The sequence below is a fragment of the Telopea speciosissima genome, chromosome 7 (genome assembly GCF_018873765.1).
Source record: "Telopea speciosissima isolate NSW1024214 ecotype Mountain lineage chromosome 7, Tspe_v1, whole genome shotgun sequence".
NCBI lineage: Eukaryota > Viridiplantae > Streptophyta > Magnoliopsida > Proteales > Proteaceae > Telopea > Telopea speciosissima.
Window position 1 is genome coordinate 49,991,641 of NC_057922.1, and position 105,723 is coordinate 50,097,363.

Genomic DNA, 105,723 nt, shown 5'->3' on the forward strand with positions numbered 1-105,723 from the left:
ATTCACAACCCACTTTGGTAGCCCTTAGTTAGTCTTGAGAACCCACATACATAGATCTACATTGTGAAGCTTGATAACACCAACTACTTGGATAGGGCTCACTCTATGAATCTTTCCCTTAGGAGAAAAAGGAAACTTGGATATATTACTATGCTATTATATGCCCAGACCTTGGAGATTTTGCTTATCAGAAAATCAAAAATTCCATAGTCATGACTTGGCTAATTTTCTCGATGAAGCCCGAGATTGGGAAAAGATTTATGCGAAAGGAAACTGCCAAGGCCATTTGGGATAGTGTCTCCAAGACCTTTGACAGGGTGGGTGACTCTGCCAAGGTCTACCAGCTTCTGTAAAACATTATTACAATGTGGCAAGGTGACAAGACCAACTCTGGGAGGAGTATGACCACTGCAAGGGTCTTTAACTGACCAATCAGGAGGATGAAGCGAAGGTGTACCACACTCTTGAGAAGGAAAGTATCTCATTTTACTTGGTGGCCTTAATCCTGATGATGAACCCATACAGATTCAAATCTTATGCCAGTCTCTTCTTCCCTCTCTTGATGAGGTCTATAGCTACTTAAAAAGTGAAGAGACCCGACGTGTGACCATGGAACTAGCAGCATCACTTGAATAGTCTGCTTTTACTTCTAGCTCTCACAGTGTCACACCCTACTTTCCACAACCAGGGTGGTGTGACTAGGATGCACACATGCACCTCAACATCCCCAGGATCATAGAAGTAGTAGTCAGCCCTCACAGTCTCCTGCACATTTGTGAGAGGTATCCTAGTCACATGGAGAAGCAAAAAATAGTCTGTTGTAGCCAGATCTAGTGCAAAGGCAAAATTTAGGGCTATGGCTCATGGAGTGTACGAACTTATATGGTTGAGAAGATGGGTTTGACAAGGTCTGCTGATAACAGCTATCGCATTGCCCACAACCCAATGCAACATGACAGAACAAAGCACATTGAAGTAGATCGACACTTCATCAAGGAGAAGATAGACTCTGGCTGCATTTATACCCCTTCGTGAAGATTAGTGATCAACTGGCAAACATTTTCACCAAGGGGCTTACTTCTCTCCAATTTTGTACCCTATTATGCACGTTGGAATGCATGACATTTATTCTTCAGCTTAAGGGTGAGTGTTAGAGTTTGTGTGATAAGGGCACTTAGGAACTAGCCTTTGTCTAGTTGCCTTAAATTGTATTTTCTCCCCTTTTTTAACCATTTTTACCTTTTACCTCCCTAGGGAGGTGTATGTAATTTCTTTGTTGTTATCAATGGATTAATATAGCTGTTGTGGAGAATCTCTCTAACACAACACATTATCACCGAACTGTTCTTTTCTCTATTCTCTTGTCTTCTTTTTCTTCTTCCCCTTCTCCCTTCCTCCTTCAACTTATCCTCCTTCTCACGTTGAAATCCAACTCACCCAACATCCCTAGTCGGTAGGCGAGGATTTTGAGTCGAGCGTATTTTGAGTTGCGTAGCTCTTTTGTTTTGGCTATTTCATTTATGGTTGTCATGGTGGGTCTTGTTTACAACTGCTTCTTTCTTCCCATAAAATGTGTCAATCTGTTGCCCCCAAAATCTGAATTATTGTGTCGTGGGGAGACCTACACAGCAAGAGCTGAGCAAGAGAGAGAGTCAGAGCAGACTCCAAAGAGGACTCTCCGATGCTTAAGTCAGAATTCCAAGCAACAATACTATAAGCTGGGAAATTGAAAGAGCAGGAGATTTAGAGAGTAATTGTGTGTGTTTTACCTTGTACCCTACCTCCCTATTCATAGGATGGGGGTAGAGAACCTTGCAGAGAGTCCCTAGCCTCCTTGTGATGGTGGAGAGTTTGAGTCCCGATGAGTCATAACAATTTTAACCTAGTCTTTTACTTTGACTTAGTCTTTTACAATGTGTTGCTACCCATAGGTGGGCCAATTTTTTTTTTTATGATAACGAAAGAAATATATTAAGAACTATAAATATTTACAATATTGTCCTTTGGGGGGATATCACATTTATCCAAGACGGCCTTGTAAGCTAGATCTCTTAACAAAACACACAGTTTATCATCACTACACAATTTAAAAGTACTTTTGGTAAAGTTAGTGGTTAAGTCTGTTAGCTGATTAAGGTGTTCTCATCAGCGCATGCAACCTTCGAGATTCCTTATGATGAACCCCTCTTGACTCGTGGTTTTCTTGGTGCCTTAATAGTAGATTTTCATCGGTTTTCTTATCTTAATTGGTACTTAATGGCTTTGGGAAATGGTGCCTTTGTGATCTGTGAGGAGTTTATTCCCTTCGCTGGATGTTTCTTATCTATGCCTTTCCTTGTAAGTTGAAGTATTCGATCATCTTTTGAGTGTTTGTAGTTCTCTAGGCGTTTTAGCTTATCAAGGTGTTTATTCGTTAAGCTCTTCACCTTCCTTATCGCTAGAGGAGAGCTCTTCTGATTGGATGCAGTTATTATGATGGCGGGTTTTCTCATTCTAATTGGTTTTAATCATTAGATTTCTTTTTTCTCTGATGGCTCAAGTAAGCTTCTGCTCTCAGTATTTTTAATTATTAGCCTTTGTCTTATGTTCCTAAGCTTGGTTTCACACAGGATCATCATGATTTGGTATAGGGATTTCTTGATGCACCCTCTTATCTTTAATGAGCTTCTGCAATCTCTTTCGCCACCACAATGGGTTTTTGACCTTGTATGTGATGGTCAAGTGTCTTTGGAGCTGATTGGTGGTTTGGGTCGGTGCCTTGTATGGCTTTCTCCCCTTTCTCTCTGCATGTTGGCTTGCTTTAGATTTTATATATATGTTGTGGATCTGTGGGATGGTTCTATTATCCCTGTAAATCCTCTGAGCTTTGGTTTTCATTCTGTTAATCTTGTTGGCTTAATTGGAAGTCCTATGAAAACAATCCTATTGCTTCTTATGGGGCCCTCTCCTCGTTCCTCCCCTGACCCAATTACTTTAAGGCTCGGTGATACTTCTCAAAGATATTGCAAAGAGACTGGCTTCGGATTTTAGCACTAAACTTTACCTCCCTATTCACAACTTTGTTTGTCCATATTGTCTACACATTGGACACCGAGGTCTTGAGGTGAAGTCCCACACATGGCAGCTCAAGGTGATGCATTCAATCAGACCGGTATTCACAATGGTGGTGATGTTTCGCTTGGTTCTTTTATGTCTATTGGTCCTTTGGGCCATCAACCTATAATCTCTATGGTCTTCAAAAAGCTCTTAAAAGATGGAACTTTCCTACAGTAGAGAATATTCATAGGAAAGAGGAAGAAATAAGAAAGAGATTGGATTTTCTTCTTGCCATGCAACCTTGGGAAAGGGATAATGATTGGTTTTACAACAGCTTTTTACTTGCGTTGCCTCTTTAGAAAGTTATAAACCAACGGGAATCTCTGTGGCGTCAGAAATCCAGACAGCAATGGTCCCAACTTGGTGACTGCAACACCAATTACGTCCATCTGTCAACAGTCAAGCGAAGGGCTCGTAATGAGATTAAATCTTTATCTATGGATGGCTTCGTTATCTACGATCAAGGTCTTCTGGAAATCATACTGCTCATTTCAAGAATGTTTACTCTTCCTCTAATGCGCAATTGGAGGAAGAGTATTTTTCTCTCATCAGGAATAGAGTTTCTACAATTGATATTGTTGCGTCAAAAATCCTCTCGGAGCGGATCCTTCCTGCAAGACAAGGATTAGCAAAGAGTACCGGGCCAGGCCGGCGATCTCACTCCGATGCTTAAGTTAGATCCCAAAGCAATAGTTAGAAAAATTAGTAATCAGATGGCTTAGACGTGTGTTACCTCCCTTATTTAAGGTGGTGGAGAGTCCGAGTTGTGCCGGAATAGGGAAGCTGAAATCCCGGAGTGGAGTGAGACCGTTGGAGAGTGTAATCCAGAGATAATGTTTTTTCGTCGATTCCCACACGCCTGATTAGGCATGACGTGGGCGGAAGTCTAGGACCATGTCGATCCCTGATAGACTTGGAGTGTCCTACATAAGCTTCGTAGGATATCTCTCTCGCTGGGCATGTGCAATGACACCTTTGTCTCTCGATCGTCCTCTTGAGCTGGACTTGGATAGCACGATTGCAGTAGCTCGTTCTGACCGAGCCGGTATTCTTATCTAAACACAAGTCCCCCACTCCCCAGGACGTGTCCGTCCGGGGGAGGGTTAAGCTAAGATTGCTCCTCGGCACGTGTGATATGACAAGTTGGCGGCTGAGTGTGGTTTGCTGATTCAGCCATCACAGGCCACATGGCCGAAAGAAAAAGAAAAAAAAAAAACCCTAAAGGTATCTCGATTCGAGGCGATGTTCGACGTTCCTCCAATGTACGGACGCGTGTCCGTAGGCATTATGAGCTCTAGGCTAAGCCTATAGCTAATTGATCCTGGTCATGCCAAGTCTTCCAATGCGGTTTTGTCAAGTGGCACGAACATTAATTTCTCTAGGAGACGCCAAACGCCAACTACCCCTAGCCATTCGATGGGTCGCGTCCCCTGGCCGTTGGATTTGGAAACGTCCCCTCCTCTTCGTGTGCATAAATTGAAATTTCACTCCTTCGACAATCTTCTACTAGTTCTTTCCCTTTCTGAGCTTTGTGCCTCCCGTGATTTTTTAACTTTTGCTATAGCATCTTACTCCGATGCCGTCGCATTTGCGAGCCTTCGGACTAAGTTCTCCTTCTGTGGCCTACCGTCGATCGTGCATGGTTATTCCATTCTCTGCCCCTTCTAACTTTTACCAATAAGTCTCTTCGATCATGCCTTCTTCTTCTTCCCAGGCGGAGTCCCACGGGGACTCCGGTAATGCCACCCAAATAGGTGGGGGTTCCGACCCTGAGGCGAGCTCTGAGGAGACCCAATAGGAACGGTCAATACTTTTTGGGTCAAAGAGATTCTCTGCCGTTCAGCCTAGCGGTGAGAGAGCAACATCTAAAACTTCTGCTGAGCTCATTGCCGATGGCGGCAGTGCCTCCGGAGTTGAGGAGGAGGAGGGTGTCCCGACGAGGTCCACTGGTGTGGCAGCCTTTGAAAGTACCATGACCGAGGGCTATTTGTGCGCCCTCCACCTTTGATACGGGTTTCCTACCTCGGTAGAGACTTGGGTCCCTACCCGGACTGAGAGGGCAAGCACCCCACAGCCAAATACTGTGTGTCTATATGAAGTTGCCTTTTAGTGCGGTCTGCGCTTCCCTATTCACCAGTTCATCAGGGAAGTGCTGGATCGTTTCGGGATTTCCCCCTGTCGGTTGGTTGCCAACTCCTGGAAGCATCTTCTAGGGTTGTACTTGTTCTTTGCCCAAATAGGCCGTAAGGCCTCGTGGGCGCTATTCCTATACTTTTACCACCTGAAGCCCTCCGACGATGCGTGATTTTATGTGGCTCGACGTTGTCCCCCGGGGTCTTATGGACCCAAGTCCTTCGTCTCCGGTATCCCCGACTCGGCACAGAAATGGAAAGATAGTTTTTTCTTTGCACGCATTGAGAATAACCCCTTTAGAACGGACTGGGGAACCGCTCGATTGCGGATTGGGAATCAGGTCCCTATGCTGAGCTCTTATGATCAGCGGTCTCTCGAGATGGCAACGACAGGCACGATTTTTGACTTGTGTGGTTTGGCAAACGAGGGTCTGCTGATTGAGCACGAACTGAGCTCGGCGTGGGGTGAGTCCTCGGATTTGTCTTTTTATGATCATGATCCGTATCTGACCTTATGTCTGTCTTTTCCAGTGGACTACGAACCGGACACCCACGATCTTCGCGAACAGGCTATGTCAGCCAGGAAAAAGGTGCTGGAGAGATAGTCTCGGCGTCCTACTCGTTCTTTGCTCCCAGGCATCTCTATAGGGGATTCCTCTTCGGCCAGCGACGCCCCAGGAGGCAGGAAGATTCCTCCAAGGGCAAAGAGAGAGTGCCCAGCAAGGTCCTGCCACCCAAGTCCCTGAGAAGAGGCCGCGTGATGAAGCGGTGAGTGTTGATCCTGCTCTGAAAAGAGCTGCTCAGGGTGTTGTGTCTTCAGGGGAGGCCATCCAAGCTTCGAAGGCTCCCAAGTCAGTCCCCCAGGACATTCCTAAGGGGAAATCCAGCAAGGGCTCAGTCGGAGTTCTTCCTCCTCCTAGGGGGAAGAAGCGCCTTCAGTTTTAATGGGAGGTTTATGAGGGCGAATCCTCCCTTCACTCTCCTAGCGTAGCTAGCGAGCTAATGGACCACGGTCCTTCAGGAGATGTTGAGGATTTTTGATCTCGATCGGACGAGGAGCTTCTGAACTCGTTCGCAATGGATTTTGCCAAGGTATATCTCAAATCAGGCTGTCCTTCTCGTAGTTCTTTCTGAAGTCTTCTCTGGCGTGTTCTTTGCTTCTCAGGTTATTCAGGGGGCGAGCGAGCTACGTCGGCAAGTAGTGACCTTGTCTACCTCTTACGAGGAGGAGAAGAAAATGAGGGAGCTCGCGGAGGAGCAAGTAGAGTCTACCGCGGCCACAATTTCTAAGATGACGGAGGTAGCTCAGGGTCACGAGGACTCTAATAAGTGCTTTACCGAGCGTATTGCGACGTTGGAGATAGAGCTGGAAAGAGCCAAGAATGACGCTGCCATAGCGGCGAGAAAGACTGATTCCATCACAGTGGACTTCGTTGTCTTTCAGAAGAAGCAGCCTTAAGTTATCGACGAGGCTATCAAGGTGGCACTGGAGGCTTTGAAGTCCTCATATGAACCGAGGGAGTGTATGAAGGAGGTGAGCCATAAGGGCTACCTGACTGGGGTTGATGACACTGTGAAATATGTCCTTGAGGCCACCACGGGATATGACTTCTCTGGCTTCGGTTACTATGTTTCGCCTGTTCCTGCGACCCCTGACGTGCCCGAGGGCGCAGAAGATCCGGTGGACAAGGAGGATCTCCCTGCCTCAGAGTCTCCTCCCAGTGTTATTGTGGCTCCTTCGAAAGAGCCAGTCCTGCCCCCTTCTCCCTCGGTAGATGCGACCTTGGCCTCTGCAGACCTCTCGTTGGACCCTTCTTCGGCTGATCCTTCTCCCACTGAGGCACCTACTATCTCCGATCCCCCCCGTTAGCAGTTGAAGGCTTGATATTTTTTATATTTTTTTTATTTTTTTTGAAGATGTAGGGACTTGGATTTGCCTTTAGTGAAATTCCCTTCTCAAGAACTGGAATGTGTTCCTTCCTTTGATCGAGAACTCTTTCGCTCGAGCTAGTTGACCCTCGAGTCACGCCATTCTTTCTTCCTTTTGAAATTTTGATGTTTCTCCTTTTTCGAGACGCGTGCGTCATTATGACTTTGGGCCTTTCCCCAAATATCTTCTGTGAATCCTTTCAGTAGGCCTTTATTGCCTTTTCTTTTCGATTGACCTTTAATTTCTTTTGTTACTTATGGGAACTGACCTTTGACTTGCTTTCTCGATAACGATGTTCTCTAAATTATTTCTTGGGCCAATGTAGGATGACCACGTGCCACTGGATATATGGGAACTGAATCGTCATTCCTGTATTCACGTCACTTCTAGCATTTAGGAGAGGTGTGCGCCTTAGCAAGGTCTGGCCACGTGGTCCATGATGTATCTTGCCATTTATGTTACCCTGAGTTTTGAACTGTCATCCTTATGCGCCCATATCCTTTCCGATGTCTCTGAAAAACGTGAGCCCTTGGGATTAGTCCATGTGGCTTGATGCTTTATACGTCCCCTGGGCAGTCTAGGTTACCGAACTATCACTTTTCTTCTTTAAATAGGAATTGCCTGCTTCAATTCTTTCATCATTCACAGAGTCATGGCTTCCTCTGCTAGTTCACCATTCTTCATTCTTACTAAGGACTTATGCTCCTACCGCTGCGTGTGGCTCCGTTATTTCTTTAGACGCAGGGGTTGCAAATTTTGGAGACTTGATCGGGTTCTATTTTTTATTTCAATCTTCCTTCGACATTGAACCTCACGGCTTCAATCCTCGATCGACATGTCCTGTCCTTCGGGCGATCGGCCGTGGAGCGTCCCCTTTGTGTTTCCTTCCATACCAATCTCTTCTGGGTGGCAAGGTTACTGCAAAGGGGAGGAAAATCTAGAACAAATCGGTGTTGTTGCTTTCCATTGTTAACGTGTATGGAAGGTTGGGATGTGGAGATATCGAAGTTGTTGAAGGGCCCTAAGCCTCGTCATGTTACTTCTCCCCAACTCTTCTTCGTGGCCGAGGAGGAGGAGGGGATGACTGAGCTTCTTGGGGCCCAGAGCATTTGCATGGTGAATCCCATTTAGTCTGGCCGTCTTCTCTAGTTTTTGGGTCACTCAAGGGCCGTGACTTTTGATGGGCTCTGTATCAGCCCGTCCAATGTTGCGGTTATTAATGCTATTCCTGTCTCACCCTTGATGACCCCCAATGTCGACTCTTCATCCTTGGGCTTGTAGGGTCGTGGAACTTTTAGTTTTCCACATTTTCTCCTTACAGGTTACTGTATTCGCACCGAGAATGATCCCTGTGACTTTCTTGTATATCGCGATCTTTGCTTGTACTTATATTTCTAAAGAGGTTAATAAAAGGTTCTTTTATTTTTTACTTGTGCTTGTCTTCAATTTTCTTTTTTAGATGTTTGAGCTTTATTCTTGAGGAGACCATGTCTTTCTTCTAATTCTGTGATTCGGGCCTTCGTGTTGACTGCGGGAGTCAAACTTGGGTGTTTACCCCGGCGAGCTAGACTTTCGTGCTGATTATGGAGTCAGACTTTCTTGCTAGCCCCTGCGAGCTAGTCTTTCGGGCTGACTACGAGAGTCAGACTTTCGTGCTAGCCCTTGCGAGCAAGGCTTTCGTGCTAACTATGGGAGTCAGACTTTCGTGCTAGCCCTTGCAAGCTACGCTTTCGTGCTAACTACGAGAGTCAGAGTTTCTTGGATGCTTGCACAATGTTTGAACCACGAAGTGATATTGCTTTGATCAAGGATAACTTTACATCAATCACTTACTGATAAAAATTTTTTAGATTCTCTGAATTCCACGATCGAGGTATCATGTTGCCCCCTGGGGTCTCCAAGCGATAGGTCCCTAGCCTGATCTGCTTGGAGATCACATATGGTCCTTCCCAATTTGCGTCCAGCTTGCCTTGGTGTTGTGGCTGGGAGGCGCTAACTTTTCGTAACACTAAGTCCTTGACTTTGGAGTTATAATAACGGCCGTTCTTTATTTAACGCCACATTTCTCATCAGTGCGTCCTCCCTGACTTCGTCTAGAAAATCCAGATTTGCCCTCAGCCCATCCTAGTATGTTCTTTCATTGAAGTTTAAATTTCGGAGTGATCCTGCCATGACCTCTACTAGAGTCAGTGCTTCGCTTCCATAGGCAAGCCTGAACGGGCTTTCCCCCGTGGATGTTCGAATTGTATTTCTATACGACCATAGTACACTTGGTAGTTCATCGACCCACCTTCCTTTTGCTTCAGTTAGCCTTCTCTTTATTCCTGCGAGCAAGGTGCGGTTTGTGATTTCTGCTTGACCATTTGCTTGTGGATATGCTACAGAGGTCGTTCGATGTTCAATGCCGTATTGGGCGCAGAATGCATCGAACTGCTGGTTATCGAATTGTTTCTCGTTATCTATTACCAGGATCTTTGGCAGGCCGAATCTGTAGATAATCTTGTCCCTGAAAAATTTCTCCATTTGTTGTCGCGTGCTTTTGGCTAAAGGTTCAGCTTCTACCCACTTGGTGAAGTAGTCCACCGCGACCACGAGATATTTTCTATTCCCTGAGGCTAGGGTGAAGTTACCCAGTATGTCCATTCCCCACATAGCAAAGGGGATTGGACTAAGTATAGAAGCCAGCTCCGTAGCGGGCTACTACGGTATGTCTATGAACTTTTGACATGGATCGCACTTCCTCACGTATTGGATGGTGTCCTTCTGCATGTTGGGCTAATAGAGTCCAGCTCTCAGAATCTTGTAGGCCAGGTGGCGTCCCCCCATGTGATTACCGTAAATGCCTTGATGGACCTCTGATAAGGCATTCATGGCCTGTGTGGGAGTTAGACATTTTAACAACGGGCCTGTGATCGACCTTTTGTAAAGCTCTCCTTCTATTGACATATATTGGGCGGCGCAACGTCGGACCTTTCGTGCCTCCATTTTGTCTTGGGGTAGGTTGTCGTCTTTTAGATAAGCGACGATCGGATCCATCCAGCTGGGCTCGACTTTGACCAACACGACCTCTCGAACTAGATGAGCTGGTCCATAAAGTTGTTCAATATATACTGAGCTGTCGAGCTGTGCTAGTTCTTCTTTGGACAAACGTGAAAGTGTGTCTGCCTTCTCGTTCTCGCAACGTGGAATCCTGACTATCTCGAAGCTCTCAAATGAGCTCAGCAACTGTTTCGCTTCTTTCAAATATGCTGCCATGCGATCATCTTTGGCCTCATAATCTCCATTGACTTGGTTTATGACCAGCTGCGAGTCAGCCCATACAGCTAGATTCTTCACCTGCATAGCCTTTGTAGTTCGCAGCCCCCCAATCGGTGCTTTGTACTCAGCCTCATTATTGGAGGCGGGAAAGTGCAGGCATAGCGCGAACTATATTGTGAACCCTTCCAGGCTTGTTAGGACGAAGCTTGCTCCTCTGACCTCCGCGTTACTCGATCCATCCACGAACATTGTCCAGGATGTCCCTGGGTTGATTTTTTCTTCAGGCACGATCTCTTCTTCTTGCTCGTTCTCGCCCGAGGTGCATTCAGCTATGAAATCTGCTAGAGCTTGGCCTTTTATGGCTTTTCTAGGCCTATACTCAATCTGGTACTCGCTTAGCTCAATTGCCCAAGCTGTCAATCTTTCGGATATGTCTGGCTTATGAAGTACCTTCTTTAGAGGTTGGTCTGTCATGACCACAATCGGGTAAGCTTGGAAGTACGGCCTAAGCTTCCGGGCTACTTTCACCAGTACAAACGCGAGCTTCTCGATCTGGGGATATCGAGGTTCTACGTCCAACAGGACGTGACTGACGTAGTATACCGGCCTTTGGACTCCGTCTTCTTCTCTTATCAAGGTGGCGCTCACGGCCACTGGTGACATTGCCAAGTATAGGAGCAACTCGCTTCCTGGCGCTGGTCTCGTCAATAGTGGAGGATTAGCAAGGTATGCTTTGAGGTCTTCAAAGGCCTTTTGGCATTCTTCCGTCCACTAAAAATTCTTCACTTCTCTCAAGTTCTTCAAAGTTTTGAAGAACGGCAAGCACTTATCTCCTGAACGAGAGATGAAGCATGCGAGTGCTGCTATTCTCCCATTCAGTCTCTGTACCTCGTGAACATTCTTGGGCAAGCTCATCTCCTATATGGCTTTGATTTTTGCCGGGTTGGCCTCAATTCCTCTCTGGGATACCATATAGCCCAGGAACTTGCCTGAGATAACCCCGAAGGAACACTTGGCAGGGTTCAGCCTCATTTGGTGGGCCCGTAATACTTGGAATGCCTCGTCTGGGTTGGCCAGGTGATCCTAGGCCTTAGCGCTTTTTACCAGCATGTCGTCTATGTACACCTCCATATTCCTGCCTATCTGAGCCTTGAAAATCTTGTTTACCATTCTCTGGTAACTCGCGCCCGCGTTCTTTAGACCAAAGGGCATCACCAGGTAGCAGAAGTTCTCCTAGTCTGACCAGAATGTTGTATACAGCTCATCTCCCTCTTTCATGAGGATTTGGTTGTATCTAGAGTATGCGTCCATGAAACTTAGCCTCTCATGCCCGGCCATTGCGTCTATCAGTAGATCGATCCGAGGCAATGGATATTCATCTTTGGGACAAGCTTTATTAGGGTTGGTGTAGTCAACGCACATTTTCCATTTCTCGTTCGGCTTGGGTACCATTACCACGTTTGCGAGCCAGGTAGGAAATTGCTCTTCTCTGATAAAGCCGGACGCCTTTAGCTTCTCTATTTCTTCTTTCATCGCGGCCTTCTTCTCTGGGGCAAACATCCTTCTTTTTTGTTGCATTGGTTTTCTATTAGGGTCCACGTGCAAGGCGTGTTCCGCGATGTGTCGGGGTATGCCTGGCATATCTGTCGACGACCAGGCGAACACGTCCTTGTTCCTCTGTAGGAATAGGGTGAGCTCCCTAGCTTCTTCCTGGCTTAGCGAGGACTCGATCTTAACTGTCCTGGTTGTATTCTGCTCATCTAATTGGACTTCCACGAGCTCCTCAACTAGTTCACCCCTCTGATAGCGTTTGTCTCCTTCGCGGTTGTCAACGACCTCTACCTGTTAGGTTGTTCCTCTACAGTTGCCCTTGATGCCCTTTAGGAATGCTACGTGGCACTCCCTGGCTTTTTTCTGCTCTGTCCGGCACTCCCCTATGCCATTAGGGGTGGAAAACTTGACCTTCAGGTGCTTGGTAGAAACTACCACTCCTAACTCGTTCAGACTTGGTCTGCCTAATATGGCATTGTAGGTTGTTGCTGCCCGAACGACCATGAAGTTGACCTTCATGGTTTTTTGGTATGGGGCGGTTCCCACTGTCATCAGGAGCTCTATTGACCGTTCAATTGGCGTTGGTGTTCCCGAGAATCCGTATAAGGGTGCAGTCTCAGGCTTCAGCGTATCGTCCTTGTACCCGAATTGTAGATATGCATCATAAGATAGCATATCTACGGATGCCCCTCTGTCGACTAAGACCCTGTGGACGGGTCGATTGGCTATAACTACTTGGACCACGATAGCATCATTGTGCGGCTAGCTCAGCCCCTCCATGTCTCGGTCTGAGAAAGTGATCTCGGGCTCCGTGCATGCTTTCTTTTCGGAGATTTCCGCTACTACCACAAATCTGGCTTTCGCCTTAGCTTGGCGAGTTGACTCTTGCCCTGGTCCTCCTAGGATGGTGAGGATAGCCGGGGCTGTGGATGTGTTGGTCTCGTCCTGGTTTCTCTTGACTTCCCGATGATTGTTTCTCTGATCGCTTGGGCGATCCCTATCTCCCCCTCTTGGGGCTTTATCATCTCTTCGCCAGTCATTCCTTGTGGTTTCTCGGCCTCGAGGGTTATCTCTCACCTCCTTGACGTAACGCCTTAGATGGCCTTTCTGAATCACGTCTTCTATTTCCCTCTTTAGCTGTCTGCAATCCTCCGTGTCATGGCATATCTCTCGGTGGAACTCACAAAATTTGTTCCGATTTCGATCCTTCGATTTTGAAAACATTGGCCAGGGCCGTTGCAGTAGCCCTCTATCCGATACTTCCATCAGGATTTTAGTCCTGGTGGTATTGAGTGGGGTATACTCGGGACTTGAATCCCTCTCTGACCTCGCTCTCTTGTCGTCCCCCTTCTTGTCTTCCTTTTCATTCGTCCTTTTCTTCTCGGTAGCTCTTCCATCCACTACTTTTCTCGCCTTCATGATATCGAACATGTTGGCGTATTGGTAACAACGATCTAGCAGCTGTGGCATAGTTGTCACCGGATCTAGCGCCAACAACTTTACTAGATCGTGGTTGGTGACTCTGTTGTGCAGGGCGTTGAAAGCCATCGCATAGTCTAGGTCCTTAATCTCCAGACTCTCCGCGTTGAAGCGGGCGATATAATCTCTGATGGACTCATCAGAGCGTTGTTTGACAGCCAACAAATTGGTTGCGGTCTTCTTTTGCTTCACACTGCTCTAGAAGCAGATGACAAAGGCTTTGGCCAACTCTATAAAGCTTCAGATCGAGTTAGGCTTTAATTTGGCAAACCACAACGCCGCGGGCCCCTTGAGAGAGGTGGGGAATAATCGGCAAGACACCACATTGGACCCACCATAGACTGTCATCATGGCATTGAAGTAGTTGATGTGGTCATTGGGGTTGCCTTTCCCATCATAAGTCTCGAACGTGGGGGGTTTAAAACCCTTGGGAAGCTCTGCTCTCATGAGCTCCCTCGTAAAGGGATATTGGCCCAGCCTGAAGCTTTCGTCTGGGGCTGTCCCCCTTTCTAGGGCCGTAATTTTTGTGTTCATCTCCCTGAGCTTACGATCAAGCTCGCTTTCTTCGACCTGGTTGTTGATGGCGTTCGTGCGTGTGCGACGTGTGTTCAACTCGTCCCTGAGATCTAGATGGGGTAGCCTTGGTGGGTCTACCCGATTAGTGCGTATGTCTAAGGCCCTGGAATGAGTTCTTTCGAACAGGATATGAATTCTCTGGCCAGTGGAAATTGATTGATCCTCCACACGCAAGGGCCTGTTCCGAGTAGGTAGGTTCCCCGTACGCACTGTTCCCGGAGGAGGTAGCTCTCGCCTGGATGGGTGTGATGATCCTGCTCTACTTCCCAATGCTCATACGTCGTCTCTCGCTGTCCTTGAATTCTCCCGGGCAGTTCTTGGGAGTATATGAGGTTGCAATAGTGCCGGTGGTGGTATCGGTGCTGGTGGCAGACCTGCAGCCGCGGTGGCTACTACAGTGGCTGTCCTTAACGCCTGCACCTCCCGAGCTATCTCCCTCAGAATCCCACTTTGGTTCAGAACTTGCAGTTGTAGGTCCTGGATTTGGCCGATCTTGGCGGGCACTCCGGGATCTGTTTAGGGGACAAATCCCTGGGACACCGGTGGAGGAGGTGGCAAAGCCTGAACGTCGCGGCTGGTCTGGCCCAGGTTCTGAGTAGTTGCCGGGTCAGCCTCTAATGTGGCAGAGGGTTGAGTTCTTGCCCTTTCCTCTGCCGTGGGTAACTGAGGGTCGACGGCAGTAGTTGTCGTTCGCCGTTGTTGGGTCTTCTCTCTCGCATTCCCACCACCCCGGGTGTTCTTCGTCGTCTGACGAGTCACCGGGTTGTCTCTGGCCAGGGGGCTTGAGTATTGGAGGGAACGATATTGGGTTCTCCGTCCATGATCTCCAGTTCAGCCAAACGGAGAGTCTAAGACTTTGAGTATTGTATCGTTTCCACAAACGGCGCCAAACTGTTGCGTCAGAAATCCTCTTGGAGTGGATCCATCCTGTGAGATAAGAATTAGCAGAGAGTACCAGGCCAGGCCGGCAATCTCACTCCGATGCATAAGTTAGATCCCTGAGCAATAGTCAGAAAAATTAGTATTCGGATGGCTTAGACGTGTGTTACCTCCCTTATTTACGGTGGTGGAGAGTCCGAGTTGTGCCGGAATAGGGAAGCTGAAATCCCGGAGTGGAGTGAGACCGTTGGAGAGTGTAATCCGGAGATAATGTTTATCCGTCGATTCCCACGCGCCTGATTAGGTGTGACGTGGGCGGAAGTCTAGGACCATGTTGATCCCTGATAGACTTGGAGTGTCCTACGTAAGCTTCGTAGGATATCTCTCTCGCTAGGCATGTGCAATGACACCTTTGTCCCTTGATCGTCCTCTCGAGCTGGACCTGGATCGCACGATTGCAATAGCTCGTTCTAACCGAGCCGGTATTCTTATCCTAATAGATATTATTAAATTAATGGCTCCAATCATAGAAGCAGGAATTCTTAATTAGAATTGTAAAAAAATATGGCTCCAAATAAATCTTATGGTCCTGATGAATTCTCTGGAATGTTCTATCATAAAATGTGGGATCTGGTGGGACCGGATGTTTTGAGGCATATTAACCTTACCTATCTTTCCTTAATTTCAAAAACTGATGTTCCTTCAACAATTGGTGAATTCCATCCAATTAGCCTATGCAACTTTTGCTACAAAATAATATCAAAGGTAATTCTTTCAAGACTTAGGCCTATGCTTCATAAGTTAATATCATTTACTAAGAACGGCTTCATCAAGGGGTGCCATATTTAGGATAATATTTTAATTTTCCACGAAATGTTGCACAAGATCAGGAAACACAAAAGAGGTCCTAATGGACACATGGCAGTGAAGCTAGATATGAGCAAGGCTTACGACCGGCTAGAATGGAGTTTTATTCGTAAAGTTCTTACTCATTATGGATTTGATCCTAAGTGGATTGATCTTGTTATGTTATGTGTAGAGAGTACTCAATTAGCAGTGCTATTCAATGGCTTCCCTCTTGAATTCTTTACACCATCTAGGGGATTGCGACAAGGAGACCCGATTTCTCCTTACTTGTTTATTCTTTGTGTTGAAGTTCTCTCTGACCATATAAATGAAGCCTGACGTATTGGTAAAATCAAGAGGATCAAAATTTCAAGGCAAGGGGAAGATCTATCTCATTTTCCATTTGCATATTACTTAATATTGTCCGAAAAGGCATCTCCCTCTGAAGCTCGGGAATTCTTGGCTATTCTTAGCACTTATAGAAAATTCTTAGGGCAAAGCTTAAATGCATCAAAAACTCAGGCTAACTATATCCCAAGTGTGGTTGCATCTACTAAGCAAGGCTTAACAACTAGATTCAATATTACTCCTACAACAGGAGTAAATATCTATTTGCATGGGAATCCATGATCAGTTCATTGGAAAGTTAAGAAAAGCTCATTGTGATAAGTTACTTGAGAGAGTTAACAAGAAACTGATGTCTTGGAAAGCAAAATGCCTAAGTGCTGCCGGCAAACATACATTGATTCAATCCACCTTATTTGCAATACCGGTTCCCTATATGTCATGCTTTCAACTTCCAGTTGCAGTTCACACAGAATTGGATTCTAAATGTCGTAAATTCTTCTGGAGCAAAGGTGAAGGGTCCTTAGTGTCGACGGTGAGTTGGGACACTATCTGCATGCCAAAAAAAAGGGGGGCGTAATATCAAACGTTCGAGTGCTATGAACCAAGCGCTTTTAGCCAAAAAAAAAAAAAAAAAGCTTGGGAGCTTTTTACTTCTTCCTCTTCACTTTGGAGCAAAATAATGAAGCAGATATATTTTCCTCACTCTGATTTATTAACTGCAACGACTTTTTCTACAGTTTCTTGGGCGTGGAAGTCTATCAAAAGGGTGATCTCTTTTCTCAAACAAGGATTATTCTTCCAAGTAGGGGATGGTACAACTATCAACCCTTGGCAGGACTATTGGATTCCCAAGCATCTACCTCTTGCTACCCTTTTTCCTCTCCCCTTCAATGCTCCTCAGAATGAAGGTTCAACAGCTAATTGATGCTCAACCTTGGCAATGGAAAATCGATATTATTTATCACTGGTGGCCGATGGAGGTTGCTCTACCAATTTTGGCTATTCCTCTTCCAATCATCTCTTGTATGGTGTGCTCTCATGAGATTTTAGACCCCAATGATTTCTTCTTTGGGTGTCATCGGGCTTATGCCCTCTAGGAGAAAATCGGTTTGCAGAATTTTGCTATCTCATGCGATGTAATTAATGAAGTTAAGAGGGTACGTTATTGCTAACTCTAGAAATCAAGAGGATCGCATAAGAGCAGTGAGAATTGTGAGCATGTTATGGCATCTTTGGATTTCTTATATGGGATTTATTCATGGTGTAGATTACTGTCGCCCAATTCTACAGCTTTCAAATCTTTGTCGTTTGCAAAGGAATTCCTTGACATTGAGCCTCGACCTCGTCAATCTAATTACTCTCTTCTCATTCATTGGATTCCTCCATCAGGAGATGTTATTAAGATTAATGTTGATGGAGCTAGTCGGGGGAACCCTGGTCAAGCTGGTATTGGGGGAGTTGACAGAGACTTCCTTGGAAGATTTATTTTTGGATTCTCTTTTTGCCATTGGCGAAGCCCATTCATGCATAGTTGAAGCTCTTGCGATCCGTCAAGCTCTTATTTTGGCAATAACAAAAGGACTTCATTTCATAGAAGCGGAAAGTGATAATCTTGTGGTTATCAATTGCCTCAACAAAATCAACTTATCTATTCTATGGCAAATTTCGAAGATCTTGGAGGACTCTCTTAGGCTTTCTAACTTCTTCCATCATTTGACCTTCAGACATTCTTAGAGAAGGAAATTTTGCATCTGATGCTTTGGCTAATTTTGGTATTTCCAAGGGTTCTATCCTTTTGGGAGTCCCCTCCTCCTTTTTTGTATTTTTTTTTTTTTTTTATATTTCTTGTATTTTTCTCCTTCGTGGTTTCTTTCAATAAATTTTCTTTTAACAGAAAAAAAAAAGGCTAGCTGAAGAAAAATAGAAACTAGGTTCCATAGGTGGGCCATTTTCATGTATATCAAATACATTACATGATTTTAAAAATGAATACTTATTTCATTGGCATAGATTTAATGATTCTAATATGAAAAGGATTCTAAAAAATGGTTAAAGGGATTCTTCTTCTCCCACATGACAAAGGAAATTTTTACCAAGCTCCTTTTAATTCTCTTAAAAAGTTCCAAGAGATTTTTCTTTTCCTAGTGAAGATTTCACTTTCTTAATCAATGAATCGCCAATCTGTGTTGATCCAGGACTTGCCCTGGTGGTTCGTTATTCCTTTGGGAGAACTGTTGTAGGAGCTTGATCGGTGGTTCAAGTTTCCTTAGCGACATCTAGTTCACATTTATTTACTTTTCAAAAAGTAGAGCCTATGAGTATCATATTTGACCCCTTGTGGGTCCTCTCATTGCCTTCTTGTGGGGCCCTGATGGAGTTGATGGCCGATCGGCCCTTGAATTGCACAAAAAAAAAAAATGGCGGATCTGCCCTTACCCAAAAAAAAATACATCTGACTAAAAGAATGGGGAAGAAGACAATTTCAAATCTATGGCATCCTGTACCTAGAAGACTTAAAAACTCTTCATAAAAATAAATAAATAAATAATAGGGCAAAAACATAGAAGAGTTAAAACTGCTCATTTCAAGGCATCCAGCATATTCATAGACCAAAAGGTTCAAAACCCAGAAAAGTTTACAATCTCAATGTCTCTCTCTCTCTCTCTCTCTCTCTAATTCATCTCTTTTCAACGCTGTAAGTGTGAAAGCTTCTTTTATACTCAATCCACACGGTCCACAGTCCAGTGACGGCCTTACACAACTCATCTTTGATTTTACCATAAAAAAGGAAAATACTCATCTTTGATTTTCACAGACTGCAAATTATTAATCATCATTATGAAAAAAATAATAATAATAAAGTAGAGAAATCAGCAAGGGGAATAGAATAGAGAGTAACATCAAAATCCACTCTCTTTTTCTCGGATGAAGGGTCGACAACATTTGTGTCAGATATACACCATTGATTGTTTGCATCCTCTACCTTTCTCTTTCTCATCAACACTCGAATCACTGTAGAATAATGGATTCTCTTCTTCCAATGTTTATTTTAATTACTAATATTAAAATACTTCCAGTGTCGGTGTGGGGCTCTTCCCCTCTAAACTAAACACCATTTCACTCCACTCTACCATATTACCTCTACCTCTTACCCTCAACAAACAACAGCTGTGTCACAGTGTGAGCTGTTTTCTACCTTTTCACACAAACAAGCCCACTCTCATTTCCATCTTCTGAGAACTCTCTCTCTCTCTCTCTCTCTCTCTCTCTCAAGTCTGAACTGTGAAATAGGTAGAGAGACATTTTATCCAATATACTATGAGGAATTTTTTCCTTTCTTTACCAGCTGCAGCTGATGCTGATCTGATCTGAAACTCCCCAAACTTCTTTCTCTGGGAATTGAAAATCTGTCCATTTCAGAGTCCAAAAAGTCCCCACAAAGCATCCACCATTACTGCATTTCTCCACACTCTTGTCTTTCATCCTGTAGGAGACTTCATACTTCAGTCCACAATGTCCCTCTCCTCCTTCATCTTTCTCTTCCTCCTCTTCCTCTGCAACTCCCACTTCTTGACCTCTACCCCCATTCTAAACCAGCACCACCACCGTCGGATCCTTCACCAACCCTTCTTCCCTCTCGATTCCTTCCCTCCAACCCAACCCCCATCTTCATCTTCTTCACCTCCACAACATCCTAAATTCCCTTTCTCTTCTGGTTCCAACAACCAACCATTCTTTCCATCTTTATCTTCTCCACCTCCTCCTCCCTCTCCCTCCTCTTTTGCCACATTCCCTGCTAACATCTCCTCTCTCATCTTGCCTGAATCCCCTCACCGCAAACGCTTCTCTTCAAAGCTCCTAATCATCACTGTAGTACTCTCTCTTCTCGCCATCTCCTTCATCCTTGCCTTCGCCGTCCTCTTCTACCGCAGAAGACGTCGCAACAGCAGTTTCGCGAATGTCAAAACCTCCAGATCCGATAGCCACCGCTTGTTTCCGGCCCACACTGCTCCTTCAGACGGCCACCACCACAAGGTTCGTGGCATCTCGGCTACAAGCTCTGAGTTCCTCTATCTGGGTACTCTTGTAAACTCTCGTGGGATCGATGGAGATGGTGAAGGAGGTGCTGCCGGTGCTGGTGCCGGAATCGGTTCCGGTGAGTCACCGTACCGGAAACTGGGCTCCCCAGAGCTCCACCCGCTTCCGCCCCTGTCAAGGCAGACTTTCAGTCAGAGCTTTGAGAATGCTGAAGAGGGTACTTCAGGAGAAGAGGGAGAGGAAGAGTTTTACTCACCAAGAGGTTCTGCCGGTAGTAAGGAGAGCCCAGCTCTTACAGGTTCGAGCTCAAGAAGAGCGTTTCAATCTGTGGTTGCAGAGAATTTCGAAAGCAGGAGCTCGAATTCGAGTACTCCGTCTTACCCTTCTTCAGGCTCTGCCTCTCCTAATTCTTCACTGTCTAACACTCCTCCCTCTCCTCCGCCGCCGGTGAGCTTAAGCTCCAAGTCAAAATCACCGAAATCGCCAGTGTTTGTGGCGAAATTGCCTCCTCCGCCACCACCTCCATCGCGGCCGCCTCCATTAGCTCCGTCGCAGTCAGGGAGAGAGATAGAGAAAAACAAGAATTCGCAGGAAAGAAATTACTTAGATAAGAACCCAGATTGGCCTTCAAGAAGTTCTTCAGAGAACCTACATTCACCGGCAAGAAGGTCACTGGCGAGGAATTCCAATGTTTCTCAGCAAAATCCTGAATCTCCAGCGAGGAATTCCAATGTTTCTCAGCAAAATCCTGAATCTCCAGCGAGGAATTCCAATGTTTCTCAGCAAAATCCTGAATCTCCAGCGAGGAATTCCAATGTTTCTCAGCACAATCCAGAATCTCCAGCGAGGAATTCCAATGTTTCTCAGCACAATCCAGAATCTCCTGCTAGGAATTCCGATGTTTTTCAGCGAAGTCTGCAATCTCCGACAAGAATTAGCAGTATTTCCAGGCAGCCCCCCTCTGTTCCTCCGCCACCACCACCGCTCCCGTTGCCGCAGCATAGATTCTGGGAAGCCCCCATTCGTCCTCTGTCGACCCGTGATGCAGTTGGTTTGCCTCCTGAGCTTATTGTTCCTTCCAGACCTGTAGGTTTCCAGATGTCTGGTGCACGTTCTCCAGTTGAATTAGCACAGAATTCAGAATCTGTAGAAAGAAATGAGGAGACTCCGAAACCAAAGCTGAAGCCTTTACACTGGGACAAGGTCCGAGCAAGCTCTGATCGTGCCATGGTGTGGGATCAGCTGAAATCAAGCTCTTTTCAGTAAGATTTCAACACTTCCTACAAATCCATCTCTTTTGTTCGGATTAAATTTTATCGTCTTCGCTCGTGGTGGTTCTCGTACAATTTTGTAAAGTTTGGATTTTGTTACAGATTAAATGAGGAGATGATTGAGCAATTGTTTGTTGTAAATGCCACCAACTCAATTCCCAAGGAGGTTACTCGACCTGTTCTTCCCCAACCAAACCAAGAGAGTAGGGTACTTGATCCGAAGAAGTCTCAGAACATCGCAATCTTGCTCAGGGCACTGAATGTGACTATAGAAGAAGTCTGTGAAGCCCTTTGGGAAGGTAATAGTCTTTCTATAAAGTGAAGGCTCTTTTGCATTTCCTCTACTGTTTACTATACTATTTAGCATGGTGGATGAAATTTGCTTTTCCTTACTGTTTGTTTTAAATTATACTAATTCGATGTCTGATATGATTTTTTTTATAGGGAATTTAGCAATGTTTCAATCGCATTGTATTGAAGTTGTGAAGTATTTGGCTAGTATTTTAGATTGCACTTTGTGTGAATTTGAAAACAAATGTTCCTGATGTTCAAGACTTCAAGACACACACTTCAAACTTTAACACTCTTCCATTATTTTGTTTTAGGTAATTGCCTTGTAGGGTTTTAGTGCTTTCTGGGCCCTTTATAAGTCCAAACTCATGGCTGTAAATAGAATGGAACGTCAAAACATACATAAGCATGCATTTGTTGGTCGAGTATTTGAGTGGAGTTTATAGCTCAAAACAAATAAAAGCAAGAAGGATACACAAGCATTTGCTTTGGCATTTGCCTCTCTCTCTCAAAGCGAGAGAGAGAGAGATTGCACAAGCATTTGCATTGGCATTGGCATTGGCATTTGCCTTCTATTGTTTCTAGTACAATAGAAGGGTTGATAGGGGGTCCCATTGGTGCTGAAAAGATCATCATTCCATACTACTCATCTGGTTGGAGGGATTGCCCAAGCCCCAATGTACATAGTTGCTGTTGAACCGCACTCTAGCCATCTCATCTACCAATTGTTCATTTAAATGTGATGATATGAAAAGTATCCCTTTCAAGCCAATGAACTTAATCTACTGATTAAGTTTTGAGAACCTTCAGGCACCTCTGGATGGCTCAGAATCCCAACAGAGGGGCATGCAGGAAATAATAATGTAGCTACAGAAATAGGGGAAAAGTAAAACTGAACTTAAAATTAGGTACCAAGCTCACTAGTTGCATCAAATTCTACAAGGGGAAGGGAGATTTTAGTCGGGCTCAATGTTTGGGACATCAGACATGGCTTGCTTCCCATTAACGGTGCATAACGATTATACACACATCCATGTAGACCATTATAGGCCCTGTGGGGTGCACCTGAACATGTGATTCCAGCTCATCCATGGAACTAATTATACATGTTCCTAGTCATAGAATTATCCTATGCTTTACTATGGTCTTGTGCTAAATGACATCCACATCTCCAGTATTATGTGTATCCTAGAAAATTAGGCAAGGTTCAGAATTTTTATTCTTTGTTTACATTCCACAGGTAATGCCGATACCTTGGGGACAGAGCTTCTTGAAAGTCTATTGAAGATGGCTCCAACCAAAGAGGAAGAACGTAAACTGAAGGACTACAGAGATGATTCAGCATACAAACTTGGCCCTGCAGAAAAATTTCTCAAAGCGTTGCTTGATATCCCTTTTGCATTCAAGAAGGTGGACGCAATGCTCTACATAGCCAATTTTGATTCAGAGATTGAGTACTTAAAGAAGTCGTTTGAAACTCTGGAGGTAAGGCAAATCCTTGCCTGCAATTGGTCATTTTATTCTTGCTTTAACTTTTGCTGCTGAAAACACGTACAGAAAACCTGAATTTCAGTTTAAAAACCTCCTCCCCCCCACCCCAAAATAAATCGAAGTCAACTGACTATACTGTACCTGGACCTGCCACACTCAGTAACAGAACCCAAATTGCGACAGTATATAGCTTTTCTTTTCTTCTACACTCACCTCTTGTGCTTACCCTTCAAATCCATCTGTTGATTGTTCACAAGAGTTGCTAGTGATTTCTGAAGGTCAATGATGAATTTGGTGAACCAGCACTCATGGGAATCTGTCTGTGTTGGTGTTATGGTCTAATGATAACGAGACCAATGTATATGCTTTCTGTGGGATCGTACTTGGAAGTTGAAGTGAGACTGGCTGATCTGGGGGCTTTCCCTACAATGGGAATCTAAATATTGTTTATTAACATCCAAACATAACTAAGAATGGTCCAGACTGCTTAGAAGTTATTTAATGATTTGTCAATCTTATAGACCTTTGTCAGATCTTAATCTGCTCTTGTGAGCAAGTGCTTGTTCAGTTGTTCCTCTTAATGTATGAATTTGTGGAAGAAACGGGTAATGTATTGAAATGTTCATAGTTCAATTTTGCAGATATTACAGGCTTTTGGTAGTAACTTGACTAGCTGTTTCTGTATCTGAATTGTAACTGGACCGTGCTGGTGGATATTAAATGAAAAGAGATTTATTTCGATAACAGAATCGATATTCTTCTGTGCCCTAATTATTCTTCAGAGTTCTTTTGGGGGAAAAAAGTGGGATTAAGACATGCTGGCATAAAGCATATGTGTGTGCATATATATTTATATACATACCTTGTTTTAAAATGAACTATTTATGTCCTGTCGAGGTTATTTTTATGAGAATACTGCAGTACCAACCAAAAAGAGTTGGGAGAGGGGTTCTCAGATTCCGAGTTAAATATGTTACCTCTGCTTCTGTGCAACGTGAAGTTAATTCAGGCTATTTGGACCATCAATTCAGTCATCTATTATTAATTTTCACATCTCTATGCATTCTTTCATGTGAATTTATTTTTTGGTTGGGGGGGGGTGGTGGGGGGGATGGGATGTGCTGCACTCATCTTGGCTGTCAATTTTTTACAAGGATAGTTATTAAAGCCATGGCCTGGTGCCTCCCCTACCATGTTGGAGCCTTTTGTTAATGCTAGTGCTGCTTACTCCTGTTCTCCAACTTGGTCTATGAACGTGGTCTATTTTTTTCTGAGGAAAACTGATTGTTGTTTTGCTGTTCAACTCTCATGGATTACATTGCAGGCAGCGTGTGAAGAACTGAGGAACAGCAGGATGTTTTTAAAGCTTCTAGAAGCAGTTCTTAAGACTGGAAACCGCATGAATGTTGGAACCAACCGTGGGGATGCCCATGCCTTCAAACTTGACACCCTGCTTAAGCTTGTTGATGTAAAGGGTACTGATGGGAAGACCACACTATTGCATTTTGTTGTACAGGAAATCACAAGAGCTGAAGGCTCTCGTCTTTCTGGTGCAAATCAAAGTCAGACCAATGGAAAACCCCAGCAGCCCACTTTCCAGGAGGATGTTGAATTAAGGAAGCTTGGTCTACAAGTTGTTGCTGGCATTAGTGGTGAATTAACCAATGTGAAGAAAGCTGCTGCAATGGATTCTGAGGTGCTTAGCAATGATGTCTCAAAGCTCGCTAGGGGGATTGGGAACATTAGTGAGGTTATCAGATTGAATGAAGCTGCAGGGTCGAAGGATACCAATCGTGGGTTCTCTGAATCAATGAACGCATTCTTGAAAAAGGCTGAGGAGGATATTATACAGGTTCAAGCCCTAGAGAGTGTAGCTCTCTCATTGGTAAAAGAGATAACTGAGTATTTCCACGGGAATTCAGCAAAGGAAGAAGCCCATCCATTTAGGATCTTCATGGTGGTGAGGGACTTCCTGTCCATTCTTGATAAGGTTTGCAAGGAAGTTGGGAAGATAAATGACCGAACAATAGTGAGTTCAGCACGACAATTTCCAGTACCAGTAAATCCGATGATGCAGCCATTTTTTCCTAGATTTAATGCTCGGAAACAAAGCAGTTCATCTGATGATGAGGGTTCATTGTCATCATAGTATTAATGTCTGGTATAACTTTTCTTCTCTCTATCAAAACCACCGCCAGACATGGCGGAGCTTGGGTTCGCGGCTACTGCTGCTGCTGGATGTTTAAACTAAGATCACTCTTCTGTATTTATATAAGCTCATGTAAAAGATTTTGGAATTGTTTCAACCTATATGTAATATAATAGATGATGTTAACTCACGGAAGAATAAGGTGGTATCGGTTGATTGATATTTGTAAATCAAAGGGACAGTGGAGATGATGAATGCTCTTAAATGGGTAATTTATTCTTCTGTTTGTCATTAATTAGAATGTCTTTTGCCATTTTATCTGTATCTCTAGCTGTCCAGACCATTGATGCTTCTTTTGGATTCTAACTGAATGCATTTCTTTTTGATCTACATTGAAATCTCAAATCAGAATCATGTTTGGCTGTTTTTTCCGATCGCTCAAACAATCGGTCCACCGTAAGCTCGGTCTACAGTAATAAACAGGATTAGTGAAGAGCATGGGTGTGCTAGAGTCTACAAGACTCAAATGTATAAGAAAATTGTGCTTCTGACTTCTATAACGAGACATGGATTTCTCTCGTCTTAATTGCTCCGAGGACTTTGTATTAAAGATCAAATTGCAATATACGAAGAAAAAGACAATCACAGAACAAATGATAGAGATGAAATAAGAAATCAAAATTTTCTATTGATCTCAATGTTGGTATACACAAAAGACATACCACTGATACAAGAAATCAAAAGAATAACTTGATAGAGAGAAAGGTGACTGCGATGCTCAAGGAGAAGACTTACACTAAGGAAAAGTAAAATGCAAGTAAAAATAAAAGATAAATTTAAGTTGCAGGTTTGTTGATTGATCGAGAGATCTCATCTTCTTTTGTGATTCTAATTTTTGTACTTGTGAGGATGGAACTTCCATGATTGTTCCTTAACACAACTTCCTTTGACGGTTATAGAACTGTTTGAACATCACGTCCACCTGGAATGGCTTCCATTTTGGAGGTGGCGTTAATCGTGGGTGCATGGTTATAACTAGGGGTGCAAGTTTGGCCCTGTCGGCCTGAACCCGCCCTGGCCCATCTTGAGCCTGAACAGGGCTTGGGCTGAGATATTTGGCCCTGAGGGCGGTCAGGGTTGGGAATTTCTGGTCCTGAATCAGGGTCCGATCGGGCTAAGGTTGAGGCCTCGGGATAAGCCTAGCCCGACCCTGTTTTAAGTTATACTATAAAATATAAATTAATATAATATATGTATTATAAACTTTAAATGTCACCTACATTTTGTTATATAATGTATTATATATGAAAATAATAAGTGATATAATACATTTTATTATAATATTATTTTATGTAACATTGATAATTTTCACCCTGGCCCATTCCAGCCCATGCATTTCCTTCCCCCTCCCCATGATCAGGGCCAATCAAGGGCAGCCCGGCCCAACCCTGAGGGCGAGTCAGGTCTGGTTGGGCCTAGCTAAGGGGACTTAGGGTTGAGCTAGAGTTTTATAAAGCCCAACCCAACCCGACCCTATTGCAGTCCTAGTTATAATCGTCTTGGCCTTCCACGTTTCCACTGCGTGAGGAGTCTGTCTCGCTGACCGATCCTCTACAACTCAAAGTTGATCGGTCTTTCTTTACTGGTTAGTTGATAATTTTAACGCGTAAACAAATCGAAGGAGGATGGAGGGTTGATTTGGAGTTTTTAAACCCACTGCCAATCATTTTGATCCTCTAAGCTTATAAGAAAGGCATGATCTTCTCAGGGACGACCCCATTGAAGAAGAGGACTACTACTGTTGAACCAGTCTGTCTGCCATGAATAGACAGCAAACAACCAGTCATGCCCACTTCCAAGCATTTTAGAAACATGTAGGTAGTGGGTATCCCAAGACTAGATTTACTACTGTATTCCAAATTAAGAAAAGATTAAAAAAAGAAAAAACAAAAATGCAGCGAGGGATTGACGGGGCTAATTGCCTAATAGACGGATTGGAACCACATTGCTGCAGATTTGATGGCACTGATTTGGCACTTTGAAAGATAATCCTTCCAATTTACCCTAATTATAGAAAAGATTATCTTTTATTAATCTTATTTAAAAAATTGAAGAAAAAAAGGCAAAAAGATAATATACCCTATTTATAGGTTAAGTGTAGGGTAGTGATAGTAATTACCCCATTATTGGATATATTTGTGCTAGTAGATGGTAAATTTGTAGCTGGAGTGCACTGAAAAAATATCAAGAACGTAACCAAGAGGAATCTAAGGGGGTTGCAGGAGATCGTAGGAGAGGAGATGTTGGGGGACATCATGCGGGATGGGGTGTTGTGGGGAGACAAGGGGGGAGAGAGAGAGAGAGAGAGAGAGAGGAGGGTGGGTTGTTGAGGTTTTGATGTCTTGTAATAATATTAGGTTGATATCGAGAAGGGGGATGAATCAGTATCTATAAAAACTGTAATGTTTTCAAACTTCATCTTATTAACTACTACAATGACAGAGATGTCTACGACTTCGAGCACACCCACTCTACAAGTTACACAATCTCCAATTTGTAAGAGAAAGAAAAAATAGACACACGGTACCAAATATACGTGGTTTGGTCAAGTTGTCTTTATCCGCAAAGCAATGCCTTACTTGGTCTTCATATATCGTCCAATATGTTTTTTAGATTTTGACTGGTACAAGTACAGTGCAACAGTCCAAGATCTACAATCCTTGTTTTAGTCTATGCATCTACACAAACTAGGGCTACAACCCTAAACATTTTCGAACCCCAACTTGACAGGTTTATAATATTTAAATAAAAAATCAAATCCCCCATTACATCAATGGTCTAGATTTCTCAACAATAATAATAACCTATGGATTTGTGGATATGAATTACCTCAACTTGGGTAATTCCACGACTGACAGCTGCCTTGATGCGTAGATAACAACTCGAGCACACTCAAACCATCAAATTAGCAATAATATTGAATAAAACATCCTTCTTGTTAGGATCTAAAATTGGAAGAAGAGACGAAGAGGAGAAGAGAAGAGATAATGGCACAGATATTTTAACATGGTTCGGTTTCTTTGAAACCTACGTCCACACAACAGTGTTTTCCTTGATTTTATTTAGCCTCCACTAATCCTCTTATTATATAGAGGTTTAGCCGATGTGGTTTTGCATGGATAAGTACAGGTTTGTTTTTGATATGCTGATCTTAAACTATCCTGATCGTGATCCTTAAGCTTGGCAGTGTTGGATAATGACTAAACTATTGATGTTGCTTGATGTAGTGAGGTTGAGATAAGAGCCGTGTGTGCACAAGCATTGTTAATTATCACATGTAGAGGGAGACTTGGTCTATAACCGATTGGAGGGAGGAGATAAGGCTGGATCCTTATCGTTAACGTTCCCCCGCAAGTGCAAGGTGGGCTGAACCTTGAGCTTGAACATGAGAGACTTGAACCGTTGGGTAGACAAGGCCTTTGTAAAAATGTCTGCAAGCTGATCCTTTGTGGATATAAAGCGAACGTCAAGATCTCCCTTTGCAACCTTGTCACGTACAAAGTGGAAGTCAATTTCCACATGCTTGGTGCGAGCGTGAAACACAAGATTTGCACTCAAATAGGTGGCCCCAACATTTTCACACCAAAGGACTAGAGCATGAGCCATGTATAAGCCGAGTTCTTGAATAAGGGACTGAAGCCAAGTAAGTTCAGCCGCCGCATTGGCGATGGCTCTATATTCAGACTCTGTACTAGATCGAGCGACCGTAGCCTGTTTACGAGAGCTCCAAGAGATGAGATTACTGCCGTGATAAATTGCAAAACCACCTGTAGATTTTCTGTCATCAGGGCAACCAGCCCAGTCTGCATCAGAGTAAGCGAAGAGCTGGAGAGTGTGTTGTCGCCGAAGATATAGCCCATGATCAATGGTGGACTTCAAGTACCTCAAGATATGCTTCACTGCACCCCAGTGATCAGTGGTAGGTTGGTGCATGAATTGACACACTTTATTGACTGCAAATGCAATGTCAGGCCGTGTTAGGGTGGCGTATTGGAGGCCCCCAACCACATTGCGATAAAGAGTTGGTGTCACGCCCCTATTCCAGACAAGGAATATAATATCATATAAAGGGTGACTAGGACGACGCGTGTCATCCTACTAAACCGCCTGGATCACTGACACAGTGTCCCAACGCACAGTCATAACCAATATTAACACAATATAATATTAGAATGCAGAAAAGAGGAATATTACATTCCAAGGATCAGTAGTATTGCGGAAGCGTATAAATCGAATAGTTACAAGATGTTCAAAGGCTAGATGATAAATACAGTAATTAGTTACATTTCCAATGACCATCTAATAACTATCAAAAACGGTATAATAGTAAGTTTTTCAACATAGGCCTTAGCCTCAAAAGTAAATCAAAAAGGGATCGAGTCCCGAATATCCTCACGGCCCGTAGGCACAATCATCGCAAGGACACCCGTCGCCATGTTCCTCAAACACGGCCTCCGGTTCCTCCTCACCAATCTCATCGTACCCCGAGGGCTGCACTCCAAGTCCCGCGAGATATCCGTCACCGCATCATAATCTAAAAAGTGTGCGCACGAGGGGTTAGCTCCACGAGCCGTGAGGGGATGGGGATGCACAAACACGCAATTCACATAGTCCAATGATGCATGCACATGTTAAGTCCATTTTTTCACCTAACAAACAACTAAGTCAATGGCATATGCTATCGTGACAACTCGGGAGACACGTGGGTCACTTAACTTATCGCCACAATGAAACCTCAATTGTCACGTGGGACCTATGCCGATCGAAGCCTCCAAGACCACTCAGTGGCAGACCCCTGATAACCAATACTACCATGACTGGCCTCTCCCACCTCCACAGAATCCGGTGTACTGATTACCCAACACCTAAACCCCTGTTGGTAAGGGTCGTAGCATAAGGGTGTGAAATCCTAGCCACAATATACTACATGCAAGTCCTATCGTCCCGAGAGGTAATCCGGGCGCATCAACTTTTCATCTGGTTTAGTGCCCGGTTACAGACGCACGCGCATACTGATTCAACATGACATTCAACATAATTTCTTCATAAATGTATATAGTGTTCGGGTTCCAGCACCGGTACCCACCGGCACCGAGACCCATCAAGGTACAACATTACCGATCAACATTATAACAATTGTATATAAGAGTATGCAATATGCGCAAACATGCTTATTAATTATAATGATTACATAATATATAATGCAATAATAATAACAGGCCCAAACGACCAAACCCACTCACAACGTATACGCCAAGCACCAAGATTATCGGTTGTCGCCTCGATCAAGCAATAAGCCACAAGATGAATATATTAACCTAAACAAAGAGTGAAATAAGGTTAAACGAGCGAAGGGAAAGGATCCCCAAAAGGTCTCCCATAATCACTTAAGTTTAAGGTTTCAGAAACAAAGTGGTTGCAGGAGTGGTTTCATGCCCAAATTCTGCAACCACATATAAATCCTAGGAAACCGGGGGTTCGGGACAGTTTTAGTCAAGGTCGGATGCAGATGTGGTTTCAGAAAACTGAAACCGAGTGTAAATCCGAGCTTCACAGGGGCTCAGGACAATTTTAGTCAAGGTCGGATGCGAGATGTGGTTTTAAAATCAAACCGAGTGTAAATCCGACCTTCACAGAATCCTTCTCGGGAAGGTAATTTCAGGGTGGTTTCTTGCAGGTCTGAAACCACATGTAAACCCTCACACCTTCAGGTCCAAAATCCGAAGGATTCCCCTCCAAGGACCCCATTTTCAAGTGGTTTTAAAGCACAAGAACTTCTAGGGAACTCCATTCTAAGCTCATTAGGGTCCAACCTTAAATCTCTCAAATGGCAATGAGAACCCTTACATTAGAGCTCATAATGGAGTGAAATAACTCCACCATAGCTTGGGCTTTAATGCTCCATCGACTCCCTAGGTTCCAAGAGAGATCTAGGTCAATCTCTCCCATTACCCAACCCCTTTTAAAATCCAAAATAGAAGAAGGAAGAAGCTTCAATAGCTTACCTACCCCCAAGATGAGAGAGCTCCACGATTTATGGCCCAAGAGATGGGGTCTCCACCTTCCTCCAAGCCTCTTCACCTTCCTCTTCCTCTTTCTCTCCTCTTTCTCTCCTCTTTCTCTCCTCCACGATTTAGGGTAGAAGAGAATGATGAAGGAGAAGTAATGTTCTCTCTCTCCCTCATGGACTCATTTATAATAAATGGGTATTTGGGTACCTCTAGACAAATGGGTCATGAGGCCTAATGGGTCAACCCATTAGCCCTATGTGGGTAAGTGGATGGAATAACCCATCATTGGGTCAATAGGTTAAATGGGCCTGCCCACAACCTTAATTAGGGAAAAGCCCATTCTTAGATGGGTTCATAAGAGATGGGTATAAGTCCCCAATGTACTTCCTAAAGGTACGCAGGACCCGAACTTAAATTATTCCCTTCTCTCATGAAATAGCTCGAGCGGTTCAAGCCCGGACCCGCACTTCGAGGTTACCAAGGGAAGAATAATTAATAAGTCTTGAGGCTAGAACTTACTTTTCCCCTGTCATGGTTTATTACCCATGACCCCGAACAGCTTCGCCACGGCAATGCTAAGCTCATCACCGAACGAATTATCCAACTGAGGTGACGGTCCAGGATGCTCTCTCCTGAACTCCTCGCTTCCCGGGCTGGTACTTGGAGGGTAGTCGACGAAGTCGCCGTCAACGAACTTTCCCCACTGGCGGTTGAGGAATCTTTCCTCCACAGGCAAACCCGTGCTGTGGTCAACGATTTTGTAGCTAGGTTTGACCATCATGGAGAACAGGTCACCAGCATACATGGCAGCGGTATCTACACGTCACGAGAAGAAATGATATTTAATTATATCCCGGGGTACGGGTATAACAGTTGGATCATCGATTGGTGTACCACTGAGCTTGGATAAGGATTGTGATGGTGAGAGAGGGGTTGAAATGGGTTTGCAACCACTCATTTGAGCACGATCAAGTAGATCCAAGATGTATCGTTGTTGAGAGAGCATAAGGCAATTGGAATCCATAGCTACACTGATTCCCAAAAAATAATGCAGATTGCTGAGATCTTTGATTGCAAAGGTTTTTGCAAGACGATCAAGGAATGTTGAGATAAATGAGCCATTGTTGCCAGTAATAACTATGTCATCAACATAAACCAGGAGAAAAATGGTGTTGGGTGCAATATTGTAAATAAATAGGGATGTGTCAGGTATGGATCCAACAAATCCAAATTCTGTGAGAAATTCACTTAGTCGGTCAAACCAGGCCCGTGGAGCTTGCTTAAGCCCATATAGGGACTTATGAAGGCAACAAACGTGATTTGGATACTGTCAATCTGTGAACCCTGGTGGTTGAGTCATGTAGCCTTCGTCCTTAAGAATGCCATGTAGAAATGCATTCTGAACATCTAGTTGCCAAATGACCCATCCATTTGAGATAGCCAATGATAGAACCAGCCGAATTGTTGTTGGCTTTACTACCGGACTGAAGGTTTCTTTGTAATCCAGTCCCTCTTGTTGATGGAACCCCTTGGCCACTAAGCGAACTTTATATCGCTCAAGTGAGCCATCAGCCAGGCATTTGATTCTGTATACCCATTTACATCCAACTACATTCATCTTTGGATGATGTGGGACCAAAGTCCAGGTACCATTCCCGATTAGAGCATTAAATTCGGTGTCCATGGCCTTGCGCCAGTGAGGATATTTAGAGGCGTTGGTGTAGCATGTCGGTTCCAAGGCATGAGCTGTAGACTCGGTTAGAAGGGATATAGGACTAGGGTATTTGGTGGTGAAAAGAACCTTGGGTTTTCTTGTGCCATCACGTGTCCGTGTGATCATAGGGTGATTGGAGATAGGTTGAGATGGTGGGGGAGGTGTTGGGGAAGGTGGTGAAAGGCTAGGGACTAGTGGAGATAAGGAGGACGTAGTATGAGATGGTGTATTGATGGGTGGGCTGTGTGGTAATGGTTGAGGTGGTGTAGCCATTGGGGATGGGGTTGGGTTTGATAGCGAGGGTATTGATGAGGTATGTGGAGATGATGTAAGTGGTGGATTGTGGGCTGACACGTTGGGCCAAGGTAGGACTGGTGGTGGGCCAAGGATTGATGGAATTGATGTTGGGTTATTGGATTGTGTAGAACTAACAGCCTCATGAAATGGAAATCGATTTTCATCAAATACCACATGCCGTGACACAATTAGAGCTTTTGTACGCATGTTGATGCAAGTATATCCCCTATGCCTGGAACTATAACCAAGAAATGTATGCAATTCCGACCTATAATCAAGCTTGTGCTTGTTAAATGGCCATAACAGTGGGTAGCAAGCTGCCCCAAATACTCTTAAGGTCATGTAATCGGGTTGTGTCCCAAATAATTTGAAAAGAGGACAAGCATTGTTGAGTACAGGTGTAGGCAACCGATTAATTAAAAATATTGTTGTTGTAAAGGCATGATGCCAATAAAATTTGGGAACACCGGCATGGGTCATTAGTGCTAAACCTGTCTCGACAATTTGCCGATGTCTTCTTTCTACAGCTCCATTTTGCTCATGAGTGTGTGGGCAAGATACTCTATGGTAAATTCCATTATCTGCCAAGTACTTGGAAACTGAGCGGTATTCTCCACCCCAATCACTGTGTAGCCTTTTGATTTTCCTGTCAAATAAATTCTCAACCAGTGCCTTGAATTTGATGAAAACAGCAAGCACATCGGACTTATTAGTAAGTGGAAATAGTCAAATAAATTTACTGTAGTCATCCACAAAATGCACATAATAACGATAACCATTGGAGGATGGGATTGGAGATGGGCCCCAAACATCAGAGTAGATAATATCTAATGGCCTATCTGAGCGATTAGTAGAAGCATGAAAAGGTAACTTATGACTCTTGCCCTGTTGACAGGCATTACAAACAGAAAAATCCTTCACAGAATTCAAAGGTAAATTAAAAGTGCTGGCAATTTGACGAACAACACGTAGGGCTAGATGCCCAAGCCGATTATGCCACTGATGGAGAGATGTGTGCTCACCAACTAGAGCATGAGGAGCAGTCCTACTTGTTGATGGTGCTGCCTTATTCACAGCTAACTGATAAAGTCCTCCTTTACTGATTCCCTGGAGAAGACATCTCCCCGTGCATCGATCCTTAACATTGAAGTGGTCAGGATGAAATTCAAATAGGACATTATTATCTTTAGTAAATTAGGAAACCGATAATAAATTGAGAGTAATTGCAGGCACATGCAAAATATTTGGAAGAATCAAATTCTTAGAAGAAGAAGTAATTTGTGATGTGCCAGTGTGTAAAATTTGCAAACCTGAACCGTTGCCCACTTGTACTTGATCCTATCCTGTATAATCAGTGGCCAGTGTCAAATTGTCCATATCAGCAGTGATGTGGTTTATTGCTCCAGAATCAGGGAACCAAATATTGTTATTTGGTGCAGAGCGATTATAATCAACTAGATTTGCTGCCATTTGTGTGCTCTCTGGAGGTTACTGGAAGGCATGATTGAACCTATTGCGACAATCAAGGGCTTTGTGACCGTACCTGTTACAGATCTGACACACAATCGGATTGGGAGACTGGGGCTGATTATTGGACTGGTTCACACCCTGTTGTTGATATCGTTGAAAACCAGATCGACCAGCATCACGACCATTGCAGCCACCACGATTATAAGACCTACCATTTCGGGGACCATTTGAACCACGATTGGTGCGCCCACCGCGACTATCAGTTGTAGTGGTGGCTGTATTTGCAGTGATATTCACATCAGAGGCATTTTGTTCATCAAGAAGCCTGATTTCCTGTGTGAGAAGCATTCCACGTAAATCTGCATAGGATATTGCATCTCGACAAGTGGTCAGAGATGTGACAAAAGCCGAATACTCAGGGCCTAAACCACCTAAAGTTTGAAGAAAGAGATCCTCATCGCTGACTTGTTTCCCTGCAGCAGCAAGAAGATCAGTAGTCGACTTGATCTTCAAAAGATATTCTTGGATCGTTGATGATCCAAGCTTGGTGTTCTGCAGCTGAAGGCGAAGCTGCATCACACGGGCATTTGAGATGTTGTTGTAAGAGCACTCGAGAGTGTGCCAAACTTCATGAGAGTTGGTGCAACCAACAACCTGAGCATGTACTGGTTCGGTCAGGGAGGAGATCAACCAACTCATTAGAAGTTGGTCTTGGCGCTGCCAAGTTGTGAAGGCAGGGTTAAGCGTGAGAGGTTTAGTTGGGGAAGCATCAGCTGCTTGTGGGAGATATTCAAGAGGGCACGTTGCAGCCCCTGTTACCATATCATAGAGGTCGTAGCCGCGAAGAAGAGGAACAAACTGAGATCTCCACAGTAGATAGTTTGAGTCGCCCAGCTTAATGGTGATAGCATGGTTAAGAGATGGGAAGAGAGGCAGCGAGGAGGACATGGAGCCCAGAGTAGGAAGGCCGCTGGCCGATCCCAAGGACCCCTGGTCTGATGATACCATGTTAGGATCTGAAATTGAAAGAAGAGAAGAAGAGGAGAAGAGAAGAGATAATGGCACAGATATTTTAACATGGTTCGGTTTCCTTGAAACCTACATCCACACAACAATGTTTTCCTTGATTTTATTTAGCCTCCACTAATCCTCTTATTATATAGAGGTTTAGCCGATGTGGTTTTACATGGATAAGTACATGTTTGTTTTTGATATGCTGATCTTAAACTATCCTTAAGCTTGGCAGTGTTGGATAATGACTCAATTACTGATGTTGCTTGATGTAATGAGGTTGAGATAAGAGCCATGTGTGCACAAGCATTGTTATCACATGTAGAGGGAGACTTGGTCTCTAACCGATTGGAGGGAGGAGATAAGGCTGGATCCTTATCGTTAACACTTCTCTACCATGAAAGAAGGTTTGCATCTCAATGTTTCTACCCTTTTTAAAATTTTGTACTTTCTAACTCAAATTATGAGAATACAACAAAAAGGGGGCCAATAAGGCTTTAAAAAATGAGCTCAAAAACCCTAATTGATCGTAGACCGTCAGATTTGATTAGGGGGTTAGGGCTCAGATGTAATTTATAAGTATCTTATGACAAGTAGCATGTAACGGACCGACAACTTAAGCCTGAGTCGTCAGATCTACCTTTGAAATGGCGGGTCACTTCTCAACCGTTAGATCGGCTGAGTTCCATCATGGTTCAGCGGGTGGAAGGAAGACGAAGCAAATGGAATTTTGATAGCGGCTAAATCAGAATCTAAAAAATTGACTTCAACAAGGATCTTCAAATGGGAATCAATCATGTCATGCTCGGTAGTTATGAATGCGGGTGACATATCGGGCACGAGGCTTACTATTTTTCTTTAATCAGAATCTATCCTACCATGCACCTGCGTGCACGTTACATGGGATCACCCAATAATTGAGTGTAGTGTGGTCATACCGGCATCAATATGCGCAACCAATTAGACTACTTGCAGGAGCATCTCTTCCGTCAACTAGTCCATGACTTTATAGGAGCCACCCGATTAGAATCTTGTGATGTGGCTTCATCTTTGCCGCCCAAACTCTGTTACAATGCATGCGTATGCAATGTTTTTTAGTGTGCCCGACCAACCAATCAGCCCGAAATGAAATCTTGTGATATCTTCTCCATTTTAATGAATAATTTAATGTAGCTCAAACCAAAACACTCGTGAGAATTTGGTGCATCACAAAAAATATGCAATCTTAGGAAAAACGTGTAGCAAGCACCTTAATATCTCCAAACTCTCCCATTTTCCTTCTTTTCAGCACAATGATATGAAAATCGCAATGACTTCTTCATTCGATACCGGATCAACGGAACTTCAATTGTGTTAGAAAGATAACTTGATGTAATACAACTTCCATGTTCAGTGCTCCTTCCAAATGTACCATTTGGCCTACTCAAATTGGCTCCAAATTGGACACATTACCGTGAACCTATGAAATCTCCATTCAAAGTGTGTATATCCTTCACCTAATGCTACCACATGTTCGTAATCGTTGAATAACGCTGTAATATACTGCCAAACACTGCCATATGTACCAAAATACCTCTATATCATTGCCAAACATTGTTCGCATTGTCACTGTCAACTAACTGTCTGACACTACCAGCTCTGCCAAAACACATACGCATCACCTGAACATCACCAAACCATCACCATATAATTGCCAATAGTAACAACACTTGATCTATTTGCCCAACAATCTCCCTCTTTGGAATTGTTGACAACAACTCCCTTCAATAAGTCACCATGATTGTATGCTTGCACTTTTCTCCTCCTTTGATAACAAGTACAAAGGTTGACGGCGCTCCCCCTGTATGGAAGCTCTCCTGCATAGACTCACTTATCAAAGTGCCCAGCGTATCTTTTTTATCCTATAGAGAGTGAAGTTTCTATGCTCACTCACCTACTCCCCCTACAGTGTACCATCTATTATGCTCGTGGAGAAACAACTCCAAGGGTGTATTCGAGTTGTTCAAAGTTGTTCTTAGGAAGTGCTTTTATGAAGATGTCGGCCAATCGTTTAGATACAGGAAAAAAATTCTAATTTCATTTCATTTGCATTGACCTTCTCCTTCAAAAAGTGATACCGGATGTCGATGTGTTTTGTCTTCAAGTGTTGTACCAGATTTTTCGAGATGTTCATGGTGCTCATATTATCACACATGATCGAAACCAACTCATCACTATGAATCCCGAAATATACATTCTATCTCTTCATCTAGATCACCTGAGCACAATTGGCTGCAATTGCAATGTATTTGATCAGTTATCAGGTCGGCCTAGGCCAAATATAGTCTATGCAAATGTTTTTTTTTTTTTTTTTATGGATAAAAAGAATATTATTACATAAAAATCGAACAAATTTGCAAAAGCTTAGAGTTGATATAGTCCTTATAATTAAACTAGGTAAAGGGGATACTAGTGAAATTAGCAGTGGGTTCCGCTAATTCTAAGAAGGGACCAATCAGGTTCCATGGTAATCTAATATAGTTTGTAGGAATAAAATGTTCATAGAGGTCCCTATTATAAAACAACACTTGATTGATCTGTATATCTACTTCTTGAGCGCATTTCCACCCTTGAAGGAGCCCAAAAAGTTCTGCTTCCTTTGTATCATGAGTAGAAAGTCTATATGCATCTGTTAGCACACCTTGACGATCTATCAAAACGCAAAAAGTCCAACTGGTTATTCTAAGGTCTGGTTCATATATGCTTGCGCCAATTAAACCAGAAAAGTTAATTTTTACATTAACAGATAATGATGGAAGAATAAGAGGGTGTGTGCCTTGTGTAAAAATTAAGTCAAATAAACTTCTAGAGGAAGGGTAAATATTCATGTCAGAGAGCCATTTCAACACGTCAGCCTTAGCAGTGAAGTAGAGCACTTTGTTCCTTACATTTCAAATAAGATAACAAGGTACAATAAAAACAAAAAAAAAAAAAAAAAAAACAAATCATACTCTATGCAAATGTTAGACGCTACGAAATCAATAGTCCAAGTTTTTGCAATTACCCATACACTGACATTGAGAGAGAATCTCTCGAGGTGCAATAAAGGATCATCGACGCTAAGGACTGGTTGGTCGACCTATATCAGTCGCCAATGTCGGTAGATTCCTCTTGTATGTCAGTTTGAGCCATTTCTCCTCTTATGATTTAGGCCAGCCTTAGGCTTGGGCTAGGGCCTGGTTTGGTATAGGCCCTAATCCAACTCTGAACTAGGTCTGGTCTAGGTTAAGCCTATCCATAAATTACTTGAAATGCACATAATTCTTTCATTAAAAATTTATTTTTTGTGATTCAAAATTCATTTTAAAACTTATTTCGAGTGTTTTTAAGTGAGATGAAAATTAGAAACTATTTTAATAAAAAATTATTCGAGCAATAAGTGTCATATGACAAAAAAAAAATATAATCTTTTGTAAAATAGTTACTAAACTGAAATCTTTTCAAACCATCTTTTAATACATAAGATTAACCATTAAATCATAAAATAAAGGCCAATTCAGGGTTGTTGACATGATTATAACAATACAAGATATCAATAGGATTGGGATCTTTTGAGCCATAAAAATAGGTCCCCTATGTCTCAGAACACCTATTCATCAGTAAGAAGCACCACCGAATGTGACAAAATGAGGTGTTTACATTCTCTATTGTCATAGTGAGGTAAAGATGGAGGATATTGTTGCATAACAATATTAATTTTCTCAACAGTAAAAAATCAGCATTAAATTCCTTTTCCAGTCCAAATAGTTTAAAACAGTCAAACGGTTTTCATTCAATAGAGAAATAGGAATAGTCATTTTTCGATAATCTACAAACATGTAAAAATAAAATTAATTTACGATATACAACCTGAATACACATTAAATAAAAACGTTAATGATTCAATGGTACGTACCTCATACCTTGAGCTTTCTTTTTTACTTTGTTAGTGTGAATTGAAACCTTGCAATCCTTACACTCATGACTGTCATCATGTTGTTCTGATTGAAAGTATTGTCTCTGTTTGTCATCCCTCTTTTATGAGATCAGACTGCTAATATTTTTGACCACTTGAGTTTTTCACCATTCTTGTCAACTGACACACATTAAAGTCAAGTGTATACCTATCATCTCAAATCAAGTGACATACTATGAGATGATGTCCTATTGTCACAAGTTAATTCCATTAGTTGTGTCCAATAATGATCCCATAGGAGATGATGCAAGCCACATCATCGATAAACTCAAGAATTATATTATCGGCATCTACAGAAATTCATCTTTGAAATTCTCATACTCACCAATAATAGGAGGCCATGGAATTTCTACTTATTAAGAAATTTCATATTACATAGGCTTTAATAGTGAGAGAATACAATTGTCTCATATTAAAACATACATAGTACATATCAAGTAACAAGAACATCCTCTCATGATAAAATTAAACTAATGTCCAATTTCATAAGGGTGAAAAAAGCAATTTAACCTCTTAGTTACTCCCACTTAACAAATAAATTAGTTAAGTACTACATATCTCATATGCGGTGAGATGTTATAGAAAGTTCTAATATGTGGAAAATTATAAAAATATAAACCTGCATTGGTTATCTGGAACCTTGGATGTGTCTTCATATACTATTAAACTTTATCTATTAAATAAGTTAAGTTTTTGGTTGACCCCCAAGTAGTATTTCATGGGCTTTTCCACTTTATTTAACATGGTTTCAGAGTCTAGGTCTATTTTTGTCATATTTAATATGTATATCCATATATATGCCGAATTTGCACCCGGTGGGGGGGTGTTGATATGTTGGGAGTTATAAAGGTATAGTCTCATATCAATATTTGGGACCTTGGATGTTTCTTAAAAAAATCTTAGGCTATCTCCACCTAATATCTTAATATTTTGGAATGGACTCTCCAACATGGTATCAGAGTCTAGGTTCATTTATTGAGATGCTGAGAGTTATAGAAGTACTCTTACATCGGTTATTTAGGACCTTGGATGTGTCTTAATACACTTAGGGCATATCCACCTAATGCTTTAAGTTTTTTATTGAACCCTCAAATAGTATGTCGTTGATTTTTTCCTCTTTATTTAATATGGTATTAGATCATGTCTGTTTATTGTCCTCCATAAGTTGTCTATCGACATATAGAGCCAGGTATAATAAAGATTTTTAGGGGAGTGTAGAGATGTTGGAAGTTATAAAGGTACAATCCCACATTGGTTCTCTGAGACATTGGATGAGTCTTCATACTATGGGCTATCTCTACTTAATAGCTTAAGCTTTTGGCTTTGACTCTCTGATGGTATTTCATAGGTTTTACCACTTTATTTGGTAGGAAGATTTTACATTCAACATGCTTTTACTCACACATAACAAACAAACCCTTAAACCCTGTTTGTTTAAAGGGAAAGATGGGACCCATATGTTGGTGGAGTTTTGTTGGAATGAAAATATTGAGGTAAAGTAATTTTTTCCATGAATAGTAACTAAAGTCTCACCAATTTGGTGAGACTTTGGATAAGATAGGGATGAAATTTTGAAGTGTCACATCAACAGACAAAACATTTAATGATGCTTCCCGAGCTTTTGTAAGTTCACTATCCTAGGATAACCAAATAAGGTTGGGGTGAGATTTTGAAATGTCACATCAGGATTTACTCACCCCAATTCCCCACCTCACCTAAGTCTCCTCTAAACAAAGGGGGTCTTAATCTAATTAAAGTAAATATATCTTAGTTAAAGAAACATTGAGAAACTAACACACCAACTGGTTGCTCAAGGGAAGTACAATATGCTATTAAAAAGCAGAGGAAGAGAGAGATTAACATAAAAGAACAAGGAAAACTAACACATACATGTATCACACATCATTTCTTTTTAAAACATTCACATTATGTTAATTGATTTGCATAACCATTGTCCAAGTGTATGACAAAAACTAAAACATAAGTTCTTGAATCAAGTCCTTATGATTCAAGAACATAAAATAATCAACTCTTAATTTCAAAACTTTGATTTCTTAACTCTTAGAAAATACATCAAGAATTTAATAGGCATCGCATACTAAAAAACAAAAAAAAAAACAAAATTTTGATCTAATACTAGGATTAATACCCATCAAATAGGTCTGCATGATATTCTATACCTTTAAATATCTTATATGTTGAACCATAAAGTCCATATCTCATGTTTTGGTGATGAAACAATCTTTTGATGATGACAACTGGGATTACTAATATGTGTATGCATGTAAAAGATCTAAATAATTCCACAACTATAAAGAAGCATCAAAGAGATTTATCATCAAGTAAATTGGTGATTTGAGTTTATTTCGATCTGATTTTTTGAGAATCACTTAATGTGTGTTTCTATCTTCCTCTTTCCTGAATTCCGCTTTTGTCCCTGATAGTATATAAGGCTCAAGTTTGGCATTATCAGACATACTAAACAAGCTCGGTTGTAGCTCAAATTTGACATGATCATCAATATGCATGTTATATTTATTCAACTAAATTTTTAGATTCAAATTCCTTCTCTACTATGAGTTATACACGTTTTACCACTTGTGGACAGATTTTACCACAACAGATAACTCAGATTTAACACTCATATAAGCATCCAAAATTTGGATCCCATCTTTGCAACCTTAAGACATCACAATTGATCTCAAACCCCATAAATTCATAGTATAATTATAAAATATAAATCTATGATTTAAAATCACAAACTATAATGTCAAAATCGTTAAAATCAAACCTACAATCAGACCTCTTGGTCTTGAATCAACAATATACCTTCTCTTTCCTCTGCTCCTTTGAATCCAAAACATGCACAACCAAAATATTTTTCAAATAAGTGATTACATAATCTTAAGTACTCATTTGGACTTGAAATTAACAAATAAAACCTAGCTTGCTGAAAGCATACTTGAGAAAAACCTAGCTTCCAAAACTCCAATCTCTTCACAAATTCTTCATTTGTAGACACTATACTTGAAATTACAAGAATCAAATTTTTTATCACAGCTCTAGCATCACTCTTAGTCAACAATCTAACCTTGAATCATCCAACCCATTTTTCTTGGAGCAAAATCTCTCAAGTTCTTCTCCTTCTCATTCTTTCCTTGGTCTCTCTATGATTTGGGTTTGATATTGTGTCTTCCTCTATAAAATCCCCTTTCTTTTACAAAACTTTGTCCCCAAGTTACTAATTAAGCCCATGGATATTTCCCTAAGTCAAGTCTTAACTCAAATCTTGGACCTTAAATTTTTCCAATACAAGGACACTTCTTTCCTATTTCTCTTTCATTATTAATCCAAATGATTAGGATTGACTACTATGAAAATAGGTTCTCAAACTTGGACAGCAAGAAAAGAACATCAAAATAAAAATAGGATTTTTCAACACTTTGTCACCTCATCATTGTTGTCTATGATTGAAATCACAACTTACTTGCAACCCAACATTGAACAGATTGAACCATTAATAGACCATCTCATAAACCCATAAACCATATATAGTATTCCATATTAAATCAACCACATAAATTCCATTATGAGCATCATTAGAATGCATGAACCCCAATTATTAAGATTACTAAATTTCTAGGATATTACAAGAGATATTTTGCTTCTCTTACAATTTATGAGTTCTGTTACCTTGTGTGTAAGACACAAAAAAATCATTTGGTGACTATGTTAAAGGTAGGGTGGTAGTCATTTATAAAACACTTGGTTTGTGTTGAACATTAAAAGCACTAATGCATATGATTAGGGTATTCGAATCAATCAAATGAGGGATTAGGTTTACTTGCGAATCCATAAACGCAAATTCTCCTAGGCTCTGTTTGTTTAGAGAGTAGCATGGGATTAATGGGAAAAATCGGACAAATGGTTTCCACATGTCGGTGGGGTGGGAAGTGGGAGGAAAAGTAGACTTTTCCATTTCCATTAACAATGCAAATGATTGCTGGTTCCATGGGGAGAGGGAGTATTGTAGAGCACATACAGTAAACTTTTTCATTCCGCGAACACTGGAAAAGTTCCACCCAATTTGATAAGACTTTGGAAGGGGTAGACTGGGGGACACTTCAGTAGAAGAAAAGGAGATTGTCGGATAACTTTTCCACCTCAATTTTCCATGGGAATGGAAAAGTAAGTACATGTTTCTCATTCCTTAAATCTCACCACACCAAAACCCCTCTAAACAAATGGGGTCGTAAGGATTTCACTATTTGATCAATCCAGAGACCACATGAACTTAAAGAACACCTCCCACAAACAACTATTAGGTAGAAACAATAGCAAGACTCTCTACAAAACCCTAATCTCACACTCAAGAACACAAGAAGAAGAGAGAGAGAGTATATTAGATCAAAACATAGGAGAGATAGTTGGAAGCTTCTCATATTGGAATTAGTTCTCCTCCCCCCCCCCCCCCCTCCCCCCCCTCCTCCCTCCTCCCTCTTAACTACTATTTTATAGAATAGGAGACTATAGTATTTTTGTATATCTCAAATTTTTAAATGGTGGGATCCTATTGAATGATCCAAGGTTTTTCTATTTGACTTAATATTTATTTCCAAATAAACATAATTGTAGAAGAGGACACCTAAATAGGATATAATATAAAAGCCCTTAAAGATATAGTTTCTTTATGATTGGTTCCTCCTCTTTACATTATTACATAACGGATTTACAGGAATAGAGTTAATTACTATCTCCACCCTAGTCTATCGGATCGTCATATACAGATAATTTGGACCATCAATTGGAAATAAAATAATTTTTAAAATCTTTAAAAAATAATCATTTTAAATTATATTATAAGCTATTTGTAAAGTAGTTATACAATGATAAGCTTATTTGGGAGTATTCTGATATATGATAAACTACAAGAAAGTTGTTTGAGGTGGCATGACCATGTTCAATGGCAGCCTTTGGATGCTCCATGACGGAGGAGTATTTTGATTTAGATTGAAAGAACTAGGAGAAGTGGGGAGGAAAGGCATGCAAAACTTAGGCCTTGTATCAAGTACGACCTCGAATAGAGCTGATTGGAGGGCAAGGATCCATGTAGCCAACCCATTTAAGTAGGACGAGGCTGAGTTTTTTTTTTTTTGGGACTACAAATCAACAAAAATTTTATAAAAGAAACAGTAAAATAGGATGTACAGGATTTATGTCTAGCTAGACAACAACAAAAAAAAACAAAAGAGACTTGAACCTCCACCTTCGGCATTGTCATCAACAAATGACAAGACCACTAAACTTGAACTAAGGATCCAATTTCAGCATTTCCATCAGTCAAAAACCTTATAAACAGCTCAAAGAAAACTCAAATATATATATATATATATACATCAATTAATCTACAAATCTATATCATGGTCTACATTGAGCATCCCAGATGATCTCATGAGAAACAAAAGGAGAGACAACCCAAAATTTGCAAAAATGGAGAGCCACCCCTTTCATGCTAATAGATCAGTCACAGAGTTGACTTCCTTATAGCACTGAGATATTCTCCAAGATAATGACGAAAGTAATTCCATTGCTGCTGAAATCTCCAAGAAATAGCTTGAGATTGAACACAAGACAGAACACTAGCTGAATCCGATTCTATCCAAAGATGCTTGATTTGATTCTCTTTGGCTCTAGCTTAACACCAATGAATGACGCTTAAAATTCAGCTAAGAAATTCGAATTATTGTAAAGAATGCTGGTTGTTGTTGTTGTTCATTAACTATTTATAAAGCATGCTAGTAGGCCTCAGAATTTTGTTCAATCATAATCTGATATTTCTTGATATTCTCCCAATACGGGTAGTGGATTTCTTTTTGAGCATTTCTTTCATTTACAACCCAAACATCATACACCCAGTGCATTGATATATCGTCTAATGACATCAACTGTAAGTATAACAAAGTCTATAATGTTTAACTGCAATGATAAGGTCCTCTCAGATTATGAGACCAATCGTAACTATAAAAGCTAATCTTGTTCTTAAACAATCGATAGTAATCTATTCAAAACTCTCAAATGATCCAGTCCAATGTACACTCACACTTGCGCCCAGCAGCACTATTTTTGGTAATATACACAGTACGACAACCACATGAATGAAATGTCCAATTCTGTCCCTAGTCTTGAACAAATTAAGGTATAAACCTTAAGACACACAAACGCCAATAATATCAACATAAAATAATCATTATTTAAATTAATCAAATTTGGGTTTGATGGAAAAATAAATCCAACAGGACCTCAGTTGGAAATCACGTCACCTGAGAATGAATATTGAACTCATTAGACAGTAAAAGGTAAGGTTTCAGGATCTGCCTGTTGACAATGATCATGATATGTAGGGACGTTTTCAAGGGGGAAAATTAAATTTTGAGTTGCTGGTAAATGTGTGTTTTGTGTTTTTTCTTCAAGGGTCTATATTCGATCATGGAGGGCGGGCCTTGGTGCAACAATTAAGGTTGCTCCATTGTGATCAAGTGGTCATGGGTTCGAGTCTGGAAACAACCTCTCTACGAAAGCAGGGGTAAGGCTGCGTACATTATGACCCTCCCAGACCCCGCAGTGGTGGGAGCCTCATGCACTGCGTACGCCCTTTTTTGGTCTGATCTCCAGGAAAAGTCATCATCTGGAACACACTTGCCGCTGCCTTCTGCCGCTTATAAAAGTGAGGCAGAACTGAAGCGCTCATATGGGCCTTCAGCAGAAGGGAGCAATTACACAGGCATCATGAGAATTCCCACATGTTTCACCAAGCACCAGATCCAGGTCCTGTATGAAGGATTGGCAACACTTATGCTGCAAGAATGCCAACGGAACCCCTGCCTAGATGCAGGACTGATTGTCAACTGCATGTCAAGCTTTGCTTTGATAAAAAGGAAAAAACAGAGTTCTAAAATCATTTAAAATTACCCTCAAATGGATTGATTCAATCTACATGCTTCACTGAAGATTTAGAAAAGCTTCATGCCTAAATCTGTTTACGATATACAAGAAGATGATTATAGTAAAGTGGACAGAAGAGTTTTGTGCCACCCTGAAAACAAATCCTTTTATTGTAGTCTTCTCTTTGTCATGATTTGACAAGGTATCACCCATCCATGCATTCAATTATCCAGTGCTTCCTCTTCTGAAGGTGGAACTACATTCTGAGTCTAAGTTCTCAGCATCTATTCGTTCAAGTATCCGCAACGCTTCCTCTTCTGTAGCTGGAACGACATTCCGAATCTTTAATCCATCTTTCATAGCCTCTGGCCGAATAGAGAACGTGAAGTAGAAAGTGTTTGACACCTGCTCAAAAATGCACATCACAACAATGCAACTAGAAAAAGGTTCTTTTTTTTTTAAACAATACATCATAGGAAGGATCTAAATTCATAAGAATGATATCGTTAAATTCTAAATTGGACGAAGTGTATGAGGTAGGTAGGAAGATAAAGCTAACATAATCCTGCAACTAATGTGTGAGGTATTCAGGAGCTCACCTCACTAGACCGTAGCTCTGGCCTCGTTACATGGGCAACAACTTCTATGTTGATTAATGGACTCTGTGGATTCCCTAGTTCTGTGTAAAGAACACATGATTTGAGACGGAGGAAGTTCCCGACATCCACCTGCATTCACAAAATAGAATCCCCTACCATGTATCTATCACTGGTTGCAGTTAAGGAAAGACTACAATACCATAAAATGTACCAATGGAGTGAAAGACAGTAAGGTTTCATTCAGAGTTACATAGAAAATATCTGTGCTAATCTTTTTCAAATAAAGGAAATTGCATCAAGGAATGATAACACCAGCTTAACCAGCTAAGATGAGAAAGGAGTATAATTTTGAATGTTAGTGTCAAAAACTCTTGGGTTACGCTATGCTTAGCAAAAACCATCTGGATCACCTTCTCTTTGGGGTGACTCACAAAATCATTCATTCATTCCATCTTCTACAACTTGTGAATTTAAACCTTCACAAGATAACATTCATTTCCATCTTGATAAATAGACACAATTTGATTCAGAGAAGTCAACAAACAAGCTCTTGAAGCAGTCAAGAAGCATAAGTTTTGATGCATCTTTTCCTATTGGCATTTTCAATAAATAAAAAAATGGGGATGTACCACTGTACCCAGTGCATGAGGCTCCCGCCACTGCGGGGTCTGGAGAGGGTAGCTGTAAACACTAACCAGACTTTCTTATACCTATTTGTAGAAGCAGCACACATATCATTTTCTTCATTCATTAATATATGATTTTTACTATGTAGCGGGGCAGAGCCCTAAAATACCAGAACCAAGAGAGATGTGAAGAGAGGAGATGGAGAAGAGAGACAGGAGAGAAAGCTATGATCGAATTGATACTCTCCTGTCCCCCAGCTTTATTTATATTTAAAACTCCAATTACAATCAGGAATCATAATGTAATAAGAAATAACAAGTAGAACTAAACTTACAATCCTAGTCGCCCAAAACAGAGAATCTCGATTACGACTAGGAATAGCCTAATCGAGATTCTCACACCACTCGATACTTTAACACTCCCCCTCAAGCTGGAGCGTACAAATCCCAAGACCCAACTTGGAACAATTTTTCCGGAAAGCAGGTCCAAACATAGGCTTGGTAAACATATCACCAAGTTGATTAGCAGTGGAAACAAATGGAGTAGAAACTAGCTTCTTCATAACAGCATCACGAACAAAATGACAATCAACTTCTATGTGCTTAATCCTCTCATGAAAGACTAGATTGCTAGCAATGTAAATAGCAGCTTGATTATCACAAATCATCTTCATAGGTTGAGTGATAGGGAACCTCAACTCCTAAAGCAATGACTTAACCCACATCAACTCAGTTGTAGTATGTGCCATCGCCCGATACTCAGCTTCAGCACTAGACCGGGTAATAGTAGTTTGTTTCTTACTTTTCCAGGTGACTACATTACCACCTACAAAGGTACAATATCCAATAGTCGACCACCTATCATCACCAGCGCCCGCCCAATCAGCATCAGAAAACCCAACCAGATTAGAATTCCGATTAGGTCGATAAATAAGACCCTTACCAGGAGCACCCTTTAGATATCACAACACACGGCAAGCAGCATCCCAGTGAATTTTCTTTGGATGTTGCATAAACTGACTAATAACTCCAACGGCAAAGGATATATCAAGGCGGGTGACAATAAGATAAATGAGTTTCTCAACTAGTCTTCTATACCTATGAACATCTATAAAATCCTCACTCTCAGTGGACCCAAGCTTTTGATGGGGATCCATGGGAGTATCTACAAGTTTGGAAGCAAGCATCCCACTGTCAGTTAGTAGATCAAAGACACATTTCTGTTGAGATAAATTAACCCTTTTCTTGCTTCGCAATACTTCAATAACAAGGAAATACTTGAGAATACCCAAGTCTTTCATTTGAAAATGTGATGAAGATATGACTTAACTTGAGTAATACCAGAAGTATCATTCCCAGAGATAATAATATCATCCACATAAACCACCATCACCACCATTTTTTTGGCTTGACGACGAACAAAAACAAAATGATCAGAATAACACTGTGAGAACCCAACCTTAGTGACAATGGAGCTGAACTTATCAAGCCATGCCTGTGGAGCTTGTTTCAATCCATAAATTGCTTTACGAAGCTTGCAAACTTTGGTAGAATCCTCCCCCTGAGCAACATAACCTGGAGGTTGCTCCATATAAACCACCTCTTGAAGATCACCATTGAGAAAGGCATTTTTTATATCCATCTAATATAACGACCAGTCAAAATTAACATCCAGAGAAATAAGAATACGAACAAAATTTAGGCATGCCACTGGTGACAGTCTTGAAGTAGTCAACGCCATATGTCTGATTATAGCCCTTAGCAACCATTCGGGCCTTAAGTCACTCAACAGAACCATCGGGATTATATTTGATGGTATAAATCCATCGACATTTGATAAGATCCTTTCCAGGAGGTAAAGAAACCAAAGTCCAAGTCTGTCGAGATAACAAAGCATCCATTTCTGTTCCATTGTTGCCTTCCAACCAGGGTGAGGTAATGCCTCACGGTGGGTCTGAGGAACAAAGTTAGTAGATAAAGCAAAAGCAAGAGGGTGATATTGGATGAAAGAATGACAAATAGAGACATTTTTCAATGGGATAAACAGTTAAAAATTGGTGGGATTTCTGAGTGCACGTGCGAGTACCTTTACGAACAACAACTGATAAATCAAGAGAGACCTCGGCATCAGAGTCAGATGGAGGGGCTGGAGGAACGACATCGGCATTAGTGGATGGCAGCTCTGGATCACAGGAAGTAGGAGAAGAAGGTACTGTAGGAGCCAGTTCAGCAACAGTAGGGGATGGTAAGGCAGGGGGTCGATGGCGGCGACGATGATAGACATGTATAGGTGGAGATGATGAGATGGGAATGGGTATAGGTAGAGGTGGACCTAAAAAATCGTCAGGGGTCACATTAGATGGCGTAGGAGAAGAGAAATAAGGAGTATTTTCAAAAAATGTGACATTGCACTGACATATTATTTATTAGAAACCAGATCAAAACATTTGTATCTTTTTTGGGTTCTAGAATAACCTAGAAAGATACATTTGGTAGAGTAAAGAGATAATTTATCAACCATAGGGTGAAAATTTTGAACAAAACACACACAGCCAAACACAAGTGGTGGCCTGGTGGGGAAGGAAACAAAGAACTATCAAGATAAGGGAGAGACACAGAAACTTTATTGTTTAAAACAGATGATGGCATATGATTAATAAGGTAACAAGCAGTGAGGACAGCATCACACCAAAACCGTTTGGGAACATTCATGTGGACCATCATGGACTGGGCCACTTACAGTAAGTGCTTATTTTTGCGTTAGGCCACTCCATTTTGTTATGCGGTGTACGAGCAACTAGTTTGGTGGATAATACCATGAGTAAGACAAAAATCAGAAATTTCAGATTGGATGTATTCAAGAGCATTATCAGAACGAAAAACTTTAATGGCCTTATCAAACTGATTTTTTATTTCATGATAAAAAAATTTGAATACACTAATAAATTGAGTCCGGTCCTTCAACAGGTAAACCCAAGTGAAATGAGAATAATCATCCACAAAACTAACAAATACGAAATCCTAATCTATTATGAACACGACACGGACCCCAAATGTCAGAATGCACTAACGAAAATAAAGAGGAACCTTCAGGTTTGGTACGGGCAGGAAAAGAGGCACCGTGATGTCTGCCCAGTTCATGGGCTTCACATTCAAGATGAGATGTAGACTTGCAACTAGGAACCATTAACTGAAGTTTTGGTAAAGATGGGTGACCAAGGCGCAAATTCCATTGCATGGAAGAAGAGATAGTAGTAGAAGTAGTTGTAGTAGAAGGTCCTGTGCCATCCAGGTAATACAGGCCATCACACTCAAGCCCGCCACCAATCATCTTCCTTGTCTAAAGGTCCTAAAAAACACAATAAGAAGGATAAAATGTTACAGAAGAATTAAGGGATTTAGTTAGTTGACTAACAGAGGCTTAGAGGTAATTTAGGAACATGAGAGAGGGTTATGGAGGATGTGGGAGAAAAATCTCCATGGCCAGTTACTTGAGTTGAGGGCCCATCAGCAAGGGTAACATTAGAAGAAATTTGATTCAGTGAAGAGAACAAATGAGTGTTACCAGTCATATGACAGGAGGCCCCAGAATCAATAAGCCAGGACGCAGAAGAAGGGTAAAAGACTGAGTTACCTTTATATACTACGGCGGCGGTAGATGTGGAGGCAGAATTAGCTTCAAGTTGTTGGAGGCATTTAACTAACTAGTTGTAATCATCACGGGACACAGTGGATGAGGTACCCGACGTAGAACTCTGAGTCATATCATTGGTAGGTTTCTCAGTAGAAGTGTCAGTCATAGTAGCATTGGTGAGTTCATTTGCCCATTCAGGCTTACCATGTTTGGCCCAACAGGTATCCACAATATGATTTGGTTTCCCACAATAAGTGCATTGGTGGGAAGACTTGTCAAAAGATGAATAATTTGTACCTCTTCCACCAGTACCCCGGCGACAGCCCCTGGTTTGGCAACGACCACATCCGCGACCACGACTAGCAACAAAAGCTGAATTTTCTTTGGAGGAGGATCAGACTTGGATGGGTTGGCCAAACAATTGATGCGAGAAAAAACTTCATTGAAAGAAGGAACCTTCTCCCCTGTGAGTAGTTGACCTTTGACAGATTGATAGTCGCAATCCAGCCAAAAATTTTGTAACACGAAATTTTGCCCGTTGTTGTTTTAACTGATCCAAATTAGTGGTGAGCGGCTGATGTATATGGAGTTCTTCAATCATTCCCTTATGACTTGCAAAATATTCATTCAAAGATTTATCTCCCTATTGAAAAGTGAAAAGCTTCTCATAAAGATCATACATATGGGAGATATTCTTTTCTTGAGAAAAACTTTAACATAGATCATTCCAAACATCCTTAGCAAAGTGTGGAACATCACATTAGATGCAATCGCAGGTTCAACACTATTCCATAACCATATTTTAACAACTGAGTTCTCACGCATCCACTCATCATGAGTCTTGACCGTAGTAGGATCCTTTGGATCAACAATAGGTGGATCATCTGTAATATACTTTATTTTTCCTTTTGCATGAATGTATGCTTGCACTGCCTGTGCCCATAACAGCTAGTTTGAAACTCTAGATAACTTAAAGGTAGTAATTTGAACTTGGACAGTATCCGTTTGAGTTTTGGGAACAGCCATAAGTAAAGCTAAGCAATTCCTTGGAGAAGCAGCAGTAGTAGAGTAATCGGCAACAACAGTAGCAGAAATAATGATATAACTGGTACTTGAATAGGACCAGATTAGGCTAAATAAAAAAAATTAAATACCCAGCAGTAAGTCAACCAGCAAAATTAGGGTTGAAAAATCCAAAAAATTAATGCCAGATTAATTGGCAGTAGGGTTTTTAAAAACCCAGAAGTTCCAGTGGAAAGGATATCGGCAGTAGCAGGGGTACAAGAAATCCAAATCGCAAAACCAAGAGGAGTCGAACTCTGTACCTGAAGTAGGAAACCAGTATTGATCGATTGGAGAAGGCAGCTTGATAGAAATTCCTCTCTAGGGAATCGCAGGAAGAAACAAAAATTGCTTCGAAGTTTTTTTTTTTACCGATGAATAAATATATTACCAACCCCAAGGGGGGGGGAAAAAGAAGAGGGGGAATATACAAGAGACAGGGGAAAAGGGGGGGGGGAAACAAGAACCAGCAACCCAACCTACGCAGAGGTGGTAGACTGTAAAAGAGACAAATCAAGACCCCAGGAGACAACAATATGCCTGTACCTTGGGGTATCCAAAAGGTGATTGTGGCGGGTAATATTGAGCTTAGAAGAGATTTCAAAGGACATGGCTTTCCAAATCAGATCAAAAGATCGAGAGTTGGAAGTTCATCTCCTGAGGTTCCGCTCCATCCAAATATGATAAATAGCAGCGCCAAAAACCAGCTTCCCAATAGTGTCACAGATAGATGTCCCGGAAAAGGTCATGTCCAACCAGAGCCATTCTCGATCAAAGGCCAGGGGTCTCCTACAGCGGGGCCAGATCGTGGAGAGGGCTTTTTTCCAAATGGTGGCGGTAAAAGGGCAAACAAAGAAAAGGTGGGGTATGTCTTCAAGGCCATTCCAACAAAAGGCGCAAGATGGGGAGACCGGGATGTTGTGATGGAGAAGGACGGCTTGGGTAGGAAGGCAAAGTCTAAGAGTTCTTGAGGCTGTGAAGCTGTGGTGGGGGATATGACCTTGAACCAGATTAATTTGTGCCAGAGGACGGTGAGGCAAGGGGCTCGAACAAAATTCCAAACAGAGATGGAGCTAAAAAGGCCAGCAGGGGAAGGGAGCCATAGAACCTTATCCACATGAGGAGGGGGGGAGGGACGGCCATAAGTGGGAGAGAATAGAGGGATTGAGGTGGGGTGGGGGGTCCGTGAGCCGAGGGAGATGAGGGAGGAGAGAGGGGTGTCTTTAGGAAGGCCAAAAGAATAAATCATCTTGGGCCCAAAGACATTGAAAAGAACCCCACGCGGATGCCAAGGATCAAGCCAACGGGAAGTGGAGGAGCCATCAACAATGAAGGATGAGGTAGCACGAAGGGCGAGGGAACGGAGAAGGAGGATCTTATGCCAAATCCAGGAGGAGTCAAAGAGAACAGGGGCAGTCCAAATGGAATCCTTCTTGAGATGGGAATAGACCCAATTGACCCAGATGGAATCCTGACGGGAGGAGATTTTCCAAATGAGCTTGAGGATGTCAGCGGTATTGGAGTCGCAAATGCTACGAATACCAAGACCTCCTTCAGATTTGGGGAGACAAATGGACTTCCAGCTAGTAGGGTGGAGGAATTTGGAAGAAACATTCCCTTTCCACCACAGAAAAGGCGTTCCATAGCCATGATGGTGGCTTTAGGAATACCAAAATGCCACTCCAATAGATGTAGGAAGCTTGGAGAACTGAACGGATGCACACAAGTCGGCCAACATAGGAAAGGCGTTTGCCTTTCCAAAGCTGGAGACGCTTGCGGATGTTGTCCAACATGGAAGTGCAGTGGTGACTAGAGAGCCTGGCAGGGATGAGGGGAAGACGAGGTATTGACAGGGAGAGAGCCGATGGAAAACCCAGTCAGACGGAGGAGGGTCTCTTTGTCTGACTCAAGGATGCCCGAAAGGAAGATTTTGGATTTAAGGAGATTGATGCAGAGACCGGAGAGACATTCAAAGAGGTGGAGGGAATCCATGATGGCTGAAATAGAGGAGGGGAAAGCCTTAGAGAAGATCATTAAATCATCTGCAAAGGCCAGATGGGTGAGGTTAATATGCTTACATTTGGGAATAGGAGAGATGAGATGGAGATCCATTTTGGTTTGGAGGCCCCTAGAGAGGACTTCCAGAGCCAGGGAGAACGGGAAAGGGGATAGAGAGCAACCTTGGTGAATGCTGACTTTGGAATGAAAAAAGCCAGCAGGGAACCATTAACAAGGACAGAGAAGGAGGGGGAGGAGATACAGGCATAAATCCAATAGACAAAAGCAGGGGGAAAACCCATTTGGGAGAGCACATCGCATATGAAGTCCCAGCGGCGGGATTCAAAGCTTTATGGAGTTTAGCCTAGCTTTAAGAGACCGATGGAAGTAGGAAGAATTGGAGTCTCCAAGGTCCAACCACTTAATGCGGGATTTTTTGCGCAAGAAGCTTTCTTCAACGGAAGAGAGGGAGGAGAGATTCTCAGAGAGCTATTTCTCCTCAAAGGCAAGCTCAGGGTTGAGGGGATCCGACTGGAGTCTGGATTGGACAAGGGAGAGGTTAGACCGACAGGAGGAGAGCTGGAAAGGGATGTTTCCAAAGGTGGATAAGTTCCAACTCTTGAGGGCGGACTTGGTGTGACGAAGCTTCCTAGCAAGGGCAATGAGAGGGAGGAAGGGGGAGGAAACCGAGATGCGCCAAGCTTTCAGGATGGTGGGGTGGTAGAGATGGTGGGAGGTCCACATATCAAAGAATTTGAAAGGCTTGGGACCAAAGGAGGAGTAGGGCTGAATAAGAATATGACAAAGGTTGTGGTCAGATAAGCCCTGTAAGGAGGAAATTGGCAAGGGAGTGAGGGAAAGAGTTGAGCCAGGCTTCATTTGAGAGGAATCGGTCGAGCTTGCAAGCGATACGGTTAGGCCCCACACGATGATTATGCCAAGTGAGGGGGGAGCCATACCATCTAAGATCGTCGATACCGAGATCCTCAATGCAATCATTGAAGGCATTAACAGAAGAAGGATCTATGGGTCTTCCACCCATTTTCTCGGATTGAGATCGCACCACATTGAAGTCATCACCCACTCCCCAAGGAAGGGAATCCATACCGGATTTGAGGAGGGAGAGCTCAGTCCAAAGAGACAATCTATCGGCAGCCTGGTAACACGTATAGATCACAGAAATGAAGAAAGAGGTGGGGGAGTTAGGAAAGGAAAAACGGAGGTGGAGAAGTTGGGAAGAGAAATGGGATAGGGAGATGAGAATTTTAGAGGGGTCCCAAAGAATCCAAATACGACCATTAGGGGAATGGTTGTAGTTAGAGAGCAGAGACCAGGAGGGGGCTATGGATGCTGCAATGCGGGCAGCATTCTCTTGGAGAACACGGGTTTCAAGAAGAGCACAGAAAGAGGAGTGAGTGGACTTAATAAGGGATCTAATATCCTGATGCTTAACCAGGGAGTTGAGGCCCCGGACATTCCAAATGAAGCCGACCGACATGGAGAATTAGAGGGAGAAAGGCCAGGATCTCGAGGGGGGGATACTCTTGTACCGTCGACGGGAATAGGCAATAGGCGGTCTATGAACAAGCGGCCTGCGGGGAGGCCGGGGCAAAACCAAGCCAGTGAGGGGGGGATGGACCACAATGGATAAGGCCAGGCAGCCCAAAGGGGGCGGGAGGGGTAGGGAATTTACTAAGGGGGGTCCAAGGGGTTAGTGGAGAGAGAAGGGTCATAAATGGATCAGGTCAGGGAGGGGGTGGATGGGTTGGGATAGTGTTTTTGATAGAGATGGGCCGGAGGTTGGAAAATGGGAAGGTTATAGGTGAAGAAGGATTGGGCTAGCGCTGGGGAGGGGGGAGCAGGTTGGGGAGAGGTTGGCCCGAAAGGGTGGGCCTGGCAAAGGGAGAGAAAGTTTGAGGATGGGGGGCAAAGGGAGAGGTTTCATGGGCCGGGGTAAGAGGCCCAAAGGATGGATGAGAGGGAGGGCGTTTAAGTCGTGAAGGAGGACACGTGGAAGGGGAGGGAGCTGGAAAGGGGGGGTTAGGTAATAAGGGGGGTAAAAGGGGAAAGTGGCTGGATAAAAGGGGTTGGGAGGCTGGATTAGGTAAAGGGCAGACTGACCTTGACGTTGGAGACGGGACCTTAGCACGAGAATGGCTTCTGGTGTTAGAGCTCGCCAGGACTTCAACTGTGGCCTACTTGTCATCACATTAGGAGAAGGGAAAGGCAAAGAGGATCTTCCAAGCTCAGAGCAAGCAACAGAGATAGACCTATCTCCAAAGGGAACTTTTTGGTTCAAGAGGACAAGCTCAGTTGTCAGAGAAGCCGACAAGGAAGGAGTCAGCACGGCAAGGGCCAGAGGGGCCTCGGGGACTGGTAGCGGAAGCTCCGTCGTGCAAGGAGGGGAGCTAGAGGCGCGAAGAGAGCTGCTACGGTGGCTGTGTTGTTGACGACGATTCTGGTGGCAGTGGCAAGGGCGGTGACGGACAGGGTCTCTTCGTCGACTAAGGGATCTGGGGGAGCCAGAAAGGGTCGAAGAAGCGTTGATGAGAGTAGAACCAGGGAGAAGCCCATTTGTGGTAACGGTCGGTGGAGCAGTAGCAGTCGATGGGGATGTCGCAAGAACCATCCAAGGAGAAACCAGAGAAGTTGAGGGACACTCAGCGGCCGTAGAAGGCTGAGAAGCCTGAGTTGAGTTTGGCGCAGCAGTGGATAGAGGAGAAGTAGCTGCACAGTCCTTCGCAAGGTGTCCAAAAATTTTGTAGAGGTTGCAATGTGGAGGAATCCATTCATATTTGACAAGTTCCTCGAAGCAGAACCCATCTTCTTCCATAATGGAGATGGACGATGGAGGAGGAACATCGGCCGAGACATCGACACAAATCCTAGCGTAAGATAGACGATCCTTCTTGAGAGTGCGTGAATCAGTACGCAATGGGAAACCGACGACGGAGCCTAATCGACTGAGGCAATCTTGAATCCGATAGTGCAGAGGCAAACCAGAGAGGGTGATCCATAAGGGAATGGTGTTGAGGTCGACCTTGTGGAGAAGAAGATGGGGCCTCCATTGGCGGAGGAAGATTGGTTTGGAACCAACCATCCAGGGAGCGCCATCAAGAGCTCTAGATTTTGCATCATCCGATAAGAATTTGAAAATGAACACCCCATTGTCAAGAAGAAAGGTGTCCAGCGAACCAGCGGCTTTCCATTACTTTGAGAGGGAGGCTTTGACTGTGTTGAAAGAGGGTCTAGCACCAAGGAAATGACCTACCAAGCAAGATTACCATTGATAGATTTCAGGAGAGAGGATGGAGTTGGGCCAGAGGGCGTAAGGAACACCATTTTCAGAAGAAGGTTTGAAAAAATGGAGGGTAGTGTCGGTGGTGGAGGAAGATGGCTGCGAGAAGAAGGATGACCACTGTTTAGGATCAGCGGGTGCAGAAGGGATAGTGGCGGAGGGTAGTGTAGTTGTGGTGGCGTGAGTGGCGGTGGAAGATGGGGATGGCGGGATGGTGTCGGAGGGGATTGTATCAGTGATGGCGAGAGTGGTGGTGGAAGATGAGGATGGCGGCATGGTGAAGGTGGATAAGGGGGGAGGAAGAGGAGGCGGAGATTGCTCCAGGTATTAGGCTTCAAAGTTATAGATCCACTGATTGGACCAGAAGGACAGCAGCAGTTTTAACTTGAATAAACTCCAATCGATTCTTCACTCCAGGTAACCAGTAGCAGTAAAACCCTAGTTTTCAATTGAAAACTTCATCTAGGGTTTAATCTTAAACCATATGCAGCATAGGGTGCTGCACCCTTTAAAGAAAAATCGAGCTGTAGAAGACTCTCAAACCAGAATCACAGATCAGAGCAACCTAATGGTTGAGCTCTGATACCATGTAAGATGTAACAGGGCAGAGCCCTAAAATACCAGAACCGAGAGAGATGTGAAGAGAGGAGATGGAGAAGAAGAGTGGAGAAGAGAGACAGGAGAGAAAGCTATGATCGAATTGATCATTCTCCTGTCCCCCAGCTTTATTTATATTTAAAACTCCAATTACAATCAGGAATCATAATGTAATTAGGAATAAAAAGGATGGCTAAACTTAGAATCCTAATCTAAGTACAAAAGCTCAAAACAGAGAATCTCGATTAGGACTAGGAATAGCCTAATCGAGATTCTCACACCACTTGATACTTTAACAAACTAATTAGGAAATTGTCATAACTCTCAATGTGGAACAAACAGGGTGGAATTTTAGAATGAAAATAACATTTTGAATAGCCTTTGCCCTTCAGGCAGGATCACTCAATGTGACAACCATAACACTAAAACTGTAAACAGCCTTGAACATGAATGCTTAAGTGATCAAAATCGATCACCCAGGCCCTTTATTTATAATAAATTGAATTACAATTAATCAAAGTAAGAATAGGAATGCTACCTCAGTCCTAATCCTATTAGGAATTCCTAATACAACTAGGACTACCAAAATAGAACTCGGCTGAGGAAAAAACAATAAAAATAAGAAAAATAAAAGAAAGACAAACATAACAAGACTAGGACTAATTACCCCAATCGGGTAAGTAGCCTATTTCAACACTCCCCCTCAAGTTAGAGCATAAATATCAACCATGCCCAACTTGACCAGAATAGGATGAAAAACCTTTCCACTTAAATCTTTAGTGAACACATCAGCAAGCTGGTCAGCAGATTGCACGAAAGGAACACACACCAGCCCTCCTTTCAACTTTTCTTTAATAAAATGCCTGTCAACCTCCACATGCTTGGTACGATCATGCTGAACAGGGTTGTGAGCAATGCTAATAGCAGCCTTGTTGTCACAATACAACATCATGGGAAGAGGAACAGGAGTACCAATATCTTGCAATAAACCTTTGAGCCATAACATCTCACAAATACCTTGTGCCATAGCACGAAACTCTGCTTCAGCACTAGACCTTGCCCCGACGTTCTGCTTTTTACCACGCCACGTAACAAGATTGCCACCAACAAATGAGCAATAGCCAGAAATGGACTTTCTGTCAGAGGAACCAGCCCAATTTGCATCAGTATACGCTTCGACACGAAGATGACCATTTGGAGACAAAAGAATACCTTTACCCGGTGCTGATTTTAAATACCGAAGGATCGGATAACAGCATCCATGTGAGAGGAATGCGGATCATGCATGAACTGACTAACCATACTCACAGATACTGCTATGTCAGGTCTTGTATGACACAGATAAATGAGCTTACCAACCAATCTTTGACAACGACCTTTGTCGACAAGAGTTCCCTCCTTTTCTTTAAGTCTGGTAGTAGCATCCATAGGTGTATCAGAAGGATGACACCCTAGCATCCCAGTCTCGGTCAATAAATCTACGATGTACTTTCTTTAAGAAAGAAAGATGCCCTTAAAAGACCGAGCAACTTCTATCCCTAGAAAATACTTTAGTTTTCCCATATCCTTTATTTCAATTTCTCGCCCAAGGTAAGTCTTCAACTGGGTGATTTCATGATTGTCATTCCCGGTCACCACAATATCATCCACATAAACTATTACGAGAGTTACCTTTTCACCATTTTTCTTGATAAACAAGGTATGATCAGCATTGCTCTGCTTATAACCCGCAGAGACCATTGCCTTGTGAAATCGTCCAAACCAAGCACGGGGGGACTGTTTCAGCCCATATAAAGCATGTTTCAATTTACAAACTTTCCCGCTAGTCTTTCTCCATGGAGGAAAGCATTCTTCACATCTAATTATTGTAACTCCCAGGCAAGATTCACTGCACAAGAAAGTAGCACTCTGACGGTGTTTAATTTCGCAACTGGTGCAAAAGTCTCCTGATAATCGATCCTAAGTCGGAGTAAATCCCTTTGCAACCAGACGTGCTTTGTATCGATCCACAGTGCCATCTACCTTCTGTTTCACCACAAACACCCACTTACATCCAACTGGTTTCTTTCCTGGAGGAAGAACCACAAGTTCCCATGTATCATTCTTTTTTAAGGCTTGCATTTCTTCCATCATTGCTGCTTTCCACTTTCCATCTGTAAAAGCTTCCTGCCAATTTTGGGGAATACGAACAAAAGAAAGAGAAGAGACAAATGTACGAAATGATGGGGAAAGAGAGTCATAAGAGACTACATGAGAAATGGGGTGCTGGGTACAAGCCCGAATACCTTTACGATGAGCAATAGGTAAATCAGGAGACGAAGGAGAAGATATGTTACCTGGAGATTGATCTGGTTCCAGGGCCGACAACTGTAGTGGTGCTGGTGTTACAGTGGATGGGAGCTGCTTGTATTTGGAATGTCCCCTGTGATAGGTTTTAAGATTAGAGTCGTTAATTTTCGTCTGAAATTCCTTAATGGTTTGTTGGACTGCAGTCATCTCCCCCTGAAGGGAATTGTCACCAATAGGATTTTCAGCATCTTCTAAGTTCTCCCCCTGGGGAAAATCCTGTGGGGAACCATCAGAGGAAAGAGGGGAGGAAGCAACAGTCAGTTGAGGGGTGGGATAAACAGGGGGTTGGACCCGACTCTGGGTCTGTACGGGAAGGTCAACCATCACATCTTCACTGAAAGTCTCCCCCTGAAGAGGTGTGGATTGATAATAGGAGAGAGATTCATGAAAGATAACATCCATACTGGTAAAGGTACGACGTGTAGGAGGATGGTAACACTTATATCCCTTTTGGGAGGGAGAGTATCCTAGAAAAATACAATGGGTCCCACGGGGTTCGAGCTTTCCCGGAGATTGGGTATCACGAACATAACAAACACAGCCAAAAACTTTGGGTGGGACGACAAAGGAGGAAGAACCCTATAGTAAAGAAGCAGGGGTGGCAGAGTCAAGGACTTGGGTAGGGAGCCTATTGATAAGATAGGCAGCAGTCAGGACAACATCTCCCCAATATTGGGAAGGGACAGAATGGGCAAACATAAGAGCCCGAGTCACCTCAAGGAGGTAGCGGTTTTTTCTTTCAGCCACACCATTTTGAGCTGGGGTATCGACACAACTGGTTTGATGGAGTATACCATGGGCAGCAAGATATTGCTGGAACTGACCATCCATGTATTCTTTACCATTGTCACTCCGCAATATCTTGAGAGTGGTAGTGTATTGGGTTTGAATCATCTTATGAAAATTTTGGAAACAAGAAAAAACTTCACTTTTGTTGTGCATTAAATAGACCCATGTGCTCCTAGAATAACAATCAATGAAAGAGACAAACCAACGATGGCCTTTGAGAGATGGTTTTCGGCTAGGCCCCCAAACATCAGAGTGGATAATATTAAAAGGAGAAGAACTTCTTTTATTAGAAATGGGATAAGTAGAACGATGTTGTTTAGCCAAAACACAGGCTCCACAAAAAAAAATTGTCTTTATGACATTCTTTAGCTAATGCTGAAAATAAAAGAGATAATGTTCCTAAAGGGGGGTGACCTAGTCTGTTATGCCATTGTTGAAGTTCAGAAGAAACTAACACGCTTTGATGTGTGGGAGAAGCCAAAGGTGGTAGTGAAGTAGGGCTCCCATTATCAAGCAGGTACAATCCACCATGCATCTTACCACATCCAATCGTCGCCCCCGTTGCCAGATCCTGAAACACACAGTGTGAAGGGAAAAAAGTTACTTTACAATTTAAATCACGGGTAAGACTACTGATGGAAAGAAGATTAGTGGTAAATTTGGGAATGTGTAAAATAGATGATAACTGTAAGGAAGGAGTGCACCTGATAGAGCCCTTCCCAGAGATAGAAGAGAGAGAGCCATCAGCCACCCGCACTTTATCTTTACCAGATGTAGGAGAGTAATGAGTGAAGATACTGGAGGATCCAGTCATATGATCAGTGGCACCGGAGTCTATGATCCAGGGAGAGGAGACTACCGATGCACAGTGACCAACAAAAGAAATACCTGAGTGGGCTAAATGTGAACCTGGAGGAGCGGAAGAACTGGCAGGTGTTGATGTAGTAGAAGTAGCGGAAGCCTGTAACATACGTCGGAAAGCCTGAAGTTCATCCTTGGATAGTACAGTTTCAGTAGGAGGGGCAGGAGTGACAGCCTCAATATGATTAGCTTTGCTTTTCGATTTTCGAGCAGCACGTTTAGCCTCAAAGTCGGCTGGTTTGCCATGTATCTTCCAACAGGTGGCCTTGGTGTGCCACAACTTGCCACAATGCTCACAGTTAACGGCTGTCTTCTCAGATTTAGAAGTATCAGCAACCGAAGGGGTAGAACCAGCCCCAGTATGCAAGGCTAATCAATCCAGAAGTGTAGTATTAAGTATAATAGTTCTTCGGCGATCTTCACTATTAACCAAGGCATAGGACTGTTCCAATGTAGGGAAAGGATCTTTGCCTAGAATCTGAACCCTAATTGGGTCGTATTCCACATTAAGGCCAGCCAAAAAGTCATAAACCCTAATTTTGTCAACATGTTTTCTGTAGGCAGCAATGTCAGTGGCATTAGTGGGCTGATAATCAGAGTAATGATCAAGTTCTTGCCAACACTTGCGGAGTTCAGCATAGTATTGAGGGATGGATAAATCATTCTGCTTGGTGTCATGGATTTTCTTCCTTAATTCATAGACCTGAGCATCATTCCCTACCTGTGAATAGGTGTCTCTGGCAGCCTTCCATATCTGGGCAGCAGTGTCTAGGAGAAGGTAGCCCGGTGCAATTGAAGGATGCATAGAATGAATAAGAGATGACATGACCATGGAGTCAGTAGATAACCATTTAGTCTTGGCAGCTCCTTCTTCAGTAGGGATAGGAGTAGTGCCTGTAAGGTGTCCTGTGTAGCCACGGCCAGCAACTGTAAGGTAAGTGGATCTGGACCACATTAAATAATTTGTCCCATCTAGTTTGGTGGGAGAAGCAAAAGGAAGATACTCTGGTCGAGAAGATCCATCAGAGTCAGCTGAAGTGATGTTAGACATCATGTACGGGTTTGTAAATTCCCACAAATTTAGCCGTCAGAAATGGCTCAAACTGGGATCGAATTCCCTGCAGGTGGTGGGGAATAAGCCATCAAAAAATCAGAAACTTCTGATGAAGGAATATAATAGGGCTGGTTATAGAATCAAGTAGAACCCTGGGTTTTGAAACTGTATGAGTTTCAACCGTCAGAACAGGTTGAAACAGGGATCGAGTATCTCCCTTGTAGTGGAGAAGGTACCCTCCAAAAATTGGACCCTTCGGATGAGCCAATAAAAAGCCCTAAATTTAAGAAAATTTAGGAATATCTGAATGCAAAGTAATTGCAGGTTTGAATCTGATGTGGATTGGATTCAAATCTGCAATCTGAAATAAGTAAGGTGTAGATCAGCAAGTGCAGGGATCAATCTCCAAATAGAAAACAGAAATCCAGCTTGAATAAGGCAACAGCTCGATCTCCAAGGTTTGGAGGAAACCTGCGGCAGATTCAGATCACACCAGTGTTTGTATAATCTTCAGTGAGGTGTCATTGAGGGCAGCAGTTAATTCTTCATTGGATCACCTCAAAGATGCTGCCCTGAATGAAATAGAGAGTCCGAGAGAGTTGGAGAAGAAGGAAACTAGTAGCCGAGAGAGTTGGAGAAGAAAACCAGAAAAAATCGAGGGGGAGGCTGCTCTTCAGATCAGAGGTGGCTCTGATACCATGTAAACAGCCTTGAACATGAATGCTTAAGTGATCAAAATCGATCACCCAGGCCCTTTATTTATAATAAATTGAATTACAATTAATCAAAATAAGAATAGGAATGCTACCTCAGTCCTAATCCTATTAGGAATTCCTAATACAACTAGGAACACCAAAATAGAACTCGGCTGAGGAAAAAACAATAAAAAAGAGAAAAATAAAAGAAAGACAAACATAATAAGACTAGGACTAATTACCCCAATCGGGTAAGTAGCCTATTTCAACAAAAACTTTGACCCAAAAAAGAAAGAACAGAATAGAAAGAGAAATTATAATTAATACAATTCAGCCGTAACAGAATCAATATCATAATTCAACTTCAGGAAAAATTATAGCAGCCAAAACCACAACCACATAAGATATTGCTTGTAAAGCTAAAGAACCGACTATAGGTTTGAGCATCAAGGAACCCACTGGTAAGGGAAAGATATTAATACAGCAGAGCAATGGGGTTGAGAGGTGAATGGTTATAGATGATAGGTTAATTCTGAATTAGCTAAAGAGCCCAAAAGAAATCATTGATTATGGGCAAGATGAAAGGATGGATCTACAAGTCATGCAGATACAATTTAGAACAACATAAGGAAAATCATGGTTGTCAAGGCAGCAAAGCGACCCAAGGCGTTGGAGGGGTGTTTAAGCGCTTAGGCGACCAAGGCGCCCCCAAGTGTTAGTTTTTATTGCGCCCCTTTTCTAACATTATTTAGTATGCTACAATATTTTAGTTTGTTGCAATATACACCTTATATCATCAAAAATCAACATTAAGCCTTCTCAAGTCATCAAAAATCAACATTAAGCCACATTAAGTCAAATCAAGTCAACAAAAATCAATATTAAGCCACATCAAGTCATCAAAAATCAACATAGAACTAGAAGACAATAGAATTGAAGAAGCATGCTATTGGAAGTTTGAAAAAATCAAACATACATTTGGTTTATACTGTTCTTAGAAAATATGATCTTATCTATAAGTAATTAAATTGTTCTCGATTTAGAGAAATGTTCTTGTTCTCTAAGAAGTTTGACTAGTCAAATGATTTTATTTTTACATGAGACTTTTAGTATTAGATAGAGTACAAAACCAGCTTTCCAACAAATCCAAAATTGCTTAAATCTGGTTTATATTGAACAAGTATGTTCCGGTCAAACCTTATTTGGTATGTGCAAATGCTGTCAAAATCGCTCTGAATGAAAATATTTTTTTAGATATCAAAACAAATGAATATTTTACCGCACTTTTGGTTTTTAGCAATGTTTTACCATATTAAGATTTATAGAATTTTTAGATTTGAGAAAAACCCCAACATTAGAAAGTTGAAAATTTTAACTACCGTCGAACATCCAGTTTTTGTTCTTGAACAGAGGGGTTGGCTGTTTATCGTTTTGGAATTTGATTTTTTAACTTTTTTTATTGGATTCAAATAGGGGGGCATTTCCTTAATTATGCATAATATCTTAAGTAAATGTTTTGATAAAACATTTACTTAAATGATATTTGACATAAATAAGGGCCAATGCCGGATTCGATACCAATAAAAACCAGTGCAAGGTGTCTTGCAATAAGGCGGAGGTCGCCTAGGCCCCAACAAAACCGCCTGGACGCCTTGACAACTTTGGGGAAAATATCTTAAAAGCCCTTGGCAGAAAGAATTCTACCCAAAAACCTGCTGTTTAATTTCTGTATCCATCAAGCCTTCAAAGGTTAAGATCCTATCCTATAACCACCCACCACCAAGCCTGCCAACCACAGCTACTGCTTCTTCTCCTTCTTGTGGATCAGATATGTCAACCCAAGAGGGGGGTGAATTGGATTTTACAAAACTTTGACCTTAAATGTGAGGATGAAGACCAAGAGTAATTGAACAAAAACTAAAGGTAAGACACAATTTAGAGTGGTTCGGTCCCAATCCGTGCCTACGTCCACTACCAAAGAAACTCCTATCTTCGGATTTCCACTAATTCAATTGGCCTACCGGTGCCAAGCAAACCAACTTTACAAGCACTCACACTTTTGGAGAACACAGCTCTCCCATAATCAATTACACATCAAGAATGAAGAACAAATTATAAAAGCCTCTCAAAATGCTCAATTTACAAATGAAGTACAAATCTTCTCACTTAACCCTTTAGCCCAATGATCTAAGATGTCCCAGTCCAAGTAGATCCTCTCATTGAGAAGTCCCAAAGTCTCCCATTATAGGCTACACAGCCCAATGCATCATTTTCTTCTTTAATTGGAGCTCACCCACCATCTTCTACCTTCAATGTGTCTTCAAGAATGTCCAAAATAGTTTGTGGAATGACTTCAATGCATTTTTCAAGCAAGCACACAGTCCCCTTGAGTTTTCCCCAAATTTTCATTCACTACTGTTTACCTCTCTTGTTGCAGGGTTGAAGAGCTCATTTTTCTGAGAATTTAGAGCTTTGGATGAGCTCAATTGGACATCAGATGGCCAAGATCTGGGCAATCAAAGTTCGTCCAACCACAAATATTCATTAGGAATCTTCAGTTGTCCAACCTACGATGTACTGTAGCATGTGGACAACGAGGGTGTACCAGAGGCGTCAGCACAGATTCCGAAGTGTTGAACAAATGGGAGCGCAGAATTTGTACGTACGGGAACAGCTGGCTCGTGACGACCAGAACAACATTAGTCAGACCGTTAGGCGACGTTTCGCTTTCCTATTGGTTCGTACCACGCGAAACGCGCTGAGCCAATGGATTCGCAGAGGTTAGGCGAAAAAATATGATGGCCGTCGGATCATCATGATTCCGTCAGCCGAGAGGCACAGCTTATCAAAACTGGTTGAACGAAATCTGAGGCTTGCATACCGTGCTCCTGCTCAACACCCACAACACGTGAAACACGAAGAGCAGCATTCATGTAGCGCCGTGAATTTCTGATTCTCTGGGCGATCAATCAAACCTCACACGAAGGAATCTTACATGGTATTTCTATGCACTCAGTTATACCCAAACAAATCGAGACTTTAGTGATTCGACGCACACCGAAGCATGTCTGTATTGGGCATATCAGAGACTTCGTGCAAGCATCTGACGGAGCTTCTCCCCCATGCCTCAATGCGCACCACCGGATCGGTATTTGAGCCTACGTGGCTCCATCTTTTGAGTCTATTCAGAATCACTCTTAACTCCTTTTAATTACCACACACCCCCAAGCTTTTCACTTCTAAATTCTGACCCCGCCAACTTTTTGTATTTACAACATAAACACCTGACAAGCATTTTGCTCACAGAGAGCACTTAACAAACTTTATGGAATTTTGGCCAAGTATGGGGCTGTCCCTAGGTGTTCAACCAATTGCCAGGCTGTTGAGCCATGGCCAGCCCCAGCATGGGCACCCCATGCACGCAAAGGCCTCTGCTGGCATGTCGTCCACCACACAAGGGGGCCATGCTCCATGCCACCTGCGGCCTTGGCTTAGCACCTCTGGCTCTGTTAGCTTAGCCCCTTGTGCCATGCCCAGTGGCTGCATACATGGCCCAGCGACTATGCCACCATATATGGCCTTGCCACCTGTCATATGCCTGCCATGTGGCATTGTGGGGCCCATTGCCCCTGTGGAGCCTACTACTCAATGTGGGCCCCACAACTTTCTCTCTCTTCTTTCACATCAAGGACACTTCATGTGGCCAAGCCACTATAGCACTGCTACTGAACTATCTGCTGTAGGATTACTAAACTGCCCCAAAACATAGCAGATAGACCAAAAAGACCCTGAACACTGCCAGAACATATTGTACATATGTAAGTTGCCTTGGACCAGTGAACTGCCACATCAGACTCAGAACTGGCCACCATATCACTGATCAGACCATGGTTGCCAACAATGACAACCCATATACAACAGATACTGCATCAACCAAGGGCTGCAACACTTGACATGTGGGAAGACCATTTAAAGAGGGGTGTGGAAGATCTGGCAGAGTTTCAGGACCTTTATGAAGACAATTACATCGATTGGGGAAGAAATGCTATTCTTGTCACTCTCAATTCAAAGAAATGCGTAGTTTTATTACTGTATGGCTGAAGAAAACAAGGGTGTAGGACCATAGTTATCAAGGCGTCGCCTAGGCATCAAGGCACCTTCAGGGTGTCAAGGCGATGCTTCGCCTTACTGGATGTAGGTAAGGCGACCGCCTTGGCTGCCTCGGAATCACCTTGGATGGCTTGGTCCACCTGGGCAGGTGCCTTATGCTGTTTATTTTATTTTTGTTATATAATATAGATCTTTTCCTAACCATTTTATTTAGCCATGTACAGGATTATAATGGTTGCGATAAATAGAATCATTGAATCTTAAACCTTGCTATAGCTATACTATCGTATGAGATTATAGCTAATTCTCTGCTAGAATCAATCCAATCTTATGTGACATATCAAATATAATTGAATTGAATTACTGAAATATCTTCTTTGATCAATTTCTTTTTAACTGCCGGTTACTTTAATTGTTTGTTAATTTACTTATGATGTTTATGATGCATCTATACTAAATATATGGGATAGGGAGAAAAACACTAGGGCACCTTGTCTCCAAGGCACCCCTCCACTTGGGTTGCCTTGGCACCTTGACAACTATGCATAGGACATGTGAGACTTTAGATCTATCAGTTTACTTGGTAATCTGTATAAGTTTGAGTAAACAGCCTTGGGAATGAATGCTTGGATGATCTAAACCGATCACCAAGGCCCTTTATTTATATTGAATTGAAGTACAATAAATCAAAGTACAAATAGGAATGTTGCCTCAGTCCTAATCCTATTAGGAATTCCTAATACAACTAGGAATGCCAGAATAGGACTCGGCTAAGGGAAAAATAAAAGAAGAGAATCATAATCTAACTAGTACTACTCCTAACTTGCCTAGGACTAATCCTAATCTGCTAGGACTAGTAGGACTAATCCTAATCTAACTAGGACTACTTACCCCAATCGGGTAAGCAACCTATTTCAACACTCCCCCTCAAGTTGGAGCAAAGATGTCGATCATGCCCAACTTGACTAGATTGGGATGAAACAATTTTCTAGACAATCCCTTGGTGAAGATATCAACAAGTTGATCCGCAGATGTCACAAAGGGAATACAAATCAGCCCATCTTCTAACTTCTTTTTGATGAAATGTCTATCCACCTCAACATGTTTGGTACGATCATGCTGTACAGGATTGTGTGCTATGCTGATTGCAGCCTTGTTGTCACAGTACAACATCATAGGAAGACGAATAGGAACACCAAGATCTTGTGGCAACCCTTTAAGCCAGAATAACTCACAAATACCCTGTGCCATAGCTCAAAACTCAGCTTCGGCACTAGAACGAGCAACAACATTTTGCTTCTTGCTACGCCACGTGACAAGATTTCCACCTACAAAGAAGCAATACCCCAAAATAGACTTGCGATCTGCAGAACCAGCCTAATCAGCATCAGTGTATGCTTCTATCCGTAGATGACCATGCGTAGACAAAAGAATTCCTTTTCCAGGAGCTGACTTCAAATAGTGTAAGATACGAAGAACAGCCTCCATATGAGAAGAGTAGGGATCATGCATAAACTGGCTCACAATATTCACGGCGACAGCAATGTCAGGACGAGTATGTGAAAGATAAATCAGCTTCCCTACAAGTCTTTGGTACCGGTCTTTATCAACAGGCTCACCCTCTTTCTCCTTGAGTCGAACAGTAGGGTCCATAGGAGTATCTGAAGGACGACAGCCTAGCAACCCAGTCTCAGCCAATAAGTCTAGGACATACTTCCTCTGGGAGAGAAAAAATACCTTTAGAAGATCTGGCTACTTCAATCCCAAGAAAGTATTGTAGTTTTCCTAGATCTTTAATCTCAAATTCTTGTCCAAGGAAGGTCTTCAGTCGTCTGATCTCATCACCATCATTGCCAGTAACCACTATATCATCAACGTAGACTATAAGAACAGTGAGTTTTTCACCAGCCCACTTTATAAAGAGTGTATAATCAGCATTACTCTGCTTATAGCCCACAAAAATCATGGCCTTATGGAACTGGCTAAACCATGCTCGAGGTGACTGCTTCAGCCCATAAAGTGGACGCTTCAGTCTACACACTTTTCCTTGGTTTCTGTCACAAGAGAACCCTGGTGGAATGTCCATATACACCTCCTCATCCAGTGTTCCATTTAGGAATGCATTTTTTACATCTGGCTGCTGCAAATCCCATCCAAGGTTGACTGCACAAGATAATAACACACGAACAGTATTTAACTTTGCAACAGGTGCAAAGGTTTCCTGGTAATCAATGCTGTATGTCTGAGTGAACCCTTTGGCCACGAGTCGTGCCTTATACCTATCCACAATGCCATCCACCTTCTGTTTCACCACAAACACCCATTTACATCCAACGATTTTGTTCCCAGGTGGAAGAACCACAAGCTCTCATGTGTTATTTTTCTTCAAAGCTTCCATTTCTTCCATCATAGCTGCCTTCCACTTTCCATCTGATAAAGCTTCCTGCCAATTGTTAGGAATACGAACAGAAGAAAGAGAGGAAACAAAGGCACGAAAGAATGGGAAAAGGGAATCATAAGAAACAACATGAGATATGGGATGCTGAGTGCAAGTTCTAACACCTTTGCGAAGAGCAATAGGTAAGTCAGGAATATTACCAAGTGGAGAGACAGGTTCTGGATCCGGGTTCGGCAATTGGATAGGTATTGGAGCAACAGTTGATTGAACCTGCTTATGTTTCCATGCATAGGTCTTCATATTATTACTGTTATCAATCCTCCTCTGAAATTCACTAATAGTCCTCTGGATAGGAGTCTGAACCGGGGTAGGTTGCTCCCCCTGAATAGAAATAGTCTCCCCTTGTATAGGAACCTCTCCCCCTAACTCAGGGGGAGTACTAGGGGCAGGCCGAACTGGTTCAAACTCGTGGTAAACAGACTGAAGTGGAGGTGGAGAGTCACTAGTCAGCACCTCTTCACTAACACTCTCCCCCTGAAGAGGTGGGGACACATAATAGTGAACATTTTCATGAAAGACAACATCCATGCTGACGAAAATCCTGCGGGATGGGGGGTAATAACATTTATACCCCTTCTGCGTAGCAGAGTAACCCAAGAAAATGCAACGGAGACTACGTGGGTTAAGTTTACCAGGGGACCTTGTATCCCTGGCATAACAAACACAGCCAAACACCTTAGGTGGGACTATAAAGGAAGAAGAGCCAAGTAATAGCTCAATAGGGGCTTTGGAAAGAAGAACCCGACTGGGCAGCCTATTAATTAAATAGGCTGCAATAAGGACAGCATCCCTCCAATAAAGGGAAGGGACATTGCGAGCAAACATAAGAGCCCTAGCCACCTCCAAGAGGTAGCGGTTTTTTCGCTCAGCCACACCATTTTGGGCTGGGGTGTCGACACAGCTGGTCAGATGGAGGATTCCATGGGCAGCAAGGTATGTTGGAACTGACCTTCCATATGCTCTTTCCCATTATCACTCCTCAAAATTTTAAGAGTGGCAGTAAATTGGGTCTTAATCAATTGATGAAAGTGCTAAAAACATGAAAAAAACTTCAATTTTTGTGTGCATAAGGTATACCCAAGTGAACCTAGAATAGCAGTCAATGAAAGTGACATACCACCGATGGCCATTCAGGGAAGCTCTCCTACTAGGACCCCATACATCAGTATGAACAGTAGGAAATAAGGAAGAGAATCTTTTATTAGAAATAGGATAAGTTGAACGTGTCTGTTTAGCCAAGACACAAGGCTCACAAAAAAAGTCTTCCTTATTACAGTTTGTAACTAATCCTGGAAATAAATTTGATAAAGTACCTAAGGGGGGATGGCCTAGTCTAGAGTGCCATTTATGTATTTCAGAGGAGAAAGATGCCGAAGGTAAAGCCTGAGTAGGTGAAGGATCGCCATCAAGCAGGTACAATCCGCCATGCACTTTACCCGATCCAATCGTCTTCCCCGAGTCCAGTTCCTGAAAAACACAGTGAATGGGAAAAAAAGATCACTTTACAATTCAGGGATTTAGTGATACTGCTAATGGAAAGAAGGTTAGTTGTAAATTTGGGAATATGCAACACAGATGACAGTGTAAGGGAAGGAAAACAACCAATGGATCTTTTCCTTGAAATGGAGGAGAGGGACCCATCAGCAATTTTGACTTTATCCTTACAAGAAGCAGGAGAGTATGTATTGAAAAGGCTAGAAGAACCTGTCATGTGATCAGTAGCACCAGAGTCTATGATCCATGGAGTGGATACTACTGATGCACAATGACCATCAAAAGAAATACCTGTACGGGCAAAGAAGGAACCTGAATTGGCAGCAGATGTGTTCAACATACGACGCAAAGCCTGGAGTTCTTCCTGGGAGAAACCAATGTCAGCAGTGGGAGTTGGAGCTACACTTTCAGTATGATTGGCTTTGTTTTCCGACTTAGCACGACCACGTTTGGCCTCAAAATCAGCTGGCTTCCCATGTAATTTCCAACACTGAACCTTAGTGTGATATGGTTTGTGACAATGCTCACACTTAACAGGCTCTTTGGTAGTAGTAGTAGAAGCAGCAACACTGTCAGGAGTGGGGCCAGCAGTCTGTAAGGCTGATCTCTCAACTTTGGTAGTAATCATCATGGCAACCCTTCGTGTCTCTTCACTGTGAACATAAGAAAAGGTCTCCTCTAGAGTGGGGAAAGGAACCCGTCCAAGGACTTGCACCCGAATAGGGTCATAGTCATCATTGAGGCCAGTCAGGAAATCATAGACACGGAATTGGTCTACATAGGTGTGGTAGGCAGTAATATCAGCAGTAGTAGTAGGCTAAAACTGAGCATAGTGATCCAATTGCTGCCATAAACACTTGAGGGCAGCATAGTATTTGGTGACAGACATCTCCTTCTGAGTAGTGGTTTGGAGTGTCTTCCTAATTTCATAAACCTGAGCACCACCTACGAACGACCATAAGTGCCCTTGACACTGTCCATATCTCGTAGCGAGTGTCGAGGAGAAGATCTTGACTGAGAGGTCGGTGATCATAGAGTTCGAACAAAGGACATTACCATTGCATCATTGGCAGCCCATTTAGTACGAGCAGCACCTTCTTGAGGGCTGTTTGGTGGTGCCGATAAGATGGTTGATGAGTCCCCCTACCCACTGCTGTTAGGGATAATGATCTAGCCCAAATTAAGTAGTTTGTACCATCAAGCTTAATGGCAGCAGCATAGGGAAGAAAATCAGACCTAGTTTGATCTCCTCCAGAAGTAGCAGTAGTCATCTCTGGGTCGCCCATGATTCAGCCAGACAGAAAAAAAACCGGATCTGCAAAAAGAACCTGATTCGAATGTGAATGATGGGTTTTGAATTTGCAGAATTTTCAGCCGTCAGAATGGGCTGAAACCTTGGTCGAGTTTCCTTCTAATACCAGGGAAGATATCCTCCAAAAATTAGCTCTTTCTGATGAGCTAATAAAAAACCCTAAATTTTGACAAATTTAGGAAGAAAGCTTGATTGCAGAAAACTGATTGCAGAAAAGTGCAGCACTGGATCTAAATCGCTTATGCAGTCTTCAACTAAGGACTGGTGTAGACCAATAGAAGCAGGAAACAATCTCCATAAAAGTAGAAATCAAACTTCAGGTGTAAGAAGAGCTCAATCTCCAAGGATGGAAATAACCTGCTGGCAGATTTAGGTCACACCACTGTTCTTCGATCTTCAATGAGGTGACATTGAGGGCAGCAACTAAATTTGCATTAGATCACCTCATAGTTGCTGCCCTGATGGAGAGAAAGAGGCCGAGAGTGGTGGAGAGAAAAGAAAAAAGAAAAAAACTAAGAAAGAAGAGAGAGGAGAGAACCTAAAATCGAGAAAAGCTATTCCTAGATCAGATTTGGCTCTGATACCATGTAAACAGCCTTGGGAATGAATGCTTGGATGATCTAAACCGATCACCAAGGCCCTTTATTTATATTGAATTGAAGTACAATTAATCAAAGTACAAATAGGAATGTTGCCTCAGTCCTAATCCTATTAGGAATTCCTAATACAACTAGGAATGCCAAAATAGGACTCGGCTGAGGGAAAAACAATAAAATAAAGGGAAAAATAAAAGAAGAGAATCATAATCTGACTAGTACTACTCCTAACTTGACTAGGACTAATCCTAATCTGCTAGGACTAGTAGGACTAATCCTAATCTAACTAGGACTACTTACCCCAATCGGGTAAGCAGCCTATTTCAACAGTTTGTATCCATAAAGCCTATAGCTTCCCACCAGTTTGAGTGTTCTTTGTCCAATTGTTACTAAAACTCAAGGGGCATATATTAGGAGCAGGCAAGTTCTCAATGAGCTACTGATTGCTATGAGTGCATAGACCCTCAAATTAGAAGAGGTAATCTGAGGGTATATGTCAAAATGCATCCATGTTTGACACAACACCCATACCAACAATGTGGCCTTTAGAGCAATTTACTAAAAGCTTCAATTGCCAATAAGAAACCCCACAAAAGATTAGTGATGCAGGTGCACTTCCTTGGACCAACCCAAACCCATTTGAGTATCCAGACGGAAATGAACCGGGTCCAGTTTGAGTTTTTTGGATCTAGAAGGATTTTACGAATTTATGTTATTTGGGGAAAATAATGTCTTTTTACTTTCTTTTATTCTGTTAGCTACGTAGAATATTTGATTTTCCAATTGTTCTTAGTTTCCTTATTTAAATTAGTTTCCTAGCTAGAGAGTTGTTCTTTATTTTTAGAAGTCTTTTATTTCTCTTTATATATAGTGTAATCCCCATCGTTGAAGATTAATTGAGTTGTAAAGCAAATGTCGACCTTGAACCAGGGAAACCAGCGGGAGATCGATTGCAGCTAGGATCGAAACGATAAAAAGAACAAATTAAAAACTGCAACTCTTTTTTTTTATTGCTACTTTTCTATTACATATGAAGAACATAAAATGAATAAGAAGAAGAAGAAGAGAAGGGGGGTAGGAGAATGGCTCTCTCAGCCTGGGTCTCTCACCCACAGCCATCCCAACTGTTGAAACATGGAATTTCTCCCATAACCGATGGCAACAAGGCCTGAAAATTCTTTTCTCCAAATCTGTTTTTATTACAACAGGGCTTGCCTATTAATGGAATAGGTCAGCTTACAAAATTAGAAACTTAAGAATTAGTAACTTCTAAAAGAAAAAGCAACTTCTAAAAATAGAAACTAGGTTTTATAGTTCAGCCAATATGCAAGGAACAAAATTAGAAACTAGCAAATATAGTAACTACTAAAAAGAAAGAAACAAAATTAGAAACTACTAGATACCTAGACTTAATAAGTAAGAAACTATTACAAAAATAGAAACTAAGTTAATAGCAGCCTCTAATAGAATATTCCACCAACATACAGCAGTTAATCTTCACACCAACTGTCCATATCAGCCCCAAATCACTGTTCACGTGAACAGTAACTTCCTTTTTTTTTTTTAAAAAATTCTGTCTTGGTCTCTTTTCTTCTTCATGCTTCGCTCTAGGCTGGACTGCCTTAGGTGATGCTCCATCGAACCAACAGAAACTTGCCACATCATCAGACCAAGCTGACTCTCACAGCAGTCGAATCCACAACCTTGCTGGGCTGTTTTGGAGGCTTGTTTCTTGTGGGTACATATGGACTTGTGATCTACATCAAGTTGGTTGTGTTTGAGAGCCTGTGTGGCTGTGTGCGTGAGCCCCGTTTTCTTATGTGATTTCTTCCCCTACCCTGCAACTCTGAGACAAAAGGTATCCATCTCCTTCCTTCTCACTCCCTGTTACTGTTACTGTTACTGTTACTGTTACTGTTACTGTTACTGTTACTGTTTTGCCATAACAGCGTCTTTCCCTTCCCACTATTTATGTTTCTAATAATCATAGTTGTCAAGGCATCACCTAGGCGTCCAGGCGGATTTTGGGGGGTCTAGGTGATTGTCGCCTTAGTGGTATCGAACCAGGTTTGGCCCTTATTTATGCCAAATATCATTTAATTAAATGAAATCATTTCATTTACTTAAGATATTATTAATAAATAAGCAAATACCTCCATATTTGAATCCAATAAAAATAGTTAAAAAATCAAGTTAGATTGTAATCTCCTAACTTAGCTTGTCTATAAAAGAGGTACTATGGCTGAAACCCAAATTGTGCAACATATAATTTAGAAGAAAAAAAGTTGATGAGAGAAAAGAGGGTCTTCTTCTTTTTCAAGCTTGGGATTCAACCATTGGAGAAGGTGCATTTGACTGAGATCATGTTCGAGTGCTGCATTCCTTTGGAGGAAGATGTCACTTTTGTGTTCTAGGTAACCACAAATCCCCGTTGTTAGATTTATTCAATGTGTTCATTGAGATCCTTGTTCTACAAAAAAAATTATATGTATATTTTATCGAATCGCTTCTGCCGCCACCTTCAGCTACTGCATCAGATGCAGCTGGTGTTGTATAGTAAAATGATGGTTGTACTATAAGCCTGTTGTGGTAGAAAACTTGAATGAGGATGTCCACAGTTTCAAGATGCATTTATGTAATCCTAAACATCAAATGAGATTATTTTTCAAGGATTTCTTTCACATTTGTATTGGCCATCAAAATGTATGCAGTAAATTGATGGTTATGACTTATGATCACTCTATTGGACTACAATTTCCATAGAAAAGTAAATGCAATCAACCGACTTGTGGGTCCTGAACCATCTGACATAGTAATATGCGTAACAAGTTATTCAAAAAAATTATTTCAAGTAAGATGACTAACAGTAGCAGTACTTTAATATGCAAAAGAAATAGCTTGTTACTTACAGGTCTTAAAAAATCAACATGGTCAACTTCTAGAAAACAGGGCGCTGCACCAGCAAAGGCATATGCAGTTGAGAAGGCTAATTCAAATGCTCTATTCATCAAGAACCCCCCAAAGATCCTACCATGGATATTTCTCTGTTGTGGCTGGCAAATCAAAGAGTTCTCAAGGCATGTATCCCTTATAAGAATGCTGTCTCTGTTTGCCAAAGCCGGCATGTCACAGAAGACCCGTCCTTCTGCCAACAACGACTCTAGCCTATTAACATCACCATTCTCAACCCCTCTCTTATTTTCTCTTTTTCTTTTCCGGTGCTTGTTTCTTGCATCCGCTTCTTCCCAAAGCATCCTTTCTTTATCAGTCTCAGGGGAAATCTGATTCACAGGAGAAGACTTTCCTGTCTTATAGTCACGAGCAACAAATGTGAAGTTTGCTGTAAGAGCTACTGCATCTGAAGGATCAGAGCTCTCTGCAAGAGCAAAGTGAATTGTACAGCTTAATAAATAAAAAATAAAAGCTTCCAGTAAATAAATTGAGAGAAACTAAACTACGTCCGAGTCAAGACGGAAAAAAATACACCAACTCACCGAGATCTCGCCGAGATCTCAGGAGGACTCGGTTTCGTGGCCTGGCAAAACCAGGGGTGAAACTGACACCTAAAATGTTGATCTTGAGTGCAAGGGGTAAAGTGTAATGTAACTTTTCTACCACTGGGGTTTTTCAGGTTACGTCTTGGTGCAATCAAGGATGACTTAAAGGGCCACCCTTTAGGATAATTCCACTTGGGGCAAACATGTCCATCATATTAGAATCTTCTAAAACGCTTTCTCTTTAAAAGAATGGCTTAGGCTCAAACCCTAATTTGCACATCACAATTAAGAGTAAATTTTTAGGAGAAAAAAAGAGGGCCTTCTTCTTTCTCAAGCTAGGGTTTTGAGCATTGAAGGTGATGGTGCCATCTCAACGGAGTTCGCGATCTCATGCTACATTCCTTTGGAGGAGCATGCCACTTGTGCATCTAGGTAACCATCAAACCCTAAGAGGATTTTATTATGCATGTGTTCATCGAGTTCCTTGTTCCACGATTTTGTATGTGATACTTGAATCGGATTGCTTTCATGGCACCCGTCATTCAAAGCAATGGATTGATCGGGCCATAATTATTCATGAAAGTGTTATTTAATTTATGATTTTTACTGAATATTCATGATTAATTTGACTACACTTTGTAATTTTCTATGATTGCAGGCAAACGATGGCAACCCGAATATTTATTGGTTTTAGCGGTAATTGTGTGCTTAAAATATTTACGAGCCTTTAAGGAGTCGGCATCAACGTTGCACGGAGACGATACAAGCGTGAGAAGTCAGTTAATTACAGGCCGGATTTGGGTTTAGAAGTTATAGGGAAGAAGATACAAAAAAAATAAAAATAAAAAAAGATTGAAGGGCAAAAAGGGAAATATAGTTTTTAAGAGAAGAGGGGGGGAGCGGGGAGCCATGTGCAGCCCACGATTCTCTCTCTCCCATCTCTCCTCTAACTCTCTCACGTCTCTCTCTCCCATCTCCTAAATCCCTCTATCCTAAAACCTCTACATTCCCTCTTTCCTAAAAACCTCTCCACGGCTCTCTTCTAAATCGTCCCCTAAAATAGTAAAATCTCGCTTGGTTGTTTCTCTCTCACAGACCTTACGGTCCTAAAATCCTATCTCTTCTCTATTTTCCCCATGGCTTTCCCAATTCTCCTCTAACTCCCTCCACGTGAAATCTCTCCCATTTTATAAAAACCCCTCCACAATATTTATAAAAAAAGATCTCTCTCGGTTTTTTTTCTCCTTCTATTCTTTTATTTTTTTTGGATCTTGGGTTCGGCAAGGGAAGGAGAGAGTGATCACCGAACCAGCAGCCTTCTCATCGCGTTACGCACAGCCTCATCACGCACATCAGCCGCATCCTTCATTGTGTCGCCATTTCAGCCGTTCTATCAATCCTGCTTCACCGGCCACCTGCGTATTTCGTTCCATGGAAGATCACCGTTGCTGCTCCCTGTCAATTAGCCCCATGAGTGGCTAAGTTCCCTTTGCCTTTGGGTTTAGATGAACCTTTGACAATTGCTATCTAATTTCCGGTTTAAGCATACTTGATTGTTTGATGTTGAGACTCCATCCCTTTGTGGATGACTTTAATTGAATTATTTAGTTTAGAGAATGTGTTTCTGTGATTCATATTTTCTATTCAAACAATAGCTTTTATCGAAATTTTGGTTACACCAATGATAGCCTATAACTGACTGAACTAAGCGTGCTAAGCGTATGCGAAAGACGAAAGTGATTGGCAAGATAGGTTATAACTAGGATGAACTAAAATTATCATTGTGTGGTTGCATTAGGCTTGTAGCCATAATGAACCGAAGTATGTGCCAGAGTTAAATAATCATGTCAATGGGGATTTGAAACCTAAAGGCTGTTTTTCTCATCAATTCTCACTTTTGTTAATTAGTCGTTAATTTAGTTTTAAATTTTGCAAATTACTTTTCAAAACCACTTTCACTTCATCTTAGTAGATTTAGCCTTCCAGTTCTCCGTGGATTCGATCCCTTCTTACCATTATTCTAGCAGGAATATAGGGTTTATTTTTTATCTCTTAGCAACACAATCATGGATCCTTCACTTTTTAATCTTTTTATGATCTGCTTATCCAAAACAGAGGAGAAACCTTTCAATGGAAGAGCATATGGTGCAGGTCATTTGTGAACATGATTAAATTCTTTTTATGAACATGCCTCAGTTCCATATTCTAATTGCCAATCACTTGGCCTCCAGTGATTGCCTACTGTTTGTCTCCCACATCTTCATTCGGGAGAATCATTTAACCATCTCCTTCATCATTTTTGCTTTCTATTGGAGTTCTGAGTACCTTTTAGACTGATTTAGCAATGTTTAAGGTCTCTGGAGAACTGTTTGCTCCCTTGCAAACCCTCAGGAAGAAAGGTAATTTGGATTCTGCAGTGCTCAGTTTGCCAATTCAGTATGAGGCCATGAGCAAAACATACAGGATTCCAAATTTTAGTGGGATCCTTCTATTCAGGTCATAAAGAGAAGATAAAGAAAAAAAGGCTAATAAAAAATGGGTAGGTCCCTTTCCTCAATCGTTTTTTTTTTTTTTTTTGGATGAATTTCCTCAATCGTATTATTACTTATCAAACAGAAGGTACTAGATACTCAAACTAAATTTCAACTTTGAAAAAAATAAAAGACTAAAAGGTTGGGTTTTCGCCATACCTTCAGTGGATTGAGTCACTTCTAGTTGAATCTCAATGGATGACCGCCCAACCCATATGACAGCACCGACTATTTTCAAATCCTTATCAACGCAAATCGGCTTCTTCAGAACCATTTTGTCAACAGAGGCGGTTACCAACAACACAGGCCTTGTCATGTTATCGTCATTGGAACAGTGCTGACTCACAAACACACAAGTAAATCAAGAAAAATGAGATCTATTTACACAGTTCAGTGATATTCATTAATTCTAGAGGAACAATCAACCAGGGAAGGAAGGCAGAAGCATAGTTGCCAAGATGCTGCCTGCCTAGGCGTCCAAGCGCCTTCTTGGGTCCAAGGTGACAGCAAACCTTTTTTTATCCAAGAAAGGCAAACGCCTTGGGTTTGCCTTGTGGCCTTGTGACAACACAACTTATATTATATCAGTTTTTTGACACTTCAAAGTTTACGTTCATTTATGTTTATTGCTTTGTTTTTTTGATGAATATGCTTATATTATATCCTATGCTTGGTTTATTATATGTTGATTTTCTCATATGAGGTCGTTACTAGCATAATTATATCATATAGCATTGATATGGCTTCTATGTTACATATAAGAATAATTATATACAATTATCATTGCTATATCACATATACTGCACGGTCAAGGCACCTCTCCAATGCCTTTCTTCTTCCCAGTCGCCTTAACAACTATGGGCAGAAGAAGCTCGCTATCTACTTTGCACATGGCAGATACATGGTACATCATGGGCTTAGGTCCAAAGAGGCAATGTAAAACCAGTAGAGTTCACTCTTTTAAGAGTTATTGTGTTTTGCTGTTTTAAATTTGGGTTTGGGTTTCAGTTGAGCCAGGTGATTTGTTTTGTGTGTATCTTCCTTTGTTGTCTTTGTTTGATCTTCCTCTCTTCTTTTGCATTCTCCTTCCATGGGTCTCAGTTGTTTTTCTCTGGTCTGATTTTCATGATTAACAGGTTTTTCTTCTTCTTCTTCTTCTTCTTTTTTTTTTTGGGGGGGGGGGGGGGGCGCAGGGTGAATTAAGGAGAAAGTCTTAAATTTGACTTAATATGACAATGGAAGTGGTTAGTAGATTATATCTATACAGTCACTACCTTTCCCCTCACTATCCAAAAAAATGTGATAAGAGTGACCAGAGGCTCATTTATTTAAGGTGGTCCTTAGGTAGATAAATTTTCTTGATAGGATCCAATTACTAGCGAGTTCCTAACTTCAATTTATCCCACATAGCATATAGATGCAAGGCAATTTCCTCTAATCCTGAAAATAAAAGTTGTCCTGAATTTCAACATAAGCATGTTTCTTCCTAATGGATCATTAATCAAAATAACAAACTAAAATAATGCTAGCAGGAGAACTACATATTGTAACTTCTTTTAGGGAAGGAAGAAAAAAAGAAGAAGAAGGTGGCAATCAAATATAATTTACGAGTATTCAAACTAACGTTAAAAAACATATCCAAATAATAGCTGTCTCAAAAGATTATATCGAATCCCGTATTATTCTTCCCAATTGACTCCCCAACTGAGACTGGGAGTTTTTTATTAGCGTTTGAATGAAAGGAAATCCACCAAGAAGGTCGCAGTTCAATTAAAGCGGTTAAATAACAAATTTAGACAGCTAGTTCACAAATCTCAACTCCCACTACCCAACCCACACACACACCCCACACCCCACACCCCTCAAAAAACACAAGTACATAACAGACATGGCCGGTTCTGTTAAATAATACAAATTAAAACAGACAAACAACTAACAGAAACAGGTAAACAGGCAGCAAATACCAGAAACTTGAGCAGCTATAGATAAGTAAAGGTCATATCTCCCCTGGCAATCGAAACCCATTCCAAAAAGCCACATTCAAAGAACTAACCACTGATCCAAGTCTGACAAGAAACTACTATGTAACACCAAAATCAAATTTCAGAAAGCATAAAAAATTGATACTTTTGTTACCTTTACAGATATGGTACCGGCAAGAGCATCGAGGTCTTCAAGCAGCTTTCCTATTCTGACCTCGTTCCATGGGTCTCTGTACTGCTCCCTAAGGATGTAATCAGTGGAGAAATTGTACAGAACACTTGTTCGGCTCTGGGATGGAGTTTTTGTGAGCAATTCACTTTGTGTAGGTGCATCGAGTGGTGGGTCAATAAGTCTCTCAAAGATGCTCGACCTCGCTTCCCATAGAGCATTTGTCACAGGAGAATGATACATCCCAGGCCATAGACTAATAGGTTTTCTGATCGAAGAACTTGCGTCGATCGAAGTAGAAGTGTCAAAAGGGTTAGCAAAAGTGGAAACAACAGGAATGGTGCGGGAAGGAGAAGAGTTGGAATCCATGGATTCCAAAGGCTCCTTAGATGGGCTTATGCTTGAAGAAGAAAAGGCCCTGGATTGAGTCAGGGCATAAAAGGTGTTCCTGTTTTGGGGTTTTAGAGGAGAATAGGTGGTGATCAGATCTGCATTCAGGAGGGAAATAGGAGCTGTAATGGCGAAATAGGTAGATGGCGTAGTTGAGAAGGATTTAATGAGATGTTGCAAACGAGGAGGACATGTCCTTGAGAATAGTTTCATGGCGGAAGCGTTGCTCAGAAATCGGAAAGGCATGTTTTAGGAGAGCAATAACAGTAGAGTTGTTTGGTGGGTTGGATTCCATGACTCTTGGAAGAAGACCTTTAACAAAAGAAGCAGCAGTGGCAGTTGAGTGTTTTTCTTGGGGAGTTGTTTTTGAATTGATCAAAGGGTAGGCTTTTTTGTGTGTTTTTTGGGGTGAATAGCAGCTCTTTGCAGCTTCGGTGCTTCACAAGTGTTACATCAAAAGTACCCCATTTCGGACACGCTAACAGCTTCATAAAAGGCCGACTACGCCGTATTACATTTTTCAGGAGTGGTGTTAAAATTTGGCCCGAGCAGCTAGGCCAGGCCCGACCCAACCGGACTGAAAAACACCTGAGACAACCAGACCAAATTTCATTTTTATTCGATTTTAGTTTTTTATTTTAAGAAATAAATTTCGGTTCAATCTAAGGCTGGCATGATTAGACCGATAAGGTCCATTGATGATTGATCACTTGGACTAAACCAATAAAAATATTCTCTCCATTGATGATTGATCAGTTTTTTATTCTCTCCATTGATGATTGATCAGTTGGACTAAACCAATAAAAATACTCTCTCTCTCTCTCTCTCTCTCTCTCTCTCTCTCTCTCACATTGCATGTCTGTGTTTCTTTTTGCAATTCCTTACTTGTATTCATAAGTGGGGCAAAAAAATTCTTATTGGTATGTCTAATCTCTCTCTCTCTCTCTCTCTCTCTCTCTCTCTCTCTCTCTCTCTCTCATCTTGTAATCATAAGCATGCAATGTAGCCTTACCGCCCATGTGGCATGAAGTCCTCCGCCCTCAGTGGAGTGTTTCCTCTTCCTTTTTCCCCTGTTTTTCCCCTTCTCTTCCCTTTCCTTTTCTTCTCCTTCTCTTCCACTCGCCTCATTTCAAAGCTGTGCAGCTCTTGATTCTGATGTTGAACCTTAGGAGTTTTGCCTTGGTGAGAGGCGCTAAAGATTTCACAGACGGGGGAACAGAAAAGTTCCCATTATTGTCGTGAAGTGGCACCCCCCCTCCCATCGAAAAAGTTCCCATTGATATTGTTATTCCTTTGGATTCACATAAAGGAGGTCTAGGCTGTATTGGTAGTGACTATCGTGGAGCTCAAGTCTTTACCTTCTCGGAGCCAGTGATCTATTCCATAGCTTCACTGGTGGTACTCCACCGTCCTCTGCGCCTGCCCCTCCTTCCACCCAGCTCCCACCATGGCTATTTCTGTGCTTCAAATTTGTGTTTCAATTTTTGGGCTCTATACGGACAACGTCAAGGGGCTCCCACACAAGGGAGGTATTTCTCTTTTCTTTTTTTGTATGTTTGCAGCTGATGCCGCCTCAGGTACTGGTGGCACCAAGGTTATCGTCGGCTCCAAAGCTCCAGCCATGCACCATTCAATCTTCACCATCCCTCTCCTATCACTGAATGAAACTCCACTCGTCGATCTCGCAAATCCTTGCTAATCTATTCGAAAGTAGACTGTGGCAGCGATTATGGTGATCTTCCTGCTGATGGTTCACGCTCCACTCGTCGATCCGACTAGTCTGTTTGAAAGTAGGTTGTGGCAGCATGTCAGCACGCATGGGCAGTTTGGTGTTGGACTCTATTTGCACTCATGTGCATGCGTTCAATTTTAGCTGTGTCTACAGCTTTTCTTCTAGGAAAGTGGTTATAGCCCATTCCCTAGTGTGGATGTGTTACACCCGCACCTGGGATTATAATTAATTATTATTTTTTTCCTGTGAGGTGTACTTACCACTGTCATGTATGCTGCTGAGCTGTACTCTCACTGGTGGTCAAACCCAGCTACAAAATTTTGACCACAGTACGGGTTTGCCTGTGGAGGAAACTATTCGAGGTCATGGGGGACAAACCATGACAATGGAGAAGTAAGTTCTAGCCCTTGACTTATTTATTTACCCTTTCCCTTGATGTCCTTGAAGTACGGGTCAAGGTTTGAACCGCCCGGGCTATTTTAGTTGAGTAGGAGATATTTTATTTGTGGGTCCCACTTGCCTTGGGAAGCGTGTGAAGGACTTATGTCCCCATATCATGTGACCCCATTCTTTAATAATCTTATTTCTATTTAGAACTAATGGGTTGACCCATTTAACTTAAAATAACTCATTTGGCTTAAATAACCCATTTGGCTTAATGACCCATCTAACCTTGGTGACCCATTTAACCTGGGTGGCCCATTTAACTTAAGTGACCCATTTAAGTTTATTTGACCCAAGAATGGGTTTTATTCTATTTCTTGCCCAACCAAATGGACCCATCCTTTATTGGGTTCTTTTTCTATTTAAAACCAGTGGGTCGACCCATTTAGCTCTCATGCCCCATTTGACTTAAGGGAACCAAGTCTCACTTACTATACGTAGGACTAAAGGGGGGAGGGAGTATTCATTTCTCATTACTTCTCCTCCAACAAAAAACGTGAGAAGAAGGGAAATAAGAGAAAGAAAGAGGAAAGGAGAGGAAAAGAAGGAAAGAAGCAAGAAGGAAGGAGAGTAGAAAGGCTTGATTGGAGGCTTGAAGATCTCACTTCTTGGAGCCCTCAACGTGGAGCACCACTTCCTTGGGGTAGATAAGCCATTAAAGCCTTCTCTTTTCTTCTATTTTGGGTTTTGGGGTTTGGGAAATGGGAGAGATTCGATCTAGGGTTTGTCTTGGAACCCAAAGATCGATTGGAACTCTTAAGCCTTGGTTATTGTGGAGTTATTTCACTCCATGGCCCGCTCTAAAGCTCTCAATCTCATTTTATTTGAGAAACCTAGGGTTTCTACCCTATTTGAGCTATAGATTAGGTTCTCCTTGGTTTCCCTCTTGAATCCTTTGGGATACATGGACCTAGTAAGGTCTTAGAACCCTAATGAACCTACGAGGAAGCTTTCTTGAAGCCTCCTTACCTTTAAACCCCTTGGGAAAGGAACCCCTGGTGAGAAACCTTTCAAATTTTGGTTCTGCAGGTATGAGGTTTTACATGCGGTTTCATGTTCTGAGAAAAATCACCCTTAAAACCGCGCTTGGCAAAGACCTTCCTGAGTCCCTAGTAATCTAGGATTTACATGTGCTTTCAGGAATTGGGCATGAGACCACCCATAAAACCACTATGTCTCTGAAATCTTATACTTAAAAGAATTAAGAGAGACCTTTTAGGGATCATTTCCTTTATTTATTTAACCCTATTCTTACTCTTTGTTTAGGTTTAAAACTTCCATCTTGTGATGTGTTACTTAATCACGGCGACAACTTGTAACTTCGGGGCCTAACATATTATGAGTGGGTTTGGTTGTTTGGGCTTGTTACTAATATTGCATTATGTATCATGCTATTGGTATAATTTATTAAGCATGTTTGTGCATTTGCATACTTTGTTAAATGATTGATATGATGATGTTGTGGTTGCTTTCCATTTCTTATCGGGTTACGGTGTCGGTGAATGCCGGTGCCGGAGCCCCGGATTATATATATAATATCTTTAATTGAATTTCATATTGAACTGTATGCGTCGTGCCGTGCTGGTACCCGGGTGCTAAACTAGATGAAAAGTTTATGCACATAGAATACCTCTCGGGATGATAGAACTTGCATGTAGTATATCTACGGCTAGGATCTTTGTACCCATATGTTACGACCCTTACCAACAGGGGTTTAGGTATTGGGTAATCAGAACTCCGAATTCTGTGGAGGTCGGAGAGGCCAGTCATGGTAGTAATGGTTATCGGGGTTTGCCACTAAGTGATCTTGGAGGCTTCAACCGGCGTAGGCCCCCTGGTGGCAATTGAGGTTCATTGGGGCGATAAGTTAAGTGACCCATAGTATTTTCTGAGTTGTCACAGTAGCATATACCTTTGATTTAGTTGTGATGATAGGTGAAAAATTTATTTAACATATGCATGCATCAATGGACTATGTGATCTGTGTGTTTGTGCATCCCCATCCCCTCATTGGCTCAGTAGAACTAACCCCCTCGTATACACACTTTTTAGATTATGATGCAGGTAACGGAGGAGCACTGTGATCGATGTCCTCGAAATGATGTTGCCTACAGGGCATATTGATGGTTGGGACTTGGTTCCTTTTTTGATTATTTTAGGGCTTAAAGCCCATGTATAAACATTTACTGTTATACCCTTATTGATAGTTATTAGATGGTCATGGAAAATATATTAATTACAGTATTTATCATTTAGCCTTTGAACATCTTATAACTATTTGATTTTATACGCTTCTGCAAAAAAACTATTGATCTTTTGGAATATAATATTCTCTTTTCGCACTCTGATATTATATTATTTTAATATTGGTTATGACTGTGCATTGGGACACTATGTCAGTGATCCGGGCAGCTTAGTAGAATGACACGCGTCGTCCTAGTCACCCCTTATAATGTATTATATTCCTTGTCTGGAATAGGGGTGTGACAGAGTGGTATCAGAGCAATGATGTTCTGCACTGACCACAGTCTTGCGGACTCTTGATTTACTCTCCACAATTAGGTTCTAAACTAAAAATCTTCAAGAACATAAATGATGGTGTGCAGACATAGGAGAATACTGATTGTGGTGAAACAAGGACTTAGAAGATAATAGGTAGCATGGAACTTAGGACTTGAACCATAAGCTGTTAAGCTACAACTGTGTAATTGCTTGGTTGAGTCTTAAGTAGGTCATAAATGAGCAATTATATGTTATAATTCATAAACAAAAATGAATCAATTATAACCAAGCACAATTATCAACAATGATTTAAACAAGAGAGAATTAAGCAAATACATAGAGATACATATAAGATTAATTACAAATATCCAATTGTTCCAAATCTTCCTAGAAGGCAATCATATCCTTCTCATTTTAACACTCATGATTTCATCCACTCCAACAAAAAAAAAAAAACATATGACTCCATCCTGCTCAATCAAAAGATACCAATCTAAACACCATAATTGTTCCAAATTCTCTGTTTGGGCATAACTATGCGTTTCCCAACTCAGAATGCAAGATCTCATTTATTCCAAACCAAAACATTTGATTCTGTTTATCTCAGATTAAATATACAAGTCTACCATTTCTAAAAGAGAAAAGGAAAAACTAAAACAAAAAAAAGAAAAGTGAAAGAGCTCCACAAATATCTATCTTAAGATAAGAACTAGAAGAACTGATCCGAGATAACTTCAATTTGTTGAGAGAAAACTGAGCTAGTCGTTTGCACCACCGCCACCACCACGACCAAGAAAGGTATTAATGCCATCTACCCCTCTCTCGATACCCTCTAGGCGCCGAGTCTGGTTGAAGAGTTGTTTTGTGACCTCATTGAAGATTCATGGTCATATTATACCTAGAACATGATATTTCATACAAAACAGTGGGTTCAAGCAAGAAATGGGCTTATTCAATCATAAAGCATGCCTTGAACTTCAAAGAAATTTTTTAAATTTTGTGGTTAAAAGTTTGAATCTTGAGAAACAAGTAATGATGGCTGGTGACAACTCAAAATAGTGTAGACTGAGCCTACATAGCAAAACTAATTCAAATATGGCAAAAGAGAATAGAAATTTCGGTCTAGGGTTTAGGTTTTCTAAAAATCTAACCCAAATCTTTGGATTTGATGCCAAGATCGTGTTCAAGCCCTTGTATAGGTATGCGGTGAGAAACTGGTTAAGATTAGGTTGTGAGTAGCCCATCGAGCAAAAGAAAACAAAAACCCCAAGTTTCAGAACCTGAAATCGCGTTTGGGGATTTCTCCAAGAGAGAGAAATTGATGGGATAGAGGGAGATCTTACCTAAACGCGATTGGGTGTTGTTGAGGAGTGATTTGGAGCACCAAAATCCACCAAGAAGTGAGGAGAGAGCAAGTACGATCGCGATTGGGATTTCTCCAGAGCTTTAGAATTGTGTTTTGAAAGGAGGAAAATGAGCCTTTATATCTCAAACTTTAAATTTAAAGAAAAAGATCCGACGGTTTACATACGATTTCAGCCCAGGTAAAAATCACCTGAAAATCCGCGCTTAGCCGAGGCTGTTTATTCTGGTTTCAGTCTCAGGCGGATTTACCTGCGGTTTCATATTTGAGTAAAACCAGGTATAAAACAGCCCAAGCCAGAAAGGATTTTTGGCCCTATTTGGTTTAACCAACCTATTTTAGGTGTTTGTTACCTTCATTTGATGTTTCCCTCGCCCCTCTTGTGGCCTATGTTACCCTAGTAATTTAAGCTTTATGTTTGACAAATAAAATTATAGAAGTGAAATGTCTACAAGATATGGGAGTTGTATTGCGACAAAAGCTTATAAGGGAAGATGAGACATGATAACCATAGGAAGATGTTTGGAGTGAAGAGAAATGAATAAGATCAATGCACATGTAAAATCCATGTGAGATCCCTAGTGCATAGATGTGAATAATGAGATCAATGTGAACAACATGTGCTTTTGGTTACTTTATATCTCGACCAATATCAAACGAGCAAGTTATTGGCTAAAAATACCCCAACAAGAGACAAGAATTATCTATTTGAGGAAAAGAGGAAAGATTCCAAGTATTTTATCAACAATCATGTATACAAGAGAATATGCTTAAAGATAAGACAATGTGATAATTTCCTATGAGATTTTATGACATGCAAAAAAATTAAACTTGAACTTGAAGAGTTTTTCCAAAATATTGTGAATTGAGAATTTTACCACAACCAAAACCTGGGCATAATCCAAGTAAAATTCAACTAGACATGACAAACATAGCAACAATCTCTAAAATATTTGCAAAGACTTGAAAATTTATAAAAGATGCAATAATCAAACAAGAATCCAACAACTTAGTGCCATCGATCAAATAAGGCTTGATTTACACCCAAAGACCCTAGTCCCGATCGGTTTTGGCATGGACTTGGTGTACATGGCTATGAGATTACAAGCAAAATCAAGACTTGATCACGACTTGAAATGATTCATCCCAAATCCAAGAAAAGATAAAATAGAAATGGGAAGAAAGCCATATCTTGAACAAGTGAGAGTTGAACCTTGAGGCTTGAGATTACAAGAAAACCACCCAAGGGGAGCTTGAGCGGAAGTCCCTGTAGAGCTTTTCCTCCCTGCGGTTATGTCCCTTTCTTTGGAGCCAAAAGTGAGTTTTAAAACTCGTGGCTCTGTTTTGTTAAAATTCTACGAACAGACGAACGAACCGATCCACTTGTCGTGAATCCGCTCTGCACAAAACTTGAAATTATCATTTTAAAACTGTGCGGATCAACGAACGGATCCACACTCATGTGTCCGTCTGTAGATCCATTTTACTTAAACCCTCTTGGCCATTGAGACTTCTGAGACGGGATGAACAAATGGATTCGCATTCCACATCCGCCCTATTTTCACGGAGGAGCCACGAACGTACCCAGAGTGCTGACGTCGCTCGTGAGTCCGCCCGATTTCTTTTAGGATTTTGAGCCCATATTTTTTTTAGACCTTTTGACCACACCTATATGTGATGATTCTGTGCATATACCCTAGATCGAACACCCCTGTTGTGTGACCCATTTGTGTGGACCACTTAAGTCTAGTTAATACCTTGAAATTGAAAGAGGTTAGGACTGGTACCCGACTGGGCCAGCTAATAAGAACTAGCAGGCATTGGTGACTGTTGTGACTCCCCTCTCAACTCAAAGGAGGAGAGTTACCCTTGAGGATGAAGATCCTTAGACCCTATGAATTTAAGGACCCAAACCTTATGGGTAGGAAACCTAAACCTATATGGGTAGAGACCCTTAATGGGGTGCGTAGAATCTAAACCTATGGGTAGGTACTAAGAAAGGAAAGTAATAGGCTGGTTTGGACTAGTTTATTTGAGTAAGTCATAAAGATCACTTGTATTTGGAAGTCATTCATAACACCTCAAGCTAGTGACGACTCTATTTGAACTTTACTTGGTTTATCCAAACCTTGTTTAGACTCTTAGAGAAAGTCCTACGCCGTGATTTGACTTTTCAAAAAAGGACTTAGCGAACCGTACCTGAGAACTTCTTGTTCTTGTGGATTGATCTAGATGACAGATATGTCCATAGGGATGTGAATGTAATTATTAAATTTATGTGTATGTATTAGTGTGAATAAAATATATAAATATATATAGATATCCCATAGAACCTTGGACTTGTGTGACTAGGAGTTTGGGTTTCATTACTCAAAACCCTAGAACGTGACCTTTGAGAGTTCAATCCCTTGAGTTCTCTAAGCCCAATGAATTTAATGATATAACCAGGCCCTAGTGGACCCTAGGACCCCCTTCCCTTGTCCTTGGGACTTAAAGATCTAAGTGGGACAAATTGGGTTAAAGAACACCTTCAAAATTTGTGACATGCCATGATCGAATGCAAGGGCGGATGCAAGACCCTGCCTACAACCGTGTTTGCATCCGATGCTGCCCTAAAGGTCGGCAACCAATGTAATTTATGGTACTACAAGTATGACCTTACCTCGACCTTGCTGTGTAACTAGTTGGAGCCCTAACCTTGGTTGACCAAACTTTAGGATAATGAATAATGAATTTAATGACCAAGTAGGTTAAATTATTGAGACATGCTTGAAGAGTTGACTTGGACCAAAACTATTAGAAGGTTATTGATTCTCGAAAGAGGACTGATGTGGACTCTTCCCTATGGGATAACTTGTAGTAGGTTTGAAGGTTGTGAAAGCAGAAACTGAAGGATGTAGCAAAACCTCCTCCAACAACAGATATGAATGGAGTAATGGGTCACCAAATGTGTTCCCTCCGTATTGGGAGTGAACAATAGGAGATTTCATCAATATTCCAAATCATTCTAGAGTTGGGTTAGGTGATGAGATAACCTGAAGTAAAAGCATTCAGCATGTGAACCCTATGTTTGAGAATGGACAGGTTAAATCCTGTAACCCAAGAATGACCTAAGTAGTGAAGGCTAGAGTGGTATCACCTGATCTGGAAGACCTAGGGAACTTTTGTTCCTTGTGGCTTAGTTTAGTGTGTAAAGCCTTATGTTACCTCTGGAGTGTTGTAACCACTGACCCTTAACCCAATGGAACCTAGGGTTATTGTGAACCACACCCCTGTTGTAATGTGACCCTATAAGGAAAAAAAAAGGAATTGTAGAACCTGACTTGCTGTGCCATGTAGGCACTGCCTCATCTTGACCCAACCTTTGACTTAGTGTAAGGTATGGGTGACGGGTGACTTGGGATGTTGTTATTCAGCAGCCCTTATCACTTGAGACCCTAGCTGCCTCAAATTTTAGGGACGAAATTTCTTGTAAGGTGGGGAGGATGTTATACCCGCACTCGGGATTATAATTAATTATTATTTCTTTCCCGTGAGGTGTAGTTACCACTGCCATGTATGCTGCTGAGCTATACTCTCATTGGTGGTCAAACCCAGCTACAAAATTTTGACCACAGTACAGGTTTGCCTGTGGAGGAAACTATTCAGGGTCATGGGGGATAAACCATGACAATGGAGAAGTAAGTTCTAGCCCTTGACTTATTTATTTACCCTTTCCCTTGATGTCCTTGAAGTGCGGGTCAAGGTTTGAACTGCCCGGGCTATTTCAGTTGAGTAGGAGATATTTTGTTTGTGGGTCCCACTTATCTTGGGAAGCGTGTGAAGGACTTGTGTCCCTATATCATGTGACCACATTCTTTAATAATCTTATTTCCTATTTAGAACTAATGGGTTGACCCATTTAACCTAAAATAACTCATTTGGCTTAAATAACCCATTTGGCTTAATGACTCATTCAACCTTGATGACCCATTTAACCTGGGTGGCCCATTTAACTTAAGTGGCCCATTTAAGTTTATTTGACCCAATAATGGGTTTTATTCTCTTTCTTGCCCAACCAAATGGACCCATCCTTTATTGGGTTCTTTTTCTATTTAAAACCAGTGGGTGGGGTCGGCCCATTTAGCTCTCATAACCCATTTGACTTAAGGGACCCAAGTCTCACTTACTATAAGTAGGACTAAAGGGGGGAGGGAGTATCATTCATTTCTCATTACTTCTCCTCCAACCAAAAACGTGGGAAGAAGGGGAAGAAGAGAAAGAAAGAGGAAAGGAGAGGAAAAGAAGGAAAGAAGCAAGAAGGAAGGAGAGTGGATAGGCTTGATTGGAGGCTTGAAGATCTCACTTCTTCGAGCCCTCAACGTAGAGCACCACTTCCTTGGGGTAGATAAGCCATTAAAGCCTTCTCTCTTCTTTTATTTTGGGTTTTGGGGTTTGAAAAATAGGAGAGATTCGATCTAGGGTTTGTCTTGGAACCCAAAGATCGATTGAAACTCTTAAGCCTTGGTTATTGTGGAGTTATTTCACTCCATAGCTTGCTCTAAAGCTCTTAATCTCATTCTATTTAAGAAACCTAGGGTTTCTACCCTATTTGAGCTATAGATTAGGTTCTCCTTGGTTTCCCTCTTGAATCCTTTGGGATACATGGACCTAGTGAGGTCTTAGAACCCTAATGGACCTAGGAGGAAGCTTTCTTGAAGCCTCCTTACCTTTAAACCCCTTGGAAAAGGAACCCCTCGTGAGAAATCTTTTAAATTTTGATTCTGCAGGTATGAGGTTTTACATGCGGTTTCATGTTCTGAGGAAAACCACCCTTAAAACCGCGCTTGGCAGAGACCTTCCTGAGCCCCTGGTAATCTAGGATTTACATGTACTTTCAGGAATTGGGCATGAGACCACCCATAAAATCACCCTGTCTCTGAAATCTTATACTTAAAAGAATTAAGAGAGACCTTTTAGGGATACTTTTCTTTACTTATTTAACCCTATTCTTACTCTTTGTCTAAGTTTAAAACTCTCATCTTGTGATGTGTTACTTAATCGCGACGACAACTTGTAACTTCGGGGCCTAACATATTATGAGTGGGTTTGGTTGTTTGGGCTTGTTACTAATATTGCATTATGAGACCACCCATAAAACCACCCTGTCTCTGAAATCTTATACTTAAAAGAATTAAGAGAGACCTTTTAGGGATACTTTCCTTTACTTATTTAACCCTATTCTTACTCTTTGTCTAAGTTTAAAACTCTCATCTTGTGATGTGTTACTTAATCGCGACGACAACTTGTAACTTCGGGGCTAACATATTATGAGTGGGTTTGGTTGTTTGGCCTTGTTACTAATATTGCATTATGTATCATGCTATTGGTATAATTTATTAAGCATGTTTGTGCATTTGCATACTTTATTAAATGATTGATATGATGATGTTGTGGTTGCTTTTCATTTCTTATCGGGTTATGGTGTTGGTGAATGCCGGTGTTGGAGCCCCGGATTATATATATAATATCTTTGATTGAATTTCATATTGAACTGTATGCGTCGTGCCGTGCTGGTACCCGGGTGCTAAACCAGTTGAAAAGTTGATGCGCCCGAAATACCTCTCGAGATGATAGAACTTACATGTAGTATATCTGCGGCTAGGACCTTTGTACCCTTATGTTACGACGCTTACCAACAGGGGTTTAGGTATTGGGTAACCAGAACTCTGGATTCTGTGGAGGTGAGAGAGGCCAGTCATGGTAGTAATGGTTATTGGGGTTTGCCACTGGGTGGTCTTGGAGGCTTCGACCGACGTAGGCCCCCTGGTGACAATTGAGGTTCATTGTGGCGATAAGTTAAGTGACCCACAGTGTTTCCTGAGTTGTCACAGTAGCATATACCTTTAACTTAACTGTGATGATAGGTGAAAAATTTATTTAACATATGCATGTATCATTGGACTATGTGATCTGTGTACTTGTGCATCCCCATCCCCTCACTGACTCAGTGGAGCTAACCCTCTCGTGTACACATTTTTTAGATTATGATGCAGGTGGCGGAGGAGTACCGTGATCAATGTCCTCGAAATGATGTTGCCTACAGGGCATATTGATGGTTCGGACTTGGTCCCTTTCCTGATTATTTTAGGGCTTAAAGCCCATGTATAAACATTTACTGTTATACCCTTGTTGATAGTTATTAAATGATCATGGGAAATGTATTAATTACAGTATTTATCATTTAGCCTTTGAACATCTTGTAACTATTTGATTTTATACGCTTCCGCAAAAAAACTATTGATCTTTTGGAATGTAATATTTTCTTTCCGCACTCTGATATTATATTACTTTAATATTGGTTATGACTGTGCGTTGTGAGACCGGGTCAATTTCCACTCCTTGGTTTTGGGTACCATATATCTATAACTTGTGCTTATCATGTTCTCTATCTGTTTTATGTATCTGATTTCCTTTACTTGGCATTAGCCGCACTTGAATGAATAGCCCTCTTTTCTATCCAAAAAAATCATATGCATGCATACTGAAGTGACTAAACTAAAAGGACCTAACCTAAGCCAAATTCGTATGTCTTAACATACGTGCCTTAGGAAAGACTTTAATTTGATTATTAGGTTTTTATCTTAATTATAATCTATGTTTTATATTAGTTAAATTTCCTTGAGTCAAAAATCGTATCATTGCAGAACCCCTAAGAGGTTGTCGATCAATACAACCAATCAACTGTAGACACCAAATTTTTCATCTCGTGAATTGTTCCGACAATGATAGAAATAGCCTCTTGGAATCTCATTGGAAATCTCAGTTGTGGACTAGTTCAGAGTTTTACAAGATTAAATGACCAAAACACCCCTGAGTGGATGCAACCTCCAAATATTCTTAGATTTGTCCCAAACTTTGCATGCTCATGTGTTTTATTATTATAAACCATTCTTAAAAATGGTGTGAAGACGGTTTTATTAAGCCATCTCTTTGCTTAATTTACTCCAAGTTCAATCCCTTAAATGTGAGCCCTTTTTTTAACTTGTTATTGGCGAAATCTTTATCCATTTCACACATCATTGGATAGCTCATGTGAAGACATTTCCAGTGACACATGGTAGCAAAAATTGGACCATCAGATTGAAAGATATCATCATCCGAAGATCGTTACGCAAAATCACCTTTTGTTTGGCCAATCAAGTAGTTGCCATGTGTCACTGTCACTGAGGTACCTCAAATACTATCTTTGTGGTACCATAGATATCATCCATGTGGTACCACAAGGCTCATGAGATGGTCTATAAATAGACCCCACTTCATTGAAAACTCTCTCTCTCTCTCACACACACACACTCCTTTATAGCCAAGCTCTGCCCCCTTTCCTCCAGACTTTCTCTCTCCTACCATATTGTAAAGTTGTGGGACCTCTGCCGAAACACACAAAGAACTGTAAAACTATACATAAAAGTATAAAACAATGGGTATATGAGAATCTTCAAGACTCAAGACTATTGAATTGAGTCTGGCCCGTGCCTCTGAATCAGAATTTCAACGTGTAAACTGAAAGCTATGTAAATATCATGATATATATAGTTAGTATTATCTCACTCCACCTCTTGTGCACTTTGTTTTCTTCGCAGTTCTGGCTTGTCCAAGTATGATAAGTCAATTCTTTGCCGCAATCTTGGCATGTCTTCAATAGTATGTCGATGGCTACTTTGCTTTTGCATGCATTGTATCATTCTTTCTTTCTTTTTCTTCCTTTTCTTCATCAAAATTCTGGCATATCCAATTAAGGTAAATCAACATCCACCGCTATCTTGACATGTCCAAAACAGTAGGCCAATTACTACTTGTTTTAGTATGTGCGCACGCACGCAAACACACACTTGTGTGTGTGAGAGAGAGAGAGAGAGAGCATTATATGTGAATATGTGATTGCATTATAAATAGCTTTTAAAAAGATGTTTTGAGAGTCATCGTATTTATTAATAATAATAATAATAATAACAACTTTTTCCCTAATAAAAATAATACGCTGTTTTGAAAGTCATCGTATTTAAAAAGGAATGCATGGGACTGAACAGTGCCAAAAAGTGCTTTTAATGATGGCAACATCATGATTTAATAATTAAATATTGAAAAAATAGTGTAGAGTAACGAGTCTGGATCAGCTACCCACATGGGAAAAGAATTTTACACCCCATAGACCTCTCTTTGTGATACGTGTCCAGTGGCAAACAGAATTAGACGGAGGAGTTACGTTTCCTTATGCCTTTTTCATTTTTATTTTTTTTGTGAAATTTCTTCCTGCTAAATTTGGAAACGTGTCTAAGAGGTTTTGACTCCACTTTCCATTCCATCTCTCTCTCTCTCTCTCTCTCCATTCACCTCTCCCTCCTCGGTATCTCTGCAAATCGTAAATCGCCTCCTCTGTCCCTGCAAATCGGAGTTCAGAACAAAAAATAAAAGTCGTCTTTGCAAATAGCAAAGAAGTAAGGGGAAATAATCTGGTGTAGACTGCAGAGGATGCCTCCACTGTGAGATGTCATTCACTGCTTTGCAAACCATAAAAATCCTGTAAATTTGTTTTTTTTATTTTAACCCCGCTTCTCGCCCTTTTTTTTTTTTTTTTTGGTCTCCAAACCTCCAAATTAAAAGAGGCCGTTGGATTTCATTTGTTGTAAACAGGAACCTACATTCCTGATATGCCGCACATTAGTCACTTCTGCAGATGAGCAGATTTTTGAAAATTTTCACCCAGGGATAGCTGTGCGTTTTGCATAAATTTTGCCCTTTGAGTTTTCTTTTGATTATTTTCTTGTTTCCCACTTAGAATTGAGCTTTTGTATCATCACATTCTTACAGGTTCAACTCTTGTTTTTTTTTTTGGTCGTAGAAAACCTATGATGAGCATATTATTTATCAGTTGAATTCTTATCCTCTTTAGTTGTTTGTGATTGATAACAATTGTATCTATTTCAAAATTTTAGTAAATACAAAGAAAGAAGAGGTTTCAAGATATTGATTCACGTTTCTATAGCCTGACTTTCTTGTGCATCTGAATAAAGATTCGGCCTTGCTACGACAATCTATTTCACTTCAACATCTATTGTCTTCCTTAGGATGGTCGAAGAATAAATTTTGTACTGATATAATTGAAATTGATTGATGTATTGTAATAATAAATCAATGGGAAAAAGGAAATGAACCTCTATTAATCAAATGATCAAATTGAAGAAAAATAGGTCGGTTAAGCTAGACAATAATCCTAATATGGTCAGTGGTAACATGCACTCCTTTTTTATTTATTTTTATTTATTTTTATTTTATGAAAGAAATGTACAAAGTCACCCCATAGCTTCTTATTATTCAACTTGTGGGCTATCCTATCAGTTACCCTAGCAAGATTTGTATGAATATGTGTAATAGAACAAACATCAAACTCCTTAACTGAACAGTACAAATCAAATAAGAGGAGAAATAACTTCTGTTGGATAATTGTATTATAATTTCTTACAAACAATTGAAATAACACAAATTTCAATACAATAGCTTAAGCAGTAGAAACTAGGTTGTTATTTTTTTAACCTTTGGCTGAAATGAGAAGAACAAATCTTGAATTCAATATTAAGACACACCTGCAGCAAGTTGAATAAACTGCGAACAGAATTGAGGTTGAGTCACACTTATGATGCTGCCTTTAAGTAATTGATGCCCCTACTGCCAATGATTGTTCTGCACCACTACTTCTAAGATAAAACAACCTCCAACTAGAAGATAAAACAGTTCTTCTAGTCCCTTAAAGGAGCCAAAAGCTTCAACATAACAAACCTCTAACGTTATACAAACTTAAAAGAAAAGATGGGAAGGAAAAAGAATAAAACTCATATGATTGCAATGTGTACGCATAGATGTATATCAAAGTTGTATTTTGCAACATATTTGGCTGGGTTTATATAGACTCAAAACCAGCCCTTGCACACCCTTGGAATCCCCAAGAGTAACCATCAATTAATGACCAATTTAATTAGAGAATAAAAACTTATGGACATGAATTGATAATTAATTCCTAATTTATGGGCATTCCCCACTAAAGACCATGAAAGGCCTTAAAACCCATAAAGGTAATAACATAAACCTATGACCATGAATTGAGAATTTATCTCAATCAATATTATTGACCCACCTTCCCACTCATAATAGTGACTATGAATGGACTTTAGGGTACCCATAGGATGTTATAAACCCTTTGGAATTCAACAATTACTTTAATCAACTATTACATTGATCCCATGGGTCCCACATCATAATGAAGCAATAAAAACACAAGGACCTTTGTGAAACTTAAAAAATAGAGGACCTTTTAAATCTAACAACTTCTAATCCCATCCTTCAAAGATATCAGGTTTTAAATTGTTCACTACTTCAAGGCAGTCTTATCTGAGTAAACCATTGTTTGTTTGAGATAAAGATCCTTTATCAGACCAAGTCCTACTAGGATTCCTTTCAATGCTGCTGCACACTTGCAAGTTTTCCCAACTACTCGAGTGTAAATTTTAGTTGAACTTGGTAAGATCAAAAGAGCAGACCATCCAACAGATCCAAACGATATGTATTTATCATCAGAAACATTCATAGGAGTAATATTGTCTGTCATTATTCATAATCCTTTCAAACCATTTAATTGAATCTAACCACACTACATCTTTACCATCAAAGGATGTTTCACTAGTAGATGTTGAATCAGATCTGATTTTCGTTCAGAGGGGATGCACTCTTTAAAGTGAAAGTTGATGGGAAACATTCTCTATATAGAAGAAGGAAAAGGAGAAGGCAAACTTTGGCTTACTTCTCGAGTTCTCAATAACACACATGCTCAGGGATGGAAAACCATAAGTTCAGTTGAAGAAAAAAGTGTAAAAAAAAACTAGTCGTTTTACAGCCAAGTAGCAAAAAACGAGCACAAATCTCCAATGGTTGATGTTCTCTCCCTTGGCGTTGCTTCTTTGCTACTTGTCTACGAAATCATGACTGGGATATTGGAAGAGAAAGAGACACGGTGGAGGGAGATTTGTAGCAACGACTTCTTCTTTTTTATTCTGAATTCCGATTTGCAGAGATGGAGGAGGCAATTTGCAGAGACACGGATGAGGGAATAGAGAAGAGAAACGTCTTAGACACGTTTCTAATTTTAGCAGAAAAATTTTTAAAAGGAAAAATAAAATTGAAAAAAAAGGCATAAGGGAAACGTAACTCCTCCGTCTAATTATGTTTGCCACTGGACATGTGTCACAAAGAGAAGTGTGTGTTGTGTAAAATTTGCTACCCATGTGGGTAGCTGATCTGGACACAGAGTAACGGCATTGGAAAAAAGGAACGTAAATAGAATTGGACCATATTTGTTGATTTAGAAAAGGAGACGAGTGAAGATAGATTCTCTTCACCCAAACCCATTAAGTATTGTATATGGGCCTTTTTCATAATTGTTCTGTTAAAAACCTATATGGGCTTAAACTTGTTTACAGGCCTGCCTAGTGTCCATCATCAATAAAGGGTTCATCCATTGAAGGACCATGAGTTAGACTCAAGCCCAACACGTATTGTTCTTTATGCCAACCTGAGTTGGCCCAGTGGTTAGACCAATTATTAAAATTCTAATAATTAATATTAACTATTAATATTGAGTGGTTTTAATTTAAACCCACATGGGGCCGGTTCTTTTGAACCAAGCCATTTAACCCGAACCAAAGAATGAACAAAATCAATTTGACCCGATGGTTGGATCAACTCAGACCCCTATTAATCAGTATTAGTGTTTTAGCCTAAAACTTCTATAAATTAATATTTTATGAAAATATTGATTTAAGGCCAATTTTTACTTGGGATTTTGGTGGGACCTTTTGTATTGTACAAAGAGATCAGTAAGGCCATAATAAAATTAAGGACAAAGTTTTCCTCCATCATCTGGTGAACGTTCAGCCACCATCCTAGGGTTCAAAAAACCTTCCAGGGTTTAAGTATGCTCCCCAAAATACCCTCCCGTTACCCCCTGTGCGCATCTGAATCCACCTTGGTGAATGGATTCTCAATCACCGTGGCTGAAGGAAAACTCGGTCCTAAAATTAATATTAATTATTTTTGCCATATAAAACCCTATTTAGACTAGTGAGGCTCATGTAATGTTAGATTATGCATTAATATGATTTTGGGTATTTTAGTGGCTTAAGAATTTTTGCATGCATACTTTAACACGTGAGGTGATGTAAATGATCCAAATAAATGCTATTTGGTCACATGAGATAGGAAACTTTAAGTATTTAATTAATTATAAATTATTTTTATCATATGGTTAATTAATTGTTAATTCAATATTAAATATTGAAGAACCATATTATTCTTTGCATTGTAGTAATGGGATTGGAATTTAAATTTTGTAGATGACAAAATTTTTTGTTATTACATGAGTTGTGATGCACATGACATAGTATAAAATGAATATGATGTAAACATGTATGATGTGTGTTCATTCTCTCTCCCCATTATTTTTTATAATTCTATGTATTCCCCCTTTTTAGCTACTCAAATGATGAATTGGTTTCCAAAAGGATGTATAAATTTAGTTTTTTTTTTTTTTTAATTGTAAAAACCAAGGAGGAGTTAATTAACAAGGAAATGAGATTCGCGGATAGTGTGGACATACTCGAGTGACGATGATGGAGATCAAGATGATCACACAGAGATGATAATCGCGACACATATTGTATATATTATTTGCATCACTAAGTGCATGAGATCCATGATATCATATTACTTATATTAATTAAATAATTAATTTAACGGGAGTAATTGAGGCTTGTTACTCTCACTATTTTTGTCATTGCATAACCAAATTTTATTTGTAAGTTATTATAATGTTGCCATCTTTTATACATGTGGTGTATGTTACATGAGACATGTATGTGTGATTGTCATATATTATCTCTCAATGTTAAAAGCAAGTTATGCTATGGGGTTTCTTAAATGGTAGAAAACTCATGCATGGTTTCCCATTATTGGTGGGTGTAGAGGTTTCTGTTTGGCTTTTTTCCGGTTGCTTAAACAATCAGTTTCCTGTAGAATCGATCTACCGTAACAAAACAAAATCAGTTGTGAGCACGGGCGTGCCACAGTCTTCAAGACTCAACGTGAAGAAGATTGTACTTCTGACTTCTATCAGGTTATGTGGATCACCCTCTTACCTCAGTTGCTCCAAGGACTTTAAATAAAAGATCAAGTTGCATTAATGTATGAATAAGGGATAATCACAGAACAATGAATGTGAGAAACCGAGAGCTTCTATTGAACTTGATGTGGGCATATACAAAAGACATACCACTGTTACAAGAATTTAAAGAAGAACTTGATACAGAGAGGGAGAAAGGGAATGAATGATCACAAGGATCAGGAGGGAGAAAAGGATTACACTAAGAAAATGTAAATACAGAAAGAAAAATAAAAGATAAAAGATAAATTAAGTTGCAGATTTGTTTGTTGATCGAGAGATCGCTATTCTTCTGTGGTCTTGATTTTTATATTTGTGAAGATGGGACCTCTAATACATGTTCCCTAAGTGCAACCTCTCTGACGGTTATAGAACCGCTTGGGAATCACGTCCTCTTGGGGTGGCTTCCATCATGGAAGTGGTTAGTTGCGGGTAACTCACGGTTATAACTGCTCCGGTCCTATCCACATTCTCCGTTCATGAAAAACCTGTCGTGCTGACCGATCCTAATACAATTCAAAATTGATTTCCATTATCGATTAATCGGCAATTTTAGGTATAAACAGTTCCATAGACCGACTCTTGTAGATGTCGATAGAATAATACCATGGTTGTTCAATTGTTAAGAAGACAAGCAGTTATTTTGGAGAAGTGTGTATATTCTATTAGATTGAGGTAAACTTATACAAATCAATGAGGAATGAAATAAGGAAAGCTAATGAGGCAATTTTATCTATAGGAAAGAATTAAGGTAATGTAAACAAGGTAAGCTTATCTATAGCTATGAGGATCTTATCTATACAGCTAGGTGGGTAGGCACCAACGATAATGGTAGTGAAGCAGTTGGTGATGAAGGTGGAGTAGGCGGTGATGTAGGTGGAGCTGGCGGTGATAATGGTTGATTAGGTGGTGAAGGTGGTGGCGTTGTTTATGTGGCAGCGGGTGGTGTGATATGTGTTATTGGAAAGTTGGAATCAATGGTATCTGGTATTGGTTGGGGTAAAATAGGTCTAGAGGCGATGGAATTGTAGATTGTGGAGAAAAGAAAGGATTCCTAAAAAAAATGTGACTTCACGACTAACGTAAATGGTTTGTGACGCAAGATCAAATACTTTGTAACCCTTTTGAGCATATGAGTATCCAACAAAAACCCTAGGGGAAGCACGGGGATAAAATTTGTGCTTAATGGTGTTGTGATTGTGGCGATAACAAAGACACCCAAAGGTTCGTAAGTGCTTATAAGAAGCTCATTTGGTGGTGAGAATGTGGATTGGGGATTTTCCTTACAAGATATGAGATGGAAGGCAATTAATGATATGGGCTGCTGTAAGGATGCACTCACCCCAAAATTCTGGGGGTAGGCGGGCTTGAAAGGAGATGGTGTGCGCCACATTTAGGAGATGGCGGTGTTTGTGTTTGACCACCCCATTTTGTTTGGGGGTGTCAATGTAGCTATGTTGGTACATAATCCCATTGTTGCTAAAAAAAACCCTTGGATGCATGGTTAAAAAATTTACAACCGTTATTGGTGCATAGTTGCTTGATGAGGCAACCAAATTGGGTTTTAACCATGGAAATTTTTTTCTAAGATATGTCAAAGCATCAGATTTATGATTTAATAGGTAAATTCAAGTGCAACGGGAATAATCATCCACTATAGTGAGGAAATAGCGAGCTCCACAAAGAGCGGGTGTAAAGTATGGTCCCCAGATGTTACAATGAATTAAATCAAAACATTTAGTCGTGGAAATCACACTTGAGGAGAAAGGGAGTCGGGTTTGTTTGGCTAAAAGACAAACTGAACAAACAATCCTTTGAACAATTGAAATAATAGAGTCCAATTTATTAAAAGCAGTGAAAACGTTATTAGAGGGGTGACCCAGGCGAGAGTGCCAAAGGTCAGGAGAGGAATGGACCATTGATGCTGCACTAGGTGGGGGTGATACGTTCAGGATGTAAAGACCGCCCTGCGCCTTACCCAATCCAATCATCTCCTTCATTTGTAGATCTTAACACAGTGCGAGGGGTAAAAAATCACAGAGCAATAAAGTGATTTAATAATTTGACGAACAGAAAGAAGATTGAAACCAAATGAAGGAACAAATAGAAGCTGAGCTGGGCTTGGAACATCAAGTCTAGGAGTATAGGGTCACATAAGGAAGGATAATAAAGGAATTTCAACAATTAGCTTCTGCTATGTTAATGGTGATATAGTTTAGATTGTTTTCCACTGCGAATGTAAAATATTATAAGAAATGAAAAACCAGCCATTATCACACGACAGTCCGCTAAGACCAACACTCATATCTTACCTAGATTTGGGGGCGCTACAAGAAAGTATTAGAGCGATTTTTGAGTGTTCAAAATAATAAAGGTTTGAGGACATATATCTAAAAGTATCAAAGGGAGTGATTAGAATTGCAGTAAATGACTTTGAAACAGATCTATAGTATCAAAGTAGGGCACACAAACGAGACTTGAGGATTGAGGATGAATAATGATCCAAGATAAGATGATGGATTTAGGAGTCTAAACCTAGGACATTTGATGTAGGGTTATGAATATGATAGTTAGAGACCCTAGGAACATAGAGTCTGGGAGCATAGGGTCACAAAAGGAAGGATAATGAAGGATTTTCAACAATTAACTTCTTTTGTGTTAATAATGTTATAGTTTAGATTGTTTGTTGCTACGAATGTAAAATATTATAAGAAATGGAAAACAAATCGTTATCACATGGCGGTCCGCGAGGACCAACACTCATTTCTTACACAGATTTGGGGGCGCTACAAAGAGACTAGAGAGAGAGAGAGAGAGAGAGAGGGATGTACTAGACATTATGAGAATCCCTCTATCTTGCAACAAAGCCTAGTACATCTGACCTCTCATTCATCTCCTCTTTAAAAAGATCCCTCCGATTCCAGGTCAAAAGTTCCGACGACATCCTTCCTTCCCTCAATTCCCTCTACGACAGGGAATTGTAGCAAGCAAAAATGGAAAATCTCCACAAATAAAGTCGAAGACCATTTTAAAGTTTGCAGTACCAAATCCACATACCAAAAACAGATGAAGAAAGAGTCCTTAGAAGCTTTAATGATTCTTCTTCGGGAAAAAGAATACCATTGAAAAAATCACCACCAGTATTTGCAATCTTTGTTTTCCATCAATCTCTCTCTCTCTCTCTCTAGCGGGTTGGGGTCGTGGATGAGGAGTGGCTTCGCCTTTGGGGACAGGGAACCCATGGAGGAACAATCCTTATTCTCTCTGTCTAACACGACACCTAGTACCCACAGGTAACCCACCTCAGTATCCTCTCCTTATTTTTCTGTAATTTGTGTTTTTGTATTTTTTTCTTTCATTTTTTCTTTCTTTTCTATTGCAACCAAATGCTATGGTTTTTTTCCTTTCGATTTCTTTTCTTTTTCTATCCAACCAAACATATTTCTTACCCCAAAACTTCATCTTCTCTGTCCTTTTAATTTAATTTCTTTTCTTTTTCTA

The 105,723-nt window shown here is 41.3% G+C and overlaps 2 protein-coding genes across 2 annotated transcripts; one reads left to right on the forward strand and one right to left on the reverse strand.

Annotated features, from left to right (window-relative positions):
• Positions 1-19,465: 19,465 nt before the first annotated feature.
• On the forward strand, positions 19,466-25,530 carry LOC122667799 (formin-like protein 1). Its single transcript, XM_043864229.1, has 5 exons — positions 19,466-20,681; positions 20,802-21,395; positions 21,507-21,703; positions 22,936-23,180; positions 24,511-25,530. Exons 1-5 carry the CDS (start codon positions 19,609-19,611, stop codon positions 25,333-25,335), a joined length of 2,934 nt encoding a protein of 977 aa, XP_043720164.1. The 5' UTR covers positions 19,466-19,608; the 3' UTR covers positions 25,336-25,530.
• Positions 25,531-47,000: 21,470 nt separating this feature from the next.
• On the reverse strand, positions 47,001-83,239 carry LOC122668918 (acyl-coenzyme A thioesterase 2, chloroplastic-like). Its single transcript, XM_043865491.1, has 5 exons — positions 82,531-83,239; positions 80,554-80,731; positions 77,276-77,742; positions 47,434-47,562; positions 47,001-47,239 (listed from the first exon to the last, which is right to left on the reverse strand). The coding sequence occupies exons 1-5, from the start codon at positions 83,179-83,181 to the stop codon at positions 47,060-47,062; spliced, it is 1,605 nt and encodes a 534-aa protein (XP_043721426.1). The 5' UTR covers positions 83,182-83,239; the 3' UTR covers positions 47,001-47,059.
• Positions 83,240-105,723: the final 22,484 nt, after the last annotated feature.

Bases quoted from the DNA above. Each gene is read 5' to 3' on its own strand.
- LOC122668918 (XM_043865491.1), bottom strand. From the start codon at position 83,181: ATGCCTTTCCGATTTCTGAGCAACGCTTCCGCCATGAAACTATTCTCA. The intron at 80,732-82,530 runs GTAACAAAAGTA...TTTGTGAGTCAG, and splicing joins CCGGTACCATATCTGTAAAG to CACTGTTCCAATGACGATAA. The intron at 47,240-47,433 runs GTGAGCTCCTGA...ATTTTTGAGCAG, and splicing joins CAGAGCTACGGTCTAGTGAG to GTGTCAAACACTTTCTACTT.
- LOC122667799 (XM_043864229.1), top strand. From the start codon at position 19,609: ATGTCCCTCTCCTCCTTCATCTTTCTCTTCCTCCTCTTCCTCTGCAAC. The intron at 20,682-20,801 runs GTCGCAGTCAGG...ACCGGCAAGAAG, and splicing joins CGGCCGCCTCCATTAGCTCC to GTCACTGGCGAGGAATTCCA. The intron at 21,396-21,506 runs GTAAGATTTCAA...ATTTTGTTACAG, and splicing joins CTGAAATCAAGCTCTTTTCA to ATTAAATGAGGAGATGATTG.